This window comes from Eulemur rufifrons, chromosome 20, assembly GCF_041146395.1.
Source record: "Eulemur rufifrons isolate Redbay chromosome 20, OSU_ERuf_1, whole genome shotgun sequence".
Classification (NCBI taxonomy): Eukaryota; Metazoa; Chordata; class Mammalia; order Primates; family Lemuridae; genus Eulemur; species Eulemur rufifrons.
The window spans coordinates 25,708,066-25,849,199 of record NC_091002.1 but is presented as its reverse complement, the minus strand read 5'-3'; the positions used below and the strand labels follow the sequence as shown (position 1 = coordinate 25,849,199).

The following is a 141,134-nucleotide window of genomic DNA, read 5'->3' as shown; positions in this document are numbered from 1 at the left end:
CGAGATCCCGCCTCTACTAAAAATAGAAAGAAATTATCTGGCCAACTAAAAATATATATAGAAAAAATTAGTTGGGCATGGTGGCACATGTCTGTAGTCCCAGCTACTCTGGAGGCTGAGGCAGGAGGATCGCTTAAGCCCAGGAGTTTGAGGTTGCTGTGAGCTAGGCTGACGCCACGGCACTCACTCTAGCCTGGGCAACAAAGCGAGACTCTGTCTCAAAAAAAAAAAAAAACCTCCTCAAAACGAAATGTTTTTGAAAATACTTATAGTTTATAAATTAAAGAGGATCAATGTGATAATAGGTGAAGTTTTTGGATAAAATGATATGAAAATTTTAAAATACAATGGCCAAAATAATGTTTTGTATCCTTCTACTTCCAATAATAATAAAATAAAAATTTGGGATAAAATCTGGCAGAAGAAAGATGGAGACATTTTTTTAATTTGTCAGAAGGCATCAAAGGCCAACAAGATAATGGAGAGTTGAGGGGCCAAAATTCAGAAAAAGTTGGGAAAGTCACTATTTTTAATCTTAGCTGTTCTAACAGGTGTGTAGCAGTATTTCATCCTGGTCTTAATTTGCATTTCCCTAATATTAACAGCTAATGATGTTGAACATATTTTCATGTGCTTATCTATTATTTGTATAACCTCTTCACTGACATATCTTTTCATGCCTTTTGTCTTTTTCTAATTGGATTGTTTGTTTTTTACTCTTGATTTTTAAGAGTTTTCTCTATATTCTAGATACCAGTTCTTTGTCAGATACATGGCTTGCAAATATCCTTGACCAGTGGTGATTTGTCTTTTCAACCATCCTCTTCACGGGGTCTTTCACAAAGTGAAAAGTTTTAAATTTTGGAAAAATCCAATTTATCCATTTTATTTCTTTTATAGGTTGTTCTTTTCATATCTAAGAATTATTCACCAAGCCATTAGTCAGAAGGTTTTTTTCCTATGTTTTCTTCTAGAAGTTTTATAATTTTATGTTTTATACATTTAAGGCTATGATCCACTTTGAGTTAGTTTTTGTGTACGGCGTGAGGTTTAGGTGGAGGTTCTTTTTTTTCTCCCCCTGTAGATTTTCAGTTGCTTCAGCATCATTTCTTAAAAAGGATATCCTTCTTTCGTCAAATTGCTTTTGTACCTTTGTCACAAATCAGTTGGCGTACTTGTGTGGGGCTTTTTCGGGGTGCCCTATTCTGTTCCATTGAACTATGTATCTACTACTATCTCTCCACCAATACCACAGCCTTGATTACTATTGCTTTATAATGTCTTAACATCCGGTAGAATAATTCTTCCAATTTTACTCTTTTTCAGTTTAGTTTTAACTATTCTTTTCCTTTGCAGATTTCTCTTTAGACAAGGTATAGACAGAATAATCTTGCCCATATCTTTAAAAACTCTTATTGGGATTTTGATAGGAATTATAGTAAATGCATATATCAATCTGAGGAAAAATAACATCTTTGCTAGTTGAGTCTTACAAAATATTAATATAAACATGGCATGTCTCTTCATTTATTTAGATCTTATTTTCTCTTATCGGTAGTCTACACTTTTCGGCATACAATTTCTGTACATGTTCTGTTAGATATACACCTAAGTATTTTATTTTTTTTTTGAAGTGATACTGAGTGATACTGTATTTTTAATTTCAGTGTCCATATATTCATTGCTAGTATATAGAAATACAATTGATTCTTGTATGTTTATATTGTATCCTGTGACCTTTGCTGAACTTCTTCATTAGTTTTAGGTGTTTTGCTTTTATATTTCTTTTTTTTTTCTTTTGTTCTTTTTTTTTTTTTTTTTTTTGTAGATTCTTTGGAATTTTCTACAGAAACAATTATGGCATTTGCAAATAGAGACAGTTTTATTTCTTCATTTCTAAGCTGTATATATTTTATTTCCTTTTCTTACCTTAATGTGCTGGCTACAAATACTCAGAATTAACAAGAACAAACTATTGATACACACAATTTGGATGGCTCTCAAGAGCATACTGCTGAGTGAAAAAAGCCAATCTCAAAAGCTCACATATGATTCCATTTATACAACACTCTTAAAATGACAAAATTATAGAGATAGGAAAACAGGTTAGTGGTTGCCAGGGATCAGGCATCGTGACAGAGGGTGTGGACGGGAGGAGAGCTGGTATGACTTTAAAGGAGTACCAGGAAGGAGATCTTTGTGGTGATAGAACAGCTCTGTATCTTGATCATGGATTATGGTGGTGGTTACATAAATCTTCACTTGTGATAAAATAACACAGAAGTATACAAATATATTTGTGTCATACATTTTATAAAACACTCAAGTAATAAATATTATAAATAGAAAAAAATTTTAAATAAGTATACCCATCTATTGTACCAATATCAGTTTCCTGATTTTTATATTGTACTATGGTTATGTAAAATATATATAACCATTGGGGGAAACTGGATGAAGGGTACACAGGACCTCTTTCTTGCAACTTCCTGTGAATCTATAATTACTTCAAAATAAAAAGTGAAAATATAAATAAATAAAATAAAATAAGCGGCTATAGACAGATTAAAAGACCAGGATCTAAAATCAAGAAACCCTGGATTCCAATCCTGGCTCCCATTTTACTTGCTATGAAGCCTTGGGCAAGTTTCTGTACCTCTCTGTTCTACCCTTTTCCATCTGTGCAGTGTAGGCTGCGATAATCCCTAACTCCTAGAGTTGTGAGGGTTAATGGCTTAATAAATGGAAAGCAATTGGGGAAGGGCACGTAGTAAGCACTAAATAAATGTTAACTATTATAGTTGTTGTTTTTACTATCACATAAAGTTTCTTTGCTGAAGGATTCATTTCTGCCTGGACTACACCTCTGAACATAGCTTGAGAATATTCCATGAAATTAGGCAGATAGAAGTCCCTCAGTGATAGCCAGAGGTGTTTATTTTTGTTTTTGCTTTTGTGTTTTTGGAGGCTGTTCACACACAGGAACCAGAGACATGGTCTCCGGTCCATAATAAGCATTCAGGAAATGCTACCCATTTGCATTATAATTATTTCCCCTTGGGATTGAGGCCTCCAAAACAAAAATGATCCTTTGACTGAAAAAATAATGACAATTACCATTTGCTGAGTATCCACTATGAGCCACTTGCTATATGTTAATTGAACCTTTCCTATGAGCATCTGAAGTAGATGTCTTCATTTCCTTTTCTTGCACTATGGCACTGAGGCTCAGAGAGAAGCAGTGTTCTGGCAAAGGCCTCATAACTATTAGAGGCCAAGTAAGGACTCAGACAGCACTCAGTGTGACTCCAGGCCCACGCCCTTTCTCACGCGCCACGCTGCTCTCTGCATGTTAGGGCTTGGCTAGGGGAGGTCAGAGCCTCTGAACATCTATTACCCAGACCCACTGTCAGATCCATTGTCTGGATAATGACAGCTGGGGCCATGGCCCCCTGTTGTCCTCAGTGTCGACCCAAACGTCTGAACCCGACATTCAAAGGCTTCACATTCATTCCACAAATGGTTATCAGCACCCAATATTTGCCAGGCCTTGAATGTAGCACAAGGTATACAGGGTGTCCCATGTCCAAATGGGTGTAATACAACGTCTAACATGCACCCACACATACGCCATGATATCCTAAGTGGTCCATTCCATTTCACTTTGACCAGAGGACATATGCTGCCTAAGCAAGAATGAGGAGAAATAAGAAGGAAATATATTTTACCCCTTTGAAGCTTGGGCAAGAATAGAAAGTGGATTCTTCAGTGTCTTATGTAACTTAGATTACAGGTACTGGTGTGCAGAGCAGAGGCTGATCTGAGCATCAGCTGCCTCAGCAGGCCTGCTTACCAACCCCAGGGAAGGGTCAATGCAGATGCCCAGTCTCCCCCACTTTGGGGCCACAGTGCTTCTACAACTGCCACGGCAACCCCTACCCCAGACGGGCCTGCTCTCTGCTGTCAATGTCTCCACCCCTCCTCATCACCCCTTGGCCTACAAGGGAAGAAAAGACATTCAAGGGGCCGGGTGTGGTGGCTCACGCCTGAAATCCTAGCACTCTGGGAGGCCGAGGCAGGAGGACCACTGGAGATCAGGAGTTTAAGACCAGACTGAGAAAGAGCGAGACCCCCGTCTCTACTGAAAATAGAAAAAATTAACTGGGTGTTGTGGCGTGCACCTGTAGTCTCAGCTACTCAGGAGGCTGAGGCAGGAGGATCACTTGAGCCCAGGAGTCTGAGGTTGCTGTGAGCTAGGCTGACACCACAGCACTCTAACCTGGGAGACAGAGCAAGACTCTGTCTCAAAAAAAAGAGAGAGAGAGAGAGAGAGAGAGAGAGAGAAAGAGAGATTCAAGGAAGATTATGATACCAAAAACCACACCATTTCTGTCACATCCTTGGGAGATAAGGTCCTTTTCCATCTTCCTTGAGGAGGAGGGCCAAGTTGCATGCCAAAGAAGAGTGGGCAGAACTGTACATTTGGGAGGGTGGGGCAGGCAGATCAGCCTGCTTCATGCTTTCCCCTTGGAGAGAGGCCACGGCAGCCCCAGAAAGGGGGTTCAGAGGTGCCCAAACTAACTCCCAAAGCTTTTTCAGGTGCTTTGTAGCTCCTAACTTGTTGGAGCTACAACTCCCCTGCTTGTTGGCTCCATGTCACTCTGCATCACCACACAATGTAGCACCCACAGCTTCTTATTATCATCTTCCATGTCCCCTCAGCCTTCTCACCAGAAGTCAGAGAAGTCCTACTTATTAATCCTGGCATTGTCTTGAACCTAGGAGTGCTAGGATTACAGGCATGGGCCACTGCGCCCGGCCGGAAGATGAATTTCTGAGAGGTTTATAGGCGGAGTCTGCCAGTGACAAGTGGCAGAGCTGAGGTGAATAGATGAATAGGTAAATCAATGAAAGAATGTAAAAAATGAATAATGAACAAATTTATATATAAATGAGTAAATTCATGTGTTTTATCGTTTTTTTTAGTTCTTATAAACCTTCTGACCCCTGGGGCTGTGGGCTCTTGAGCATCAGAAAGCATGTCACCTGATCTCCCCAGGAACTCAAGGATTTGGGCTCTATTCAGCTCCATCCATCCCCAGCCCCTTTACTCCCAAGATGGACCAATTCTCCCAGCCCAAGGATTCTCCCCCTCTCGAGGCATCTGCTGTGCCTTTAAATCTCTCAGGCCCCGCCATGCTCTCCTCAGTCCACGCCTGACTCAATAGCCTCTCCTGGGCTGGTCAATGGGGAACCACCTCCAAGACTGTAGTCACCACCCACTGCTGCGACCCAGCCCTAGGGACTTCTCTCCACTACGCTTTAAGCCCTACCATGCCATTTCCTCGCCCTCAATCCATTTGGGGTATCATTCCTTATGATCGACAGACACAAGAAGCAAATTTGTGAGTTTAATAGGATGCGGACACTAAGGAACCTGAAACAAAGTCATTTCTATACATGATTTCTATTTTGTCTTCTTATCTGGGGTGGGCGTCTGAGCAGTGGTCCAGCCAAGGATTCCATCAACTGTTACTGGTTGGATTGTTAAATAACGACTAGGGACACAGCACCGTTTACGATTTCGGCAGCGTGAGATGCTGTCTTCATCATTTTTGCACACCAACCGGCAGTGTCCGTCCATCCAACATTCTCCTTGGGGGCATAGGAACAGCCATTAAGCGGATGCTAGTATTCCTCAAGTGGAGGGATAAGAGGAGGCAGAGGTGGAGCAGGAGGAGAGAGAAGAAGGGAAGAAAGCGGGTTGAGTAGGTAATGCTGGACCTAGTCCCAGGAAAGGAGGGAAGAGACCTTAAAAGGGGAGAGAACTGAGACAATTGTTCCAGCTGGGAACCGTGGAGTTTTCAGGAGAGCCTTTTTCAGACTTCCCACCCGTCTATCTTCCATCCCCTGACTTCCTACTCCTTACTCTGGGATCAACTGATGTTAATGAATGACCCTCCTAGCAAAGCTTGGGAATGACAGGAAAAGGACAGTGAACACCTGTCATGTAGGGAACCGAGGGGATTCACTCGCACTTCAACAGACCCAGCTCCTTTTCATAGCTCGGCCCTGTCTAACTTAAGCCCAGCGAGCCCCAGCTCCAGCCACAACCCAACTCACTCTCCAATCCTCCTTGACCCCATATTCACCCAATTCAAACTCAAAACCCAGTCCAATCTAAATTAGAACTCTTAGCCTTTGCCCCCAATCCCCAACTCCAAACCAAACCCAAATCTAATCTAGTTACCAACCTCATTTCCCACCAGCAACCCATCACCAGACTGTACTAACTCGCAGCCTAATCCCCAGCCCTAGCTCCATTCAACTCAAAATCCCATTCCCTCGCCAACTCTACCTTAAGCCTTCAGGGAAGCCCGGGTCCTCACCTCCACATCATCGTAATATTCCCCCTATCCCTCCAACCCAAGGCTTTTCTCTCCCTTCGTAACTGGACCCCAGCCTTCAGCCTAATCTCCCAAAGTCCTCAACAAGTCTCCAACCCACACCCAATCCTCCACCCCTAAGCCCTCTCCCAAGCTCCCACCAGAATGTCACTGCAGCCTCTAAGTGCCAGATGCTCCAAACATCTATCATCCCACTACCTCGGCAAAAAAGAATTGGGGAGAAATGTTAACATGAGACGGTCCTGGGAAAACCTCCCAAAGCTGCATGAAAGGAAGAAAGGCTTCAGCTGCTACCCACAGGGAGAGGGGAGGGAAAGAGGAGAAGCCCACAACCAGGATCCCAGACCCTTGAGAGAGGCCCAAGTTACCTGATGCCACTGGCTCTATGGCCAGGAGGAGGGCAAGCAACAGGAAAAGAAGCTTCATGGCTGGCAGGACCCGAGAGAAGAAGGCGGCTGAGCTGCAGGGGATGGAAACAGAGTTCTCTGTAGCAGGGATGAGCCTCCCTTTTATCAGCAGGGCCGTGGGCAGCGAATTAGAACAGGAGGGGATTTCAATGAGGTCAGCCAGGCCAAAGGACAGTATGTAGCAGATGTCTCAGCAAAGCACAAGAAGAGAGTGTGGGAAACTGGCCAGCATCTATGCCAGTAAGGACACGGCCAATTAAAGCCATTTGGCCTCCTGAGAGCCACAAAGAAATCTATTATCACATAAATACATATCAAGAAACGTTTAATTTAAGAATTACTTATTCTCAGCTTTCTAACAGAAGGATACACATGTGGCTGTCTTTCTGAACCTTGAACTCGCCAATCTTATTCCCACTTCAGGGCCTTAGCAGGTGTCATTTGTTCTCCATGTAAAGCCCTTTCTTCAATCTTCCCAGGGATGACTCCTGCTCATCCTTCCATCTCATCTCAGCTGTCGCCTCCTTGGAGAGGCTTTGCCTGGTCACCCTAGATAATGAAACTCCAACCACCGTCACTCTAGATGGTAATAAATTTGTTTTATGATGTTCATAGATCCGTCTGTTCTTTTTAAATTTATTTTACGTGTTTGTCTTTCCATTTAGAATGTCAGAAACTTGGCTTATAACCCCAGTTCTCATAACGTCACCTGGTGTATTCCGATATTAATTCGACTTGTTTTGATAGCTATCCTCCCACCAACAATAATGATTCCAAAAGACCAACATCAATTCCTTTTTTATGTATAATCTGGGTAAGCAGTTAAGTATACCAGCTTCACGATTCAGTGGGCAGCTTGGTTCCTTGTGGCTTGATGCTCTGTCACCCTCAATGGCAGCTTCACGTGATGATTCAAGAGCTTCTCCAGTTCCCACCATCAAGTCCCTGTCCAGCCACTGGGGACGGGGGAAGAGAAGGAAAGAAGCGCAACACACTTCCCTTTAAGGACACCACTCAGATGTCACACACTTCGCTCCACTGCCATCGTTGGCCAGAGCTCATGCGCACTGCCACACCTAGCTGCAGGGGAGGCTGGAAATGTTTTCTTTATTCTGAGCGATCATGGCTAGCTCAAATTCAGAGGTTGTCTTACTAAGAGGAAGGGAAGAACAAACACTGGGGGAGAGCTAGCAATCCTTGACATACCTGGCATGAAATATTAAATAATATTAATATTTGTAGGCTTAATGAATAAATATTATTTTAATAAATAATTATGAACAATAAATAACTTATACATTGAGTAAGTCTATGAGAAGTGATCTAGTGGGGAGGAACCCGAGTCTTCCAGAGTGTAGAGGGAATATGTGGGCTGCGTCCCTCCATCCGAACCTTAAGGGCCGACCTCAGACAGATGGAAACAAGAGACTGTGAAGGGAGACAAGGGAAGAAGAGACTTCCCTGAGCACCTACTGCATACCAAGCTTGAAGAATGAATTTTGGTTTCAGGTAGGCTTGGATTTGAGTGTTGTCCCTGACCCTTGCTACCTGTTGACCTTGAGTAAGGTAAATTTTCTGAGTCTTCTATGGTAAAGTACGAGTCATAACTCTATCTAAATTAATTAAATGAGACACTTTCTGTAAATTGCTTAGTAAAGTACTTGACACATATTAGGTGCTGAATAATTATTAGCTATTGTTGTCATTTTCAATTCTTATTATTGTCACCATGTTTTTATCATTATTATTATTCTTAGAACAATCCTGAGAGGTGAGAATCAGAAACTCCCAACTCACATAGGAAAAAATTGAGACTTAGTCAGGCAAAGTGCTCAAGGGCTTGCTAGGTGGGGAGAAGAGCGGAGAAGAGAAATTCAATTTCCGCAGGGGAAGGTCGGGAGGGTGGGCAGGAGACAGCTGCGGCTGTAAATGTCTGGGACAGAAGGGGAGGCAGAGAGGGAGGTGATGCTCAGGGCCTCGGAATCCACCCTGTAGGCAATGGGGGATCCGAAGAGGACCATGATGACATGGTCACATTTTTGTTTTTTGGTTTTTTTTTTTTTTTTTGCCTGGAAACATCTCCCTGACAGCCCAGGTTGAAGGTAATTGCCACAGTACAGGCAAGAGAGGGAAGGTTAGTAAGGAGGCTGTTTCAAGTTCCCAGAAGACATGACAAGGCCTGCACCATCACTGAAGGCTGGAAGCCCAGAGAAGCCTCCCTCCCCGCAGGCTGCGAAAGTAATAGCCGGACTCAGCTCATGAGCACTGACTTTGCGCTAGGTCTGGTGGCCTGGTGACAGGTGTTTGACATGCATTGTCTCATTTCATCCTCACAAAAACTGGAAAGAGTGTTTCCCCCATTGCACTGATGAGAAAACTAGAACTCAGAAGGGTGAATGAACATTTTGCCCAAGTGGTCACATGGGGTACTCCAGGATTCGAACTCAGGTCTGGCTGGCTCCCAAATATGATGCTCCTCACCACAACCCTGTCTCCTCTTGTGTCCTCAAGGTTGATTGGGGGAGAACAGGTCCCAGCTAAGCAAGGAGGACAGCTGGAAAGAAGCCTCTAGTGATTCTTGCCTGGAAGAATTTGAGGAGTCTCTGCAGCGAGAAGGTGGGGGTGACATAGGAGAAATCTTTGTGGCCTTCATTTTTTTTTAGCTTTATTGAAGTATAATTTACATACCATAAAACCTACTCATTAAGTGTACACTTCTATGATTTTTAGTAAGTATACAGTACAACTGCGACTACAGTCTAATTTTAGAACATTTCCATCACCCCAAAAATATCCTTCATGCCCATTTGTAGTCACTGCCCATTCCCACCCCAGCCTGATGTTTACAAAAATATCAACTATGTATTGAGCATCTTCTTGGATTAACACCCAAAGGAGACAGGTGTGACAAAGGAGGAAACTGCAGCTCAGCGAGGTGAAATGACTGAACAGGGCCGCAGAGGGCATCAGGATTCAAACCCAGGACTCTCTTCAAAGGGGCCCAGGCCAAGGAGAAGGTCCTGGAAACATGTTTGTAAAGATGTAGGAGACATAAGCATTTTTTTAAGCTGAGGGGAAATACACTGTGTAATTGGAGATTTTGAAAATTACAAAAGAGAGAGAGGGGTTTGTTGATGGAGAAAAGTCCAAGGGAAGAATAAGACGATAGAGTCAAAGAATTAAATGGAAACACCGGATTTCAACAGAGGGAGATCTTGTTTTGAAAGGAAGGGGATTTTCTAGAATGACTGAGTGGAGGCTGAAGTAAGTCCATCTTGGTTGCTAATCCACCATGGTGATCTCCCAGAAGGAGGAACAGTGGAGAATTTATCTGAGCAAAGGAGCCCTAGAGATGTCTAGTGTCCAAGGGCCATAGCGAATCTGGGCAAATGGGGGTAGAGTTCAGGGTCCCAAGCAACAGGGTTTGGTGGCAGCTGTGTCCCCACTGGACTGGATCTGTAGGGTGACTTTTCTCTCTGACTCTACCTACCCTACCTCCCTGGTTCCAACCCATTTTCTAGGCCTGGCCTTGGACATTCTCTGAACTGCCCAACAGTCAAAAGATTTCCTGTACTAAAAACCCTAATTGATGCAGTGACCCCAGGCAAGTGGTTTAACCAATTTGGGGATAAGATGCTGGCTCCCGGTTTGTTACGACCTTTAAGTGATACAAAGTGCCTATCCGGTGTTTGACACACTGCCTAGCCTCGTGGGTGGTAAGTGCTCAATACATTTTAGTCCCAATGTATTTGTTTTGAGGTGAGGAATAAGGGACTGGGAGCCCTGAGTGGGTTTGGCCTGTACTACCTCAGTGAAAGCCAAGCCAAGTTCCTCTGCTGGTGGGGACTGGGGCTTAGAGAAAATGGATAAGGTCTAGAGAAGCGCCCGGGGGGTTCGGAAGAGACCCACGGGATGGAGAGCTGCTAGGCTGGGACCCGTGAGCAGGGCTGGGTGGCCCCACAGGAAGACGGAGCAAGTGCTCAGGGCACCAGCAAGGCATGGGCCAAAAATGAAGTCAGAAAATCTAAAGAACCCCTTTTAATTTCAGTGTACAGGAAGGTTTTGTATTATTTCACAGGAGTAAAATTTTATTTTAGAGTTTAGTGTTGTTTTATTTTGAATTCCACTGGGCAGCAGTGTAAATGTAGTGGTGTGTAAGGTCACTAAAGGTACTCACGAGGACTTTCTTGGTATGCAATGGAGCTGACCAGGAAGAGGGAGTTTGGGCGGTTGGGGGTGCTATCCCACAGTGAGACGAACTCACTGGGCATTTGGTTTGGTCCAAGACTGTGCAACTTACCATGTCTCCTTGAGCATGTCATTCAACTTCTGCAGGACTCAGTATTGAATGAGACAACATAGAAGAATGGCTCTATATTCTGGTATTAGTCTCCTGGCTGCATTACCTTATCAAAGTTACGTAACCTCTCTGAACCTCAGTTTCCTCAGCTATAAAATGGGGGTAGTAATACTTCATAGGGTTTATGTGAGGATTAAATGAATGAATACACATAAAGCACTTAGAATAATACTTACTGATACTTAATGATGGCATTATTATTGTACTAGACCAGAAGTTCCCAACCCAGAGATTCCAGGCCCTTCCTCACTAGAGGTATTTCCAATATGTCATAAGCCCCGTTATGAACCGCTGTATGTGCAGGACTGCCCGGAGAGCACTGTGGTGATTCAAGAAAATGGCCATGACTAACATAAGAAGAAACTGAAAAAGATTATTTAATTGCTATGAAGCTTTTACCTTTGGGTATCTGGGTTTATGTTTGTGCAAATTTGTGCATAGGTGTGTGTGCTCAAATTTTGTGTGTTTTATGTATATTTCATTTGTTTGTGTTATTTATAAGTATTTTACATACGTCAGCACTTGAATGTGTATGTATACATATGTATATACTTCATGTAGGTTGCATGTAAATGTATAGTCAGTGCATCAGTGTGTGTTTGTGTTTTTAGTACCTCTGTGCATGTGTGTCTGCTCTCAGATCTTCAAATGCCGTAGCCTAGAGCTCCATCCAATTCGGTCCCTCTGTCCCCCTCAGGCCTCTACCTTCTGTGACTCTGGAACAGGACAGTCACATGGTGATTCTTCTATTAAGCCAGGCGATCTGGGCCAAGGCTAAAGGAAGTGGCCATTGGCCAAAGCCACTGGGGGACACGAGGCCAGGAGATGGGGATGAGGTGAGCCTTGGTCAGAGAGCCAACTTGGCCTGTGATTGTTGCGTGATAACTCCTGGGATCCACCAAGCTTGGAACAAACTGTAGCCTCAGCCTTTGTAACGCGCCTCCCACACGGGTACAGCCCGGTCTGGCCAGTTCTGAAGGCGGGCACCACCCACTCCCTCAAATCTGTGCAGTTGCATTTTTAAGTCTTTGAAAGGCCACCCACCCGCTGCCACCTGCACCCCATGGTCGGGAGGGATGGGAACTACCAGTTATGAAGTTCCCCAGGAAGGTCACACAGAGGCCAAGTACATTAACCTCATTTCATTTACTCCTACTTCTGTTAGGTTAATAGTACAACAAGAAGGTCAAAGAAATGAAAATCATAAAGTCCCAGCCTTTTATGGACCCCTTTTACTTCCCCACACCATCCCCTCACTTTCCCAGAAAGGCAGGAATAGTGTCCAGGTGAGGGCCTGCGGCTCAGAGAAGTTTAAAATGACAGGGTCAAAGCCAGATTGAGTTGAGTTGAAAGGGAAATAAGAAATTAAAAACAGATAAAGTGAAGGAAGACAACGTTTTGAAAAGTTTTTTTTTTTTTTTTTTTTTTAGAACTGCAAAGAAATGGGGCATTGTCCAGACAGGAATATGGGATGAGGGATGCTTTGTTTTAAGATAAGAGGTACTATATGTATCTTTGTATGATAGAAATGGTCTGGCAGAGAAAGGGAGAATGAAGAGAATAATTGGAGGTCAAGTCCTTGCGTGGGGAGAGGAGATGGAATGTGGACAAGCAAAGGGGTTGGTTTCTCAGGAGTAGACATCGTTCGATCACTGAAAGTGGTAAAAATCCCTGTTGTCTCAGTTCTGGTTCAGCCCTGGAAAAGGATGAGCCATCGGTTCAATATCCCATGGCCCCAACTAGGGAGGATAGAAAGAGGTGCCGCAAGGCTCCCCACAGGGCCTGGTACCAGCTCTCTCCACAGTGAGAAAAGCGTACAGGAGGCATCATCTGGGAGTCCCTGGAGTGCAGAACTTTCAGGTATAATTGGGGAAGCCTTTGGTGTGAAAGTGGAGAGAGGAGCAGTGGGCTAAGAATGGGTTTTTGTGTGTTCATCGCAGACTTGTGCTTGCCTCTTTGGCTCCCCTAAAATACCCAGAGACCGGAGCCTACAGCCTGCCTCAGCCTTATGTCTCTAAACTCTAAAGCTATGCTGTTCAGTACAATAAACACTAGCCACATTTAGCTATATAAATTTAAACATAAATTTAATTTAAAATTCAGTTCCTCAGTTGCACTAGCCACATTTCAAGTGCTCATTAGCCAACATGTGGCTAGCGGCTGCCATATTGGACAATACAGATATGGAACATATGTGTCGTTGCAGAAAGTTCTATTGGCAGTACTGGGCTAGAAGAAAACAAGGTCAAATGGATAGGATGAACATCCTTCATTTATATCCTCTGGGACCAGCTATGGGCCAGTAGGCTAGGAGCTTTGTGCAAGGCTGAGATTATTACTACCTAGTTGTTCTTCCACATACACACATAGACACACACACACACACACACACACCCCTTCTTTATTTACTTGTCTCCAGGTGGAACTATCAGACAGAAGCAGGGAACAGCCAGGAATGGTTTAATAGGGATCCAGTGATGTTGAGACTCAGGGTTTGAAGGGGGGTGTCAGATTGCAGAAGATGAGCCCAGGCTTCCATCTGTGTTTGGTAATTCTGGTTTGGCATGTACGTTCTTGGGCTCCACACAGCACTTAAACTCAGTTTTGCACAGTATGTAGAATACTTCACTCTGTTTACACGTCGTTCTGCACCTGCCTAACTTACTCCAACACTTCATGACTGAAAGCAAAAGGGAAGCAGGAGGCAGGATCAGTCTTGAAAGAAGGCACAGGGCTGGGGAAGGGAGAAGCTAAGGCCCAGAAGAGAAGAGGGTAGTGAGGGAAATGAGGAGATCTATGGGGAAGAAGCCCTTGCAAGCTATCCCCTAGGTCTAGGGGAAATTCTAGACCACTATCCATTCCTTCTCCACCTGTGTCCACTGTGACAACCCCCAAAGTCCTCCCCACTCAGTGGCATGGGGCCCTCTGGGCACCTTCCACTCATTGGCCAGCTCCTAGGAAGAGGCAAGTGTTGCCCCCTTTCTCCTGGGTGTTTTCTCTCCCATATTATAAGGTACCCAGGTGCCCAGTATCAGTTAGCCAGCTTTTCCCTTTGCCTTTTGGTATCCTCTCTGGCCATATCAATGAAAGGTGACAGGAATCTCAAATAAACCCATTTGAACATCCACGAGTCTTCAAGGCATCTGTAAACTCTCAAAAACATCACACCGCCTTCTTCTTCACAACATCCTGGGACTTCCCACTGGCCTTAACCACCCAAGGGAATTACGAACAGCTGCTCTGGGAAACCTACAACCTGACATATCCCAGACAATTTGGGGTTGCATGAAAAAGTGGAATCAAAATCCACAATCAGAAATTTGGAAACCATTTTCATAGAGGCGACAATAGATTAAAATTCAAATCCTCCCAAGCAATGTTTTTGGAAAAGTCCCCACTTCCTCTAGACTCCATACCCAAGTCTCTCTCTTTGCCTCAAGTCATCATGTCCAACTTTTCCACAGTCAGCCAGAGAGAAGTTCAGAGAGGTCAAGTAATGGGCATAGGACAGATCAGTTGGTACCAGAGAACTCAAACTTCCCCTAGACTAGAGAGACCATTCAAAGGACCCCATGGAGCCTGCCAGGCCATCTTCCCAGCCCAAGCTGTCAGAGCCCTCAGGTTCCCTGACTCACATCCCCTTGGGAGAGATCCTGGTTACCTGGGGTGACCTGGGCCAGGAGCAGGGTAACAGTCAAAACCAGGAGAAGGAGCTTCATGAGTGACGGGAGCTCAGGGAGGGATGGGAGGCTTCTGGACTGGTAAGACGGGGAGAGGACTCCATTCTGGGCATCCAGACTGGTATTTATTGCCTCAAGGAGCTTGGTAGAGCCATGATCAGTGAACCAGAAAGGGAACAGTCATTTGAGATCCAACAGGTGGGCAAGTAATCAACCACACTGATTGAAGAGTCTGGGAGAGAGAGAAGGGAAGCTAATAAAGAGAAGATATAACCTTGCCTTTGAAGAGTTTTATAGCACAACCGGGGAGCCAAGGAGGGGAAAATGTTGTTATTATTAATTCATTTCTGATTAACAAGAAAAAAGAGAGAGACCAAGTAAGACAGAAAAGGAGTGATACTTCTGTGTGCCTTGGGTTCTTTCCGACAATAAGGACATCTTAGGATGTCCCATATGTTTGTTGGTGGTTCATTGTAAAGATACCAAAGGAAGGACAGAATAGAGGAAAATATTTTGATAGCTCCATGGCCGTCACCACTGGAAACTAGAGTGTCAGCATTCATGGAGCAGATGAGCAGGGAAGCCACAGCCCTTCCTTTCAACAGTGCATGTTTAATAGGAACAGTAGCATCCTCCTAAGGTAGCAAAGGAAAATCCATTTATTACTATTGTAGTCCTTCTTATAAGGTATGGTAGATTGCATTATTGACCCCAATGTATTAACCCTACTTGAATCCGTACATTTGCCAAGCTTTCATCCTAAGAGGAATGTATTTTGCTATCCCTTCACTTTGGTCTTGGCATGTAATTTGTTTTGGCCAACAATATAGGGACAGATGTGACAGTGTGCCAATTCTGAGCCTAAGCTTTAAGAAGTGAGGAATGTTTTCACTTGCTTTTTTGTTCCTCCGCCATAACCATGAGAATAAGATACCCCAGTGGTCCAAGGAGGATGAGAGATACGTGGAGTGGAGCCACTCCAGATGCCCCAAAAATCTACAGTGAGCAACGGAGCTGTCCCAGCCACTCCAGCCTCAGGCAGAGCAATCCAGCCAAAGCCCAGCTACCTGCTGACACATAAGTCATAATAAAGGAATGCTGTTTTAAGCCACTGAGGTTTGGAAATGTTGACCTCTTTCCTCTTTAATTTATTTGATTAAATAAATCAAATCTTGATTCAGTATCTATTATGTACAGGTTACTCTCCTGAGCACCAGGAATACAGAGCAGTATAAGATACTGTCCTCCGATACCTAACTATATTAGGATCAACTAGGTTATGCTGCAGTAACCAAAAAAAAAGGAAAGAAAGAAAGATAGAAGGCATCTCAGTGGCTTGAAAGAACAAAGGTTTCTTTGCCACTCATGCCGCATACCCATTGCAGGTTGGCTGGGCCACTGCTGCCACCTTCTCACTGTGGAACCCAGACTGATGGAATGGCCACTCGATTGTTGCTGGTCACCACGGCAGAGGAAAAGAGAGCTCTGGAGTGTCTTGAACCAGCCATTATCTGCCCTACACTTGGAAGTAAAGTGTAATCACCTCAACTCACTGGCTACCACAGTGATGTGGCCCTCCAACCACAAGAGGGCCAAAAGTATGATCCTACAATGGGTTGAGAATGCAGAAAGCCAGAATTATCAAAACAAGAAAAGACAAGTGCTGGTGAAGATGTGGAGAAATCGGAACCCTTGCACACTTTGGATGGGAATGTACAATGATGTAGCCACTATGAAAAATGGTATGGAGTTTCCTCAAAAAAATTAAAAATACAATTACCATATGTTCCAACAATGCCACTACTGGGTTTATAACCAAAGGAAATAAAATCACCATGTCAAAGAGATATCTGCACTCCTACGTCCTTTGCAGTGTTATTCACAATAGCCAAGATATGGAAATGACCTAATTGTCTGTTTATGGATGGATGGATAAAGAGAACATGGTATATCATGCAATGAAATATTATTCAGCCATAAAAAACAAGGAAATCCTGTCATTTGTGACAACATGGATGAACCTGGAGGACATTATCTGAAATCAAATAAGCCAGTCACAGAAAGACAAATACTGCATGATCTCACTTATATGTGGAATCTCAAAAAGTCAAACTCACAGAAGCAGAGAGTAAAATAGTAGGTTGTCAGGGGATAGGGGATGGGAGAAGTGGGGAGATGTTGGTCAAAAGGTACAAATGTTCAGTTATAAGATGAATAAGTTCTGGAGATCTAATGTACAGCATGGTGACTGTCTTAGTTCATTTGTACTGCTATAACAAAATGTCTGAGGCTGAGTAATTTATAAAGAACAGAGATGTATTTCTCATAGTTCCAGAGGCTGGGAAGTCCAATACCAAGGGTGGTGAGGGCCCAGTCTCTCTGCTTCCAAGATGGCTCCTGATTGTTGCATCCTCCAGAGGGGAGGAACATTGTGTCCTTGCAGGGTACTGGGATGAAAGGGACTAAAAGGAGTGAATTCCTTCTGTCACACCCTTTCATAAGGGCACCCAATCCCATTCATGAGGTTGGAGGGCTCACGACTCAATCACTTCCTAAAGGCCACACCTCTTAATACTGTTGCATTGGGCATGAAGTTTCAACCTGAGTTTTGGAGGGAACGAAAAGCATTGAAACCATAGCAGTGACTACAGTTAACAATACTGTTGTACACTCCAAATTTACTAAGAGAGTAGACCTTAAGTGTTCTCACCACAATGGTAAAAAAAAAAAACTGGTAACTATGTGAGATGATGGATGTGTTAATTAACTCAATTGTGGTAATCATCTCACAATGAATATGTATATCAAATCATCACATTGTACACCTTAAATATATACAATTTGTGTGAGTTATACTTCAATAAAGATGTAAAAAAAATTTGTTAAATGAATAGATGAGATTTCCTTTTTTAAAAAAGGAAAAGGATATAGCACATGTAATACATGGTAGGTCCAGTTTCCTCTCCTGAATATAGCAATCCTTCCTTACCCGCACCTCTTCTGTTTGAGCTTGATTGGGTATAATAAGAGACAAGCACAGAAGTCAGCCAAAGGTATTTTAACAAAGTTCAGGAAACTACTAAGGTCAGACTCAGGGCAAGTTTATTTTCGTTTTTGTGGCCCCGGACTTCAAAGCACTAATTCTTTTTAGTGATTGTGTGTGGCTGATCCTTGGGCTTCACACAGCACAGTTTACCACTCATGCAGAAAACATAGACCATTTCATTACCGATGCATTTTTCACGGCAGGAGCCACGAAGATTCCAACATGATTCGGTGCTGCCTAATACAAAGAGAACAAAGGAGAGAGTCGATGTCAGTCATGAGGGGAAACAGGTCCCGGATTAAGAAGAAATTATCTGGGCAATTAAAATATATAGAAAAAATTAGCCGGGCATGGTGGCCCATGCCTGTAGTGCCAGCTACTCGGGAGGCTGAGGCAGGAGGATCACTTGAGCCCAGGAGTTTGAGGTTGCTGTGAGCTAGGCTGACACCATGGCACTTCTAGCCCAGGTGACACAGTGAGACTCTGTCTCAAAAAAATAAAATAAAATAAGTAATGAGACGTCCATTGTCCCCTAAATCCAGCTGCCAACACAGAAAGGAGAAGGGAGTGGGATCAAAGTAGAAACATTGAAAGACCAAACATTCACCCAAAGCAAAATGAATTCATCTGAGAGGCTGTTTTAAATCAAAAAAGATGAATATAATTGTCTTCTGAGTTTATATACATCCCCTGTGCTCTTTCCAACTCTTTCCTACCAGCAGGATGGACGTTCCTGGGAACATTCAAATGAATTACAACGCATAAAGAAGCTACATTTGTTCCACATCAAAATTTCAGTGTGTTCAATGCTGACCCCTCAATGTTGAACCCTCCCCTAATTTAATATTTCAAATTGAGAAATGAGTACATTGAAATTCATAGGAACTAAGTGGTTTGCTGGGGGATCACAGAGCTCACAAATGGTGAGGCAGGTTCTAACCCAGGATCTGTGGGCTCTTCCCTCTTCCCTCCAGTTGAGTGGCATTTCACATTGCTACCTGTCAGCCCAGCTTCCCAGGGCACCCTGGAATGCTCTGACCAAGACCCACTCTCCACCTCTGTCCTCTCCTCTGAAAAGGTCTATGTTACCTGGAATGACCTGGGACAAGAGCAACAGCACAGCCAAAGTGAGCAAAAAAGGCTTCATGACTTCAAGTGGCCCACAGAGCCGTCTCAGGTCTGACAAAGTGACAGGAAATAGGCGAGAGCTCTGGACTCTCTGCTCTGTGTCATCAACTGGGAAGTGTGTTGCTTACACGTGCCCCCCACTGCCCACGGGTACAGTCTGCCCTGGGACAGCCTGCCTTCCTCATGCTCCGTCACCATCCCAGCACCCCCGCACCCAGTGTGGACCCCACAGACCTGAGCTAACACGCCTCCCTTTGCCACCTTCACCTTTTAGGGACCAGCAAGAATAAATTATACAACAGCCAAAGGGATATTGTTAAAATATCTGTCAGCCCTTGTTAGAACCCAGCCAAAAATCCTCCATGTCTCCATATCACACCTAGAAAAAAATCCACAATCTTTACTATACCCTACAATGTCCTATATTATCTGGTCTAGACATCCACCATAATCATGGTTCTAATGCAAATTAAGAAAACTCCTTTTTGCAAATGCAGTTTTCCAATTTGGAAGCTGAAGAGCAAAGAAGATCTTAGGGAGAATGTGTCTGTTAGATTATTTCCTGTCTAGGAGGCCCCATTGCTTCCCCAAATGCTCAGTTTCAGGAAGGACTTTGGCACTGAGAACGAGAGCGGGCAGAATTGGAAATATTTAGCTCTTTATCCTGGCTGCTCCGCTTAGTGGCTGTGTGGCCTTGAGAGAGTCAGTTCCCCTCTCTGAGCTTCACTCTCACCAAAAAGGAGATTGGAGCAGATGAGCTGTAGAGATCAACAGAATACTCATTTATTGTGGTTCTCTGGGTGCTGAAAAGGCACAGAAAATGGAACACTGCGTAACTCTAGTTTTTCATCCCCAACACAGGCCAACATGGGTCGTGCTAATTAGGTTTACACCTAAGGATTCTTGGGGCTGCCCTCATCAGACTCCGATTCTCTTTACATACTCCTCCCTTGATGCCTACACCCAATATACTATATGGTCCTTGAAAAGCACAGTCATTTTTTGGGCTTGCTCCTTGTATAGCCAAAGCACAAAAATTTGCTCTGGTTATAAAGGCTTAATATTCTCCCCAGAACCCTTGAATGGGTCTCATCACATCAGGGTGTTTTGGACATGGAGTCCATTAGATACTGATGAGAGAGCAGAGAAGATGCTGTTCTACCCGTGTACGTCTGGACATATCCCAGACACCACAACCTGTCCATCCCATTAGGAATCAAAGGGCCAAATCTAACCAGGAATTAAAAAAAAAAATAAAGTGACATCAAACTACCATTCTTCACCTATCAAATTGGCAAGAAGCTCTGTTTTATAGAGACAATCCCAGAATTTCATAGGATAAAAAAAATGGCATTTCGATACTCTGCTTATAGAAGTGTAAGTTGGTGCAAACTTTTTGAAAGAAAGTCAGTAACATCAAAAGCCTTAACATTTGCACACTCTGCAATCCAGGAATTCTGTTTCTAGAAACTGTAGTGGCCACCTGCTTTCTTTGCTCACCCAGCATTTATTCCACCCTGTTCTAGGATCAGTCCCTTCATTTTCCTTTGGGGAACTATCCTTCTCTCATTTCCAACTCATGGAGTTCAGGTGAGGCTGGCCTCATCTCCCTGGCTTCAAACATGGACACATGACCCAGTGGATACATGAACAGGTGCAGCTAATTAGGATCTCAGTGATGAGTTCAAATATGGGAATTTGTCAGATATTGAACCTTTTGCTGGAACTTTTGAGAAAAAGACATTTTCTTAGTTCAAGCTGCTGTGACAAAATACCACAGGAAGGGTAACTTAAACAATAAACATTTATTTCTCACACCTCTGGAGGCTGGGAAATCCAAGATCAAGGTGCTAGCAGATTTGGTGTCTGGTGAGGGCCCTCTTCCTGGTTTGCAGATGGTCGCCTTCTTGTTATCCTCACATAACAGGGAGAGGATGCTCTGATGTCTCTTCCTCTTCTCATAAGGGCACTAATCCCATTGTGGAGGCTCCACCCTCATGACCTCATTTCAATCTAATTACTTCCCAAAGCCCCCACCTCCCAATACCATCACATTAGGGATTAGGGCTTTAACATGAATTTGGAGGGTGGGGGAATACAAACATTCAGCCCATAGCAGCCATTGTCTATCCACTGGAATTTCACTGTTGGATTCCCAGCCAATAAGCACCATCTGATTTGCAGTAGGAAGCTTGATGCTGAGGTTTAGATAGTTGTGCCTATTCTTCTGATTCTGCATGTATTTGATCAGCTAAAAGTAAGACTTTTTTTGTACCTTCTGTAATGTATTGCAAAAGTGTCCACTATATTTTGCAGCTCCTCCGCATCAAGAGATGGAGTCTATTTTCCCACCCTTTAAATTTGTGCTGGCCTTGTGACTTGCTTAGGCCAATGGGACTTTAGCAAGAGGATGCAAGTAGAGACTCCAAAAGGACTAGGTCACTGAATAGTTTCAACTCAGCCTCTCCACCCTCAATACAAAAATCCTCTATATATCCAGGTATTTTAGGCAGTGAGGGGGAAATCTCTTCTTTTAGAGAGAAAAGAATCCAACAGATACTGTCTTCCTAGGAGAGAATATATATCCTACCCACCCCCCACCCATCCCCTAGCACCCAGTTTAGAAAATTGCATTTTGTGGTGTTTTGTAGTATAGCCTGGCAGGTATTCAAACAACCCAAACTAGGATAATATTATGTTTCGCACCTCCCTTCCCTGTATGGAACTGAGTTAGAGTTTGCCACAAACTTTTTTTTACTTTCATGAGGTTTGGGAGGTAGAAGTGAAGCAGCAGCCTTTGTGTTCTGAAAGGTGTCATCGGTGAGAGGGGATGGGGACGGGATGCAGTGGTGTCTGAAGGTTTGGGGCTGTCCTCTCCATTCCCTGTTCCACATCAGCTCTTCTTCTCAACCGCCAGCCCTGCTGCCCAAAGGGACCCCCCGGGCCCAGCTTCACCACTCCACATTTCTCTGTGAACTCAGCAAACAGGCAGCAGCCTGGAAGAGCCGATAATCTTCCATTGATTTCGGCACCACTCCCTTAGCTGTCCCACTCCAGCCTGGACAAGCGTGGCTTCCTGGGCGCCTTCACCCATACCGGGGCTGGCCGGTGACTTTTCTCTGATCTTCTACAGGTCTTCGCTGTCCCAAAATTGGATAGTACCTAATTCTTACATTAAATTCTTTCTTCCATAAGACTGATAGTGGTCCTGCTTCCTTGACTGAGTCTTAACTAATACCTGTTTGGGAAAAAATGAGCCTCCTTAACAGGATTGAACAACACGTCAATGGCGGATTTCTAGGTTTCCGCCCCGAGTCCCTTCCTAGGTGCTGTTTCTTCCTTCCTTCATTGTAAAGGTTTCAGAAAGAATTATTTCAACTTGCTGACTTCACTGGTTCACTTACCTTTCAGTTTCCAGCTCCATTCCATAGGTTTTCTGCCCCTACAGAGATGGTTTTCACTGTTATTTTTACCAGTCAGGAAACAGACGCCTCATCAGTATTGGAAACAGAGGGTATTTAATAGAGGGAGTTGGTACACAGTCTTGGAAGGCTGAAAGAACAAAGAAAGGTCCCTGAGGAAACAGATGTTAGTAACTACAGGATGCAGCCCCCACCCTCGAGGGTTGAGGGAAATAACGAAAAGAGAATGAGTTTTCAAACCCTGAGTTCAGAGGAGGGGCGCTGAATGGTTGGTTCGTGGGTCTCTGAGGAGGGGGCACAGCCTGGTGTCCCTAAGGGTGACCCTGTGGGTACAGTACCCTGCGCGGTCAGGACAGGTAGAGGGCGCGGACAGCCTAGTGCTGGGAGCGGCATCACTTACTGACATTTTCCTCCCAGGTTTTGCTCCAGTTACATCCTCTTTTTTATTTCAACACCAACGTGAAGCTTTGTCGCGACAGTCCTCTGCCCGCAACCCCATGTCTGCCCACCTGCCTGTATTTATGCTTCAAAACACCGCAGTGGCACCTTCACCACGGTTTCCACGCCATTCTGGAGCCGGGGTCTGCGGCAGCCCCTCGCGGTGCCTTGGTTCAGGTGGTCCAGGGCGGGCTGGAAGGACAGACCAGGGCCTTGACCTTGTTGGCTGACCTCTCCCCGCTGACCCGCAGGACAGAAGGAGGCGTGTCAGCCCAGGGGTGTGGGCTCCACGCTGTGGACCGGGGCGTGGGGGCTGCAGTGGGCGGCTGAGCGCGGCGTGTGCGCCGGGGTTGATCGCAGGGAGTGCGAGCCGGGGCCAGGCACTCCCCCGTCTCCCGTTAGCTCTGCCGTCCTTGCATCGGACTTGCGGCTTCGCCTTGAGCGGTCTCCAGCCATGAAGCTCCTTTTGCTGACTTTGGCTGCGCTGCTGCTCTTGTCCCAGCTCACTCCAGGTAACCTGGACCTCCCCAGGGAAGGGGCAGGGTTTGGAGACAAAGGTCTGGTCAGGGAAGCTCAAGGGCAGCAGGGCGGGCTGCGGGTCACCCTTCGGAGCCACGTTTAGGAGGCGCCCTCACCAGCAGCAGGTGCCAGATGTTAGGCGCCAACTACAACATGCAGAGCTTCTCGCTCGGACACTCCGTCCCTCCTCCCTTTGCTCAGTTCCGGGGAGACGTGCAGGTGGCCTGGAGCGTGAGGAAGAGTGAAGAGGTGGGCAAGAGAAGAAGGAAAGAGGAGAGGCAATAGTGGCGCTTTTGTGGAACAGTCCCCGGAATGCTGTAGGCTTTGTAAAGATCGCAGCCACCTCAGTGGGAGAGAAAAGCTCAAGTTTACTGTTGCTGCCTGTGTGCCAGACTCTGTGTTGGGAGCTGGGACCACAGAGATAAACGACATGGCCCTGGGGGACGTCTCTGGGAGAGACAGTTAAACAGTACTTACAACCCAGGGTGACATGGCTGTGACAGAGGGAAGCTAGGGCACTGGGTGCACATTGGAGGGACCAGCCCAGCCTGAGGGGTCTGGAGAGTCCTCCTGGAGGGAGACCCTGAGTCCGGAGAAGTGAGTAGAAAGTAGAAAGGCAAGGAGAGGAGGTGGAAAGAGGAAGGGTGTCCCAGGCACAGAGATCAGCTTATGCAAAGGTCCAGACATGGGAGAGAGCATGGCACCTTCGGGGAATGGGCACGAAACGGAGGCGTGGGCTAGGGGCGCAGCAAGGGGTAAAGCCTAGAGAGCATACGAAGCCCGGATCCAGACCTTGAATGTCAGGAAAGGCAGCCGTGGGAAGGCTTAAGCAGAGAAGGGCCCTGGCCGGATCTGCCCATCCCACCAACTCCAGCTTGAGCTACCTGCCCCTCCTGATCATCTGGCAGAAGCTTCTGCCTGCCCCAAGGCTGTTTACTAACCTTTCCACAGAGTCAGAATGTGTGAATTTCCCAAACTAGCCGACCTTGGTCCTCGTGTCTGCCTGTGGCCCTGAAACACCACTCACTTGGGGCACAAAGAAAAGCCCAGAACCCAGTTAGAACCTGCTCCCCATTTCCTAAACTCTGTGACCCCAACAAGCAGCTCAGCTCCCCAGAGTGTCAGTTTCTTTATTTCTCCACTGCTATGACAACATCAAATGTGTAGTAAGATCGGGGTAAGGGAACAACACCGGACACACTGAAATTTTGGTGTGCAAACAAAAAAATGTAGTTTCTATATTTTCTATAACTCATCTGAACTGTCCCAGGAGCTTCCATCCTGATGGTGGGAGAGTTGGTGGAGGGAGGGGAGGAGAAGCCACACAAGGGCTGTGCCAAAACTCAGCAGTTAAGTATTTGTCTTTTCTGCTTTAAAACAATCTCCAAGTTAATTCAGTCTCTTTTGAATAAATGTTCAGTCTTTCAGCATGTCTCCTTGCTTCCATCCCCCTTCTCCTTCCTGGGAGAGCATCTGGGTTTAGGGGAAAGTGAGTTGATATGTCATCGATGAGTTAATTGGTTCATTCAGTCGATACGGTGGAATAGATTCCAGACACTGTGTTAGGTGCTGGAGGCAGGGCAGTGAAAACAGAACAAAACAAGATGAGCAAAATCTCTGTCCTCTGGAGCTTACATTCTCCTGGAGGATCCAGAGAATTTTAAAAATAAGTGAAACATCTGGTACATGATGCTGACGAACACAATGAGAAGAACAGGTGGGAAGGAGGATAGTGAATGCCAGGGGGAGATGATTTGCCATTTTTAAGGGGGTGCTCATGACATGGTTCCCTGTGACCTAATGGAGCATAAGGTGTGAGCCATGTGGATGTGTAGGGAAGAACATCCAAGCTGGAACAGCAAGGGCAAAGGCCCTGGGACAGGAACAGGAGGAGGTAGGGTAGGGCCCTGCGCTGACCCTCACTGACTTCTGGGATAATATCCCTCATTGGGTGTGGCCAGAGCGTCCTCTCGCTGCTGGATCCCATGGCTGATGGAATCTCTTGGCCGTGTTTAGGGCCCCACCGACTCAGCCCTTCATCTCAATCAAATCTGCCATCTGGTTCCTGGATTAAGGCTATTCACACCCTCCTTTACTGCCTTCTGCATTTTGTCACTGGTTTTCCTATCTCAACCAGAGACAAGGGAACTTGGGGACCTTCTGGATCTATTTGATGCTATAGGAGAGCAGAGAGAGATGTTCAGCCACTTCCCTCAGCCATTTCTCATCCCCTTGCAGGTGGCACCATGATAGTCTGTATCCATGCTGAAGACAAGAATTCCTCCAAAAAGCTATCAATTTCCCTGAGCAAATGAAGAAACAAATAGGGTTACTATAGAAGTAATGGGAAGGGCAGACTGAAGTATAGTGTAAATGAAGCAGTGTTTGTTAGAATTCAAGGCAAGGCAGGGCCACAGGGCAGTGCATAAGGGGTTAACATCAGATGTAGACTGAGAAATGGATTCAAGGTCCCACTTCCATGGAAAGTACAAAATTAATAGAGACATGAAATTTTGTATCCCAAAACCCCTTATCTGACACTTTGCAGCTGGCTCTGAAGTCAAGACTGCTTTTCTGTATTAAAAGACGCGTTTCCCAGGGAAGAATATAATGTTCCCTTCTTGCTGATGTGATTTCAAATACAAAGTTTCTGACAGTCATGACTTGAAAATAGAGGGTTTCTCAGCACTTTGTTCTTTTGTTAATTAACAAAAGCAGTTTCACAGGTTCAGGCTGGCTATCTGGAGTGACAAGATAGTCTAGGCTCATCTTGTACAATTCCTAAGTCAGATCTTGAATTGGTTCCAAGGTTTACAATAGAAATCTTTACCTTATCACAGTCTACCTTCAAATAACAATATGCCAATTCACACATAGTGTAAGAACCTTAAAGCAGTATAGTGTATTTCCATTTCACCTCTCTCAGGCTTTGTGGTCATCATATATTTCACTTCCTCCCACACTATAAACCTCACATGCATTGCTGTTATTTTACTTCAAGCAATTATCCATTAAAGGAATTAGAATGAAAGTTGTTTACATTTACCACATATTTATCACTTCTGGCTCTCTTTACTCCTTAATGTAGATGTTCAGATTTCCATCTGGAATCATTTTCTTCTGCCTGAATAACTTCCCTTAACATTTCTTGTAGTGAAAGCTTTCAGTGATAAATTTTCTCAGTTTTTGAATATCTGAAAAAGTCTGTATTTCTCCATTTTGGGGGATTTTTGTTGTGTAGAGGATCTTGGGATGTTTTTCCTTTCATTATTTTAAAGATTTCTCTCCACTGTCTTCTAGTGTGTAGTTTCTGACAAGAAGTCTTCTATTATTCTTATCTTTTTTCCTACATACTTAATATGTCTTTTCTTCTGGGTGTTTTAAGATTTTTTTGCAAACATGATTTTTAGCAATTTGAGTATGATATGCCCTTGCATGCTTCCCTTAGGTTTTATTTGGCTTGGAGTTCACTAGGGTTCTCATTTCTACGGGTTTGGAGTTTTCATCAAACAAAATTTTTCAGGCATTATTTCTTCAAATATTTTTTCTGTTCCTCCCCTCTCTTCTCCTTTTGGTACTCTAATTATATGTGTTGTTAGATGGCTTTTTATTGTCCCATGGGTCACTGATGCTCTGTTCTTTTTTTTATTTTTCAGTCTTTTTGCTATCCATGTTTCATTTTAGATAGTTTCTGTTGCTGTGTATTCACATTCATTTACCTTTTATTTTTCAGTCTAATCTACTGTTAATATCACCATGTTTTTCATTTAATATTTAGTGTTTCTTCTCAAGTATTTCTACATGAATAGTTTTACATCTTTATTTCTTCTCATCATTCTCAGGTTTCCCTCCACCTTCTTGAGTATTTAGAACATATTTACCATAGCTGTTTTGTCATCCTTGTCTGCCAGTTGTATCACCTTTGTCATTTCTGGGTCAGTTGATAGGTTTTCTCCTAGTTGTAGGCCATATTTTTCTGCCTTTTTTTTTTTCTTGCATGCCTGGAAAATATTTGGATGCCATGCATTGTAGATTTTCCACTTTTGTTTGTTGTTTTTTCCTTTAAAGATGGGGGTTCCACTTTGTCACCCAGACTGGAGTACAGTGGCACAATCATAGCTCAATGTAACCTTAAACTCCCACTTCAGCCTCCCAAGTAGTTAGGACTACAGGTGTACACCACCATGCCCTGGTAATTTTTTTTATTTTTATTTTTTGTGTAGAGATAGAGTCTCACTGTGTTGCCCAGGCTGGTCTCAAACTCCTGGGCTCAAATGATCCTCCTTCCTCCGCCTCCCAGGGTAGCCACCACACCCAGCAGATTTTACACTTTTGGTTGCTGTATTTTGTTGTATTCCTTTGAAGAGTGTTGGATTTTTTTTTTTCTGGAATACAATTAGGTTAGTTGGAATGAGATAAATATGTTCAAGACTGACTTTTAAGCTTTTTCAGAAGGAGTACAGGGTATCCTTATCTAGGGCTAATTTAGTCCCACTACTAAGGCAATAGCCTTCTGAATGCTGCAAATGTTACAAGGTCTTTCCACTCAGACAGGTGAAAACACAAGCTATTTCCAGCCCTATGCAATCACTGGGAATTAATTATTCTACCAACTTCTTTTTGGTGTTTTTTTTTTCCCCAGGCCGTTGGTATTATGGTTTCCTCTAGCACATGCACAGATAAGTACTCGAAGACTAGGTGATACTCTCTGCAGATCTCCACAGTGCTCACTCAGGCTCACTTGCTCTCACTTTCTCTCTCTCTCTCTCTCTCTCTCTCTCTTTAAACCACAAATTCTAGCTGAGTTGGCCTCCCTGAACATCAATTTCTATCTCCTCAGTTCACTCCATTCAGTAAGACCACTAGGCTCTGTTTGGGCTCCCCTTTCTTGCCCTGTAACCCTGAAACTGCTTCTGAGCAGTAAACTGGTGCAACCACAGCACTAACTCCATTGCTTCCCTTCTCTCAAGGATCACAGCCTTGTGCTGCATGTTGCCCAATGTCTGAAAATCATGGTTTCATATACATTTTGCCTTATTATCTTATTGCTTAAAGCAAGAGGGTAAATATGGTCCCTGTCACTCCATCTCAGCCTGAAGAAGTCCCGTGTCTTATAATTTTTACATTTTTTCCTCTTTTTCATCTTCGATTTCTCTTAAAACATTGTCCACTGAAATTATTTCTTTCAGATTAGATTTTTTTCTGAAAAGAATTTTTTTCTTTATTCCTAATTGTTTCTGTCACCTTATTTCTGAATTTTTCTAATGCTGGTAGATTTTATGTTATTTTATATAGTATCCACAACAACTCTCTGAAATAGGTGCTTTTGTGCCTTTTTTTTGTTTTCATAAGAGAAAAATGAAGCTTTGTGAAAGGAAGTAACTTGCTGAAGATCTCCCAGTTTACATGTGGTAGAGCCAGGTTTCACACCTAGGCTTCCAGAGCTTCAGTAGTTCATGTGCCCCTGATCCCCTGAGAGGGACATCCATGGAGGGCAAGGATTGGGATTCGGTGTCCAGAGAGAATATGAATCTGTATCATACCTACAAAGCCTTCCCTCTCTGTGCCCCACCCCTTTTCCCTGTTTTGCCCCTCTATCTCAGACCTGTCAGAAGGAACCTGAGTGAGTGACTCAAACAGAGGTTAAAGGCTTTATTCGGCTGATACACACCAAGGCAACTCTCAGTCAAAGCAGGACTGGAGTTCTTATAGAGAAAAGAGGGGTACATGTCCTTTGGCTTGCCTCAAGTAGCAGGTTTTATCTTAACTCTTGCCAAATTGTGGCTGGAATGATTGGACATTGCTTCCATTTGTCATGTCTCTTGCTCAGGATGGTTGGTACAATCCCATCCCGGTGATTGTCAGAACAGTTCTTTCAAGGGCAGCTTTTGCAAGTGTCCAGGTTTGTGGCTTTGTCTAGATTCATGGGCAGGGTGGGAAGCAAAAAACTGGGGTAAAGGGAAAATAGTGAGAGGTAGAAAGAAGGGGAAGGGAAACTGGGGACCCTCTATGGCATCTGTTTTAATTCTTTTACAACCCTTCCAAACCCAGAGCCCACCTCTTAAGATTGACACTGTCTCCCTTCTTTCTGCTTCGTGTCAGGTGACACCCAAAAATGCTGGAATCTTCGTGGCAGATGCCGCCACAGATGCTCCAGGAAGGAAAAGGTCTATGTTTACTGCACAAATAGTAAAATGTGCTGTGTGAAGCCCAAGTACCACCCAAAAGGCAGGCCTTGGCCATTTTAGGTGCTTTGAAGCCTGAAGCCATGAAAATGCAGATGAAGCTGCCCTGAGTCTGACCCCACTGGATGCCTGAGCTCTCCCAATAAACACCTCTGGATGACCCCTGTGCCTGCCTGTCAGTCCGCCCAGCTGTTCTCAGAAAGTTCCCTTTCAGGGGGTTTGAGATGTCAAGACTATTTGCATAATAAAGCATTATTTGCCCTTTTTTAATCTCATTCCTTCAGAAGTCTATAGTGGAATATTCTGGAATCCACATAAGATGACATCATATTTCTGGCAGCTAACAAAATATGTACTTATGTATTCCTGTGTTTCTAGCATTCTTGAAGTCCAAAGGCATAAGATAAAAGTATGTTCATTTTCAGAGGTTAACTTAGTTTGTTCTCAGTAATTCTGCTGTTCTTTTACAAACTGTTTTCGGTTATATTATTAAGCTCTGTAACCTCATTATCGCCTAATAAATAATTACTTTGAAATCTCAAAACTTTCCTTGCACCATGAGAAATAAGAGAACTTTGTTGTCTTGGTTTGCAAAGGTATATTAACAAAGAGTCCCAACTGCCTAACAGAGGAAGGAGTGTTCTCTCCCTGAGGAAAAAATAATATTTATTCTAGACTTTACAGTTATTTTAAATACAATTTCTGACCTATAATTAAAAAATTACAAAACATGCACAGAAGCAGGAAAATATGACCCATAATGAAGAATAAAAATAACCGTATAGAAGCAGACTCAGAGATGGCACAGCTGTTGGAATTAAAAGATAACTTTAAAATAACTATTATAAGTATGTTAAAGAAATTAGAAGAAAAGATTGATAAGGTGGATGAAAGGATGGAGAATTTAAATAAACATACCAAAAAATAGTGTATCCACTTTCTATTGCTGTATTACAAAACCACTCCAAAACTTAATGGATTAAAATAACAACTATGTATTATTTCTCCCAGTTCTGTGCATTGATTGAGTGGTTCTTCTGATATTCTCACATAAGGTCACTCATGTGACTGCTTCTCTCTGCACATGGCACGTCCACCTCAAGGAAGTAAACCTTGGCTTCTTGTACAATGGTCCAAGAGGGTAAGCCCCAACGTGCAGCGTTTCTCAAACTTCTGTCTGTAGGACGTTTGCTGAAGTCTCATTGGCCAAAGCAAGTCACGTGATCCAGAGTCAGTGTGGAAGAGGACTACACCAGGGCACGAACACTAGGTTTGATTCATTGGTGGATCATCAATGTACGAGTCTACCACAAATGGAATCTCTAAGAATAAATTGGGCCTGCAGTCCCCAACCCCCCCCCCCGGGCAGCAGACCTGTTAGGAACCAGGCCGCACAGCAGGAGGTGAGCAGCGGGCAGGTGAGTGAGTGAAGCTTCCTCTGTGTTTACGGCCGCTCCCCATCGCTGGCATCACCACCTGAGCTCCGCCTCCTGTCAGATCAGCGGTGGCATTAGATTCTCGTGGGAGCGTGAACCCTACTATAAATTGTACAAGCCCGGGATCTAGGTTGCGAGCTCCTTACCAGAATCTAATGCCCCGTGGTCCGAGGTGAAGCTGAGGGGGTGATGCTAGCACTGGGGAGGGGGTGGGGAGAGAATTTCTGGTCTGTTTGACTTCATACAACCACATATGTCTTCACTTCAGCCAAGGCCATGAGCAGGGCTGGAAGGGTATGAATGTATGGAACATGCACAATGTCCTGTGTATTCACAGTTTCATGTATCATTGCAATAAACTTCTATAGGGAGGAGGACGTCTGCTCCTCTCTCCATGTTACGCAAAGCCCCTAGGCTTAGAGGGAAATGAACGTCACCAAAATGCAAGATGTGGGCCCTTTTAGTGAAATTCTGGAGAAGGGGACAGCCCCTCCGTCTCTTCATGAGGTCCCGCTAATCTGCTAGTGAGAGCTCGACATGCACTGGACCCTATTAGACTCGATGCCTCTTTCTTATAATAAATATTTTGCAATACCCCCTTTCTGCCCTAAAATAAAATGCATAAATATTGTAATCTACCTCACATAATTTCAAGAAAAATCAAATTAAGCCCTAACTATATTATTTTAAAAGGAGTAAAAAACATTTTATAATATATATCTTGATGCATAAATACACAAAAGACCTAATAAAATAAATCTTGTACCTATAAATAACATGAGTGCAACAGCTATCAATGCAAACTCAAATAAGTGTGCTATGTGGGCAACTCGAATACTACCCATAGTGTTGTTATTCATGTCCTAGTTTTCCAAAATTGTGAACAGCTTGGGCAAAGTTCCAGCTGACACAAAGTATAATCATCCCTTCATTTACACAGTAGTGTCATTTCAGGAAAATTCAGTTGGTAAAAAATACTTGCAAAACAGCCTTAATTCTGGGCTCAGAAAATTATAAATGGGTTTCTCACCTACATAAATGGCAGGTAGGATATTTGAATTTTGTTTGAGAAATAAGTCAATACTTCATTTTCAAGGACAGTCACACACATTTGCATGCCACCTAACTTCCCTGGGCCCCAAATCACTAAATTCCAATAGGGGGCCCATGAATTTTGACAATCAAAAATGGTTCCGTAAATTCCCAAAATAACCGCTAGAGGGCAGTATCTTCCCTTGAGAATCATTGATCTAGCCTCCTGAAAAAGTAATTCTTTTCTCTCTCGGGGCTTTATTGTCTACTCTTTGTGAGACAAACGGAGCTGCATGATAAGCACAAATAACTTACCCTAATTCAACTACATGTACTTGGGGGAAAAAGAGAAATATCAAGAAAATAAGGTTTCTGGTGGGGTTTTTTTTCTTTTAAATTCACCTTAGTTTTGCTTCTTTATAAATGGAATTATTCAGTATGTACTCCTTGTGTCTGGCTTCTTTCACGTAACATGATGTTTTTGAGATTAATTTATGGCATTGTCACTGTTTGAGTGGTATTGTATTGTACGGCTATAACGCAGTTTATCCATTCACCTGTTGGACATTTGGGTTGTTTGCACTTATGGGGTACTATGAATAAAGCTGCTATAACATTGCTAGAGAAGTCTTTGTATAGACGTATGTTTAGACATATGTAGACATCTATTTAATTTTATAAGTCACTCTGCACCAGTGTTTCCAGTTGCAGAGTGGCTGTCCATGTTACATTCCCACCAGCAATGTGTCAGCATTCCAGTTGCTCCATATCCTCATAATCTTGCTATGATCAGTCTTTTTTAATTATTCTGGTAGGTGTGTATGATATCTCATTATGGTTTTAATTTGATTAATAATTACATTGAATATCTTTTCATGGACTTATTGGCCACTTATATAGCTTCATTTGTAAAATGTCTGTTCAAATATTTGCCCACTCTATTATTGGATTGTCTTTTTCTTATTGATTTGTAGGAATTCTTTATATATTGTGGATATGGAGTCTTATGTCCAATATATGTTTTGCAAATAAAGCGATAACAGTCCAAACAAGCTGGAGGAATCCCATCTTAAGCCAGTGCCTGAGTGAGCAGAAGGTGGGAATTGTATTATCTCCTATGCAGGGAAAGCATCTGGCATCGCTCTGCATTGTATCATTCCACTGTGGAAAGAATTTCACAACATTGGTCCCTAAACATAACCAACCACTTCCTTGAGTGCATCGATGCATTCCATCGATGGAGGAAAACTTGCTGTGCATGTCAGTCTCCAAAAAGGCACCTTCCTGAGCATTTTTCAAGGGTAGTTTGAGCCATATGTGATTGCTGCCTGGCTCTCACACTCAAAACTAGCCCAAACATCATAAGCAATTCCACTGAACACTCTACCACTGAAAAACCAAGCAGAAAAGGGAGTGGGGGCAGAAGTCAGGGCACCCAATGCCTGCCTGAATCCCCTGCAATATCCGTTTTTATAACCTCCTTATTCTTTCCTTTCCCTGCAAGCACAAAGTTATCTACCTGATCGGCAGAATGAGAAACTACTCCCTTAGAAGAATCTCTGATGCATGTGAAAATGCTTTAAATATATATGTAAGGATATGTACCAAAATGCTAACAGAGATTATGAAAGAGTGGTGAATATTTTGAGGTTTATCTATACTTTCTTATTTTCCCACAATGTGTTTTAAACATACTACTCAAGTTATAAAAATTGGAAGCTTTTCGAGAAATTTCAGGAGGAATTTTAGTTCTAAAAATCTTGTTTTGGAAGAATATCTAAGCACATATGGAAATATTTATGATGTATTGACAAGTTAAAAAAATAAGATGCAAACTATCTACAGTTTGATTCCATTTTATTTTTGTCACATTTTACATATTTATTATTCCTGGGTATTTCTGTGCAGTGAAAATACTGGTCATTTTAGTTTTCTTTTATGTGGGTCTCTGGTTTTTTAAAGTTTTTTCCAATGAACATATATTCCTTTTATAATTAGCAAAAAAAAATGTTATTTCAAAAGTAAGAGTGACCTTGGGAGACAAAATTGAATAGAGGATTAGGATAGACATCTAGCTCCACCACTGACCAGTATAAGACCTGGGCAACTTACCTAACTGAGAACCTCGGTTGCCTTGTACAAAAGGCAAGGATAGGCCAGGAGCGGTGCTCACGCCTGAAATCCTAGCATTTTGGGAGACCGAGGCGGGTGGATAATTTGCGTTCAGGAGTTCGCAACCAGCCTGAGCAAGAGGGAGACCCTGTCTCTACTAAAAATAGAAATAAATTATGTGGACAGCTAAAAATATATATATATAGAAAAATTAGCCGGGCATGGTGGTGCATGCCTGTAGTCCCAGCTACTCGGGAGGCTGAGGCAGAAGGATTGCTTAAGCCCAGGAGTTTGAGGTTGCTGTGAGCTAGGCTGACGCCATGGCACTCTAGCTCAGGCAACAGTGAGACTCTGTCTCAAAAAAAAAAAAAAGAAAGAAAGAAAGAAAGAGAGAGACAAAAGGCAGGGATAATAATATACGACTGTGAGAATTAAGTGAGATGATATTTGTAAAGCGATTGATACTTACCAAAGGGTAGCTGATATTACCACTATCTCAGCCATTCCTCCTTGAGTAGTGTCTGTGCTCTGAAACACTGCTTCTGAGCACCTACCCAAAGCAAAAATTCCTTCTCTTGCACTCCCCAACCCCCTGGCTCACTTTGCACCCCCTCCAGTGTCAAGGGGCTCCCTTTCTCCCAAAACTTGCCCATCACAGTGGCCTGCCCTACCAATCTGTGGCTATCTTTCCATTTTGGAAACAGCCTTAATTTGACATCCAAAGATTTAAGTCCAAGCCCTGGCTCTGTCCCTTGGGAGCTGTGTGACCTTGGACAAGTCACTTTGCCTCTCCAGGCTTGCAAGTGTCACCCATGAGATATTTTGAGTAATCCTCCACCCTGGAATTGCCTTGTCTCTTTGGCTTTTGGGGCGCATCTTTATGACTTAGGACGTTGGATATATGCTTAGGTGAGGGTCTGTTTGAACACCAGGTGGAAACAGCTGCGCATGTGTGAGGTTCAAGTTTCAGAGAACCGTCGTGTGTGTTGGTCTTGGCTTCAGCCCCTAGGAGGCCAATGGCTGCCTCTGACATGATACACTGAGACAGACACAGTGTCACTTCTGTCACAGTCCTGCCAAAAACGCATACGCTGAATCCAAGCATAACAAAACATCAGACAATCTCAAACTGTGCGACCTTCCACAAAATAACTGGCCCGGACTCTTCAAAAGTGTCAATGTCATAAAAAACCGAGGAACTGCTCTAAATTAAAGGAGATCAAACAACTGAATAATGCATGATCCAGGGATTTTTCTTTTGCTATAAAGGACTTCATTGGAATAGTTGGTGAAATCTGAGTAAGTTCTGAAGATTAGACAATAGAATTTTTTCAACGTTAATGTCCTGATTTTATAATCATATTGCATATGGCTATATAAGAAAATGCCTGTTTTTAGGAAAAACCCACTGACGTATTTATGATAGGTACAAAGGAGCATCATGTCTGCAATTTACTTTTGAACAATTCAAAAAGATGTATATTATATTTTTTAATATATTTGGAGAGAGAGAGAGAGAAGGATAAAGGTGGGAAAATGTTAATATTTGGTAAAAACTGGGTGACAGGTCTGTGGGGATTCTTTGTACTATTCTTGCAGCTTTTCTGCAAGAAAGTGGAATAGTGTGGAGGAGGAGAAGGCCAGTGGTGTGTATTTTGCTCAGTGGAAGTGGCAGCAATCGGAGCTGCTTTCATTTCCGGAACATTAACAAAGTGCCAGATAAATGCATCTGATCCCACAGCTACCTCGTTAGCAGCTATCAATAGGCCATTTTGCAGAGGAGGAATGTGACAATCAGACTTGGGAAGTGACTTGCCCCAGGTCACACGGTCTATGGCCTGCGCATGGCAGAGCTGGGGGATGAACTTGAGTCTGCCCTGCCCCCACCCCGCCCCCACTCCCAGAAGTCATCACCATCCTCACGGCAACATCACAAAGCCACTGACGCTACACCTGAGGCTGTGCAAAGACAACGTAGCTGCTTTATTCTTTCTAAAACAACTGAGGGGGAGGGGTCAGAGTGCAGCACTAAATTTAGCTCAGTTCCGTTTAAAACTTGGTCTAATCCAACAATTTAAACATTCTCTTGTGGTTTCTTCAATTCAGAGAGGCTTAGTCTCTTTGCTATGATTGCTCGGTCTTTCAGGTTTTCCTCCTCCCCCTGCTCCCTCCAAATATGAAGGCTGGGGTAAGGGTGAGGAGATGTGATGGCCCGTGCCGGCTGGCATCTGCTGGGGTCTGGGTGGCTTGGGCCTGTCACCGGGAATGTGCACTGGCTTTCCAGCTACAACCTGCTGCTGGTGAACTGGTCTGGTCTCTGTCATTGAGGCGTAGTGGGGACACCACGCCAATGGCACCTCATGTCAGCTCTCGTGGCTCTGTTGACCTCTCTGGGGTTCTTATCTGTCCTCTTTTGAGGCTCTAGATCTCTATTCCCACCTCATCCCCACCACGTTGGCCCCTGAAACAGTCCATTACCTCTCAGTTCTCCAACCAGACCACACAGGAACAGAGGGAGGTAGGGAAGCAGGACTGACAGCCAGCTGGTACACCTTGAGATTAAAATAATTTAAGGCTTCCGCCCAGGTTGGTAAACAGCTGCTGCCCAAGCCCCTTCCATCCCCCCTTCCTCCACCCTAACTGCCTCTGGTGTATCCCCAGGTCCCTCTCATACCAGAAGCTAAAGGGTTAATGGCTGCGGCAGCAGGTAGTCTCCAAGACCCTGCCACCTAGGATTTTGAATGTCACTGCCTCTTTCTTAGCCTGACCACACAGGGTCCACTCTCTGGCTTGGGCTGGGCCATGGCTACCCAGAACAGCTGTCCTCTCTGAAGAGCTCAAAGGACAGTGGACAAAAGTCCCTCTGTCCCTCAACTTACCCAACACTCCTGCGCCTTTCTGGGTTCATTCTCAGCAGACACTGGGGGTCTTCCCAACTCCCGTTCTCCCGTGCTCCAGTCTGCTAGAGAACTAGAGACGCTTAATCCTTTCTTCCCTGACCTCCCTCCCATCCAGAGTGGCCGCATGATACAGCTCAGGCCCATGAGATGTCAGCAGGAGACTGCTGGGGGATTCCAGGGACTGTTTGGGCTTTCTTGATAAAAAGGAGAAACTCGGCCCATACCATGTTGTGACCCAAGAGGATCCCAGACATGCTTGCCTGCCATGGGTTTTGCTACCTCCACACTTCTTTTTACATGAGAAAAATAATGGCCTGCAAGTTGAGTTTCCTGTTTTTTCAGCCACGTGGGCATACACACACACACACACAAACACACACACACACACACACACACACACACACGATCCTAACTGCCCCAGGGTGATTAACCCGCATTTCTACCGACCTCCCTTACTCTGCTCACTTTGCTCCCTGCCCTCCTGTCCCCACAGGTCCTTGGGGCTGGAAGAGATAGACATTCCCTCCATCACCTCTCCCCACTTAGATGAAAACTGTTTTCGTAAAATTCTTACAGTTCTGTCCACCTAGGCAGACTCTTGAAATGCTAAAATAGCAGGAAAAGGAATCTAGAAGAATCCTTTCACCCTCAGCAGGGCCTTTCAAGTCGTGCCATCTCACCCTGACATCAGAAGCTTATTATTGACTCTACTATTATGAACTCTTATTATTACCAGCTATTGTAATAATATTAACTCTTTATAGTATTAATTTGTTATTAACTCTACCTTTCTTTTTGCATTCCTTCTATAAAATGCTCATCTCCTGATATTATAATTACCCCCATTTTATGGATGAGGAGGCTGAGGAGGCTCACAGAGGTGAGTCATGTTTCCGGAGTTGAACAGAGAGGGAGTGACGTGGCCAGGACCAGAACCATTTACAATGGTCACTAATGCCCACTCTCCGCAGGCACCTCCCCTCCCTCCCAGACCATCTCTCCCACACCCTGGACCTTGCCCCCTACCCAGGCAGAGAGGAGCACAGAGGGGTAGGCAGAAAGAAGAGACAGCTAGCAGCATGTGTTTTATTGGACAGCAAGGGTGCCAGCCCCAGAACCGCTAGTCATACTCAGGCTTGATGGCCGGGGAAGGCTTGAATGCGTAGGAGAGACAGCACAGAGACCCATCTGGGCACAGGTGCATGTAGGATTCCTTCCTTGTGCAGTAGGTTCGGCAGGCCCCTTGACCCTTCCAGCACCGCTTGAATTCACTTCTCCCTATGCAGAGGAAGACCACAGGTCACAGGTGATTAGACCACACTGGTCACAAATTAGTTCTCTGGTCATTTGTTAGACCACTAGTCATAGATGAGGGTACTAGTTACAATTTAGACTACAGATCTTAGTCCAGGTTAGTCCACAGGTCATAGGTTAGACCACTGGTTACAAGTTAGAGACTAATTTCTTGTCCAGGTAAAACCACACACCAGGTATACTCTAAGCACTTTTCTTAACAACACTGTATGAGTATAGGTAGTCTTACTGCAATTCCTGCTATACAGGTAAGGAAACTGAGGCTCAGAGAGGTTAATAAAGTTACCCAAGGTCACACAGCCATTAAGGAACAGAACTAGGATTCAAACCCAGGAAATCTGACTCCAGAGTCCACACCCATAACCATCACACAAACTGTCCCAACACATAGGGATCTGTTTAATGTTAGGCTTTAGTGAGGGAGTTTCCAATGATGGGTCATGAAAAAGGTAAGAGGTTGGGGGAACAGGTCCTTTACTCCCTCCAAGGGTCTTTGGTCACAAGATAGGATGAAGCCTCTCTTTCGTTTATTCATTCAACAAACATGGAGAATTGGAATTACCACAATGAATGATATGGCCATGGTTCATGCCCTCAAGGAGCTTCCAGCTGGCAGGGAAAGCAGTTGAAAAGCAACGAAATAAATACAACAAATAGATTTTGTGGTAAGTACCACAGTGGAGATGATCAGGGTACTGTGATGGCCAATTAGAGTGATGGGAGAAGGAGAGGAAAGACCAGGACTTAGACAGCCTTGTCTGTTACAGTGACATTTCTAGATATATGGCCCCAGACCAGCAGAAAGCAAGTAGCTCAGAACAATTAGAAAGTCTTCCCCACATCTGCCTGGATTAAAAGAGATCCCGCATAATCTTCAAATGATGGATTTGGGCTGCCTTGGGCCTATCCACGGGTTTTTTTTTTTTTTTTTGGAGACAGAGTCTCATTCTGTTGCCCGGGCTAGAGTGCTGTGACATCAGCCCAGCTCACAGCAACCTCAAACTCCTGGGCTCAAGCAATCCTCCTGCCTCAGCCTCCCGAGTAGCTGGGACTACAGGCATGCACCACCATGACCAGCTAATTTTTTCTATATATATTTTTAGTTGGCCAGATAATTTCTTTCTATTTTTAGTAGAGATGGGGTCCTGCTGTTGCTTAGGCTGGTCTCGAATTCCTGAGCTCAAACGATCCGCCCGCCTCGGCCTCCCAGAGTGCTAAGATTACAGGTGTGAGCCACTGCACCCGGCCATCTCATGGAGCTTTTGAGGCCTCAAAAAAAAAAAGGAAAAAAAAAAAAGCTCCATGAGGCAAAGAATCCACACCCTGAAGAGGGTGTGCGGTATAATGGCTAACCATGCGGTGTGAAGCCAGCTCAGATCTCCTGGGTCCAGATTCCAGCTCAGTCATTTCCTAGTTGAGTGAACTTGGCCTCAGATTCCTCATCTGAACAGCTGTCTTTTAGAGGACAGCCATAGGATCATTTTAGCACCTGGCACATAGTAAATGCTCAATAAGTAGGAGGTGAGATTACCAGAATGATGGTCTAGATAGCTGGAACAACCAGGGCTTATTCTAGGTAAATACCCTCACTTTCCAGATAAAGAAAGGAAGGGCCTTGCCCAAGCTCCCTTAGCCTCTAAATGGTGGGTCTGGAACCCGAACCTCAGACCCTGACTCCCAGGCAAAGACAATTCCTAGAATGAATACTCTTAACACAGCGTCACACTTGAACTTCCCAATCACCCCAAGATCCAGAAGTGGCTCTTTTCTCCTACATGATCTGCTCTTCCCTCCTCATCTCTTAAACTCCGTCTCCCACCAATTTCCCCCGTATTCCCCGCTCCAGCCACACCAGCCTCCACTGCTGCTTAGATGCCGCTATCACCTCCTGCTGCAGGGCCTTGGCCACTGCTGCTCTCTCCATCTGGAACAATCTTCCCTGTCTGCTCACTTTATTCAGAACTCTGCTCAAGCCCACCTTATGTAAAATGATAAGATTCCTGGGATTTGCTTCAAAACAATTCACTGGGGTGGGGGGAGGAAAAAAACAAAACAGGATTGGTTCAAGTTGGTAATTATTGAGATCGAGTGTTGGGTACACAGGGTCCTTTATACTATTTTTTAATTTCTGTTTGAAATTTTCTAAAAGAAAAAAAGGTGTTTTTAAAAAACTCATGTCATTACATTATTCTCTATTTTTGCATAAGTTTAAATTTTTCCACAGCAAAAAAATTGAAAACTCACCCTGTTTATTATTCTCTCTACTTTTGTGTATATTTGTGATTTTCCAAAAGAAAAAGACCTAATCAGAGGCCTTCCCTGACCAGCCTATCAGCTTTCCCACCACCCCACACGCGCGCACACCACTCTAATCCCTTACCTTGCCTTTCTCTTAGCACTTACCACCACCAGACATGTTATGTGTTTATCTATTTATTTTCTATCTCCATGAACTAAAATGTCAGCTCCATGAAAAAAAGGACCTTGTTTTCTTTCACTGCTAGATCCCCAGCAATCATGACAGTGCTTGACCCACAGTAAATATTTTTCAAATGAATCTTTAGAGAGGGAAGCCCATTGTACAGATTAGGAAACTGAGGTGCAGTCCAATTTAGCAACTTGTTCTAAGCTGCCCAGCAAGTCAGTGGTGGGGCCAGAACTTAAATGCTGATCTAGGTCCCTCTCATCCTCCAGGACCCAAGAGCCTAGTCCTCATTTTTACACACACACACACACACACACGCACACACACACAGGTGATGTTACCTGGTGGCACATGACCCAGGACCAGGAGAGCCACAATGAGCAGAAGTAACTGTGTCATGGCCATGGGGCTCCTGGGGAGGCTGCTGGGGAGAATGCAGGGGAGGAACGAGTGTGCCGAGCCTCACTGCCTTTGGCCCAGCCTTTACTGGGCTGCAAATAAAGGCAGGGCTGTGGGCAGCAGACCTAAGTGGGAGGATGAGGCCATGTGGTCCCCAGGCTGCTCAGGCTCTCAGCCAGCTATGTGGGAACTGGTCAGCCACACCCTCTGGAGGCTGTTGAGCTCTGAAGCTGGGGGCAGAATTTTCTTTTTCTTTCTTTTTTCTTTTATTTTCTTTTTTCTTTCTTTTTTTTTTTTTTTTGAGACAGAGTCTCTCTGTTGCCCAGGCTAGAGTGCAGTAGCCTGATTTTTGTTCACTGTATCCTCAAATTCCCAGGCTCAAGCGATCTTCCCACTTCAGCCTCCTAAAGTATCTGGGACTACAAGCGTGGGCTACCAAAATCAGCTAATTTTTTTATTTTTTTCAGAGACGGTGGCGGGGCAGGGGTGGGGAGGTCTTGCTATGTTGCCTAGGCTGGTCTTGAACTCCTGGCCTTAAGTGATCCTCCCATCTCAGCTTCTCCAAGTGCTGGGATTACAGGTATGAGCCACTGCACCCAGCCTAGGGGATGGAATTTTCAGAGGCAATGCCTGGGGTCAGAAACTGGAAATCTTCCCCACTTAGAGAGCGAGAAAAGCCTTGATTTGAGAGAGACCTTGTTCAATCTCAGCATTTCCCCCTAATAGCTGTGAAACCTTGGACAAGTCACTTAACCTCTACGAGCCACAGGCTGTTGTCTATGAAATGATGACAAGCCTCCCTTGCAACGTTAACAAATGAGGATTTCCCTTCCTACTGCCAAGGAGATGGGACCAGAAATTACTGGCCTATTTAAATAACTATGTATTTAGACCTACTCTAAAAATGGAAAGAGTAATAGTACCCACCTCACAGACAGTAATGGGTACCTATCTTGTTTAGAGGATTAAATTAAATAATACAGTGGCTCTCCAAGTGTGGTTCCCAAAACAAGCAGCAGCAGCAACACCTGGGACTTTTTAGAAGTGCAAATTCTCTAGCCCTACCCAAACCTACTGAATTAAAAGTACTAGGACTGGGTCCCAGCAAGCTGTCACTTAACAAGCCCTCCTGGTGATTTTCACATGCTGCACTGCTAAAGTTTGAGAACCGCTGAGATAACAAATGCACAAAGTTTAGAACAGTGTCCAGTACACAGGAAGCTAAGTTGCATCATGAAAGATGAGTCGGGGGAAGGGCATCCCAGGCAGAAGGAACAGAATGTACCTGAAATAGTGGGGCATGGGCAGAGCAAAGCTGACTACGGGGAGAGGTTGAAAAGCCCCTGCAGAGGACGCATGGGCCTTGAATGCCAAGTTCAGGCTTTTGTATTGTAGACAACCAAAAATTTTTTAGCACAAGTGTAACCTGTTCAGATTATGGCTTTAAATAAAGAAAGTGAAACCCAAAGAGGGGAGTTGACTTGCCTAAGTTCACACAGCAGATGAGTTGCAGAACTGGGACTGGAAACCAAGTCACCTCACTCCCAGACAATGGAGGGTGCTGCACCCCTCACAGCCCATTTGGCAGGTAAGAAAGGGAAGCTCAGAGGGCCAAGCCACGGAAGGAAGCCAGGCGTGCGAGGGTTCAGCGTCTGCCCAGTACCTGCGGAGGCTGAGCCAGTCTGCCATGGGAGTTCTTCCAGGCCGGATACCTGGACCCCCTCAGCCATGACCATGAGTCCCACCCACAGGTACAGCCTGGTCTCCAGGGCCCGTACATACACACACCCCAATCTTCAAACCTAAAGGAAGGCACCCTACTCAAAGAGCCTGGACCCTAGCCTATTGGATAGCCAACTTCTCTTCTCTTACAAGATCAGTCTCTTTCCTCCTCCTATATGCCTGGGAAGACAAAAGATAAATAAATAAATAAAAGCCCCGTGTGAGTGATAGAAAGGGACAGTAGGCTGAAAGCAGAAACCCGAGTCCCAGGCCCAGCTAAGCCTCAGTTGGCAAATGAATGGATGAATGAATGATGCCAAAGTAACATATTCAATGCAGACTTCCTGAACTCTCTCTCTTCCTCCAAGCCACCTCCCAGAATTAATTCTCCATCCAGAGCCGAGTTTCTCAAAGTGGGGTCCGCCAGCTATCTGCATCAGGATCATTTGGGGGCACTTGTTTAAAAGGCAGACTCCCGACCCCGCTCCAGGACGCTGAATCTGCCTCTCTTGGAAGGTGGGACCTGGGAATCTAAACATTTAACAAGTTCCCCGAGTGCTTTTTCTGAGGATTAATGCTGGTGATGGAGTGGACAGATGTGGACGCAGATGGCGATCCAGACCCCGGAATGCAGAGCTCCCGTCCTTCCGCACTCTGGTCCTGCACCCCCACTCACCCGGGGGCGGGCATAGGACTGGAGCGGGCATAGGCTCAGGCCCCAGGTCAGCGGAGCTCTGCACTCTTAGAAAAGTCATCGAGCGGCCAAGGCCTTGGGGCGGGGACCCCGGGGCTGCCCTAATGGGGCGGGGCTGGATGGGGCGGGGTCGCGGCTCCTCCCCTGGCCCAGGCGGCGGGGCGGGACCAGCCGGAGGGGCTGTGCGCGGAGGCGGGTGGTACACCCCGGAGCACCCAGCAGCGGAGGCGGCGGGGGACCCGGGACCCCTCCTCACGGCCAGGTAAAGCTCCGTGCAACTCGCCGCCAACTCGCTGAAGTTGGAGCGGAGTTCGCCTGGCGCCTGCATGGGGGCTCTGCAGCGCAGGCAGAAGCAGGGGGGCCTCGCAACAGCGTCCCGAGGGTGAGGGTCTTCAGACCTGGGCCCGGAGGGTGGGGTGGCCCCGGACAAGGAACCCCCTCACCAGGGTCAAGGACTCATACCAGGGATCCCGGGCTGGAAAAGCTGGGACCCAGACTCCAGGAATGCGTTCCCGGGCCCTATGGTCTCCCCTCCCTGTCCCCTGCCAGGACCCTGTCCTGTCACCAAACCAAGAGCCTGGCCGGCTGGCAGCTCCTGTCCCCAAAAGCAGCTGGAGGCCGTAGCGCCAGCCGCTCCTGAATTTTTCACGTAGGGGGCGGGCCGGACACGCCGTTCCCATGGCACCAGGGCACTCGAGTTACAGCCGGAGGGAACCCCCAGAGCCCCCTCGCCCTTCTGGGGTGCCAACCCACCCCGTCCTGCCTCTTCCTCTGACCCCATGGGATTGGGCAGAGGAAGTAAATTCCCAGGGGCCCTCAATTCTCCTCTGCACCCCCAACCCAGAGCCGTGTGAAAGAGACATGGGGAAGAGGAAGAGGGGGCAATGCGGATCCTTTCATAGTGAGGGGCTCAGGTTCTGAATGGGAGGGGCAGATCTGTGTACATGGGGAGGGTGTGCCTGTGTGGACACGCCACCTCGCTGCTGCCCCTCTGCCCCTCTGTGTGTCATCCGGCGTAGGTCATCCTTGGGCATGGGAAATGGCCTCTGGGTGTGCATGCCCGCGTTGTGTTCACTGCCTGCGCTCATCCCTTCCAGCCGGACCCAGGCTTACCCTGAACCTGAAGCCCCCACCCCACGGAGCTGAAGTGTCACCTCCCATTTGAACAAGAGGGGGCTCTGGAGGAAGCCATTTCAGCAGCTCATCAGGACCCTGTAGAAGAAGGGCTCAAAGCAATCAGCTCACCACGCATTCCCCCTTCTCTGGGAAGGAAGGAAAGAAGGAAGGAAGGCAGGAGCAAAGCCTCTTCTACCAACCATGACACTAAACACCCAGCAGGAAGCAAAGACCCCCCTGCGCCGGCGAGCCAGCACTCCACTGTCCCTGTCCCCCAGGGGCCGCCAGCCTGGCCTCCTGAGCACAGCACCCTCCGTTCAAGTTCAATCGCAGCATCCCCGACTGGGCCAATCAGCCTCCCTCAACCCTCCCAACCAGAAACGTTCACCTGCCCCTGACGATTGGTCCTCCGAATCCAGCGACTCTGAAGGCTCCTGGGAGGCCCTGTACCGTGTGGTGCTGCTTGGCGATCCTGGCGTAGGGAAGACCAGCCTGGCCAGCCTCTTTGCAGGGAAGCAAGAACGGGACCTCCATGAACAGCTGGGAGGTAGGGGCCCTGTGGGCTGGGATGGGATGTGGTGAAAGGAGTGAAAGCTCTACCAACAGGGGCACAGGGCTGCCAAGAACAGTTGTACAAGTCACATACTGTTCAACTCTAAGGGGCATCATTTGCATAGACTATGAAGTGAATGAAGCCCCCTCTAGAGTTGTTCAGGGCACAGCCACCACAATGGTCACTAAGAGGGAAATTCTTTGAATTGGATGAGAATTTTGCCAATTTTTCATGGATGAGAGGTATGTGATTCATTCCCATGTCATAACGGGAGCAATTCTGAATTCCATGAGTGCCAAGAAATGGTGGACTTCCACCCAGCTCAGAAAACCCCAGCCCCAACTCCCCCTGACTCTTCAGATGCAGTCCCATAGACACCCACCCATGGCCACCATCACCTACAGCAGAACTAAGATCCTCCCCAGAATGGAGACTCCCAGGCCCAGGGATGCTTTATTTCCAAGAAATGCAGTGAGCTGAGAGGGTCAGGTGCCCCAGGATGAGGCACCTGAGAGGGACAGTACCCGGATGATGGGTTACAGGGACAGAAAAAATAAGACAGGCCCCTGAAGGACTGGCTGGGAGGACATGGGGTAAGTGGGAAGGGGTGTTGGTTAAAAGTAGAGAAAGGTAGGAACACTCTGGCACTCTGGCCAGGCCCTTCTCCAGCCTTGACCCCTCCTCCAAGAGTGAGAACCCATACGTGTTACAGATAGGGAGATTGAGGCCCAGCGAGGATAACATGACCTGCCTGAAGCATACACTAAGCCAGAGACAGAGCGGGACTGGGAGAATTCCCAGCCCACCTTTAACCCCACTACCCCACAGTCATTCAATCAGCCAAACCAACTTTCTAGCACCTACTATGTGCCAGGTCCTATGCTGGCAGCTGGGGAGACATGGGCTCCTCATGGAGCTTCTTGACCTACCAGGAGAGACAGACATCGACCAAGTGTGGTGAGCACTTCCAAGGAGAAGTGGAGGGGGCAATGTGACCAGAAAGGGGGGCTAGGGAACCCCACACTCTCCCTGGGCTTTCCCCTCCTCCCTGAGATCCAGCTCTTCCCTCGGTTGCAGAAGATGTGTATGAGAGGACCCTCACGGTGGATGGAGAGGACACCACACTGGTGGTCGTGGACACCTGGGAGGCCGAGAGACTGGTATGGCACTGCAAGCAGGATTTGAGGGGAGGGGTGCTGAGCCTAATAGCAGTCTCCTTCCTGTCCCCTCCTGGAACCCTACAGAGCAGAAGCAGGATCGGGGCCATCCTCAGCAGCTCCCCAAAACCCACAGCTCCTAAGCAGCCTTTCCAACCAAAATCAGAAGACTCTCGTGACCATGACCCCTTTTCTCACTCCACTGATCCCTTCCCAACAACCAGGGCACAGCATGCTGCTCCCCTTTCAGACCTCCCCGTAATTAGCACCCTAACCCACCCCACCCACCCACATTGTGCAGAAGAAGGAACACTGAATTTGGCACCAAAATGCCTAAAGCTGAACCCCCTATCTTTTTCTGACTAGTTGTGTAGCTCTGTGCAATTGACCTACCCACTCTGAGCTTCAGTTTTCTCATCTGACAAATGGGTCAATCATTCCTGCCTCTCTTATCAGCTGGTTTTTAAAAGTTCTCATACAGTTTCCGAGGTGAGTCCAGTTTGGAGCATGAAAAAATGCTGAACAGGAGTAAATAATTGTAAATGATAATTCTTATTAATTATAACTTGGTAGCTAGTGAAAAAGTAAATCAAAGGGTGTCCTTCCCTAACCCTTGCCAGAGCAGGAAGAGAACAACAGTCAGGAAACTGTCCCTATTGTGATTTTCTTATCTTGTTTGGGTTTTCTTTTCTTTTGCTACACAGGTAATACATGCTCATGGTAGAACTTTGAGGAAATACACCTAAGCAAAGAGAAGGATCTAAAAATCACCTGGGATCCCATTTCTCTAAGGGGTAGGCCCTTCCCCTAACACTCAGGGAGGCCCTTTCCATGGGGTGGGGCTTAGAAGGACAGAGTTGGGTGATTGACAAGAGTGGTTGACAGCTCCCCTGATAGGCCCAAAGAATAGGGATGAAGGAGCTATGTGGTCAATTTCTTTTAACAAGCAAAAAAGGAAACACAGGCCAGGTGCGGTGGCTCATGCCTCTAATCCTAGCACTCTGGGAGGCCGGGGTGGGAGGATCACTTGAGATCAGGAGTTCGAGACCAGCCTGAGCAAGAGTGAAACCTCATCTCTACTAAAAATAGGAAAATTATCTGGGCATAGTGGTGCACACCTGTAGTCTCAGCTACTCAGGAACCTGAAGCTGGAGAATCGCTTGAGCCCAGGAGTTTGAGGTTGCTGTGAGCTAGGCTGACGCCACAGCTCTCTAGCCCAGGTGACAGAGCAAGACTCAGTCTCAAAAAAAAAAAAAAAAAAGGAAACACAAGTCCAAATGAGCATGATGATGATGATTGTCATAACAGCAGCCAACATTTATGGAGCATCCTCCTCCTAAGTGTCAGTCCCCCGGGCTAAGCACTGCATGTATATTATGAATTCAGTCAAAACAAAAACTATCGGCGAGCCTTCTGATTCCCATTCTACTGATAAGGAAACTGAAGCTCAGAGAGGTTAAATACATAATATGTCTGGAGCTCTCGGATAGCAAATGGGGTTCAAACCCAGATCTATGAAACCCCAGAGACTGTACTCTTTCACACTAGGACTGCCCCCCTGCCAGGAGCATCACCTCCTGAACCTTCAGCTGAGGTTTCACTCCTTCACCAATTCATTCATTCATTCAGAAATACTTGCTGGGTCTATCATGGGCCAGGATGCTGGAGACACAGCAGTGAATAAGGCAGACATGTTCCCTGGCCTCATGGAGCTCACATGCTGGTAAGGGAGGGCCTACTTTTTGGTGCAGTTGAGAACCCTATGGGGTGGTGTCCAGTGAGTTAAGGAGAGTGATCAGATTGGGAGTCCCACTGGGGAGACAGGGGAGGAAGGGTACTGGACTAGAAGGCAGGAAACAGAACTCTATGCCCAGCTTGCTGTGTTCTTGAGCGAGTTTTCTCCTCTTTCCAGGACTTTGGTTTTCCAACCAGTAAAATGAGGAAACTAGACCAGTTTTCCTGGTCAGTGACTCGAAAGGAGGTCCCAAAGAGGGTCCAGGCAGTAACAGCATTATTGGATTAAGCATCCTTCCTTTTCATCTGTGGGCTAGATGGTACTCTGATGTCAGAGCAGCTGAATCTGACAGAATTGGGTGGACCTTTGGCTCACCCACTAATGCCCTAGGTTGGCTGACCATCAGGGTCACCTGGAGAGTACTAAATATCAAATTCTCAGTCCTCACCCCAGACCTAAGGAATACGAAGCTCTAAAAGTGAGGCTCTAGAATCTATATTTTTAATCACACTCCCAGTGAGTTCTTACCCACCAATCCATGCACCAACCAGCTTTTATGATCCTGATGCACAGCAAAACCTCTATAAATATTTGTGCAATGAATGACCTCCTCCTGAAGTCAGCCTCCTGTCCTCACTTCTTTCTTTGCCTTTTTTCTCTTAATTCTGGATTGCAGAAGGCCTAAAGAACTTTCTGGCAAGGCCAAACCCTCCTCAGACACCAGACAAAGGAGCTGAACAAGCCAAGCCAGAACCCCCCTTAGCAGGAAAGAGAACCAAGTAAATGTTTTGTCTCCAATGCTCTGCCTGCACAAGTCTCAATGAATGAGACAATATAGTGAGATAGTGTCGTTGGCCCAAGTTTTCAAGCAGAGAAACCCAGGCTCAGAGAGAATCAATGATTTTCCCAAGGTGACACAGGGAATTATGGCAGAATTTGTCCTCCAAACCTGTCCAAAGTATAAACCTCAGCCATCCCACCCATTAGACCATCCCAGCTCCACCTTTCTCAGCCAGGGTGTACCCACCCTCTGATGATGGGCCTTGGGTCCCTCCCCCACAGGATAAAAACTGGAGCCAGGAGTCGTGCCTGGAGGTGGGCAGTGCCTATGTCATCGTGTACTCTATCGCGGACCGAGGCAGCTTTGAGAGCGCCTCTGAGCTCCGCATTCAGCTGCGGCGCACACATCAGGCGGACCACGTGCCCATCATCCTCGTGGGCAACAAGGCAGACCTGGCCCGCTGCCGGGAAGTCTCCGTGGAAGGTGAGCCCTCCCCTCCACCTCCTCCTCTTCCTCTGGCCCCTCTGTCACCGGGGCCCTCCAGTGCTCTTCATCTCAGTGACTGCCCCTGCCAATCAGCCCCCACCCTGAAGCCACTTGCTTAAGCCTGAAAGCCAAGAACCATTCTTGCCTCCCCTCTCATGCCCGCCTCCCACAAACCAGTCCCCAAGTCCCATCAGGCCCACCTCCATTAATCCCACATCCCCTTCCCTCCATGCCCACAGCCTCTGCGCTATCCTGGCACTTCCACTTTAGCTAGTCCCAGTACTTCTCAATCGGCCCCCCCTTGCCAGCTGCCAGAGTTTTCCAGAAGCACAGCTGACCTTGTCATTTCCCTGCATTCCCCTATGGCTCCCCCATGCCCTTAATCACACTCTATCCACCAGATATGATAGGCCCAGTGCCTGTAGGCTTTTCAAGGCCTTACACCAGAGAACTGAAAGACCATTATTGGGCCCAAAATACAGTGAAAATTTAGAAATTCAAATTTCACAAAGCTTTGTCTACAAAACATAATATTGTGTCTGCCAGCAACTACAAACCAAAACTTCTAATGTTATATGTAGATTATTTTTACAATGGGGTTGGTAATATTTTATTAATAATAAGTTTAACATCAGATGGAGCCCATAGCAATCTTAAAATGGTGCTACTCACATAGTAAAATCTTTAAAATATGGAAACTGAGACTCAGAAAGAGAAAGCTAGTTCCGGAGAGTCACCAGCCACTGAGGACTAGGATACAGGCCCAGTGGCATCCCGGAGGTGGAAAACCGTATGCTTTGTGGACAGACAACCCAAAAAACTGCAACATAATCCCCAGGAGATTTTTGTTAAAACACAGATTTCCAGACCTCACCCCAAACCTACCGAATTAGAATCCCTCAGGGTGGGCAGGGGAATTTCTATTTTAACAAGCTCCTCCAGGTAATTCTGATGCACCTTTTAGCTGCATCTAATTTCCGATTACACCTGTTGGCTGACATTCAACCTGGCCCCTACCTAGTCCCAGCCTCATTCTGCTACTAGTATCGGTCACTGGCCTGTAAACTAATTCCTCAAAGCCCAGTGTGATCTCTCCCTGAGTCCTCCGACATCGGCACCAGGTATGCGTACAGGAAAAGGTGCTTTTCCACTGACACTGCACACACCTGTTCCCACTTTTATCTCCGCGTTCCGGTTATGGCTGCACCCGGGCTCGCCTGACCCCGCCCCCGCAGAGGGCCGCGCCTGCGCCGTGGTGTTCGACTGTAAATTCATCGAGACGTCGGCCGCCCTGCAGCACAACGTGGCCGAGCTCTTCGAGGGCGTGGTGCGCCAACTGCGCCTGCGCCGCCGGGACAGCACGGCCCGGGAGCCGCCGGCGCCGCGACGGCGGGTCAGCCTCGGCCAGCGCGCTCGCCGCCTCCTCGAGCGCCTGACGGCCCGCAGCGCCCGCCGCCGGGCACTGAAGGCCCGCTCCAAGTCTTGCCACAACCTGGCCGTGCTCTGAGGACATCTGCTTTTCTAGGGGTGGCAGGTCACTGGGAGTGCATTCTGGGCCCCACCAACGCCATTGAGGGGCAGAAGCGCAGTTACTTAGGGCCGGCATCGTGGGCCTTGCTTGCCCACCGCGCTCCTGAGCAGATCATCGCCCACGGCCAGACCTTAGGGACTTCCCTGCTCCAGAGAAGCGATGGACAGACACAGGGCTGAAGCCCCAAGCTGGGCACAAAGTAGGGTTTTTTACGTGGTGGATGTCTTTTTGTAAAAAATCTTCCTTGTCCCTGGGGTCTGGCCAACCCCCAGAAACCCCACAGTGAAGCAGACCAGAAGGATGTCCCTTCTGAATGCCCAGACCTCTCTGGGAGTCTTCCAGGATGTCCACCTCCTTCCCCCCCCCCCCCCCCCCCCACTGGCTGCAGACTGGTTTAGCCTGCTGGCCTGGGTGTCAGGGCCAATCAATAAAGTAATTGGACCATTTGTGTTCTCAGGCTCTTCTCCCAATCACTGGTTACAGTTCCTGCCTCAGTTCTTTGAGAGAGACAGTGGATCACAAACAACCACAGTTCAGTGTGATGACCTGCTATTTTCTTAATAACCCATTTTTTTAGATTGTAAATTCACAAAATATCTGGAAGGAATCTCAGCACTCATAATGGCAATATAACTGCTGGTGTTAGGAGCTGACCGCGTACCAAGCTGTCACTGTCACAACTATTAGTTAATCTTCACAACATCTGGGAGGAGGGTGTTACCATTAACCCCATCTTACTAATTAGGAAACCGAGGCACAGGACAGTGAAGGCTCATGCCCAAGATGTTAAAAAATGCTATAGAATCTTGGGGAGATGGACTTAAAAACGGAATGTGGCACACAATTTAAAGGAGAAGGCAGCTGGGTGCGGTGGCTCATGCCTGTAATCCTAGCACTCTGGGAGGCCGAGACGGGCAGATCATTTGAGCTCAGGAGTTCAAGACCAGCCTGAGCAAGAGCAAGACCCCGTGTCTACTAAAAAATAGAAAGAAATTAGCTGGACGACTAACAATATACGGCACAAGCCTGTAGTCCCAGCTACTTGGGAGGCTGAGGCAGAAGGATTGCTCGAGCCCAGGAGTTTGAGGTTGCTGTGAGCTAGGCTGAGGCCATGGCACTCTAGCCAGGGTGACAGAGTGGGACTCTGCCTCAAAAAAAAAAAGGAGAGGGCATAACTCCATGAAAGCCAATCTATTAATCCCCAGGATAAAGCACAATTTAGTCCAACTCACTCATTTTTCAAATGTGGAAACTGAAGCCTGGAGAAGGGAAGTGGGCACCCTGGGGTCACTCAGCCTCCCCTGGGGCCCCATTTGACTGTGCAGGAGGAAGGGAGTGAGCCGTCCAGCCTGGCTGGGGACAGGGCTGGGTGTTGGGGATCAGGTCAGGAGTTTCCATCGGGAAGGGAAGGGGTGTGGCTACTTTGAGAGGAGAACAAGATGCTGACCGTTTGGACCATCATGTCCCTGATGCCTGACACCCCTGCCCCCAACCAGCTACCCACCCACTCCTGCCCAGACACCTCCACTGCAGTGCTGAGAAAGGCTGCTCAGGAGCGAGCCGTATCCTCCAGTTGCCACTCCCCCCACCCCAGTCTTGCCAGTGGAGCAGTGATGGCACTTCTTGCTCCATCCCAACCCCAGACCAGGGAAGGGAAGAGGAGGAAGGTCTTTCCCCCACCCCAAGTCGTCTCTGGCCTGCGGTCGAGGGGAGGGGCTGTATCTGTGGAAAGTTGGCAGAGGCAGCCGGCAGCCGGGAGAGTGGAAAAAATGATATCAAACCCGGAAAAATGCAGGCCGGATGGAGGGCTGGAGTCGGCCCTGGGAGGTGAGAGGGAGGGAGAAAAGGGGGGAGGAGGAGACACAGGCAAAGAAAGGAAGAAGGGCCAGGGAGAGAGTGCAGGAGCTGGTTTTATAAAAATGAGGACAATCGCCTTCGTTCCCTCCTTTCTTGTCTACAAATATTTGTCCAGGGCCTGCTAAGTGCAGGGCGCAGTGCCAGGCTCTGGGGTGATGCGGTGAACAGAAGGATACTGGCCGCTCCCAGGATCGCACAGCCCGGCGGGGGAAGCAGACTAGAAAACAAATAAGTGAATAAAATATTGCAGACTGAGACGGGGCTGAAAATTAGGGTGGTCAGAGAAGGCCTTGAAGGTAATTCAGTCCAATCCCCCTCTATTCACAGATGGGGAAACTGAGGCCAGAGAGAGAGAGCTTACCCCAACTACTAGGAAGGTGGAAGAAACAGTTGAGACTAGGATTGGGAGGAAGGGAGGAGGGAAGAAAGCAAGAGCTCGGGCAGACCTGGGTGCTGGGGAAAGTACGCAGCAAGCCGGGCAGCACAGCAGAGTGGGTGAGGGCCTGGGCCCTGAACCAGAAGGTCTGTGGGTTCAAACCCTGCTCCCCTCCATCTCTCTGTGCCTTAGTTTCCCCATCTATAAAATAGGATTCATGACAGTTCCCTCCCTCGGGGTTGATGTGAGGATTAAATTATTTAAGATGTATAAATTGCTTAGGACAATTCCTGTGTCTAGGAAGTTTCAATAAATGTTGGCTTCCACTATCATACCTTAAGGCCTTGGGGGAACCAGGGTTTGTTATGGGTAAAATGCTCTGAGACTATGAAGACCTGCTTGGGAGTCTTTGCCTGGCTATGACACTGACGGACTTTAGGAAAATCTCCTTCCCTCTTGCACCTCAGTTTCCCCATATGGGAAACAAAGGGATTGACTCTGAACTTGTATCATATATTTATGTGTTCACATCTTTATTTTCTGTCTCCGCAAAGAATGGGAAGCTCCATGAGGGCAGGGCCCTCGCTGCTGCTCCGTCCCCACCACCTACAACAGCACCTGGCTCATAGTAGGTGCTCAGTAAATACTTGTTGTGTGGCTTAATGAACCGATCTGTAAAGTGGCCCTTCCCGCCCTGACCTCTCTGATTCTAGCTGTCTTTGAAGTTTTAACTCTTTCTATGTTTAGTGTTGGGCCTCATGCTACTTGTTTGGTGCACATTTTCTCATTTCATCATCACCACAACTCTCTACTTTATAGGTATTTAATAGATGAGCACATTGATACTAGGAGAACCCAAGAAATTTGTCCAAGTCCACAGAGCAAGAAAGGGCCACATTCAGATCAGTGGTGGAGATTCAGGCAAGAACTGCCATCTTAGTTGTATAATTGGGGAAACTGAGGCCCGGAGAGAGATGAATTGCCCAAGCACAAGGTCATGTAATAGTAACAGCAAATAGTTACATCACTCTTACTATGCACCAGATGTCATTCTAAGTGTTTTTCCTACATTAATTCATTAAATCCTCCAAACTGGTAATATTCTCATCACCATACCAGTTTTCAGATGGAGACACTGTAGCACAGAGAGGTTCAGTAGCCTGCCAAGTTTGCACAGTTGGCAAATAGCAGAGCCAGACAGAATTCAAACCAGGGAAATCTAGCCCCACGGTACTAAGGGCCCCTCTGTATTGTGCCATTTGTTGGTACAGCAAGTCCAGAGCAGGCTGGTGTAAAAGGGAAGGTGTCTTTGTCCTGCCCTGCTGCCTGGGCTGGGGGCAGGGCAGAGAACAAAAGCACATTGAGAGTGTCCTCAGCTGCCAGCTGGGACTTTCCACCTTGAAGGGAGGATACTGTTATGGAAAAAATGATAAAGCTCTAGAAAGATGAATATCTCCCCAGAGGCCCCCAAGTCTCCTTAGAGTCCCTCCTCCTGCTGTGGAGGAAAGCTGCAAACCCTGCTGGCCTGGTCCAGAGGAGAGGAAGGCCACCTGCATCCAAGACACCCCAGCCGGGCTTCTCAAATACTGACCCCCACTGGCCTTGGTGGAAAGTTCCAATATTCTCAGCCAGAGCACGAAGTTTCCACTCAGGGACCCCCAAGTAACATGGTGCAGGCTAGAGCTCGCTGTCCTTAGATGATGAAAAATACACGTCTCACGGGGCCCAGCTCCCTCCTGCCTTCATTCAGCAAATGTTGACAAGGGTGTGGGCTCTGCAGGAGGGTAGGGAGTCCAGAGAGGGTCACAGCTGGCGGATACAGAAAACTTCGAAGTTCCTGCCCTGGCCCAAGAAGGGAAAGGAAAGGTAAATGAGGGGTAGGGGTTGTGGAAAATTCATCTACTACTGCTTTCTACTGATTAAGAATCCCTCAAGTCTGCCATGACCCTGTGTGACATTAGGCAAATCAAAATATACAGAGTGAGGGGATTAGGGCAGATTCTCCATGTGATTGTCTCTGTCTCAAGAATATTTAACTGTTCTAGTTCAACAGCTTGAAAAAATATACAAGTTCAGTTTCAACTTGAGTACTGTTCCCTTCAGTTCAGGGTTCAGTTAAAAATAATACTGATGATGGGATGCAGCAATGTGTGCAGCTCTCCCTAGTTGCATCTGGCTTAAGTTCAAGGCCAGGGTGTGTGTGTGTGCGCGTGTGTGTGTCGTGGCTTACGTTCCCATGCTTCGTAGATGTGACAAGATATTGGTAGGTAAACACAGGATTTGCAATCAGGAGAAACCTTCATTCAATCCCACCTCGGGCACTTGATCTCTGTGCAACTCGGCACCCTCTGTCCTTCATCTTGAAATCGGAGATCATAATTCCTAACCCATACGATTAAATGAGGTTTTTAGTACTTAAGAAAGCACCACTATATGCCACGGGATAATTTACTTCACCTCTCTAGGCCTCAATTTTCTCATCTGGAAAATGGGCATATTAATAGTATTTCTCTCTAAGGGTTGGTGTGAGAATTCAATCGGATTAGCATTTGTTAGCATGATGCTTTGCACACAGTAAGGGCTCAATAAATTGCAGCTATGAGGCCAAGCAAGGTGGCTCATGCCTGAAATACTAGCACTTTGGGAGGCTGAGGTTGGGGGATCGCTTGAGGCCAGGAGTTAGAAACCAGCCTGAGCAAGAGTGAGACCCCATCTCTACAAAAAATAGTCTTGTTGTGATGAATACCTAGAGACGGCCCTAAATTAAAGGGGCTCTGCACCCAGTACGGTGCCAGGGGCACAGGGACACTGTCCCCAGCATCTGCCCTTGCCTCCTTCCCTCAAGTCCATGCGTCTCCCAAGGAGCACCACTTCTTCAGACCTCCACTGAGCAAATCTCTATGCACCTTTTAGGAAACCCTACTCCCTACCCACAAATACAGGTCTTGCCGCAGAGTCTCCCCCTTCCCTAGCAGTGGCTCTCGGAAGCCTGAGTTATTGGGGCTGACTTACCACCCAGGTGCCCCAGGAGGGCAGTCAAGGGTGCTTTAGCTCTTTCCATCTTAAAGAACAGTCCAGAGTGAGTGTAACCACTCCAAGTCCAGTCATCTTCAAGGAATGCCCCACTCTATAAATGAGGATAGATGCTTTTGCACATAATCGTCTAGGAATCAATTGTTAAATCTTACGCACACACTCACACATTAATTCTAAAACCAAAACCAGGGATCACTAACTCAAACACTCACAGAGTCAGACAAGTAATATAAATCAGCGAAGTTGACTGGGTGAAGGACATTAGGAACCATCAAGGTCTGTACCAAACTGGTAGCCCCTGCCCTGCGTCAAGGGCGGACAGAACTAAGCTGCCTATTAAGCTGTTAAGATATGAACCCAGCATTGCCAGATACCATATTTCAGTTTTTCTGAGAAAGCCAGAAAGCCAGATATTTACATGAACTATCCCACTTCTTAAATAATTATTGCTAGTTCTAATTTTTAAAAACCCTGGGTAGGACATGCAAAATATGTCCACCAGCCAAATCCTAACCAGAAGCTAACAGTTTATAACCTCTGGTCTAAACCCAAATAGTGATAGAGAAATGTATTCTCAGCCATCCCCCAGTCTGCAAGGTCACCCCTTTTGCTACGCAGTTAGTACGTAATTACAAAGAACAGCTTGTTCCTTTTGTTCAACTCCTCCCTATTCCCCTTTCCAAAAATTCCTCTTCAGGCCTTTTGGGATACCAAGGGTGCCCAAAGCCAGGTGGTATATTTTGTAATTGAACTTTGAATTACAGTATTAATACATTTTCGTTATAAGAATAAATCAAAATAGCAGAGACTATATTGTTAAAATTTTTTTAATGTATTTATCTGTGAAGCTGCCTGCAGCTAAACATGATAGAAATCCTTATAAGGACATTTTCTAACAAGATGCCCAGAAGTAGATGGTTTTAGGGTTGATTCATCAGCCCTAAAATGTCGGGACACTGGGTCTGCATCTGCATAATTCTCTAGGTATTTCCCTCATGGTTGCAATGTGGCTGCCACAATTCCAAGCATCACATCCTCACACCAGTGTCCCAAGCAAGAATAGAAAGGAAAAGATCAGAAAGAGGTTTTCTTTTTATCAAGGAGGAAATTGTTCTCTTAAAATTTTCCCTTCATACCTCATTGGCCAAACTGAGTGGTTTATTTTATTTATTTATTTATTTTTTTTTTTTAGACAGAGTCTTGCTCTGTTGCCCGGGATAGAGTGCTGTGGCATCAGCCTAACTCACAGCAACCTCAGATTCCTGGGCTCTAGTGATCCTCCTGCCTCAGCCTCCTGAGTAACTGGAACTACAGGTGGGCACCAACACACCCGGCTAATTTTTTCTATTTTTAGTAAAGACAGGGTCTCACTCTTTGTCTCGAACTCCTGACCTCAAGCAATCCTCCCACCTCAGCCTTCCAGAGTGCTAGGATTATAGGCATGAGCCATGGTGCCTGGCCCAGACTGAGTCTTATGGCTACCTCTAGCTGCAAGGGATGCTGAGAAAGCAACTATGTGGCAGAAAGGAATGCCACACCTGCCTCGGGTCAATCGTGATTCATCCTCTTGCTGTCCCAAACTTAGTGGCTTCTGTGAGCAAGGGAGAAGTGGGTAAAGGTCATCAGATAGACAACTTTAGTGTTTTCCACAGGACTCCTTCCATCCTCCTCCCAGTCCCACTCCTCTCCCTTGAGGTACTCACCATTAGCAGTCTGGGGTGTGTCCTTTCAGACTTCTTCATCTCACTTACATAGACATTGCAGCAGACATTCGGCCTTTTTTCTTTTCTTCCACACCATAAGAACTGCAATTTTGCTCTGTTGTTCACGTTTGCTCTGGGGAATCAAGAATCAATCCTGGGCCGGGCGCGGTGGCTCACGCCTGTAATCCTAGCACTCTGGGAGGCCGAGGTGGGCGGATCGTTTGAGCTCAGGAGTTCGAGACCAGCCTGAGCAAGAGCGAGACCCCATCTCTACTAAAAATAGAAAGAAATTATATGGACAGCTAAAAATATATATAGAAAAAATTAGTAACCTGCAATTCTGTATCCCCCATAACAAGATAAAATAAAAAAAAAAGAAAGAAAAAATGATAAAAACCATCTCAATACATCTAAGTACATTATTAGGAAAAAAAAAAAAGAGAAAGAAAGAAAAAATTAGCCGGGCATGGTGGTGCATGCCTGTAGTCCCAGCTACTCGGGAGGCTGAGACAGGAGGATCGCTTGAGCTCAGGAGTTTGAGGTTGCTGTGAGCTAGGCTGACGCCACGGCACTCACTCTAGCCTGGGCAACAGAGTGAGACTCTGTCTCAAAAAAAAAAAAAAAAGAATCAATCCTGATTGCTTTAAGCCAGAGATTAAGTTAAAAGGGGACCTACAACCCAGCTATGACCCATGAACTGTGAGGGAAGGTAGGCTGGAGGGTTCTAGAAAAAGCTTCTTTGCTCTTAGAACAGAGCTGGAAAAGAAAAACACGAAAAGAGCTGCAGCAGGAAGGGGCAGTCTTTTTTCTCCAACTGGTCCCTGGAATGTGTGAACGTGATGCCCGTAAGTGCGGCCACCATCTTGCAATTACGGTGGGATTTAGTCAGAGGATGACAAAGTGGAAAGACGGTGTCTTAGTCGGTTTAGCATTGCTATAAAGGAATACATGAGACTGGGTTATTTATAAAGAAAAAAGGTTTATTTGGCTCACAGTTCTGCTGGCTGGAAGACTGGGCATCTAGTGAAAGCCTCGGGCTGCATCCATTCATGGTGGAAGGTGAGGGGGAGCCGGCGTGTGCAGAGATCACATGCGAGAGAGGAAGGGGCAGGAGGGGGGAGAGGACAGGTGCCAGGCTCTTTATAACAGCCAGCTCCCCTCGAATCTAATACAGCAAGAACTCAGGCAGCACCTCCCCTAGGGAGGGGATTAATCCATTCATGAGGGATCTGCCCCATGACCCAAGCACCTCCCATTAGGCCCCACCTCCAACACTCGGGCTCAACTTCAACATGAGAGTGGGAGGGGACAGACATCCAAACTCTAGCAGATGGGAAGTATGTAATACCTGAGCCCTGGATGATGAAGTCAAGCCTCTGAACTAACCAACCCTGATGCTTCCCCACCTCTGGACTTACTGTTATGTAAGAGAATATGTCTTCAATGCTGAAACAAATTATCTTGGGGGTTTCTATACCAAAGTCAAAATCATCCATCTGATAGGTTTGTTTGCTTTTTTCACATAAGTGGGATCATAGCCATATGTGTTAAGACTGAGTTCAGCGGCAAACCCCAAGACAGCAGTAATAGAAACAGGCTAGAGGGCTGAGCACTATGGCTCATGACTGTAATCCCAGCACTTTGGGAGGCTGAGGAGGGAGGATTGTTTGAGGCCAGGAGTTCAAGACCAGCCTGGGCAACATGTGAGACCCTATCTCTACAGAAAATTGTTTTAAAAATTAGCCAGGCACAGTGGCACACACCTGTAGTCCCAACTACTTGGGAGTCTGAGCCAGGAGGATTGCTTGAGCCCAGGAGTTGGAGACTGCAGCCAGCTATGATCATGCCACTGCACCCCAGCATGGATGACAGAGTGAAATTTCAAGAAAGAAAAGGAAGGAAGGAAGGGAGGGAGGGAGGGAGGGAAGGAAGGAGTGTAAAAGAAGTCCTGAAGCAGTCGGTCCAAGGCTGGCTTCCACAGTGCGGGAACCATGGCTCCTTCCACCCTGTGGTTCCATCATGTTCGATACAAGATGTTGCTCAAGCTGCAGCTGTCATACCCACATTCTAGCCAAATGTAATGAACCAAGAAAGCACAGCCTCTGAGCAGACATACGTGTTACCTCTGCTGACGTCACCTTGGCCAGGGCATAGTCACATCGCCACACTTAATTGCACAGGAGTCTATGCATCCATGTGCCAGCTCAGAATCAAGGATTCTATGTCTAAGGAAGAAGAGAATAGATAGTGAGGAACAATGAGCAATCTCTGCCACAATACTGTACATATTAGTTATCATTTGCTTTTTTCACATAATTTATTCTGGCTTTCCATCCACACCAGTACATATAAATTTACCTTCTTATTTTGGGGCTTGTTTTGGTCTTCATTTTCTAGCTTCTTAAGGTAGAAATGTAAGATGATGTATTTGAGATCTTTCTTGTTTGGTAATAGAGGTATTAAAAGCTGTAAGTTTCCCTCTAAGCACTGCTCTAGATACATCCCATAATTTTTTATATGTTGTGGTTTTTATAATCATTCAGTTCAAAATATTTTTTAATTTCCCCTGTGATTTCTTCTTCTTCCCATAAGTTATTCAGAAGTATGTTGTTTTATTTCCAAATATTTGAGAGTTTTCTCTATGTCTTTTTTGTTATTGATTTCTAATTTAATTTCTTTGCAAATTTGAGACTTGTTTTATAATTCAACGTATTGTCTATCTTGATGCATGTTCTATAGGCACTTGAAAATAATATGTATTCTGCTGCTGTTGTGTCTAAAAATGTCAATTAGGTCAAAGTGGTTGATAATGCTATTCAAATCTTCTTTATACTTAGTGATTTTATGCCTACTTGCTTTGTCAGTTGCTGAGTAAGGAGTGTTGAAATCTCCAACTACAGTTATGGATGTATCTATTTCTCCTTCCAGTCTGCCAGTTTTTCCTTTACGTTTTTCTTTTTCATGGCTGTGATTCCACAGTACAGATATACTGTAACATATTTCACACATTGAAGGACGTGTAGGTGAGTACAAATGTTTTGCCCTTAATAAAAGTGTGGCAATGAATATTTTTACACATATAGTAAAGTTTACCAAATCCAAATTTGCTAGTCAAAGGGCAGGTGTACAGATACTGCCAAATTGTCCTCCAAAAGGGCTGCATTTATTATATATTCAGATGAATAGTGCCCAATTCCTTACACTGTGTCCCGCATTAGATATCACCAGTCTCTTCTCATTTGACCTTCTGTTGGGGACAGGACAAGAGAAGATAGGAAGGAAGGTGTCTCATTGCTTACTTTGCATTTCCCTAATTACAACAAAGTTGAGCAATATTCCTCTCAATAACTGCCCCTTAGCTACCCAAAACCCCAGTCAAGCTTTGAAATTACAGCTAAGGGCTGGATTCAGTTCTTAGCTTAGCCTATTCTACTCATGATTCTCTGCCTGGGGTAGCGAAGGGTTCTTTCTTCTAGTTACCAGAGCCTTGGTTAGAACAGGAAGTCTGGAATCAGCCAGATCTGAGCTTGACTCCCTCTGGCTCAGCTGTTTACTAGCCATGTGACCTCAGGCAAGTTATTCGGTCTCACTATACCTTTGGACCCTCAGTTCTACAAAGGGGGTGACACGCATTTTGTACCCGTGTTACATGGATTAGAAATTGGGTGTGTAAAGCACCTCAAACAGCACCTAGCACCTAGTAGACACTAAAAACGATTGATTTTTTACATGATTGTTTATTAAGCACTTGACATGTGCAGAGCACTGAGTTAAGCCCTTGTCCCAGGTTATTTCATGAGTCCTCACAACAAAAGAGATAACACCATTTTACAGATGAGGATAACTGAGACTCGAAGATGTTAAGTACTTTGTCCAAAGTCACACAGTTAGTGAGGAGCACACCTAAGGATTAAGTCTGGAATGTCTGACTCCTAGCTGAGCCTGCTCCCAGATTGGTGAGCTCATTTCACAGATTAGAAAACTGAGGCCCAGGGAGATGAAATGGCATGTAAAATGAAATGGTTAAGTAAGCAGCCAGTTGACCAAATATCCGCCCCCCGCTTTCTGGGTCTGGGTGACCAGCTGGAGAAGAGACTGGAGAGAGTAGAGGCAGAGACAGCCACCCAGCAGAGGAGTCAGGAGCATGGAAAATGTCTGTTTCAGCCAATTTTCCTGAGGAACCCTGGCTGAGGCTCAGGGCTGGGAATGGAAAGTGTGCAGGGAGGAGGCACAGCCTGCGCCCATCCGGAGAAACTTTGCAAAGTCCTGCTGGGAGAGGCAAGGGGGAGGGAACTGCTTGGACAACAAGGAGGGCGGGTAGGGAGATCCGGGAGGATGAGGCTCTGGCATATGTCCAAGGGGGGGTCTCCTGGGAGAGGAGGAGCAGGCGTCCCCTGAGCTCCATACTTCCTCCTTTGGCTGTCCCACTCAGCCGCCAGCTCCTGCTGTGCCCTACCCGTTTGTCTGGGCACCAGCCACTCCTGGAATGGAGACGCTGGCAAACCCGTCTCTCTGGGGATGTGCACAGCTGACGCTGGGAGGGTGCGGTGGCCAGGAAGAAGGATTGATTCTACCCTCAGAGATCTTGACCAGGGCTGGGCTTGAGAGCCCTTGGCCACACCAGATGCATCCTGATCTCCATGGCATCAGTGTGGCCCCTCTGCCCAGAAAATCTCCCCTTGCTGCTCACAATGCCTGTAAGCCCGCCATGATAGATGCAGCTGAGGCTGGTGTTGAATCTGCAAAGGTTCAGCCATACTAGTTGTTAAAACATTTAGATACATTCCTACAAGTTGTTAATAACCCCTGTCCTGAGTGTGCCCCAAGCATAATGGACACTCTGGGCTTTCTTCTGGGACCCTCTAGGCCTCCCCACTTAACAGCCACTAAAGGGGTAACACCCCTGCCATAGCAGGGCCACCCAGGACTGTGTGGATCATCAGTGAGTGGCAGTCATAACAGTTGTTAGTACTTTTCATAACATTCCTGGAAACAACCTTTGACTTACAACTTTGACTTCTGTTTAAAGGTGAATGGTAGGAATTCAGAGGTGAATAGGACTGTGCAGTCTCTTCTTTTTCCAGATGAAGAAACCAAGGACCAGAGAAAAGCAGAGACTTTCCCAAGGTCACACAGCCTGTCAGTATAAGATAAGGCATTAGAACACAGGTCCATAGGCTGGGCACGGTGGCTCACACCTGTAATCCTAGCACTCTGGGAGGCTGAGATGGGAGGATCGCCTGAGCTCAGGAGTTCGAGACCAGCCTTGAGCAAGAATGAGACCTCATCTCTACTAGAACTAGAAAAAATTAACCAGGCAACTAAAAACAGAAACAAAAAATTAGCCAGGTGTGGTGGCATGCACCTGTAGTCCCAGCTACTCGGTAGGCTGAGGCAAGAGGATCTCTTGAGCCCAGGAGTTTGAGGTTGCTGTGAGCTATCATGATGCCACAGCACACTGAACTTGAGCAGGTGATGGAAGGAGGTGATGGGGAGGAACCTGCTTCAAGGCAGAACTGAGAGCCAATCACTTGGCTCTGGTGCCTGGTCACTGTAGTCATGGCAACAGTCTCCTTGGTCACTATCTCCACAGAGATAGTTTCCATGGCAACCACCACACAGGGCACCAACTTGCTGACACCCAAGAGCCTCAAGATAAACCGGAGGTAAGTCTGTTCCATAGCAATGACCCAGATCAGAGCTCTGAGTAGGGAAGAGACTCGTCCAACATCACACAGCAAGCTGATGGTGAGGCCAAGCTTCCTGAGTTCCCCGCCCAAGGCTCTCAGAGCTGCCCCTCCCTTTCTGCGGCTGACACCCCTCCCCTCCCCGTTCCCATTTTTCTGACTGCCTTGGTGCTTCCCACATTCCTCCAGCCCTCAGTCAGGATGTCCTTCCCACGGCATCTCACCCTTGGCTGCCTGTCAGCCAGTTCATCCTCCTGGGAACAGGCTGACAAGAGCTTAGTGTAGGACTCACGGCAGGGGTTTGCAACGTTAGCTGAGACGCCCTGATGACTAAAAAGGCTTCAACACCCTTTGCCCCCCAAAGGAAATAATCTCCAATGGTGGAATTTCAGGTACTATGCTCAGATTTGAGTAGCTCTTTTTGGGGGGTCAGGCCCCGACCACCCTGTAGTGCCAAACAGCTGCTGCCCTATTGTGGCAAGAGCTCTGGGCTGGATTCTAGCCCCACTCTGAGTCTGAGGCCCTGTTTTGCTTTTATCAAGTCCCTTCTCCTCTCTGGGACTTGGTATCCTCACGGAAGAGACAGGGATGAGGATACTGTTCTACAATCACCTCCTCCACCACCACCATCCTAGGACTGCTAGACACCAACACACCACCTAGTATGTTAGTATTGCTAAACAAGGGATGGCCACGACCAGCCTTCGGGTATCTCCTTTTAGAAAAATGGAATCTCAGGATTGGAAAGATGTTCCAGGCACAGGGAAGATCTTGAGCAAAAGCAGGGAGGCTGAAGAGCAGCTAGGAACTCACGAGTAGTGAGTTTGTTGAGGTGTAGGGAGGAAGAGAAAGTAGGCTCACAGGGGAAGCCAGAATGACTGAAAATGATCAGTCACCAGTCCCAGGGGTGAAGACCTTGCCCTGTGGGCCTCAAGGACTTCCTGAGAAGGCAGTTGCCTGGTGTCTGACCTGTGCAATTCTGATACTCTGGGAGGTAGCTGTGTAGGGCGAGGGACAGGCCTAGGGACAAAAGAGAACGAGGTTTTGCACTCCAGGAAAATGTTCACTCATGCATTCATTCAACAAATATTTCTTAAACACAACCCAAGCTGTATGTGACCTTGGCCAAATTATTTAGCCTCTCTATACCTCGGATTCCTCAAGTGTAAAATGAGGAAAATGAAGATGCCTGCTTCATAAGGTGGTGTGAGGATCAAGTGAGTTAGTTCATACATGTAATTTTTTTTTGAGACAGAGTCTCACTCTGTTGCCCGGGCTACTAGAGTGCAGTGGCATCATCTTAGCTCACTGCAATCTCAAACTCCTGGGCTCAAGTGATTCTTCTGCCTCAAGTAGGATCCTCCCCCCTCCTAAGTAGCTGGGACTACAGGCACTCACCACCGCACACAGCTAATTTTTCTATTTTTTGTGGAGACAGGGTCTCGCTCTTATTCAGGCTGGTCTTGAACTCTTGAGCTCAAGCAATCCTCCCCCCTCAGCCTCCCAAAGTGCCAGGATTACAGGCGTGAGCCACCGCGCCCCGCTAAAATGTAAATGTTAAGTGTGGTACATGGGAAGCAAGTCAATACTCCAAGAATGTGTGTTATAATTATTGTCATGGTTATTGAGCATCTATTATATGCCTGGCACTCTCTATGCGGGAGATGTACCATATGAACACAACTTGCATAATTCCTGCCCTCAAGGAGTTCACAGTCAAATAGGGGAGACAAAACCAAAAAGAAAATGCCATAAAAACAGAAATGATAAAAATAATTACAGATTGTTACATCAGGTGTAATTTACAAATTTATGTCTGTTGTATCAGATGTAAATCTCTACCCCAAACTCAGGAGTGCAAGAAATATTCATTTTTTTTAATTGTCTCAGAAACCAAATTAAATTCTACTCCAACTGCCCCGCCCCCATCCTTCTGGGCTGGAGGGAAATTCAATCCCATCCTTATTGGAGGTTACTCCTTGCCAGGGCACAAGGAGAGAAGCCAGGGGCTCTCCCTGGCCCTGGACCAGGGGTGGCCTCTGACCACAGTGACCAAGCCATAAATGGCCCTTCAAGTCCAGCAGCCCCTGCTTCCAAGCCAAATGAGGGGCCTGGGTGCCTTGCTGGAGTCTGGCACAGCTTCTGTCCATCCCCACCATCTGGCCACCTCGTGGGGTAGAAGAGCTCCCTGATCTGTGACTCCACTAAACTTTCTTCCCTTCCCAGCCTCCGAGAGCTCCTTTCTGTCCTCCTGTTTCTGCCCTCAACAGCAGTGAGCACCCTCTCTATGCCAAGGGTTTGCAAACTCTAAGTCTCCAGGAGCCAAGCAGGTAACAACAAAAAAAAGTGTGAGGCTTAGAGCACAAGCCCCAACCTAAAAAGTGCAGCACAGCTCAGCTCATCAAACTGCTATCAGGTAGTACAGCCTAGTGGTTAGGAGGCTGCATTCTAGAACTATGCTGCCCAGGTTCAAAGTCTGATGCTTTTGTTTGCTATCTGAGAGTCCTTGGGCAAGTCACTTAACCTCTCTCTACCTGTTTCCTTAGCTGTGAAAAAGAATAATACTAATACTTGTACTGTTAGGTACAACAGCTTCACATGAGGACATACTTAGGACAGTGCCTGACATTAGATACTCCATCAATATTATATCAGTGCCCATCACAGGAAAATGCAGGACTGAGATTGCCAGATCTACTTAAAGATCAAGAGAAGCCAAACATCTAAATTTTTATTCTGAAATTGCTCTATCTTTTTAACTTTGACAACTGAGTAAAAACAGTTTTTAAACCTTGGCAAAGGTCGTGCAAAACACATCTGTGAGCAGGACTGGGCTTACAAAACTGACTGTTTGCAGCATCTGCTCGCGGGTGTTCAAGCTTCTAGAAAACGGAAGCCAGACAGGAAAGAGCCTTACAGGCAGCAGCTTCTTTGAGCCCTGTGACCAAATCTCCCCTAGGCAGGAGATCCCAGAAAGGTGAGGAAAAAACAGAGAAAGAAAAACACAAATCAATTCATCAAATTATCCTGGTACAGAAATGCCATGTGTTAGGAGAATTTTTTTTTTTTAAGTAGCTGAGATAATAGGAAAAGTGGTCAGGGAAGGTTACATTTAAACTAAGACCCTGAGAAGAAGCTAGTTTAACAAGAAAGCAAAGAGAGAGAAAATCAGACAGTGGATACCTATGCAAAGGGCCTGGGGCAGAAAAGAGATCGAAGCAAAAGAGAAAATGTATAATGCATGAGCTGAACCACAGGCAGGCCAGGGTGAGGAGCATGGAATTATCTGGAGGGCAGCAAGGAGTCATTGAATGGTTTCAAGCAAAGAGATGTGTGGTGGAGGGGACTCCAGGAGAAAAATCAGGAAGCTGCTGAATAGTCTGGGCGAAATGACATGGCTTGGATTGGCCAGCAGCCTGGCACAAGGACAGCCCCAGATTTCTGAGTCTGAAATCGGCCTGAAAGTCAAAGGCTGGATTTGAGCTTCGGAGAAGGCTTGCTGCTTCTCCAGCAGCCAAGCAGTGGCCTGCCCATGGCCAGTGTCCTGGCCCATCTCGGCCATGGCCACACCTCCGGGGCTGAGTCCAACTGGCCTAGGCTGCCCTCTGCTGGCAGGAGGGGGCACTCACGCAAGGGGAGCAGCGGCCTCCCAAAGAACAGAACTCCAGATGGAAAGAGAAAGACTGAGAAGGGAGGCTCGTCCCTGCCCATCTTCCCCATCTCAATTAACGGCATCTCCACCATCAGTGGGTCAGCTCAGAAACCCAGGACCCAGTCTTCACACTTCCTCCTCCCTCCGCCCCATCAGGGGGTCCTTTTCGTTCTATTTCCTAAATACAATCCTGCATCGGAAATTTCCTAAGTACATCGTAATCATGGCCACCTCTCTCTGTCTCCACCTGCCCCACCCTAGCCAAGCCCACCACCATCACCTCTTTAGTCTCTTGTCCTGGCCAATCCATGTCCCTTTCAGCATGGTGCTCCTGGTATCCTCTGATTCCAGCTGCTCATACCCGTTCAGTGTTGACCCAGACAGGGAAGTCCCTGATGGACACACGGCCCCACCCAGGACACTCTGTACACATGGAAAACACCTGAAGATGCAAGACAGCAGAGGTGCTCATGTCAGAGCCTCACAAAGCTCGTGGCCACCCCACCACTGGGAATTCTTCCCCTCTCTCCACCTGGTGCCCCAGCCTGACACCACCTCACTGGCTCCAATCTCTCCACACTGAAAAAAGATTTGCCATTTCAGCCCTGCCAGCCAGGGAGCCTAGGGTCTTCCATTCCCCTCAAGCAGATTGCCAAGGTATCTTCCCACACTATACATGAATACAGTTCCCTCCCCAGGACAAACACCAATATCAGGACAGTAACATTTTCTCAAGGACACATAGTGAGGCTGACATTCTATGACTCTGGCATTCCATCCTCACAACATCTGATAGCTTGGCCTGGGATCATGGAAATCCTCACTGACCTCAGACTCAGACGCTGTAATGGAAGCTTCACCCACCCCAGAGGCCTTTGATGCTAGAGCCAGACACCCCAGAGACTTCCCTGACCAACCTGAGCCAAGGAGGCTCAGGAACCTGGGAACTTCCGGTCCCTGCAGCAAATTATAACATGTTAACTCAGTTTATGGGGGCTGCCATTTGTAGCACACAGGTTTGCTGTGAACGAGAATAAAAACAGAAAGCAGATAAAAGCACAGAGGCCCTGGGTTCATTTGTTTTTTGTTTTGTTTTGTTTTGTTTTGTTTTTTAATGTAGAGACGAGGTCTCACTCTCTGTGTTGCCCAGGTTGGACTCAAACTCATGGCCTCAAGCGATCCTCCCACCTCAGCCTCCCAAAGTGCTGGGATTACAGACATGAGCCACTGTACCCAGCCATTCTGGGTGTTGTTGAGACCCAGCTCGACCTCTGCCAGTCCTGTCCAGGGCTTTGGTTATTCACCTCTTTCTTGGAGTTCAAAAGCCAATACATTCCCACCTTTGCCTAAAGCGCTTCAAGCCAAGCTTCCGGCTCCTACAAATTAAAGAATCCTGACTCTCTGTCAGAGGTTCTCTCTGACACTTGCCATTCCCTTTGCAAATCCAGCCTCTGTTCCCAACCCAACAAAAAACAAAGGGAATTCTGAAATGACAACCTTGTCTTAAAGCCTGCAAATATTTTTTATTTTCTATTTTGAATGTCAGGAGCAGAGGGATGCTGATTATACATATTCCTTCATGGTATATACTGTCACCATCACTGTTTTCCACAAGGTCCCTGTCTACTGTACTTCCATACATTTTTTTGTTTTGTTTTAATCCCCGTTCCCACTCTCATTCCCATCCCACTACAGGCAACCATTCTAATGTGCTTGACATGTATTTGTTAATATGTAAATATCCTTCTTAGATTTGCCACGTGGCTGTGTGATATATACTTTTAACTTACATTGATCGTGTGGTACATTTTTCATTTCTTAATGCTCAGCTCTGTGTTTTAAAGGGCCACCCATGCTAACGAGGTAAAGATTAGGGGGTTGTAAGGGATGCTATCTATCCCGCCCAGACCCCCTTTACAAGGCAGAGTGCACCCTCCCCCAGATGTCGTCAGTGTTGGCTGGAAGCCACTCACAGCTGCCACCTTCTCTGGAGGATTTTCCCTGGGTAAACAGGAGCCAAGTGGCCACCCCTGACCCCAAGACTGTGGCCAATGACAGATATGGGGGTACAAAAGGCTGGACCCCCAGCCTCAGAGGGAAACAACTCTGGGGTGCATTTGCGCTCCAGAGCTCCACGTCCTCACTTAGCCTTTTATCTCTTGCCTTCCCCCAATTCCTTTCCTCCTAAGAACACTCCCCCCAAAATCACTTCAACAACTATCCCCACCTCAGGCTCTGCTTCTAGGGCACCTGACCTAAGACGGTGACGATGCATTATCATCCAAACTGATACAATTTTGAGAGTGAAAGGGGCTCTATTAAGAATTAGGCCAGGACAGGCTGGGTGCGGTAGCTCACGCCTATAATCCTAGCACTCTGGGAGGCCAAGGTAGGAGGATCGCTTGAGGTTAGGAGTTCAAGACCAGCCTGAGCAAGAGTGAAACCCCGTCTCTACTAAAAATAGAAAAAAAAAAATAGCTGGGCAACTTAAAATAGGAAAAATTAGCCGGTGGTGTGCACCTGTAGTCCCAGCTACTTGGGAGGTTGAGGCAGGAGGATCACTTGAGCCCAGGAGTTGGAGGTTGCTGTGAGCTAGGCTGATGCCAGGCACTCTAGGCCAGGCAACAGGGCGAGACTCTGTCTCAAAAAAAAAAAAAAAAAAAAAAAGAATAATAATTAGGCCAGGACAAAGGGCATAAATCATGACTGTCCCACCCAAACCAAGATGCAGTGTCCCTAACTGAGCATGCATGTGGGTGTGCTTCCTGTTGCTGCCTGGTGTCCCACAGTGAACATCCAGCACGTTTTGTCTATCCCTTCTCCTGGGACGCACAGCTAGCTTTGCTCTTACTTTCCCCTAACACACACACTGACAAAAAAAGAAAAAAAAAAATACTGCAGAAAAATCCTGGACATGTCCCCTGACAGTCCTGTGTGAGAATTTCTGTAGGATTATGCAGCTGAAAACAATTTATTATAATCTCTGGCATATCTCCACATGAACAGGTTTGGTCTCCAAAAAGATTTTCCCTAATGAAATTCCAGTCCTGACGCAAAGAGTTATGGGGACGTAGAAAGTGTTCCTCGGAGTTCCTTACCTTAGTGACACCACTCTGGCATTCACTGCCAGCTCCACCCTGCTGGGAATGTAGGCGCCTGAGGTTCCCGCAGTCTCACGCACACCCTGTGGAAATGAATTTCCACTGCAGCTCTGAGGGATGAGTAGGATTGACCAGAGCGTGAGGTGAGACAAGGAGGTTAGGTGAAGGGAACAACATATTCATCCTTCCTACACAAATGTTTATTGAGCACATGTGTTTAAAGTCCCTGTGGCCAGTAGGTAACAGGAACAGCAAATATTTATGCAGAGTTTTATTGCTTTCCCGACCTTTCTCTAGGACGGATCGACACAAAATGATTTCTTTTCCTTTGAGTAGATACCCAGAAGTCATTTTATCAAAAAAGACACCTGCACTGGAATGTTTATGGCAGCACAATTCACAGTCGCAAAGATGTGGAATCAACCCAAGTGCCCATCAATTCAGGAGTGGAGTAACAAAATGTGGACTATATGTACCATGGAATACTACTGGGCCATAAAAAAGGATGAATTAAGGTCCTTTGCAGCAATTTGGGAGGAACTGGAGACCATTATTCCATTCTCAAGAATGGAGAAACAAACTGTTTACAGCAGTCCCCAACCTTTTTGGCACCAGGGACCAGTTTCATGGAAGACAATTCTTCCATGGACCCAGGAGGGGGATGGTTTCGGGATGATTCAAGCACATTACATTTATTGTGCAGTCAAACCTCTCTGTTAATGATAATCTGTATTTGCAGCTGCTCCCCAGCGCTAGCATCACCATCTCAGCTCTTCTGCCGATCATCAGGGCATTAGATTCTCATAAGGAGCGCACAACCTAGATCCCTCGCATGCGCACTTTACAGTAGAGTTCTGGCTCCTATGAGAATCTAATGCCACTGCTGATCTGACAGGAGCAGAGCTTATGCAGTGATGCCAGCGATGGGGAGTGGCTGTAAGTACAGATGAAGCTTCCCTGGCTTGCCCACTGCTTGCTTACCTCCTGCTGTGCAGCCCAGTTCCTAACAGATCACAGACTGGTACCAGTCTGCAGGTCAGGGGTTGGGGATCACAGCTCTAATAAATTGGAACTAACCTGGGCACACAAGTGCACAGAGGAAAGTAAAAGTCATAGGAAATCAAGCAGGAGGAGGGGAGGGGCAAAACCCACCTAATGGGTACAATGAACACTATTCAGGTGATTGGCGCATTTATAGCCCACGTCAAGCCATGCATCAAAAACATTTGTACCCCCTAGTATTTTTCAATTAAAAAACAAAACAAAGAACGGTCAAGAACATGGGTCACCTGGGCTCCTAATGGCTGATCTATTAGTCACGCCACCTGCAGGCCTGATTTCTGAGACAATCAAGTGAAAAATCCCTGAGGTAGGAATATACCTCCTAAAAACAAGGATGTTCTCCTGTATGTGCATTTCTCAAACTGAATGTGCATGTGACTCTGCTGGAAATCCAGCAGGTCTTGGCTGGAGCCTGAGATCCTGTATTTCTTACAGGCTCTCAAAGTCCTACAGAACCTGATACATTGTCACACCCAAGAGGTTCTATATTGAAGCAATAATGTTATTATTTAGCAAACAATCTGTAGTCACATTTACCCCCTTGTCTGAATATTTTCTTTATAGCCTTTTTTTAAAAATAATGTTTTGATCCAGGATTTAATCAAGCCTAAAGTGTGCTTGATTCTGCAGTAAACCTTTTACAACTGCCTTGATACATAGAAACCTTTTCAAAAAGAGACAACACCTGGGCGGAGGGGGGGCAAGGGCAATATACATAACCTAAACATTTGTACCCCCATAATGTGCTGAAATAAAAAAATTAAGATTTTAAAAAAAATAGACACCCCCTGAAGTCTTCTTATTTTTTTTTGCATATTCATACACTATTACTTAGATGTTCCAATATCTAATGGCCATAGTAATCTTGATAACTAAAGTCATTTTTTCCATCTTTAGAAACCTACAGAGGAATAACCAGATCAAACAGATCTGAAACTACCATGTGTGTGAATGAACTTACTTTTTTTTTTTTTTTCCGCTTGATAGCTGAATGCCATCCATCTATTTTGGATTGTGTACTATGTCTGCGTACTTATGATATTATTCACAGTAACTTCTCATGTTATGGAATTGATTTGCATTGAACACAACCTGTAAATAAAAAGAAATAAATGGCTAAAAAAAAAGCCATGCAGCATCATTTGACCACATTCTGTCAGTTACAAGCAAGTCCCTAAAATCAGTCTAGATTCAAATGGAGGGGAATTCAATTCCACCTCTTCAAAAGAGTAACCACCAAAAAAAAAAAAAAAAAATGCAGCCATCTTTAAAACTACCAAAAACATCTCCCCAAGCCATCACCCCACAGGGATGTCTTTTTTGTTTGTCCTTTACTCCTGCCAGTCTACACACTTAGCATATTTGGTCTTGTTTTACATTCATTTGTTTGTCTTATACCCTTCCTGCCCTGCCCTCTTAAAGCCTACAGATTTCTAGACAACAGAAACTGGATTTTCTCTACAGGGGTTTCCTTCACAGGGATGAGCTCAATACTTCCCTATACAGAATCATCACTGAATAAATCTAAAGTCAATTCTTCTGCTTGCTGAAAAATTATCTAAAGCTGCTAACAGAAGACAGTTAAATACAACATGATTTTTTTTTCAAAATAGACGTGAAAGTTGCAAACAAAAAGTAAAGGAACTGGTGCCTGTCCTGTGGAAATTATTCCACAACATTGAGAAGTAAGGAATCCTCCCTAACATGTTTTATGAAGCCAACATCACCCTGATACCAAAACCAGGAAAGGACACAACAAAAAAAGAAAACTACAGACCAATAACTCTCACAAATATGGATGCAAAAATTCTCAACAAAATCCTAGCAAACAGAATTCAGGTGCTTATCAAAATAATCCTGACCAAAATAATCCTATCCAAAATAATCATGACCAAGTGGGCTTCATCCCAGAGATGCAGGAATGGTTCAACATACACAAATCTATAAATGTGATTCACCACATAGATAGAAGCAAAAACAAAGACCATATGATCCTCTCAATAGACACAGAAAAAGCAGTTGACAAAATTCAACACCCTTTTATGATAAGAACACTTAACAAAATAGGCATAGACGGGACTTACCTAAAATTGATACAAGCCATATATGACAAACCCACAGCCAACATCATACTGAATGGGGAAAAATTGAAAGCATTCCCACTTAGAACTGGAACCAGACAAGATTGGCCTCTATCACTGCTTCTATTCAACATAGTGCTGGAAGTTCTAGCCAGGGCAATCAGACAAAAGAAGCAAATCAAGGGTATCCAAATGGGAGCAGAAGAGGTCAAACTATCTCTCTTTGCCGATGATATGATTTTATATCTGGAAAACCCCAAAGATTCTGCCATGAGACTACTGGAATTGATAAACGAATTCAGCAAAGTCTTAGGTTACAAAATCAAAGTACAGAAATCAGTAGCATTCCTATACACCAACAACAGTCAAACTGAGAACCAAATCAAAGACTCAATACCCTTCACAATAGCAACAAAGAAAATAAAGTACCTAGAAATTTATTTAACTAAGGAGGTAAAAGACCTCTACAGGGAGAACTACAAAACACTGAGGAAGGAAATAGAGGATGTAAATAGGTGGAAAATCATACCATGTTCATGGGTCAGCAGAATCAACATTGCTAAAATGTCTATGCTACCCAAAGCAATCTACAGATTCAATGCAATCCCTATTAAAATACCAACATCATCTTTCACAGATCTAGAAAAAATAATTCTACGCTTCATATGGAACCAGAGAAAACGCTGTATAGCAAAAGCAATCTTAAGCAAAAAGAACGAATCAATTTACCAGACTTCAAGCTATACTATGGGGCTATAGTAACTAAAATAGCATGGTACTGGCACAAGAAAAGACACATAGACCAATGGAAGAGAACTGAGAACCCAGATGTAAAACCATCCTCATATAGCCATCTAATCTTTGACAAAGCAGACAAAAACATACACTGGGAAAAAGAATCCTTATTCAATAAATGGTGCTGGGAAAACTGGATAGCCACATGTAGAAGACTGAAACAGGATCCACACCTTTCACCTCACACAAAAATCAGCTCATAGTGAATAACAGACTTAACCTAAGGCATGAAACTATAAGAATTCTAGAAGAAAATGTTGGAAAAACTCTAATAGGCATTGGCCTATGCAAAGTATTTATGAAGAAGACCCAAAGGCAATCACAGCAACAACAAAAATAAATAAGTGGGACCTGATCAAATTAAAAAACTTCTGCACAGTCAAGGAAATTATCATGAGACCAAACAGACAACCTGCAGAATGGGAGAAAATATTTGCATGTTACACATCCAATAAAGGGCTGATAATAGAATCTATATAGAACTCAGGAAAAATCAGCAAGAAAAAATCAAACAACCCTATCAAAAAGTGGGCAAAGGACATGAACATAAACTTTTCAAAAGAAGATAGACTAATGGCTAACAAACATATGAAAAAATGCTCAGCATCTCTAATCATCAGGGAAATGCAAATCAAAATCACAATGAGATATCACTTATCTCCAGTGAGAATGGCCAAGTCCCCAAACAACAAATGTTGGCATGGATGCAGAGAGATAGGGACACTCATATGCTGCTGGTGGGACTGCAAACTAGTACAACCTCTATGGAAAGTAACATGGAGATACCTCAAAGAATTAAAAGTAGAACTACCATTTGATCTAGCAATCTCACTACTGGGCATCTACCCAAAAGAACAAAAGAAATTCTATAAAAAAGACATCTGCACTAAAATGTTTATAGCAGCACAATTCACAATTGCAAAGATGTGGAAACAACCCAAGTGCCCATCAATACATGAGTGGATTAATAAAATGTGGTATATGTATACCATGGAGTTCTATTCAGCCACAAAAAACAATGGTGATTTAGCACCTCTTATATTATCCTGGATACAGCTGGAACCCATTCTACTAAGTGAAGTATCACAAGAATGGAAAAACAAGCACCACACGTACTCACCATCAAATTGGTTTTAACTGATCAACACTTAAGTGCACATATAGTAATAACATTCATCAGGTGTCAGGCAGGTGGGAGGCAGGGGAGGGGATGGGTACATACACACAAATGAGTGCAGTGCGCACCATCTGGGGGATGGACACGCTTGAAGCTCTGACTCGGGTACATTATGGAGTACGTATCATTGCTAAAGGTGGGATACAAATTTCAAACGGAGCTTCCCAACAGCCATTGTAAAGAAGGAAACAAAGAAGCAAAATGTATGTCTAGCATTTACTATGACTTCCAAGCTAACGTCCTCAAAATAATCCTGTTTTCTTTTTCTTTTTCACTGCAGACAACTAATGTGCTGACATTGTAACAAGGTTTGAGGTGGGCACATCTCTCATTGGTGAGTGAAAACTCAATTATCACACTTACGAACTACAAAAGGATCACAATCTTGTTGTTTCAACAGTTGTCATTTACCAGAGGAAGAAACTGAAGCATAGCGAATGAAGTGACTTGCTTAAGGGCATACAGGTGGGAAGTGAAAATGAGGGGACCTAAGTCTCACTTCATTCATAAATAAGTTGCATTTATTCATCTAACATTTGTTGAGCACCTTCTATGTGTCAGGTACGGTTCCTTCCCATGCTGTTCCAAAAACATCTGGCCTAACTCAGTGAATGAGATTAAAGTTCGAATTGCCAAATCTAGCTGCTCCCAGACTGAAGCTGTAGTTCCCATAAGGAAATTTCTTTCTTTACTTCATGCACGAGTGTCTCATACCTGTTCCCACTCTACTAATGATATGGGGTAAGAATGGAGAGAGGCAGGGGAAACTTGAGGGAAAGCTGGAACAGAAAGGTTATCCGTGGGCATGATGTAGGTATTCAATGACGGGCAAGGCGAATAGATTCAGAAATAATGAGAAGATGTTTTAGTGCTGGGGAAATACCCTTATCTAAAGGCAGATGTGAGATGTGAGTGCAGGAAATATCCTCTGACTTGGAATCAAAAGGCCCCTTAAGTCCTGACTCTGCTATTGGCATGCTGTATGAGCTGTAGGAGCTGTATGAGCCTTGGTTTCCTCATCTACAAAATGACAATAGGAATTTCCTATCTGTGTCAGAGTTCTTTGGAAATAAAATGGGGTATTCATCCATCCATCCATTCATTCAATAAATATTCACTGAGTGCCCACCATGTGCCAGGCACTATTCTAGGGACTTGAAATTCAACAGTGAATATTAAAGACATAGTTTCTGCCTTCATGGACCATACAATCCAGCAGAGATGACAAATATTAATCAAACAATTACCAAAAAATTAAGGATTTATCAATATCCTACTCCCCTGCATAACGACCTTGACTGTTTTCACATTTCTCTTGGAATAAAATTCATCCACAGTTCACCAAGCCCAATGTGAGATAACTCTCACCAACCAATATGACCTCGTTTTGCACCACCAGCTCCCTTTTCACTCCCCTCAAGACACACTGATCATCTTCCAGTTCCTCTATCAAGCCCTTCCTCACCTCAGGACCTTTGTACATATCTCTACCTGGAATTCTTACCCTTTGGCTGGCTCCTCCCTTACCCTTTAGGTGTCAGGCCTCTCTTGAGCACCCTACCCAAGGTGATTCCTTGGTCCATTCACTGCCCAGCTCCATGTTTGTTTCATTTATAGCATTTAGATTTCCAGGAGCTAGCATAGCACCTCTTATGTACTAGGTACACAATAATGATTTGTTGAATGAAATAATTAGTAAATGGATATGTATATGCTTATAAATGCATGAGGAAATTCTAAAAGGATACACAAGAAAATATTAAGAGTGATTGCCTTCAGGAAGGTAGGTCAGGAACTTAAAAGGGAGGGAGTCTTGCTGTTCATTGTGTACCCTTTTGTACTGCTGAGTTTTCACTATGTGCATATTTTAACCTTTCTGTTTGAAAACCAATATTAAAAATAAGAATCACATAAATATAAATAAGTAGTTTCTTCCAATTGTGATGATACCTGCAAGCTTTATAAACTGTATGGTGTCGTGAACTGGGAAGCAATTATTATTACCTGGCACATAGTAGGCACTCAATACATTTCCAAACCTCACACACCCCTGCTCTCTTTTTGATTCATTTCTCTCTAAATTATTTAAGTGCATTAACATGCTATATAACACATAACTATACACTACCATCTTACAGGCTTTACATTTTATTTTTTTCATTTTATTTATTGTCTTCCCAACCTCCTACACACAGCACACTAAAATACAAGACTCATGAAGGTGGGGATGAAGTTTTGCCTGTATTGTTCACCTCAGTGTCCCCACAGCCTAGGACGCTGGCATATAGTGGAACACTATAAATATTTAAGGAGTGAATAAACAATCGGATATTGGATGGATGCATGCATGAATAAACAAATTCTTAGTTATTAGGAATATGAGGATTTATGGACACTGGGACAGCCTGGGATTGAGGAGACAGACTGGAACTGGGGACTGGGGTCCTCAGGTCTCTGTCGGGAGGGATGCCCACCGCAGTGGTCCAGTGTTCCTTTGTGAAACCTTGCAAGTTGCTTAGCAACCCGTTGCCCGGCCCTCTGCCACCGCTAGAGGGCGAGCGGGCGGGGAGACGTGCACGCGCGCGCGTGCGCGGCGAGGGCTGGCGAGGGAGGTGCGTCACTTCCTGTTGCTTTAGGGGAACGTGGCTTTCTCCGCAGCGCCTGTGTTTCCATCTGCGTCGCTACTGCAGCGGCCTGAGGTGAAGTCGGATCCCGAGCGCAGCTTCGCCATGGACTCGGCCCTCAGAGACCCGCACAACGGCAGCGCCGGGGCACGCAGCCCGGCCAACGGCACGAGGCCGCCTTCCACGCCCGAGGGCATCGCGCTGGCCTACGGCAGCCTCCTGCTCATGGCGCTGCTGCCCATCTTCTTCGGCGCCCTGCGCTCGGTGCGCTGCGCCCGCGGCAAGGTAGGGTCAACTGTTTCCACCCCCATCCCGACACGGCTGACACGGCCCCTTCCTAGGCGGGACAAACACCTCCTCTCCCTGGACACTGACCCTCTCCAGCATTGGTCACCACCGTTCCCTCCACCTCGGGCCCACTGCGCGCCAACCAATCTGACCTCAGGATCTGGGTACCGACACCTTCCTAAAATAGGGACTTGTTTCTGCCCCGCCCCCTGCCAGCCCGGACCCTGTCACATCCCTCTCTGTGCATCATGCCACGGCTAGGAACACTGTCAGCCGACCCTCACACTGCAGTTGGGGCACTGGTTGTTTTGAGCCTATCGGGCCCAGCCAGACCAGCCCCATCCTGGGCTTTGGGTCAACCCCAGTCTGTACCTGATGGGATACTGGTCCTGAGGACTCCTGAATGGTACAACCTCTTGTCACCCCTCGGTTAGGAATCCTGCCTCACCCCACCCCAAGGCCATTTCTACCATCCAGACCCATCCCTAGGCTCTGCCTTCTGTCTCACTGGAATCTATGGTACCTCATGTGCTCACCTAGCACCCCCAGATCAGGCCCTTGCCCCTGCCTCAAAAACAATCCTCAGCCCCCAATTTTTCACTTCACCTTCTGGAACCAATTCTAGTCAGCCGGCGCTTCATAACCTGGCACCTTGATGCCTCTACTTTGTAACCAGGCATGGACATCTTATTTTGCTGGTTTCCTCTCCCTAACTATCATCTAACCTTGAACCTGTCCTAGCCAAAACCCAGACCCTGTTCCTGACTCCTAACCCTTTTCCCACCCCCAGGCCCTGACTCTGTCTCAAAGTAGCGTTTCTCCTCATAACCCCAGGCAGTCATTGCACCATTTGATCCTACCTGCTGAGTGAGCCACTGTTGGCCTCTCTTGTAAGGCTGACCCGCACCCGATCCCTGGCCTTCCTTGACATCTGTCCCATTGGATACCTAAGAAGACTCCAGCAGCTCCCACCTTCTGTCTCCCTCCCTCCTTCCTCACCCCCACTTCTCCACTATATTAAGCACTCTCTAGCCCATTTCACCTTCTCACTTCCTGGCACCCTCTCCCTTCCTCCATAGCTTCTTAATCTGCAGCTCCCCACAGCTCCTCCTCCACCCAGACCTGAAGATGGACCTAAGCGGAAGCTGTCTTACCCAAAGAGGGCAGGCCCTCAAAGCAGCTGCCACTTGTGAAATTGCTTAAGCTCGGGTTCTCAGAACACGACCCAACTTGAGCCGTAGTTGAGGCCTGCCACCTTCCTTCCCCAAGAGCAGAGAACTCAATACTGGCTCTTTCTGGTCAGATGCAAAGGAAAGTAGGCAGGGCTTAGGCTGAGAGACTCAGGTGTGACCCCCATTTTCCTTATTCTGTCTCTTCTAAGCGAAGTTCAGATGGCCTTAAGTGTCCCTACCATGCCTGTCAGGCAGACAGTGCAAAGAGAAGTTCTGAAATAGACCAGGACAAAGAAGGTGAAGAGTGGCTTGATCCAAGCAGCTCCCCAAACCATCTGAGTAATTAATTCTCCTTGGCACCTTCTGCACATGGATCACTAATCTCTTAGAAAAGCACCTTCCAGATGACAGCATTTCCTGAACTTCCACTATTGTCTAGGGTGGGGGTTTGCTGCAAAGATGAGTAGGTCAGAACCTTGTCACCAAGGAGTTCAGGGTCTGGATGAAGGAAGAATAATTAGATCTGTGATTATAATACAAGCAGTGCTGCAGGGTTTAGGGAAAGAAATTGAGCACATCTGGGGCAGGGCAGGGAGGTTTTGCTAGAAGTAGGCTTGGGCCTTGATATAGAGATTGAATTTCAGCCAGGAGATGGTATTCTAAGCAGAAGAAACCAAGTATGAGGCAATTCAGGAGATAGTGGAGATTCGGATGTGGGTGGGGCAGAGGGTAGTGTTAAGGCCCAGCACGGTGGAAGTTAAAAAAGCAAATATATAAAGGAGCCAAAACTGTAAGTCAAGCATTTGAGAAGTGGCTGGGTGTGGTACCATATGCCTATAATCCTGGCCCTATGGGAGGCTTAGGCTGGTGGATCGCTTGAGGTCAGGAGTTCGAGACCAGCTCTGAGCAAGAGTGAGACCCCCATCTTTCCAAAAAATAGAAAAATTAGCCAAGCATGATGGTGTGTGCCTGTAGTCCCTGCTACTTGGGAGGCTGAGGCAGGAAGATCACTTGAGCCCAGGAGTTTGAGGTTGCAGTGAGCTACAGTGATGCCACTGCACTCTAGCCAGGGCAAAGCTGTCTCCAAAAAACTAAAAGAGAGAGAGTGTTAAGCCTCTAAGTATGTCCCCCAGGCATCTCCTGCAGGGCAGTGCGATTGGAGGATGTATGAAATTACAAACAGGACCTGATCATTAGTAGCCTGCCACCACCGATAACCAGGGTGCTCTGAAGTTTATAAAACCTTTATCCCTTTTGATGCTCACAGCAACTGAGTGTAGCAGGTTGAGCCAGTTTTATTAGCCCCATTGTACTGAAAAAGAAACTGAGAGTCAAAGAAATAACTTCTGAAGATCACAGTGCCATTTAGGGGCAGAACCAGGTGTGCCTAGTCCTAATCCAGGGCTCATTCCTTCATACCGATGCCTCTAAAAGCTCATTCAAGTGGCATTTTGACCTAGAGAAAGGACAGGCCAAATGCCTCCCTTTTCTACCCTGAGCCATTTCCCTGGTCATTTGGCAAAGAGAGAGAAGAGTTAGTGTGGGGACCCAGGAGCTTTGATTTCCCACCAATGTTAGACCCAAAAGCCAGTGAGAGGACAGAATTCTCCCAGGGGCCAAAGGGGCCATAACAGGCAGGGCAAATTGTGAAGTCATGGGAAGAAGGTGGAGCGTCCAGGCATGTGTTGGGAAAAAGTAGCCTAGGGAGGATCCGTCCCTGTCAGAGACCTATGTCCCCAGGCAGGGGCGAATCCAGCGCAGGCAGTAGCTGCACATCAGATTGGTTCCAAGGCCCTTGGCCTGTGACACAGAGGAGCCTCTCAGCCAACAGGACTGGGTGCCCGCTCTGTGCCAGGCTCTGGGCTGGGTACCAGGAGTGCCAAGACAAAGAAGGCCAAGCCCTGCCCTCACAGAGCTCAGTCACCAAGGAGAAGCAGACATGTGACCAGCCAGCTAGACTGAATTCTGTATGCCTCCTGGAGGGGGCAGCAGTTGTCTTTGCATGGATGTATGACAGTGCAGCAGGCAGACGGGAGGAGGGGGAGGCAGGGAACCACAGGTGTGTTCGGGGAGGCGGTGAGGGTGTGACGTGAGCCCGGGCTTGGATGCAGTGACAAGAAGATGCTCAGGGAGCCTGTGGCCTTTCTGAAGAAGAATCCTGAAAGCAATGCAGTGCTTAATCTTTATAGCTACAAAAATACTACACACTTGTAAAAAATTCAAAATGCAGAAGTATAAGGAAAACCCTCAGTACTACTCCTTGGAAGTGGTTACACACTACTTCGAATTAGCCGTTTGGTGTGTGCCTTCCAGTATTTTTTCTGTGTATATACAATCATGTAATTTATGCACCTGTGTATATATACATATGTAAATTTATTTTTATAAAAATGGGATTGTGCAGTATGTCTCACTGGGCACCTTGATTTTTTTAAACACTATTTCTTGGTTATTTTTCTATGTCAACACATGTAGCTCTACCTCATCCTTTTTTATGGTGGGAAGGGGAGGTTATCATGCCCATGGTGCAGAATTTGAAAGATACAAAGGGATGCGCAGTGAAAGTCTCCCTCCCACCCCAAGCTGCCCAGTTTCCCTCCGCAGAGGCAGCCCCTGTCACCTGTTTTCTTAGATATCCATCCAGGGAGATTCTGTGCCTTTGCAAATAAATAATCATATGCTTTTCTCCCTATTTTTATTATATAACTGCTATATATTGTTTTGTTTTGTTTTGTTTTAATTGAGACAGAGTCTCACTCTGTTGCCCGGGCTAGAGTGAGTGCCGTGGCGTCAGCCTAGCTCACAGCAACCTCAAACTCCTGGGCTTAAGCGATCCTACTGCCTCAGCCTCCCGAGTAGCTGGGACTACAGGCATGTGCCACCATGCCCGGCTAATTTTTTGTATATATATATTTTAGTTGTCCATATAATTTCTTTCTATTTTTAGTAGAGACGGGGGTCTCACTCTTGCTCAGGCTGGTCTCGAACTCCTGACCTCAAGCGATCCACCCGCCTCGGCCTCCCAGAGTGCTAGGATTACAGGCGTGAGCCACCGCGCCCAGCCTATTGTTTTATATACATATACACACACAAACGTTTTTGCACCTTGCTTTTTTCACCAAGTGTATGTTGGAGATCGAATTATATTTTTTTTTTTTTTTTTTTTTTTGAGACAGAGTGTCGCTTTGTTGCCCAGGCTAGAGTGAGTGCCGTGGCGTCAGCCTAGCTCACAGCAACCTCAAACGCCTGGGCTTAAGCAATCCTACTGCCTCAGCCTCCCGAGTAGCTGGGACTACAGGCATGCGCCACCATGCCCGGCTAATTTTTTTTTTCTATATATATTTTAGTTGGCCAGATAATTTCTTTCTATTTTTAGTAGAGACGAGGTCTCGCTCATTGCTCAGGCTGGTCTTGAACTCCTGACCTCGAGCGATCCACCCGCCTCGGCCTCCCAGAGTGCTAGGATTACAGGCGTGAGCCACCACGCCCGGCCGAGATCGAATTATATTGGTACGTATGGTGGGCCTGTTCTTTAACAGCTGTGTGGTGTCCCACCTGTACCCACAGTTTGTTTAAAGCACTTCTAAAGTGCTTCTCAAAGTGTGGTCCCGGGACCATCAGCATCACCTGAGAACTGGTTAAAAATGCAAATCCTGAATCAGAAACTCAAGGTGGGCCCAGTGGTGTGTGTTTTAGCAAGCCCTCGAAATTGATTTGCTGGGTGGAAAGCTATGTGCATTTTTTGTTTAGATAGATTTTACCAAATGATCCACTGTAGAAATCATATGCGTTTACTCTCCCACCTGCAGTGACCTCGATTCTTGTTTAATGGCCGCCTATTAGTCCATGCTCCGGAGGTTTTTAAGCAGGTATGTGATACAGTCAGGTGTAGGGCTTTGAAAGAGCTCATGGCAGGGGAGGTTACCGGCAGAGGGAGAAGGAGGGGTAAGGAGGCTGGCGCAGGGGTTGTGGTGAAGATGGCAGTGGGGGCCCACGGATTGGGGTGGGAGGTTAATTCAGGAAATGCATTTGTGGGGAGGTGAGTAACTGAGTGTGCTGATAAGGAGAGGAGACCCTGGGGTCTCCAGCTGGGGCAACAGTAACAGAATGGTCCACGAAGTCTGCATCATTTCCAGGGCATAGCCTCGAAGCAGTGCTCCCAGAGCTCGAGCCATGCCAATGTCTGGAAGCCAGGCATCTGTCGTCCCTTATTGCTTTTGCTTCCGCCCTGATAACCGAACATCCAGAATGTCACTGGAAGCTAAATTTATTTCTGCTATTGTGTCAGCTTTTCTTCCCCACTTAATTGTGTTTCAGGAGCTACGGTATTTGCATACATGTGTCTGGTTTAAAAATCCCAATCCAACTAGTAAAGAATCCTAAAAACTTTTAGTATTTTTGTCACCACAAAGATTAACTGTTCAATTACTGTCAGAATCTGTTCCTCAGAAAGCTTGAGGGCTCCTTGAGCATCTTGTCACAACTTTCAAACAGAGAGTTCCAGGTGGGAAAGGTGAGGTCCTCTGGGACATAGTTGCCAGGAAGTCTGGGGTCTGGAACTACCTCAGTTTGAATTCCTGGCTCTGCCACTCACCAGCTGTGTGACCTAAGCAAGTTACTTCACATCTCTGAGCCTTAGTTTCTTCATCTGTAAAAGGGAGCTATTAAAAGTACTGCTTAGTGGGGTTTTTGCGGGGATGAAATCATGTAAAGCACCCAGAACAGTGCTTGGCACGTAGAAAGTTCTCAGTAAATATCATCCTTATAATTATTATCGTCATTCAGATTTCAAGTCTCCCATTCTGACTCAACATTGCTGCGTGAGATATTTATAACAGTCACCCACAAAGGAGACCAGATTCCTCTGTGTGGTGCCGCATCTCTCCAACCTTGATTTGTCAGTGAGTACTATTAAGCCTCTTCCCACCCGGGGTACCGGGCTGAATTGAAAGGAATAGGTGGAAATGAGCCGTAACACTGGCTTGTAGGTGAAGCCACAAAGTCCCAGGTGTACTTTCATAGCCCCGAGCCTCTGCACTCACAGGTCCGTCTGCCTGATAAACCCTTCCTTTCCTTGTACACAAAGCAAACTCCTCAACTCCAGCGTTTATCTGGCTCCTACTGCATGCCAGACCCTGTGCTTGACTTTCAAGGCCTTGCTTAAGTGGCATCTGCTCTAGCCACCTCTGACACTCCCCTACTGCTCTGCAGAAACGGGGTCTTGTCTGCTCTCTCATGATTCCCTTGTACATAACAGCAGATAGAGCTTGAATGATGACTCAAGACACAAGACACAGAAATCAGAATCCTCACAACTCACCTTGCAGCTGAGGAAATCAAGGCTCCCAGGAAATGAGAAAAAAGAATCACTTTCCCAAAGTCCCACAGCTGGAAAGAAGTAGAGCTGGAGTCAAACTGGGCTTTCTGACCTTAGAGCCCTCTTTTAACCACTTGGCATTCGTACTGTGTTTCATACTGGTATACGTGTCTATTTTGTCATGTGTCAGACTGCATTGTAATATTCTGTTTATTTGTCAAGGCCTTAGCCTACCTGCCTGTGAACTCTGAGGTCAGGGGCTGTCTAATTTTTTTTTTTTTTTTTTTTGAGTAAAGGTCTCTGTCACCCAGGCTAGAGTGCAGTGGTGTCATCGTAGCTCACTGCAACCTCAAACTCCGGAGCTCAAGCGATTCTCCTGCCTTGGCCTCCCAAGTAGCTGGGACTGCAGGTGTATGCCACAACGCCCAGCTGATCTTTCTAATTTTTGTAGAGACAGGGTCTCACTCTTGCTCCAGCTGGTCTCAAACTCCTGGCCTCAAGCAGTCCTCCCACCTCGGCCTCCCAAAGTGCTATGATTATAGCCGTGAGCCACCACGCCTGGCCAGGGCTGATTTATTTTTGCACAGAACCACTACACAGGAAATGTACTGAATGTGTGGAAGTGCACAGAGGGGGTGAGGAACTTGCCCAAGTCCCACAGCACACTGCTGCCAAACATCAGAAAACAAGGACTGGGAGAGAAGAGAGAAGGAAGTAAACAGGCCTCTCTGTCAGTATTGCTCACCCACCCCTCCCCCAGCTCCTGGCAGAGCTGCCAGAGTGAGTCACACAGAGCTGCCCCCAGTGGCTCCAGAGGGGAGGGTCTACCTTCCGGCCCAGGGTGTGGGCCGCGCAGCCATGCACGCTTAGGGGTTTGGTTAAGGGCCTCCTCACTCGCCTTTCCCTGGTAATCATAGCCCTCATGTGGGCTCAGTACAGGTGACCAGGCTCTTTTGCATCCCATATCTCATTCGGTTTAAGGCTTTTGGCTCTTTTTTGAGGTAAGTAAAGCTAAAGATTGCCATCTGATTTGACAGATTTACTCATCTGAGGCTCAGAGAACAAATGACTAGCCTCAGTCTCCCAGCAAGCCATTAACAACAGTGAATACCGTGAATACACTTAATATGCATCATTTTACTTACGTGTGAATTATCTGTAGGAAAAATTCCAAGAAGTGGAACCGCTTGGTCCGAGGGTATGTGCACTTGTGATTTTGACGTAGACACATTTTGCCAGCTTGCTCTCTGCAGGAAGCCTGCCTCCTTCCCCACTGCCTCTCCAGCTCAGTGTGTTACCAAACCTGTGGCTTCTTGCCATTCTGACAGATGAAAAATGGAATCTTTAATTTGAGTTCCTCTTATTAAGAGTGAGAATGGACATTCTTTTCTTATGATTAAGAGCCATTTGTAGTTCCTGTTCTATGAATCTTCTCTTTGTATCCTTGGGCATGTGCAAATTATGATTTGCTGCATCCTGCCAAATAGCCCTTTCCAAAAGGCCGGACAGGTGTGTACTCTGGCCAGCGCTGTGTGTGCGTCCCCGCTCCCCACAACCCCCCTCCCAGCGATCATTTCACGGGCTTGCTGCCCTCTGCCCCTCCTTCCCACTTTGCAACCTTCCACCCTGGCGCCCTAGATCCCCCCACAGCCACAGTCTGCCTTCCCCAGACAGCTTCCCTCTTAGCAGGTTTTTTCCTGTTGGTTCTTAAGGGCCAGCTATGAGCCAAAATATCGGTGAGACTCCGCAACTGAATGGATCCCTGCTCCCAGGAATGCTGGTGCTTTATTCACAGGATGGATGTGTGATGGTAGAATCTCGGCACTGTGATGAGCTTGGGGCTACTATGGAGGGAATGTCACTTTAGCCATAAGCGGAAATCTCATCTGGCATTGCTAGGACTTCAGTAGCTGTGATATAAAATAGCTGGGGAGTAGGCTTGTGGCCAGAACATTTGCTGGGCCCTTGAGAACTGTGAGGATTTTGCCTAGCAGGGAGAGGGCATGTAGACAGCATTGTGATCCTGGAAGCTTTCGAATCTGTTCTGAATACAAATTGATACCAGGACTGTACTATCATTGATGAATTTTCACTAGGAAGCCCTTTGGCTTGAATCCTAGGAAGCTGATTTAATTTCTGTGTTGCTCTGTTACTCCATTTTCAATTCTTTTCCATTTTTATAATACCAAAATTATTTTGATTGCATTCAGTTCTTTTTCATGTAAATATTTATCCTTCATAAGCTCTTTACGCACATCACATTCTTGCCAACCATAGCATCTGCCATTATAAATTTAATTGTGGCTTTTATTTTTACTGTATTCAAGTCTCCCAATCAGATTTCTTAAGTTTTGTCACGATTTGCTTCTCCTTGCGGTTCGTGTCTCCCCGTGTGCAGTTTTAGCTGTCATCAGTTTGGTTTGTTGTTAGTTTATTTCAACTCAGAATATTCATTACCTACTAGATGAAAGACTAATCATATTCCCCTCTTAGCTAATCCATGAGAAAAATCCTCATGAAGTGTGAGACTGCTCTGTCGTTACCAGTGTCCAGGTTTTCTTCTCTCAGTTACTTCTTACTGGAACTGCCATATGCCGTCACCCCAGATGTGCCACATGTGCCTAGATTCTTCTCCCTGGACTATCTCTATCAGGGTCCAGATCTCCTGATAGAGGGTGGGATCAGAGCATCTTGCCCCAGCGGGAGACAGGCAGCACCCTGGCAGAAGGAACAGCATTAGCAAAGCCTTGCAGGAAAACGTGGGTGAGGGCATCAGATTCCCACCAGGGTCCATCCTGGAAGCCAAAACCATGCTCCCGGGCCAGGTGCGGTAACTCACACCTGTAATCCTAGCATTTTGGGAGGCTGAGGCAGGAGGATCGCTTGAGGCCAGGAGTTCAAGACCAGCCTGGGCAAGAGCAAGATGTCGTCTCTTTAAGGAAAAAAAACAAAAATCATGGTCCCACTGAGCAAGTGCTGTTCTCTCTCCTCTAGAATGCTTCGGACATGCCCGAAACAATCACCAGCCGTGACGCCGCCCGCTTCCCCATCATCGCCAGCTGCACGCTCTTGGGGCTGTACCTCTTTTTCAAAGTAAGTTCTTTGCCACCTGTTTTGTTATTTAGTTTAGATGACTTTATTTTATTTTTCCCATCACAGAAGCCATGCATGTTCATTTACAAAAAATAAAGAGTAGGGAAAAATTGCTAATTCACCCATGGACCCACCCAGAGGCAACCACTGTTGGTTTTTGGGACCCTTTCCCATCAGTCCCTGTTTCTTTTCTCCATGTAGGTTTTTGTTTTGTTTTTGTGATACCAGTTTGGTTTCATTGTACTATTTATGTTGGGATGGGGTATAGGCTGTGTCTCAGACATACCTCTACCATACTAATCGCCTTTTTTTTTTTTTTAATTTGTCGAGGTTTATTTTCCCAATAAAAGTTACACAGGCTCAGTGTTGCAAACCTGGAAAACACAGAACAGTAAAAAGGGAAAAACAGCAATCATCCAAAACCCCACTACCAGAGACAATCACAGTTTCCCTTTGGAGGTGTGTCCTTCCACTGTTTTTCCCTGTGCATGGTTTCTCCATAGCTGTGACCACATGGTGTATTCAGTTTGTAGCTGCTTTTCTCACTTCACATTAATAACATCATAAGCATTTTCTCATGTTACTGCTGCCAACTCTCCTCAATATAACTGTACTGTCTTCTGGATTTTCTGAATTATAAAAGTAATATACAGACAACTTAAAGGTATATCAAGAGAGGGATAAATAAATCCCACAACACAGAGGTAGTCACTGTTAACATTTTGGCATAGGCTTTTTATAAGCATATGTTTAACATTAGAATCCTGTTATAACTATATGTCGTATCTTCTTGTTTTTTTTAATAGTACGTCACAAGTGCTTTTTTTCCTGATCATTGAAAATTCCACAAGAATGACTTTAATTTACATTTTAAAAATACATGTACATGTTTAAAAATGTTTTTTCAACCTAAAGAAAGGTACAAATGAGCAATAATCCTCTCCCCAATATAGTTTCTTGTGAATCTCTTATACATAGACCTATATTTTTGTTAAAATATTTAAATATGTAAAACATATAATTCTTTCCACAGAGGTATTTTTGTATCAGCACAGTCAAATCTACCCCATTCTTTTTAACAACTACTCATGGTTCTGTTGTCTAATGTACCCCTGAGGGTATTTAAGTGTGTCCATTTTTAAGGTGATATAGTAGTATGGCCATGAATATTTTCTTTTTTTTAAATAAGATTCTTAAGGCATGCTGCGTTGCCATGAATATTTTCATGCACATATTTCGTGCACGTATTTTCTTCAGGCATATCTACAGTAGAACTACCAGGTCAAACATCATCTCCTTTTTTTTTTCCCCCCCCAAGAGATGGGGTCTTGCTCATGTCACGCAGGCTGGAGTGCCGTGGCATGATCATAGCTTACTGCAGCCTCCAACTCCTGGGCTCAAGTGATCCTCTCACCTCAGCCTCCTGAGTAGCTGGAGCTATAGATGCTCACCACCATGCAAGGCTGATTTTTTTTTTTTTTTTTAGAGAGATGGGGTCTTGCTATGTTGCCCAACCTGGTCTTGAACTCTTGGGCCCAATCAATCCTCCTGCCTCAGCCTCCCAAAGTAGTGGGATTGCAGGTGTGAACCACTGTACCTGGCCTACATCCTCATTTTTAATTAGACAGATAGTGCCAAATCGCTCTACAAAAAGATTATACCATTTTACAATGTTACTAACAGAAGTGTACTGGCTTACCCAGACTCACACCTGCAATGGGTAGCACCAATTTTTGGTTTTTACCAGTCTATGAGTGAATCAAAAACATAATTTTTAACACCTACTTCCTATTCCATAGCTCCCTCATTATTGGATCAGAAGTATCTTTTTAATGGTTTCGGAATATCGCCACAAGCAGAAGCATAATTGACTTAGAGCATTCCCCTCACTTTAAACAGAAAATGTCATTCTGATTTTTACTCTTTTTTTTTTTTGTTTTTTTTTTTTGTTTGTTTTTTTTTTTTTTTGAGACAGAGTCTCACTCTGTTGCCCAGGCTAGAGTGAGTGCCGTGGCTTCAGCCTAGCTCACAGCAACCTCAAACTCCTGAGCTCAAGCGATCCTCCTGTCTCAGCCTCCCGAGTAGCTGGGACTACAGGCATGTGCCACCATGCCCGGCTCATTTTTTCTATATATATTTTTAGCTGTCCATATAATTTCTTTCTATTTTTAGTAGAGATGGGGTCTCGCTCTTGCTCAGGCTGGTCTCGAACTCCTGAGCTCAAACGATCCGCCCACCTCGGCCTCCCAGAGTGCTAGGATTACAGGCGTGAGCCACCGCGCCCGGCCTGATTTTTACTCTTATAAATAAGAGTGTATTAAATAATAATGAGTTATCACTGATTTTTTTTGTTTTGTTTGGTTTTTTTCCTGGACCTGGGGTGAAGAGCTGAATTTATCCAATTGCCTTGGTTCATAGCATACCATCCTCAGTCCATGCCAGGACCCCCATGTTTTTTCCCTCTTCACCCCAATACCCACCTCCATTTCCCACCTTCATTTCCCTCTCTGCCAGAGATGCCTGCTTTAACGTGTTTGATTTATGTCCTTAGATATGTATGTTTCTTATAGAATATATAGTGTTGGTATATCTGTGTGTATGACTGAGCGTTGAGTTTCTGTAAATAAAACTGCAATGCATCTCCATTTCCTCTTCCTGTCCCCTCTACTTTTGAGCTCTCTCTGTGGCCCTGTGTACATGTAGCCCATTGCTTCTGACTTTGCATTTGGCAGATATCTCTCAAGTCTCTGCTTTGCTAAGCACCAGGAATATACACCCAGTCCCTTGCCTCAAGACCTTCTGACATTTTTAGTATTTAGGATTCTTTGCTCAGGCCAGATGTCCCAAAAAGGAATTTCTGGCAGCAGTGGGTGTGACCTTTTTTATTTAAGGAACTGGCTTCCTGTTGCTCAGCCTTTCCTCCCGGGCAGGTAAGCCTCGGCCTGCCTTGTGCAGGAGCACAGTGCCTACCTCCTCCCTATGCCTCTAGAGTGTCCATGCTGAGATTTCTAATAGGCAGCTTCCTCCTGGGCAGTGCAGCCACTGGGCTCCTCCTGAACTCCACCCTAATGGCTGGTTAGGGTTGGTTCGCTTAACAGAAAAACAGCTACCACAGTAGCTCTTCCTTGGCCCCTTTTCTCCCCTCCTTCCAAGTGGGGCACTGGAGTTTGTAACTATATAGTAAATTTTTTAACACTTCATATTTTCCTGATGCCTCAACATCCCCACAGACAGGCTGTGAGCATCCCACAAGGTAACCGAGTACAGCACTGTGATAACACTGGTCTCTGCCACAAGTTCCTCTTCTTGCCTCCCTGCCTCACTGACTGTGGCCTAGTGCCATTCAGACATACACGAAAGTCCCCTCATGCCTTTTGCTTGTGTGCTGCACCCTGACTCCCAAGAAAAGCGCTTGTCCATGGGTCTCCCTCCCTCTCTAGGACCTGGGAGTATGGTAAGTCCTTTCATTGCGTAGGCCTCTCTGAGGGACTTTGCACCTGAGTTTAGAAAGATCGCATCCTCATCACCAGTTGTGTTGCAGGTAGGGGAGTAAGTCCCCTTTGTGGGGTCTCTAAGTATCACTCCAATAGACCCACAGAACTTATGCTCAGAGAGGCATATGAAATGAAAGGATCTCCACTCACAGGCCCCAGAGAGGGAGGCATGGCATGCCACACAGGGGCCACATGGGAGGAGCTCCCAGGGAGCGGCTCAATCAAGCAGGTGGAGAAAGAGGGGAAGAGGACCCCTGGGTGAGCACCTTTATGGCAAGGGCCATAGGTGTGGCTCTGACTTTTTAGCAGCCAAAGTACAAAGGAAAGTGAGACTTGATGTCCCATGCACGTGTTCCATGCAGTCAAACCAACCAGAAGCTCAGGGGTGTGGCTCGAGAGAGATTTTTCCTGAGGGCCCACACTGAAGGAACACAGTGCGAGAGGTACACACCTTCGTAAATAAACACAATCCATATGCCTGCAAAATATGTTCATAGGTCTGTTTCTTGAGGCATTCACATAGGCCCCCGACTTACTCATCCATTCAGTCATTCTACATTTATCGAGTGCCTGCTATTTCAGGCACGTGTGCTGGGGATACCAAAGTGAGGAAAACAGCCAACCATCCCTGCGCTCAAGAAGCGTCTGTTAAGTGGTGGAGACAGACACCAGTCACATAGATAGATGTGAAGTTACAGCTCTGAGAAATGCTGTGAAAGCAAGGTCCTTAGTGCCAGGAAAGCACAGAAGAACCAGCCTAGGGTAAAGCCCAAGCTCCCATCCAGGATAACAGCACCTCCGTCTGCCTAGCTGCTCAGTCAAAACCGCAGGAACCATCCTTGTTCCTGCCCCCTCTGCCCTCACATCCAGCCCCTCCACACGTCCTGCAGCTCCGATCTAAGAACAGATCTAGAATCGTTCCGCAGCTCATCATTTCCCCTCCATGCCCCAGTCCAGGACACCTTCCCCTTCTGCTGGGTTGTGCGGTGCCCTCCTCACTGGCTCCCTGCTTCCACTCCTGCCCTGTGGGATCTTCCATTCACCAGCAGATGGGTCCTTTCATGCTGTCTGATCATGCCCCAGCCCTGCCCTTAGCACTTCAGTACCTGTCTCACCCAGGTGAATCTAAAGTCTTTGAATTGGGAGCATTGTGACAAAGAATATTTCTCAGTTTCACCTAACAGTAATAAGACCAAGAAGCAACTGTCAGGGCTACTGTCATAACTTCCAGCCGTCACTGCAGGAGGAGTCATCAGGAAAGCAGGGCGTGGAGAATGGAGCAGGCACGCAGATGTCTTGTAGCCAGCAGGCCTGGGGCCTGGGTGGCCACTGCGTAGGGGCTCCCTAGGGTTCTGAGCAGAGAGAAGGAAACATGGAAGAGCGAGTTCTGAGGTCCCAACAGTTCTCTTGGGGCTCTGTACTTCAGACGCCCCTGTGCCCCCAGAACCCTCGTGCAGAACACAAACTCAATAATTGCCTGTCTCCGGATATGGAGCCACCAAGCATAAACCTACAGACTCCTTTGGGAGATACATCTGGGAGCTTGAGGTTCCCCCCTTTTTTCCCACAGCTACAAACACTACAAGGCCTCTAGTACTGTCCAAGACTCTTCCTGACCGTCCCCCAACTCCAGAAGGGTGAGACCAACCTCCAGAAGAGAAATGGGGACTCTAGTTTCCTCATCGCCACCAACAACCCTGACTTCCTGTTTCTCTTTGTATTTTTGCTTCAGATATTCTCCCAGGAGTACATCAACCTCTTGCTGTCCGTGTATTTCTTCGTGCTGGGAATCCTGGCCCTGTCCCACACCATCAGGTCAGAAGGCACCTCTCTGCAACATTTGAAGCAGCTTTCTCAGGAGCCAGTACAGGGTCTCGGATGAGAACATGACCTTTGCCGTCACTCAGAGCCAGGTTTAAATCCTGGCTGTAAAACTCCAGGGACTCTTTCCCCTGTGTCACACTGTAGATGACCAGGACAAGAACTATAACCTCTCTGGGCTACAGTTTCCTTACAGGGAATGATAAGAATCTCTGGCGGGTGTCTCCCACCACCACAATTGTTGGGAAAGTTATATGTGGATGATAACTCCCGGTACTGAGGTGAGTGATGCCAGTGCCACCCGCCAGGTGTTGTGGCCTGCTGTGTACCACGCAGTATGCTCGGCTCCTCACACCTGATCTTATAAGGAGAGCGAGGCAGTGTGGTGAGAAGTTAGGAGTGTGGGCTCTGGAATTTGACTACCTGACTTTGAATCCAGACCCTGCCACTCTGTGACCTTGGACAAGTTAGTTGATCTTTCTGGCCTCAATTTCCTCACAAATGTGGACAAAAATAATAGTACCATCCTTGTGGGGTCATGTGGAAAGCTTTTAGCACGGTATCTGGCACTTAATGTGTTCAGTAAGTTTAGCTGCTGCTGTTACCTGTGTCAACCTGCCAGACAACATTATATGATTAGCTTTTGCTTTTAATCCTGTGTCACAGTTGGAAACTGAAGCTCAGAGAGGTTAAGAAATTTTCTGGGATCGGACAGCTGATAAGCAGCAAAGCCAGGATTCAAACCCAGGTGTGGCCCCAGAGCCCATCCTCTTCCCCACTGCCACCCTGCTCAGAGTGCCACACGTTCAGGTCATTTCAGTGGGGATGAGTGATAAAGGCCAGTGTTCCTCAGGGACCTACGATTGGTGTTTTGGCCAATTCTCCACTGTGCAGGACTATCCTGTGCATTACAAACATTTGGCATCCTTGCCCTGCTCACAAATGGGAGTTGTGCCACCACCCTTGCCTCAGCTTCTGACTACAAAGATGTCCCAACATGTTTCTGTCCGCCCCTCTTGAAGTGGTACAGCCTCAGGCTGAAAACCACTAATAAATCAAGAGGTGGCCAGCAGACCGGAGAAAGTTCCCAGAAGGAAGAAACTTGACTTGAACTCAGCTGTGAAGGGCAGGAAACCTGGAAGAGGTAGGTGCAAAGGAGAGAGAGGTCAGGCCAGGGGCCGGATGGTTTGTGCACATTGAGGGCACAGTCGGAGTAGACAGAAAAAGCTAGAGAGAAAGAGCAGGATGTGCTGGCCAAGGCTTTGAAAGCCGAGGTGAGTGTGGCCTCGTTACTCTGGGCACCCTGGCAGGACAATGTGGTAGTCAGGAGTGTGAGCTCGAAGCAGGCAACCTGGGACCAAGGCCTGGCTCGGCCAGCTCTATCATTTGTATAAGTTACTCAAGCTCTCTGAGCATTAGTCTCTCCACCTATAAAATGGAGAGACTGCAAGTACCTCCTCAGAGAGGTGTGGCAAGGATCAGATGAGCCTCTGTAATGTCCCTAGAGCACACAGTGAGTTGAGTGGCTGGCCCAAGGTTACACAGCTGGAACTTTAGCTCTGGTCCTCTGACTAAGGTCAGTGTTGTCTTCACCTACACTGACCCTTCACCCCCAAAATCTTACTCTAGCTAGCTCGGGAGAATTCTAGTCCAGCCCCACATCCTGAAAAATGAAGGCCCAGAGGGACTTGAACCAGCAAGACAGTGGCAGGCCCAGTCACCTTTGCTCAAAGGACAGACCTGTCTTTTCATGGTGGACCTGAGCTGGGGTAGAGGCAGTCACTTCCAGGCACTGGATCCCTCCTTTCCTGCACTAACTGGCATCCTCCCTTCCTCCCTCCAACTCTAGCCTTTGTACCCCAGCATCTGTGAAAGGCTTGAGACCCCTGGTTCTCCCCACTGCCCAATCTGTACCTCAGAGTGAGAGAACCCAGTGTGTTTTGAAAGCCACTCTTGGGCCATGTGCTAAGGAATTGATTATTTATCTCAGCAACTTTACAGATGAAATCTTCTCTCCACCAACCTGCTCAAGCAGGGTATTTTTAACCTCTATCATTTTGACAGCAGAGACTTTTTTATGCCTTGTAGAGCAATAACTAAGGGACATTGTCCCAAATTTCTCATAGATTAGCCAAGACACAGTTGTCTTTTAACCAATTCAAAATTTTGAGAAATAGATGTTATCAACAGAAAATAAAACCAACAGCAGCTAAAACCGTACATGGTAAAATTTGTTAGTGACTAGAAATAACAGAAGAATCATTTTCTTAATGAAATTCAGAGCAACAAAATTTGACCTGGGAAAATCATACCTTGTAAAACTATTAATGGCTTTTGGGCAGAAGGGGTGCTCACCATACAGGAAGGGCCAAAGGTGTCCACTGAAAAATCTGATACTGACCAGAAACTGTTGGATGATTGAGATCGTTACTATAAAATTTACATGGGAAAGAATGGAACCTGATGGAAATAATTTTAGTAAAGGGAGGGGATCATTTAAGCATGCTTTTTAGAAAGTCAATCCAAGAATTAAATTGACTTTTCTTCAATTAAATTGAGTTTTCTTACATATTTTCTCAAAGAACGTCTACAGTGTTGTTAGAATTTATATGAACTTCTGGTATGTACAGACTTGGAGTCGGACCTTCTTCAGGATCCAAACAAGATGCAAAGGTTCAAGACGTGGAAATTGAGGCTTGGAGGGGTTATGGGGTTATATGGACTCCCAGAATTCACAGCTGGTAAGGGCGGAGCGAGGTTTTGACCCTGGGTCTGTCTGATTCCAAAGCCAGTATTCATTACAGTTCTGGCAAAAGTGAAGGGGAAGGGAGAGTTTAAAGAGGGTGGGCTGGCCACTCTCTCCCGTCGGACCTGCAATCTCCCGGGGTTGGCAGAAGAGAGGCCCGCTGAAAGGCTGTGAAGAGCTGCACCCGAGCTGAGATTCTCTTAGGATCCCCTCCGCCTCTACCACCATCCCCTAGCCCACCTCAAGCCTCTTTGGGAGCAAACCACAGCTTGAAGTATTGGAGGGAGGCAGGGGCCACAGCCTGCCTTCACCTCATACAGTCACCAAGACTCAAGCCCAAGCCAAATCCCAGACATCCTCCCTGGCAAGGGAACCTCGGTTCATTTTCATCCCGTCTGACTGAGCTCATGCCCCACACAGCTAACCTTTAGAGGGAGAAAAGGCCCAGAGGGCCCAAATCTGCCACCCCAGGAGGAAGAGGCCACATCACCAGTTTCACTGACCCTTGCCTTCCACCCCCAGGGGAGAAAGGCACCAGGATGTAGTTTCTCAGCAGGAAGAAGTGACCTTTAGGTTTCATGTGAGCCATCAAGGACCAGAAAGAATCTCTGCCTGCTACAAAAAGTCTACATTCAGAGTTGTTTGGCAAGCATTTATCAGATGCCTCCCTGGCACCAGGCAGCTTCACGCCGGGGTGGGGTGAAGATGATGAGATAGGGCCCCTGCCCTAAAGTCCACAGACTCACACTTGACTCTTCCCCTCTGTCATCCAGCAGAGTAACAAAGACATTAGTCTAGAAACTTTCTACCTGAAGTTAAAGCTGCAGTTAAGCTTCCAGGGTGCGAAGTACTCATTTAATTCTTTTAGTAGCCCTACAAAGAAAGGTATTGTAGTGTTCCAGATGAGGAGATTGTTGCACAGAGCGGTTAAGTAACTTTCCCAATGTTACACTGCTAATAAGTGGCAGGGCTGGGATTTGAACCCAGAGACCACATTCTTAGCCATCACACTCTGCTTATTGAGAAACTAAGCACCAAACTCCTACGGAAGAGGCCAACTAAGCTGAGTGAAGGGCTTAGCTCCTCAGGCTGCCTCTCTGCCTCTGCCCATACCTGTACACACACCCTGACTTCAGACTCCCTCGAAAGTAATTCAGCAAACCAGGCTGAAAGTAGCTTCCAGCCTCCTCCACCAGCTTCTGCCTCCCATCTCAGAGCCCCGCTGCGGAAGTCCATGCCTGACTCCACCCTCGTGTCGTGTCTGCCACATCTCCGTTCACAAAGCCCTCTCGTTCATACCACGAGCCCCACAGGTTGGGAGGGGTCCGCTGTTTCAAAAGTGGGGAAATGGAGGCCTGTTAGTTGGGAGGACCATTCCTGGATTTGCCTACCTCATTAGTCATCATGATGTGATGTCAAATGCTTTCGAGCTCTGGCTCTGGAGGAGCGCGCCACAGAAGCTTACAGTTCCTGCATCCCTGCTGCAGGCCCAGTGCTGGGCTAAGCTTCTCACCTGCCTTCTCTCATATGTTCACAGTAACCCTTTTAGAAGGTGGTATTACTATCCCTACATACAAGAAAATTCTGAGACTGAGGCCCAGGAGACTGAGCCACTTAAGTGGCTCTCCCAGGGCCACATGGCTGGTGCATGGCAAAGCAGGCTTCAAGGCTGGGCCACCTAAGCTCGTAGCCATTCCACAGCACTGCTGGGAGCAGCTGGATCAAGAGGCCCTGGTTTGCTAATCTTGCTGTGAAGATGATCTAGAAAAGAACATCTCCATCTGCTCCTGGCCGGGAAGAAGGGCATGCTGGGTAATCAGAATATTTCTAGAGGTGAAGCCAAGCTGATCTTGAGCAATAGAAACCTTTGTGGAAGGAGTGAATGTGAGGGTGATCATGCCCTGGGGGGCTGAGATTCTGTGACTGATCACTTCCAGCTGAGTTTATAAAAATCTCAGGCCTGTTGCTGGACAGCAGAATGACAAGTCATGGAGTCAGGTAGAGGTGACCGTCAGGTCTAGGTCTGGAAGGGAATCCTGGAATATGCTTGACAAGAGACTCACACAGGTGGTGCATGGGCCAGACTTTGGGATCCATTGCTCTCCCAAAAACTATATTTTACATGAACGTCTGTCTGCCTCTGCTTTGCATTTCTTCACTGGTAACAAAAAAGCAGTTTGGGAATCACTAGGAGTTCAGTGACGTAGGTTGGAGTCTGAGCTTAGACACTGGCTCCTTGTGTGACACTGGGCAAGTCACTTATTCTCTGAGGGCCTATTTCCACATCTGTAGAATGGAAACAATAGCACCTACCTATCAGGGCGGCTATGAGAGTGCCAGGAGATAACAGCTGTAAGTGGCTGTTGGGGGGAGTAGTGTTAGGGCCGTGATTGCCTGTGGGGGCTCTGTTTGCCGACCTGCTTTGTCTTTCCTTCCAGCCCCCTCATGAATAAGTTTTTTCCAGCCAACTTTCCAAATCGACAGTACCAGCTGCTCTTCACCCAGGGCTCTGGGGAGAGCAAGGAAGGTCAGTGCTGCCCACTTTCCCCTGTGGTGTGCCCTGGGTTTTGTCCACCATTCCCTTTGTCTCTCCAATATTGGGGTTCTCCAGTAGAGCAAGTGATGAAAGAGGGATCTCATGGCCTGGATTCCCATCCCAGCTCTGCTGCTACCCAGACATGGGACCCTGGGTGAATGCCTTACCTCTCTGAGCATTAGGTGTTTTTGGTTTTGTTTTTGTTTTTCATCTATAAATTGAAAATGATAATCTACTACCTCCTTCATGGGCATGTTGTTAGGACTGCAAGTAAATGATGAGTGGAAAGCATTCAGCACACTGCCTGACACAGAGCACTTAGTAAAAGTTGACCTTTGCAACTATTTTTATCGTGTTTACTTTTAGTGTGATTACATTCCACCTAAGATTTGAAAAAGGGGTTCTACGGTTCTTTTTCAAAATGAAAACTATGGAGAATTGGAGGGAGCCTAGGATTTACAGGTTAGTTAGGGTACAGATTCGAATGCTGTAATAAGATTATCAATGGCTTGACCAAGTGGAAGGTATCTAGCACGCACTCTCTCACACCGGATGTGTGGCATATTCCTCCTTGTCCCTAGAAAGCGGTGATTTTACGTGATTCCTTTTTGCATCTCAAGTGCATCTGTGTCAAATGATTGTAGAGTTTCATTAAGAAAGCTAAGCTTAAGGCCACAGACCCTTCCGGGTTCCAGCCATGTCTTACGCTCCGCCATGCTGAGGGGTGGTCCTTGGATCCAGGATGGTGACGATCACGCCACTGTCCAGCCAGAAGGAAAGAGAGACATCCATATCCGGGGCCAAGGAAGCTGCAGAGGGGAAGCTGGGAAATGGCCATGGTCGGCCTCATGTCCGGTTGGAAATCATCACGGAGTGCCCCGGAATTGTATCACTTCTTGCTTCCCAAGTCCCGCCCCTTTCATCGATGCCCACTGAAGAGGACTCGGTAGTCTGAGGAAGAGCGGACAGAGCGCCGCCGTGACGTAGAGTTGAGAGGACCGGAAGTAGTCATATTTCATGGAGCCGTAAAGCACGGCTGTCTGCCTCGGTTTCCGGTTGGCGACAACGGTTCAGACCATCGGCGCAGGCTTTGGTGAAAGGGCCGCCGCCCGATCTCTGCCGGTTCCGTTTCTGTTCCTGTCCGGGCCCTTGCCTGTGTCGACCCTTTCACCTTGGATCATGTTCAAGAAATTCGATGAAAAGGAAAATGTGTCCAACTGCATCCAGTTGAAGACTTCAATTATTAAGGGTATTAAGAACCAACTGATAGAGCAATTTCCAGGTATTGAACCATGGCTTAATCAAATCATGCCTAAGAAAGATCCTGTCAAAATAGTCCGATGCCACGAGCATACGGAAATACTTACAGTAAATGGAGAATTACTATTTTTTAGACAAAGAAAAGGGCCTTTTTATCCAACTCTAAGGTTACTTCATAAGTATCCTTTTATCCTGCCACACCAGCAGGTTGATAAAGGAGCCATCAAATTTGTACTCAGTGGAGCAAATATCATGTGTCCAGGTTTAACTTCTCCTGGAGCTAAGCTTTACCCTGCTGAGGTCGATACGATTGTTGCAGTCATGGCAGAAGGAAAACAGCATGCTCTGTGTGTTGGGGTCATGAAGATGTCCGCAGAAGATATTGAGAAAGTCAACAAAGGAATTGGCATTGAAAATATCCATTACTTAAATGATGGGCTGTGGCACATGAAGACCTACAAATAAGCCTCAAAAGGAATGCACTTGTGGGGGGCTAAATGTGGATATTGTATTTTATATGTGTTTGTGTGTGTTTGTGACACCGTGAAGACAATACCTATGTGGTTGTGCTAAGTAAATTTAACATATACTTGAAGGGAAAAAATCAGGGTACTGTTACCACAGTGAAGAAAACAGAAACTGGGGGACAAGCACCAAGCAGCCTGCTCCACTCTGGAATCTGAAAGGAGCAGCTGCACTCTGTGACTCTGGGCAAGCTTCGTCTCCTCTCTGGGCTCCCTTATTTGAAAGTGATCAAGAATGGCTCTGAGGATGTCTGCCAGAGGGCCTTCCTACAAGAGCAGCCTTGGAGACTCCTTCCCGCCTTTTCTCCAGGCCTCCATTTCTCACCTTCTTCTTCCTCGTCTGCTGGTGAACTAGGGCTGCCAGCAAACTTCTTGATTCCTTTGGCGGCAAAGTAGAAAGGTTCCAGAATGAACTAGGACCTTGTTAAAAACCTGGGCTCAATGGCAGCTGGCATTGACTGAGCGCCTGCTGTGTGCCGGGCACTGTGCTGAGTGCATTGTAAGGACTGTCTTACTTACTCCCCACAGCAGCCCCATGAGGGAGGTGCCATTATCACCTTTTCACGGATGAGGAAACAAGCTCAGAGAGGGACTGCCTCCCCAAAGGTTACCCAGCCCCAACTACAGGTGGCAAATCCTGTACTTTGAACACTAAGGACCACCTCCCACTGACCCTGCACCAAGCTTGTATTCTCTCTGGGCCTCCGTTCCCTTCTCTAGGATATTGGAGGAGTTGGTGGCTCCCGTGAGCTCTCTCCCCTCCTGAAACTCTTACCGATCTGAGGCAAGCGAGGCTTAGCCTCCTAGCCTGTGGGACTCTGACGGTGCCCACAGCCATGCCCTCCTCCGTCCAGGGGCTGACAGGTGGGGGGGGCAGCCCCACCCTGGGGAGTGGACTTACTCGGCCTCTCTGTTCAGAGATCATCAATTACGAGTTTGACACCAAGGACCTGGTGTGCCTGGGCCTGAGCACCATCGTTGGTGTCTGGTACCTGCTGAGGAAGGTAAGTAGCCAGGTCCTGGGCAGAAGGGGAGGCTGGGGTGACAGGGCAGGGTCGGGGCACAGCATCCTGGTCTCACTCCTGTCTTTCCGCAGCACTGGATTGCCAACAACCTTTTTGGCCTGGCCTTCTCACTTAATGGGGTAGAGCTCCTGCACCTGAACAATGTCAGCACTGGCTGCATCCTGCTGGGTGGACTCTTCATCTACGATGTGTTCTGGGTGAGTCAGGCAGGGAGCCCCAGCATGTCCAGCTTTGGGGCCCCCTCACCTTCCTACTCCCCTGCCTTTGTGGCCTAAGTGACATTAGTATGATGGAGAGCAACTGCCTTGGAGTGGAAGTCAGGCTCCCAGAGCAGGTCCCCTCTGGTCACATCTGTGAAATGGAGCCAGAGAGAACAGATTCCACCTCTTTCTAAGAGCACACTCTGTGTGCAGTGCCTTCTGACCACCCTCATGTCTTCCTCATCATGGCCCTAGCAGGGGTATTACTTAGTCACATGTCTCTTCAGCAAACAAGTTGAGACTTGGAGTTGAGACTCAGAGAAGTCCAGGCAGAGGTAGTAGAATGCTAATGAACGGGCCTAGCAAGGGCACTGACCGAGGAGGAAGAGGCTGGCTGTGCTCTGGCTGCACACCAGCCCTCGGCTGAGGGACCTGTCATGCTTGCTCTTGGAGGCATTGCAGGAGGATCGAGGTCAGCCTGGCTCGGGCCCCTGTTCCCTGATCCCAGGCAGCCTCTTCTCCCCTTGAGTGGGTGGTGCTGGAGGACTTTATCACTTGGGAGGAACAGAACCCTGAACAAACAAAAGCTGCCTGGCTTAGGCCATTGGAGGTCCTTTCTATACTCTGAATTTCCCATTTATTGCCCAGAACCAATATCAGTGCTCACCTCACCTCAACTTTAGATCTGCACTGGAGCCCCTCGCAGCTCCCTACCCTTCTCCCCACAGATCTCAGGCAGCTGCACATCTAGAAGCCTGGGAACACCCATTCTTTCCCGACCAGCCCCTCACTTCCCTCCAAACTCTTCTCTTCTCCTTCTAGGTGTTTGGCACCAACGTGATGGTGACAGTGGCCAAGTCCTTTGAGGCACCAATAAAATGTAAGTGACCACCCCCACCATGGGGAACCCCTCTGCCCACCCCAGCTGGCCCATGCCCTCATGGTCCCTCTTTTGGTCAGCGCCTCTCCCTTATCTCTTCCCCACATACCTCTTCCTTCTCCAAGCTTTCCTGTGTCCCTCCAGCCTGGTGTCCTTCTCAGTGATTCATCTGGCTGTGTTCACAAGCAGCCACCCCCTGCCTAGGCCCTGGCCTCTGGACCCTTGGTCACGGTGCAGCGTGGTTGAGATGAGCTAGAATGGGAGCAAGCATGGAGGGGAAGTGTTTAACTCAGCCCGGGGTGGGGCACGCAGGGACCTCTGCACTGAGACCTGAAGCTTCCCTACCTGTGATCCCCTCAGCACGTGGGTATCGGGTGCTGTCTATCTCACACCTCTCACACTGCCTTGGTTTCGTTCTTCTGTGCATCTGTTGCTTATTGTTCAGAAATTCCAACTACAGGTTGAGCATCTCTAATCCAAAAATCTGAAATCCAAAATGCTCCAAAATCCAAAACTTTTTGAGCATCAACATGACACAAGTGGAAAATTCCACACATACATACTTAACACAAACTTTGTTTCATGCACAAAATTATTTAAAATATTGTGTAGAGCCAGGCTTGGTGGTCAACACCTGTAGCAACAGCTGCTTGGAAGGCTGAGGCAGGAGGATCACTTGAGCCAGGCGTAGAAGGCTGCAGTAAGCTACGATCACACCACTGCACTCCAGCCTGAGCAAAGGAGCGAGACCCTGTCTCTTAAAACATAAATAAATAAAAAATAATGTATAAAATTACTTACAGGCTATGTGTATAAGGTATATATAAAACATAAATGAATTTCCTGTTTAGATTTGGGTCTCATCCCCAAGATATCTCAATATCTGTATGCAAATATTTCAAAATCTAAAAAAATCTGAAACATTTCTGGCCCCAAGCATTTCAGATAAGAGATACTCAACCTGTATAAGCACATCAAACAGGGAAATTTTGTTATCTTACACTACAGCAAGCCCAGGGGTAGAAGACTAAGGGTTGGGTTAATGACCCTCAGTGACTCTATTCAAGAGCCCAGGTCACCCGAGTGTGATGGCTCACGCCTATAATCCTAGCTCTCTGGGAGCCTGAGGCGGGAGGATTGCTCCAGGTCAGGAGTTCCAGACCAACCTGAGTAAGAGCGAGACCTGTCTCTACTAAAAATAGAAAAAAATTAGCTGGACAACTAAAAATACACAGAAAAAATTAGCCAGGCATGGTGGTGCATGCCTGTAGTCCCAGCTACTCAGGAGGCTGAGGCAGGAGGATTTCTTGAGCCCAGGAGTTGAGGTTGCTGTGAGCTAGGCTGACCCCACGGCACTCTAGCCCAGGGAAAAAAGCCAAGGTCACTTCAGTCTTCCCACCCCACCATTCTCAGCATGTCCACCTGTCCCTTAGCTCATCCCTTCATGGTCCCAAGATGGCTGCCATAGTCCGTAGCATTGACTTCTCGCACAACCACGTCCAGAGACAGAAGGGGGAAACTATCTCTTTTTCATCAGGGAGCGATGTTTTTCCCCAAATCCCCTGTGCAGTTTTCCTCATATTTTATTGGCCAAATTGGGTCACAGCCCAAGTCCAAACCATTTATTAGTAAGGGGGATGGGAAGAGCATGATTAGCTTAAAGTCCAAGCCTTAGACTAGTCAAGAATCGCTACCTGGGATCACAAGGCTCAAAGAGGGGGACAAAATCATTCAGGCATGACAGCAAGGAGGAAGAAGAAGATGCTGTCAGGCAGGCATTCAGCAGTGCATGAGTGCCGTGGAAGCACTGGCTTGATGCAGGGGACAGTCAGGGGGACGTCCTCTCAGGGAATGAAGAAGGACCTGTCTTTCTCATGGCCTCACTCTCCACCACTGCAGACAGGTTTTCTCCATGTACTGGGGAGGGTTTCCTGGCCACAAACTGTTCCTGAATTCTGTGGCCCCAGCTCAGTGACCCCAGAGGAAAACAAGTTTCTTTCAGCTTTGCACTGAATAACCTACAGGGCCCAGCTTGGCTCATCAGCCAGACACTCCCACGGGGGAGATGGAGGATCGTGAGGAACAGACTGGGGTCATGGCCCTCTCCAGTGCCTGGGGGCAGAGCGTTTGAATTGGCAGGCCCGAGAGCCAAGTGTAGCAGGGGAGGGCAGTTCTCCAGAGCAAGGGAACAGATGCTGGGCAAGCCAGAACAACAGTTACTCCCCATGTGCTTTGATGGATGAGCCCCAGGGGGTGCGGGAGCACGAGAACCCAGCCAAGGTGTCAGGAAAAGCTTTTCTGGGTCAGGAAGGATGAGTATGCATTTACCAAGCATGCAGGGGCAGTATGGGTGTTTGAAAGAGAATGTACAGCTTCAGCAGAGGGCTGGAGGCAGGAAAGTACATGGAGAGCCCTAGGAGCAGAGAATCAGGGAGGGAATGTGGCCAAGTTCAGGGGAACGGCAGCTAAGTTCTAGGGGAATGGGCTGAAAAGAGGTGGGCAGAGGCCAGAATTGGGGAAGCCGAAGATGCCATGCCAGGGAGCTTGGACGCTGCCCAGGAGGCAGTGGATGAGCAGGGAAATGACACCATCATACTGGGTTTCTGATGCTTGGGGTCTGGTGTTCTGGGTTGAAAAGAAGACCCATTGCCTTCCACTGCTCGGACTAGAGTTCAGAGGCAGAAAAACAGAATAGTTAAGTGCACGTAGGCTGAAGTCAGGCTGCCTGGGCTTGAATCTCAGCTCTGCCACTTGCTAACTATGTTACCATGGGGAGGAGCCCTGGTTTCCACATCTGTAAAATGGAGACAGTAGTCTCTGCCACTCAGAATTGAATGGTACCAGGGTTGAGAGGATCGAATGAAGAAATCTGTAAATCATTGTGTACTGCCCACTCAAGGCAGGAAGCAGGCAGGGCGAGGGCATCTATATATTTATTAGAGAAGCAGAAGTTTACCCAGAACCCCTATCGTATCTCTGTGTACATACTGTTAGCCAGAGTCATGTGACCACCCCTGGCTGCAAGGGAAGTCAGGAATTCAGGGGACAGGATTGTCCTGATTGACTTAGTCTGACACCATACTTGATGTATCACCTGGGAAGTCTACCCCACACAAAGTCAGGACTGGGTTAGTAAAGAAGGCATGGGGGAGTAGTTAATTTGTGCAGATCATCTAATCCTCACCAGCACCCTGTGGTATCGGTCCAGCAGGATTTCTGAGCGGGAAGCTTTAAGCAAGAAATTTGCAGGTATGTGGCCTTTTCTCCTTCAGATACAGAAGGAGCCTGCAGGCCAGGCACACCCTGCTTCAGAGTAAGAGCCACCATCTGTCCATACCCCTGTTGCAGTGAAATGGAACACCTTTTAGATGTCAGCACTGTGTGACTCTTTTCTTTCATATACTGGGCTTTAGCGTCAATCCCATTTAACCAAAGGGTTCCCTGCCTAGAAAACGGCATTGGAATTATACAGTATGTGAGTTACAGCTCAGTAAAGGCATTAAACCTTCAGCCTGAATGACCCCAGATTCCTCCCCACTTTAAGCAGCTGTGATTCCAGATGGAGACTTTGCCTTTCAGCCCGTCAACATCCTCTCGCCTCCCCATGCCCATCCCCATCCCCCACCCAGAAATGCAAATGTGTGAGTTTCATACAACAGGGGTGTGGGCCTAGGCCTCAGAGTAAGCTGGGCTCCAGCCGGCTCCTCACGTCCCTGCCTCCCCCTGCAGTGGTGTTTCCCCAGGATCTGCTGGAGAAGGGCCTTGAAGCAGACAACTTTGCCATGCTGGGACTCGGGGATATCGTCATTCCAGGTGAGCTTGCTGGGGTGGGGGCCATTGTGTGAGGGTGGAGAGGGTATTCCCTGGAACGTGGGGGATTAGTGCAAAACAGACAGCCTCACTAGCTAGGAAAGGAAAAGGGAAAGAGAAAGGGTCAGGCCAGGATTTGGTGAAGGATTCTACATCAACACGCAGTTATGCAGTGCCAGTCCCTCCCAGCTCTGCTGGTCCTTGGTCAGACAGCAGTGAGCAAGACTGTCCTCATGGAGCTTCCCATCTAGGTAAGCAGACGTTATTGAAGGAACCACAAGGTAAAATTAGACAATGACAGACTGAAGTACGCTCTATGAAAAAGCACATTCCAAGACTTTCTTAAAGGAGTCCACCCCTCTCCCATATACCCACACGCATACCCCTTCCCAGTGTTTGCAAATATTGCAGATGTACTGGAATGGCCATAGCCCCCTTGCTGCTCCTTCCTGGGCTGAGAAAACACAGTATGTGAGCACACGGCTCCTGTGTCTGCAGTCCCTGCAGAGGGACATGTGCGTGCACACCTGCTTGTCTGCACAAGTTGGCCTTTGAGGCCCTGGGTCTACATGTGAGTACTAGCTGGTGTGCCTGTGGGCATGGGCACAGGGGCCCCATCCACCGTCCCAAGCTCAGGCATACGTCCCACGAACCCACTGCCTTGCCTCGCCTTGGGGCACCAGCTGCTCAAACTACCACTCCAGACCCAGGGCAAAGCTCACCTGCCACTCTGAGGGCAGCCGAAGTGACTGAGACTTGGCCACCGTGTGTCTGCAAAGCTGGGCCCAGTGATGGGACAGTCAGCACCCAGAGGGCAGGCTTGTTTTGCTAGTCTCAGAGTCAGAGGATTAGCAGCTTGCTTAAAAGAAAATTTGGAGCAAATTAAAAGCCAACTTATTTTCGGACGTAATAGTGATTCTAATAACCTAGGGTGATTCTTCTGTCTTGGGACACACGTGGAGGTGATGCAGAGGCTTTCCCTGTTTAACCGGTGAGGAAACAGGCTCAGAAGTGAAGGAACTGTAGAAATTCACACACTAGTAAGCAACAGGGCGAGGACAAAGACCACGTTTGTCTGACTACGCAAAAGGTTACACTGGCGGAACTGCCCTTGTAACAGTAATGACAATAATAAGATAACCATGGTCATGTACCTGTTGTGTGCCAAGCATTGTGCTGGGTGTTTTTATAGGTTATCTTTACCACTCCTGGCAGCCCAAAGAGATAGAGGAGTATTTCCATTTTACATACGAGGAAACTGAGGTTCAAAGAGATGGTTCAGCTTGCCTAAGGCCACGGGGGGGACTGGGAGATGGGCTCGAACCCAAGAGTTTTCATAATTAGCAGCGCTGTGAGGCAGGGAGACTCCCTTCCCTAGAAGGCCGCTCCAGTCAGAAAAAATTGAGTCCCGTAAAGTAAAGCATCTGGCTCAGTCTCCAGGGGATGGTCCCGCACAGGCACCCACACGCTCTTCCCCAGTGTGCTTGTTGCTCCTAACTTCTGGGCTCAGGCATGCGCCGCACATCTGCGCATATCTGTCCCTCCCTTGTCCTGTCTCTATATGTATCCTCAGACCTTTCAGCAGTCATAGTAAACGTAGGTTGAGCTCGTCCTCCCAGACTCTTGGTGGGAGCATTGGTTGAACATTGCTCCTGGCAGGGCTCAGACCCCTGCATGAGTTGGAGAACAGTTGTGGAATTCAGCCACCAGGGGGCACTGAGTCCCCAGCTTTGTTTCCAGAAAGGCCATGTTTTGTCTGCTTTCTCCATCCCTTATTCACAGTCTTCACTGAGGACTAACTCATTTCCCTCTTTAAAATGAATCCTATGTTGCCTGGCCGTGCTGCTTATCAGCACAGAATGTTTCAGTTCTTGAGAGCCTGCCCTCAACCAGGTGAGACCCAGCCTCTGCCTGTGCGAGCCCAGAGACCAGTGAGGGAGACGGACACGTAAACACACGCAGGCTGGACTGGCTGGCTGTGTCCCGGGGATGCTTAGGCCTCTGGGCGTCCCTGGTTTGAGAGTGCAGTGGGTGAGCAGAGGTGACCGTCCTCTCCTGGGCTCCTGCAGAGCTCCTGATGGTCTGCTCCTTGCTCCTGCTCCTTCCCCTCCAGCCAGCAGCTGCCACAGAGTCTTTTTCAAAACCTATTTAGGTTGCTCTCCCACTTGCAACTCTTCCAGTGTGTGCCCTTACTTGGGATAAAGACCCACCTCCTCCCATGGCCACTGGGGCCCTGCATGGCTGGTCCATCCCTCATCTACTCTGGGTTGCCATCCTACTGGCACCTCAGTCCCTGCCGCACCCCCGAGCCTTCTTTCCTCAGGACCTTTGCACACCTTTTCCTGGCAGGTGTCACTTCAAAGAAGCCCTAATCCCCTCCGCCACCAGCCCCAGCCTAGGTCTCATCCCTGACGTGCCTTTTTGCGACACAGGAAGCCCCCTTTCACAGTTAATAATCTTAACTGTGGTTTGTGTTACTATTTGAGGTATGTCACCACATGGCTGCCCCCGCCCCCTTGGCTGAGCACTGAGCAGTGAGTTTGCTCACACCGGAGTATTGCCTGCAGTACCTGGTACTCAGCAGGCACTCAATAGACACAGTGTGGTCCTGTGGGGTGCTGGGTCACGGTAATCCCAGGCCAGAGCAAAATCCTGGGACCTTCTCATCGTTTCAGTTAGAGAAATGGGATTTCTGCTGGCGCTTGGCAGTGCTGGCCCCCATGATTGTTCCCTGACTGGGAACCCCTGGTTGGGGACCAGGACCCAGTCTCTTGGTCTACTGTCCTGCTCCTTCCCTGCCACTCTCTGACCCTGGCTTTCTTCCTGCAGGGATCTTCATTGCCTTGCTGCTGCGTTTTGACATCAGGTAAGTGAGTGAGGGCCCACCCGGGGCTGGGGGTCTGCAGGGATTCTCCAGTGGCTTTTAGGAGCCCAGAGGAGGTACCTCAGGGGACCAGACCCTCCACCCAACAGCAACCAGAGCCATTCTGATTTTATCTGCATTTAGCATTTTGAAGTTCTAAGTGTCCGAAGAGCCTGTGGTCAAGATGTTTTAACAGTTAAGAATCACAAGCCAGAGATTTAAACTCGGAAGTTCCTGGTGATGCTCACTTTGTGACCCTGGCAGGTGGCCTGGCCCTTCTGGGCCACAGGATTTCTCATCCTTAAGTTTGTGGTAAACAGGAGTTCCTGCCTCAGGATTATCATGAAAGTCTGGAGGGAGAGTGCCGAGCACAGGGTGACCTCAGGAGCTCTTCTGGGCAAATCCGGCTGCAGTCATCATTATCATCGTCACCATTTTTTATCAGCCTCAGGCCAGGTCACCATGTCCCAGCTGCTCCAGCTGTTCCCTGCCCTCTCCTTACTCAGACTTTTTTCAGTCTGTTGTAGAAAACGAGCACAGAGGAGAGAAGGGGGGGCCAACTTGGGTCCCCACTTAAAACAAGAAAGATCGTACCTGAGTTAATGCACCTGGGCATCTGGGCCTGCCGCCAGCAGGTGGCGCCAGCAGCTGCTCTGTCATTTTATGCTCAGTCATCCCAGCAAGGACTCCTTGTGTATGTGCTTAATTTCGAGGTGGTTTGTGAACTTTTCTTAATCCCCTATGCCCCATAATTGCAAAAACACTAATAACGGTAACAGTGGTAATGAGAAACTCGGTACCAAAATCACTGAAATCCAATTTTCATGTGAAACTTAATTTCCCCGCTTGCGTACATCTGAGTTATCTGTGTAGTGCCACTTCGGACCTCTTGAACACATAGGCTTACAGACACCTTTGGAGGGGACCTGGCCAGTTTGTGAGCGCATGTCTGTGCCAGCTGTCTCTACTGCTGGCTGTTCAGAGGTAATACAAAGTGAAACCCACAAGAGTACCCCAGGCTGTGGACACAGATTCAGCTGCCGGCACCCTCGGGGGCAGAATCGAATTCCTGGCCTTATTCCAGGATAAGCAAGCTCCTCAGAGCTGATTCCAGAACTGGTGCAACGTTCCCAAAGGGAGTCACTGGTACCCCGGTTCTCACAACAGGACAGCTGTCAATGTACTTGCAGCTCACGTGCACCCAGGTTAAGGGGAGAAGGGGCTCAGAAGTACTCATTCCTTCCACAAATGTTAATTGAATTCATAGTACTGGCTGGGCACCGTTCCAGGTGCTGGGGACACACAGAGGTTATGGAACTGGCATTGTAAAGGGAAGTCACATAATGGCAATGCCAGGAGGCATGCAGTTCATCTATTCTGAAGCTAATCTTGGATGAATCACTTCCAGGAAGCCACTAGCATTTTATTCCTGCAGCCAGTGTCTATTTAGTGCCCACAAATAGGTTACTGAACTATTACATCCACTACACTTAAAAGTAATAACTTATCTGTGCAATTTCTGTATTCGTGTTTCTCAAAGCATGATCCACCTATATCAGATTTACTTTAGTTATTTTTTTCAAAATGCAGATTCTTGGGCCTTGCCCCAGACCCGTTAGATCGGACTTCCTGGGGAACCCTGCCTTTTTTTTTTTTTTTTTTTTTTTGCAAGGTTCCCAGATGATTCTTATGCTGGCTAAAGTCTTACAGCCACTGTTCTAGGTTACGGCATTTGATATTCACAATCACCAGGGAAATGGGCCTCCTCATCTTCCCATTTTGCAGATGAATAAGCCAAGACTGAGAGAAAAAGAGTGACTTAACCAAAGACATAGCTGGGGGCTGTACCAGAGTGCATGCCTGTCTCTAGACCCCCAGCCCAGAGCTCTGTCGCCCCCACAACCTCCAGGGTCTCCCCCAGATCCCTCCTCAGAAGGGATATTACCGCTCCAGTCCCTATATCTAACCCTCCTCCTCTTTCTTCTCACACCTCCCCTGAAGCTTGAAGAAGAACACCCACACCTACTTCTACACCAGCTTTGCAGCCTACATCTTCGGCCTGGGCCTTACCATCTTCATCATGCACATCTTCAAGCACGCCCAGGTGAGCAGGATTGTATTCAGAGTGTCAGGAGTGCCTCACTGCAAATAAGGGGGACTTGCAGAGGATTTGTCTGTCACCTGTACAAGCAGTCCAGAGACAGGTGCTCCCCAGTGGTGTTAGAGCAGTCCTGTCTGTGATTCTCTTGGCCTTTGACTTGCCGTTGCAATCTGGCCGCCACTGCTCCAGGCAGCATGTGCACGTTGGTGGCAAGAAGGAGAAGGGAGAATATAGCAGTCATGCCTGCTGCCCTCATCAGGTAGCAGAAACTGTTCCAGAACCTTCTCTGCACCTCACAGGCCAGATTAGTGGCCCAGGTCCACACCAGCCACTGTACAGTCTAGGAAAAAGGGGATTTGGCTTCTTAACCTCAGTAGTGGGGGGCAGACAGAGAAGAACAGGATTGGGGTGGCTGTTGGGTGTTTCAGCCCAGCGCCCACCCACCAGAGGAGTGATTGGGTGTTGGGGCCTCACCGCCCCCTACTCCCAAGGAGGCCAGGCTCTGCCTCCTTCTCCCACAACGATGGGTGCTGGGTACTGAGCCGCCACAGAGCGAGCCAGCGTAGCGTGCAGGCTGAGAGCAGTCATCGTGGCCTGGGAGAGCCGGAGGCTGGGAGGTGAAAGTGAGCAGACAGGATTGCCCTGTACTGGAAATAGCGAGAGCTCCTGTTAAGCACTTCCCCTGTGCCACCTCTGCAGTCATGATGGTCCTTGTGAACAGATGAGGAAACTGGAGTTGAGGTGCCACATAGCAAGTATGTGGTGGAGCCAGGATTCGCACCTGGGTCGGTGTGAAAAGCAGGCGCGGGCTCTGAAGCCCCAGCCGTGGAAAAGGCAGTGGAGAATGGAGGCTGGGGAAGCCCCGCTGTGAGGCCACGCTCCATCCACTAACGGTGCGGCTCTAGGTGGGTTGCTGAAGTTAGGCTTAGTTTTTCCTCATTGGTTAATAAAATCAGAAAATGGAGATAAATAACGGCCCCCTTGGGGTTAATTTGAGAATGAAGCGAGTTAATGTAAGTGCAGCGCTCCGCACCACGCCAGGCCTGATGGGTGTGAGTTGTGGCTCTTTTTCTCCCCCTTCCCTGGGGCCCAGGCACTGTGCTGACTCCCTTGCGCATCAACCCATTTAGTCCTTACAGCGCTGCTCCTCTGAGGGAGGTAGTACAGTATTGCTCTTATTTTACAGTAGTATTCTCATTGTACAGAAGAGCCATAAATGGAGAAACAAAGAGCCAATGGGGAGCTGCCTCTCACTTGCTTCTGCTCCACATGGCCTCAGGGGCTGTGCAAGCTGAGAGAGACATGAACTTGGCAAGGGGGTGACATAGAGCGATCGGACTGGGATCTGAGCTCTAGCTTAGAGGTCTTTTGGAGATCTCTGCTCCGGCGCTCAGCCCCATGTTAAAGTCCAAGCCCAGAGCCAATGCCCCCAGTGGCCACCAGGTGGCAGGCTTGCCTTCTCCTGGCCAGACTCAGAAGAGGCTCCCATTCAGAGCTCTCCAATGCGGGGAGAAGGGCCAGACAGGTGGTCCTCTCCTGTGTGGGGAAACTGCAGCCCTGAGAGAACAGGAGAATCCCTGGTCACACAGCAGGTCAGGCTGGGCCCCAGGCCCGTGCTATAACCCAGTAGCAGCCTAGGCCTTCTCCCCAGTCATCCAAGTGGGCATCTCTTTGAAAATTCTTGGGAAGGGGATCCAGGACACGAGGGGAACTTATTCCATGGGGTCTCCCACGATCTCCAAGACACAGGCAGTCCCAGTGCCAGCATTGCCCTAGATAAGGGGCCTCTGCCCATGTGGCCTTTGACTCATTTAACCTCTGTCAGAAACCTACTCCAAGCCAGAGAGCTAGCAGCCTGCTTATTAAATTAAGGCCCTTAGAGATTATCAGGTGTGATGTCCCCATTTTACAGAAGGAGCAGGCAAGCCCAGAGAGAGAAGTAATTTACCCATGGTCACACAGCAAGGCCAAGTCTGGGTGGAAAGCCAGGAATCCTGACCCTAGCTCACTGCTCCGAGCTACCTCCCAGATTCTCCTTAGTTTAGCACTGACTTTCTTTGGAGAGATTTCCTGGTGCCTTAAGAAGAAAGAAAAGAATATAGGCTGATATTCCTCTGATGATAGCCAACTTGCTGCCTTCCAAAGGAGCCCCTCAATCCAGCTCTCAAGTGAGGGAGGCCTTAAAGGAGGAACTGAGTTTCTACCCACCCTCCCCTGGAAGCCCTGCAATTTTCCCAGTCTGGCTTTGGTGAAGAGAATGGGCTCAGAAGCAGGGAACTGGGTCCAAATCCTGACCATGTGATTTTGGACAGGGCCTTCTCCCTCCTCTGGTACTCTGTCTCCTTATCTATAAAATGAGTATGAGGACATCTTCTTTTCAGAAATTAAATTTTAATAAGTTTGTGTTTCTTTTCATTTTCTATTTCATTAATTGCTGCTTTGCTTTTATTATTTTCTTTCTACTTTTGGGGCATTTATTTTGTTCTTTTTCTAGCTTTTTTTCATTGTTTTTTACTTTTAAATATAGATGCATTGTAGTTGTATGTATTTATAGGATATACGTGATGTTTTGATAGAGGCATGCAAAGTATGTTAATCAAATCAGGGTAATTGGGGTGTCCATCACCTCAGGCATTTATCATTTCCTTTAGTTATTTTAAAGTATATCCTAACATATTGTTGATTATAGTCACTTTGTTATACTGTCTTTTTCTAGTTTCTTGATTTGGAAACTTAGATTATTTATTTCAAGTCTTTACTATTCTCTGATAGAGTTATTTTAGGGTTATAAATTTTCCTCTGAGTACCACTTTGGCTGCCTCTCATAAGTTTTGATGTGGACCTTAGTTGTGATTTTTTTTTTTTTACTCTTGGCCCAAAGCCTAGTTCATAGCAAAGACCTGATGCAGTGGGAGAAACACAGCTGCTCAGGTTCAAATCCTAGCTCAGCTACTTACATTACTTACATACCTTGTGTGACAAGGGGGGCAAATCATTTCCCCTGCCGTTTTTTTTTTTTTTAAAGAGACTTGCTTTTTTTAAGGGTCTCACTCTGTTGCCCAGGCTAGAGTGCAGTGGCATGGTCAAAGCTCACTGCAGCCTCAAACTCTTGTGCTTAAGTGATCCTCCCACTTCAGCCTCCTGAGTAGCTGGGACTACAGGCGCTCACCACCATGCCCAGCTAACATTTCCCCTCTCTGAACCTCAGTAATATCATCTATAAAATCCAGAACCTAATACTTGGGATATTATTAGAGTCACAGCTAATATTTATAAAGTAGTATGGGTCAAAGCCCGCCCATGGCAGGTGCCAGGAAATGATATGAAGGTCAGGCTCAGGGGACATAGAGGGATGATTCCTTTGTTCTGTGGCCAAGAGCTAGCTTTCCATTAAGAATGAAGTCTCCTTACCCTCAGCCCATTCATCTCCATGATACCCTTTTAACTTTGTGAGTACCCGTGCAGGAGCCATTCGCTTAGTATTTACCGGCCCTCTTCTGAGTGCTGGGCATACAGTAGCGAGCAAGACATCCGTGGCCCCTGCCCTCCCGTCTACAGTGGCACACAGATGTCCCTTCACAGATTGCTGGGGGATGCTGTGAGGGAGGACCAGAGGGGGCTCTGAGAGCGTGCAGCAAGGGCCCCTGACTGCATGCCAGGGAAGGCTTCCCCACAGAAGTACATCTGAGCTGGGGTCGGAAGGAACAAGGAGCATCCCAGGCAGCAGAAGCTACACATGCAAAGGTCCTGTGGCTGGAGGTGCAGGCTATTGGGGCAGGTCGGGTGAGGCTGGAGAAGGAAGACGAGGTTCGTGTCTCTCATAGGCCCTTCAATGTTTGGGAGCGCTGGGGGCTTTGGAGGGTTGAACAGTGGAGTGACGTACAACTTTCAAATGCTGCAAGCAAAAGAATGGCTTTGGGTACTAGCACGCCTGCGGTTTAATCCTCAGTTTAACATTTAGACCTCTGAGGCCTGGGCTGTCCCCTCTCCTCCTGAAGCATTAGTCTTCCTCCCCTACAACAGGGGGACAGTCACAGGGGATGTGGAGATGGGCTGCAGTGCTCTGGGGAGGGCTGAACTCTGTGCCTGCACAGGAGGTGCTCTGTGAACAGAGGCTCTTAGGATAATCGTCCTTTTCTCCAAACTCACCTTTACCAGGAGTCTGAGCAGACTCTGTGGGTTGGATCCCCTGGGTGTGGGTTCTTGTGGAGCCAGTGACCCTGTTATAGCAAGTGCTCCCTACATAGCAGCAGCTGTGTCGTTATCATCATTGTAATATTAACGGCATCTCCTGGAGCATTCACTAAAATGCAGACTTTGGCCCCAGACCTTGGGAAGGGTCTCTGGGAACAGGACCAACCCAAGAGTCTGCACTTTTTTGTTTGTTTGTTTCTTTCTTTTTTAGACAGGGTCTTGCTCTGTCCCCCAGCCTGGAGTATGACTAGGATTACAGGTGTGCACCACTGTGCCTGGCTAATTTTTTTTATTTTTTGTAGAGATGGAATCTTAGTATATTGCCCAGGCTGGTCTCAAACTCCTGGGCTCAAGTTCAAGTGATCCTCCCACCTTCCCTTCCCAAAGTGCTGGGATTACAGACATGGGCCACCGCTGGCCAGGAGGTTGCATTTTGAACCTGGTGTCCCAGGTGGTTCAGATGCTACCTGCCAGACTCCTGGGAAGCCTTAAGGCCCCACACACTCAAGTTCCTTTGTGTTTCTTACATTCTGTCCCGGAGCAGCCCAGCCCTGGGTTCAGGCGCAGCCACTGACTTGCCCTGTGAACCTGGGCCAGTCACTGTCCCTCAGTCCAGCCCAGGAGAGGGTTGGGGGTGCTGGGCATGGCCCTGCACAGGTTCCCTGGCCAACACTGCCTTACCAGCCTGTGTCCTCTCGCAGCCTGCCCTCCTGTACCTGGTCCCCGCCTGCGTCGGTTTTCCCGTCTTGGTGGCGCTGGCCAAGGGAGAAGTGACGGAGATGTTCAGGTAAGGCAGGGTGGGGGACAGATGTTCACATGGGTGCAGGTGGCGCCTGTGGGCAGCCAGTGGCGCCAGGGGTGTTTGTACACGTCTCCAGGGGAACGTTGTTCCTGCCGCCAGCTCCATCCCTCACCCTTCCCGCCAGCGCGTGGGCGTCTCACCTGTGGACAGCAGTGGGAACCTTTCCCTGGGCCAGGAGTGGGGAGAGCAAGGCCTAGGGGCCCTCTAAGAAGCCCCCACATCCAGATGCCAGCTGGATCCTGACAACAGAGTGGCGGGTGTGGATTTCTCTCTGGGCGGCCCGCTGTCAGGAGCCTTGGATTTCCAACCTGGCTCTGCCACCAGGTGACTTCAGGCATGTCTTTCCCCTCCCCTGGCTTCAGTTTTCACATGTAAGTAAGAGAAAGGTGGAAAGTACCCTGAGCGGGACTCGTGTGTCAGTTCCTGTTCAGCTGCCTGTGTGGCTGTGACCCACGGCTTTCTCTCCATCTCAGTTTGTGTCTCACTCACACAGATGCCCCTTTCCCAGGGCCATATCCACACCTGCCACGCCCTACGCACAGCCCCGCCCAAACCCCAAGGCCTGCGTGACTCCAGCAGGTGTCTGCCCCCCAGCACCACCGACCCTGCCTGCCAGGGACCTAGAAATAGCTGCCAGCTGTGATTAAAGCTGCCCACTCGGGGGCCTTCCACCCAGCTCCACCTGCCTGGCCTCCAAGTTGTCCCTCAAGCGCCTGCCAAGGCCTCCTGTGCACCTGGCTGCCCGCAGGGGAGCCTGTGACTCACCCCCTCCCCCGTACCTACCTCTGCCCTCCCTGTCCTGCCTGGAATCCCCAGCTCCCAGCCTGCCTGCCCGTACCTCCTGGCCTTGCAAAGCCCTGTGGTTTCTGAGGCAAGCAGGGGCAGGGGGGTGAACTTGGGGACAAATCTGGGGGAGCTCTTGAAGCAGGCATGGCATCTATCCCTGAGCTCAGCACCTACCCCCACCCTCCCTCTGACCTTAATCGTCCTCAGGTCCCCCTGTCCCACCACCCCTGGGGTCGCCTGCCCAGTTTAGTCCTGTTGTGTCTTCACGGGACGAAGCTCTGAACACCCCAGCCTGGGCAGAGAGTGCCCCCCTTTTGCCTGGCTGGTGCTGGTGCTACATGTTCTGCCACACAGGCACCCTGCCCTCCTTTCTGCCCTCTGCCACGCCCCCGCCGAGGTTCTTAAAGGTAAAAAGTAAGTGGTCTCTCTCTTCTCTTTCTGTCCATCTCTCTGCCTTGATTCTCCACCTTACCTTTTGTTTTACTTTTCCCATTTATTCACACTCCTCCTTTTTTAATTCTTTTGTTTATTTTTAAATAGGCAACACATTCACATGGTTCCAAATTCCGTAGCTCTGAGAGGGAGAACATTCTCATGCCCCATCCCCCTCACGGAGGCCAGCTCTGTTACACCGACATTCAGAGACACCTGTGCACCGAGATGCAAACGTGTGTGTGCACCCACACAGACGGTGGCATTCTCAGAGCATTCTACACCCTGGGTTTTTCACAGAATGCTGTATCTTAGAGAGATTTTCACAGCAGCACGCACACCTGTAGAGCATCCTTGTTCTTTTGCACAGCTGCACGATGTGCCTTTGTATAGGTACATCTTTTCTTTTCTACTTTCCAAGTCATACCGGCTTCTTTCCACAAAGTCTGGAAGTGCAGAGATAGATAAAAATAAGACAGTTGTGCTCCTTGCTCCTGGACAGGAAGTCTCTCTCCTCCCTCATTCTTTCTCTCTCCATCTCTCTTTCTGTCTCTTCTCTGTCTCTCACGCAGCTACGAGTCCTCGGCGGAAATCCTGCCTCATACCCCGAGGCTCACCCACTTCCCCACAGTCTCGGGCTCCCCCGCCAGCCTGGCCGACTCCATGCAGCAGAAGCTAGCCGGCCCTCGCCGCCGGCGCCCGCAGAATCCCAGCGCCATGTAATGCCCAGCGGGTGCCCACCTGCCCGCTCCCCCCTTCTGCCCCGGGGCCCAAGGTAGGGCAGACACTGCAGCTTCGGTGCACAGGGCAAGGGAGCACGGCCAGGGGTAGGCGAGGGAGGCAGCTCCTGCACAGCCACCAGGCATTGGCTGTCCCCAGCCACGGGGCCGGGGAGCAGGGCGCCCCAGAGGCTCGGTGCCCTCACCAATAAGATGGGGCTCACAGGAGCACGCAGATGTAAATGGCCCTTGTCATACGGTAGTAGACACTGTTACTATTCACTGCATATATGTGTGTATATATATAACCTTGGGCAAGTCACTTTCCTCTTTCGGAGCCTGTCTTCTCTAAGTGGGCACATTCCTGCCTCACGGGGGTGATCCGGTGAGGAAATGTGTGTATTGTCCTTGGCATGAACTGCTTGCTCAGTAAGTGAAGCCCATAGTAAAAGCTAAGCCAGGGTGTCTGTCTTCAAAGCGGCACCTTGCCACTTGCTAGTAGAGCAGTCTCCTCCACACCCCTCTGGGGCTGAGCTGTTCGATGCCTGCTACGTGCCCTGGGAGGCAGCCCACCTCCCATAGCCTCGTCCTGGCCCCCTCTTTCCCCTCTCCAGCAGAAGGTTCAAGAAGCTTAAAGCTGGTCCACACAAGCCCAGGCCTCGCCTCTTCCACTGGCCGCTGCCTTGCTGCCTCTTGCACCACTGGGCACAGAGAAGGCAGAGCAGCTGTCTGAGGAGGGCATGCCTCGGGGCCCAGCCTGGTACTGGAAGAGGCTGGGCAGTGGATGCAGGGCTGACGTTCTTCATGTGCCCAGGGCATTGCCTGGGGGGCAGGTGGGGACAACAAAGATTCTGCTCTCCCCCTCCCTGAATGTATTTTTATTGTTTTATTTTTTGGTCAGTTATGAGGACTCAAATTCTAAGGATCCAGCGGCAGCAGCAGAACCCAGAGAGGGAAGAGAGGCATCAGCATCGAGGGAGCAGGAGAAGAAGGACGAATGACATGGCTGGCGTCTGGCCGGCGGGGGATGGCCCCACACGGGTGTGCATGAGCAGAGGGCACAGGAGGCCCAGGGCAGCTCCAGGACAGGGGTGGGGGCAGCAGGATCCCTCCAGCAGGGCCTCATTGGCCTCTGTTTCCCTCTCCCCCTCCTGGCCTTCCTCTGCTTCTCCCCATCCCCTGCAGGCAAAGGAATCCCCAGCTTCCCCCACGATCCAGGAGCCAGGTGGGAAAAGTGGATGTGATTTTTAGATTTTTGTATTGTGGACTGACTTTGCCTCATTAAAAATTCATCCCATGGCCCAAGCGGGCCACTGTGCTTCTGGAAGGGTTCTCTGCATAAGCTCCCCGTGTCTTGTTCTGAGTTTACTGGGTCTCACCTTCCCGTCCAGAAACTTCTCTGCAAGCCCCTTCCTGGGTGCTCACCCCAGTGCCTGACCAGCTCAGCACCCCACAAACACCCTCTAGCCAGCAGAGGGGGCCCACGAGCCCTTTCTCCCCAGCCATTGGGTTTTCTTCACCACCTTCCTCCTTGCACTTGGGGGTAGTGAGGGTGTTGGGCAGGTGCTCACTGAGCCTCCCACTCACCTTGGCGAGAGGTAGGGGGAGTACCAGAGGGCTAACCTGACCCCGCAAGGGGACCAGTAGAGCCTGCCAGCCTCCCTGGTCCCAATGTCCATGTGACTTCAGCTGGATAGGGCCTGGTTTCTAGGGTGCCCTGAAGATCAAGGCCCCATCTCTCCCATTCTTCTCATGCCTAAGGTTCTTCTTAAAATGACTACTGTGGGGCTAATCACAACACAGGACCAGGGCCCCTAGAGAGGCTGGGGCAGGGAGGAATTGGGCCCAGTGATTGTGAGAGGCCATCTGTGTCCAAGAGCTGGAAATCCTGGGGCCAGGATTTCCCTGAAATGTGCTGAAGACAGCAGCCCTGGCCTGCAGGAGACACTTCCAGTGACTCAAGCAAGGAGTAGCCACAGCCCTCATCCACCTGCCTGGTATGGGGTCGCTGGGTAGGGAAACTGAGACAGGAGTGGGTGGCCACTGGCCCGAGATCCAGGCCTCCAGCTCCCAGCCCGGGGCTCTCTCTTGCCCAAGCTTCCCATTCAAAGGCTGAAAATAACAGTGGCTTCCAGACAGTTTGGAAGTGGTCAAAGGACAAGCATGACCAGAGACTCGAGAGCGTCGCTGTATCATCTCACTAGGCATTGACATGTAGCAGGCATCTCCATGCAGGATTTCACTGGGCTCTCAGTCTTAGGTTGTAGCTGTATTATCAGCTCCATTGTGGATTGAGGCAGCTTGCCCATGGACATCTATTTGACGTCAATCCAAATCAAATTCCAAGTTCCTAAGGATTGGGCCACTCCTCTCCAGACCCCCAGGACCGAGTCACTGTGGCTGGTGTTCTGGGCACCTCTGAGTCAGCCACCCAACTTCTCTGGGCCCAGGACTCTATGGAAACGAAAGGAAAGGTAGAAAATCTCAAAAGGCCAAGGGGTCCCTTTCAGGGTCTTCTCGGATCTCAGCCGCCTCCAGGGGGAGGCCGTGTGGTCCTGGAACAAGGCCTCTCTCAGAGCGGCAGAGGGGGCAGGCAGCCCAGGCACACAACGTGGTCGGCTCTGCGGCCCAGGGCCCACAAAGGCCTCATTGAGTCACCGCCTGCCCCCGGCAGAGGCTGAGGTGGCAGTGGCGCCGGGCGCTTGCCACCTAATGACTGTCCTGGCCCGGCCAGATGTTCCACAGACCTCGGCAGCGGCCGACCAGGGCCCGCCCGGCCAGCCGACACCGCAGAGGCCACTCTAATTCCAATTAACCAGCTTCAGCTGAGCAAACAGCGGGCAGCGGTGGCCCAGCCCGGGCGGTAGGCCCGGCCCGCAGAGCCTCCGAGTCTAGACTCCAGATGTGAACCGCCACCGCCAGAGTCCCATGGAAAAATGGCACCAGGCCGGCACGGATTGGGCCTGCACGCTGGGGAGGTGGGGGTGGGTGGTTGGGCAGGGCCCCGGGTGGGCCTGGTGCCAGTCTCACCTTGGGGTGGGGGTGGATTCTTGGGAAACTGCTCTAGAACCCTGAAGTCCTGTCCCTGATTTGTTAGGTGTCTTCTGTGCCTCAGTCTCCCCCAACGGCACTATGTAGGAGAGGGCTCCTATGCTGAGAGCCCAATACACGGTCTTTCATTATATTTAACAATTTAACATGTGACTAGCAGTATGCTTGCACAGTTGATTCTTGAACAAAGCAGAGGGTGGGGGGCGCTGATGAACCACCCCCTGCACAGTCAAATCCACGTGTAACTTTTGACTCCCTCAAAACATAACTACTAATAGCCTACTTTGGGCCAGAAGTCTTACCAGTAAAAAACAACACATATTTTGTATGTTACATGTCTTATATACTGTATTCTTACCATAAAGTAAACTAGAAAAAAGAAAATGTAATTAAAATTGTAAGAGCCAGGCACTTTGGGAGGCGGAGGCCAGAGGATCACTTGAGCCCGGGAGTTCAAGATCAGCCTGGGCAATATAGTGAGACCCCCATCTCTACAAAAAAATTTAAAAATTAGCCAGGCATGGTGATGCATGCCTGTAGTCCCAGTTACTGAAGAGGCTGAGGCAGGAGGATCGCTTGAGCCCAGGGATTTGAGATTGTAGTGAGCTATGATGGCACCACTGCACTCTAGCCCAGGTGACAGAGCAAGACCCTGTCTCAAAAAAAAAATTATAAAGAAGAGAAAACATATTTACTATTCATTACGTGGAAGTGGATTGGCTGAGTATAGTAGCTTAAGCCTGTAATCCTAGCATTCCGGGAAGCCGAGGCAGGAGAACCGTTTGAGGTCACGAGTTCAAGACCAACCTGAGCAAGAGCGAGACCCCATCTCTACCAAAAAACAGAAAAAAATTAGCCAGGCAACTAAAATTAGAAAAAATTAGCTGGGTGTGGTGGCATGTGCCTGTAGTCCCAGCTACTCGGGAGGCTGAGGCAGGAGGATTGCTTGAGCCCAGGAGTTGGAGGCTGCCATGAGCTAGGCTGATGCACTCTAGCTCTGGCAACAGAGCAAGATTCTGTCTCAAAAAAAAAAGAAAAAGGAAGTGGATCATCATTCGTAAATGTCTTCATCCTCATCATTTTTGAATAGGCTGAGGAGGAGGAGAGGAGGGTCTTGCTGTCTCAGGGGTGGCAGGGTCAGGAGAGAATCTGGGTATGTGGACCTACACAGTTCAAATCTGTGTTCAAAGGTCAACTGTATTTTAGAAATATTCAATCATTACAACAACCATATGAGATACCTACCAACATTTTTATAGATAGGGAAACGAAGGCAGAAAGACCTTAAGTAAGTGCCCAAGAGGCATTTGAACCCAGGGTGCCCGGGTTCCAAAACCATGATGTTCACCGGGGTGCTGTTTGACATAAGTGAGGATACTGGACTGCTGGTTCCCTTTCTTGGGGTCAGCATTGGAGAAGTGGGGCAGATTGGCAACCTCAAAGTCTGACAGAGAAGGTGGCTTGCGCATGGTGACTGGAGCTGTTCTGCCCACTCTCTGTCCTGTTTCCTCAGCTGTGAAAGGGTTAAGAACCTAAGAACCTTCCTCCTTGGGTGGTTCCAACTTTTTGAGGTAGAAGCCTTCAGACCATGTATCAGACCTCTGTACCAGGTATGAGTTAAGCATGTATGAGTAAGCGTGAATGTCGCCGAGGACACAGCAAGAAGAGGAGAGGCCAAATGCCTGCCTGGCTCGAGCTTGAAATGGCTGAATTAAATGGATGTCAAGTCAAGAGCTATGACTTAGGGCAGGGGAAGTGCCTCCTCCGGTTCCCACAGTCGTGTCTGGGGTGTCTGAGGAGCGAAGCACAAGCCTGTGTGACCCAGGAGGTGGGAGTTCAGCTGTCCTTGCACAAATGGGGAAGCTGAGTCCCTCAAAAAAAAAGGGGGGGGCAGGCTAATTATACAGGGGTTTTTCCAAAGCAGGGTGAGGGGCGGCAAGACAACGGGGTCTCACAAAGTGGCTGTCAGAGGCGCGGCCTGCTCCTCCCTCCCCAGCCCGCTGCCCCGGCTTGGATCCCTCCACGATCCCAGGCCGGGCCGTGGGAGGCGGGGGCAGAGGAGGGCGGGAGGAGGCTGCATCCTGCCCGGTGCGTCAGGAAGGGCCGAGCGAGCGGGAAGGAAAGCGCCACCCCCACCCCCGCCGCGGCCACACCTGGGCTCTCCAGGCGGGCAGGGGGGGCCCGGGCCGGCGCCTGGCTCCAGCAAGTCTGGGCCGCCTCCCCGCGCCGCCCCGTGGGGGCCGCCAGATGGGCCGGCCGCCCGCCCAGCGACGCGGGCAGGAAACGGCCGCCTGGGCTGCCAGGAATGCGCGGGGCGGGGCCCGGCGTGGCTCCGCCCACAGGTGGGCGGGGCCGCGAGCTCGCCGGAGTTCTGGGGTCCAGGCTCTGCCACCTCCTAGCTGGGTTTTCCTGGGCAAGTCAGTTCACTCTTCTATGCCTCAGTTTCCCTACCTTTAAAATGGGGCTGCGTGGCTGGGCACAGTTGCTCACGCCTGTAATCCTAGCACTCTGGGAGACAGAGGCGGCAGGATTGCTTCAACTCAGGAGTTCGAGATCAGCCTGAGCAAGAGCGAGACCCCCGTCTCTACTAAAAACAGAAAATTAGCTGGGCGTGGTGGTGCACGCCTGTAGTCCCAGCTACTTGGGAGGCTGAGACAGGAGGATGGCTTGGGCCTAGGAGTTTGAGGTTGCTGTGAGCTACAATGATGCCACTGCACTCTGGCCTGGGCAACAGAGTGACACTGTGTCTCAGAAAATAAAGAAATACAACGGGGCTGCTTATCTCAGCTTTGTTATCACTGTGTGACCTCAGAGCAATTCCTTTCCCTTCTGTTCCTTGGTTTTCTTACCTGGAAAATGGAGCAAACGATTGTATCTCCCTCAGCCATGGACTGTCGCCACTGGGATATAAACTCAGGGAGGGCTAACCTTTTGTTTTCCTCCCCACTGTAGCCCCAGCACCTGGCCCAGGGCCTCAGACATCAAGGCACTCAGTATCTGTCCTATGAATGACTATAAAGGCCTGGGACAATCCTGAGGGCCTGAAATAATAGTAGGCACTTCATAAATGGACAAACTCAACTTATCTTGGGTCTAATGTTTACCAACGGGTGTGGCTTCGGGCAAGTGACTTTCCATCTCTGAGCTTCACTTTCCACAACCTACCCCACGGGTGGCTGAGGATTAAGTGAAATCAATAATCCATGGAAAGCACACATACTTTGTCCTTAATAGAGGATATTTATGGAAGAGTCTCCAAGAGGTGAAGAAAGAGAGAAACTATTTGCATACATCTGAAGGTAAGGAATTGGGTGGCTTGGGAGGAGAATTTTGCTATATATGTGAAACTTATGTATATTTTGTTTTGTATTTTTAAAACTTTGAGGCTGGCCGCGGTGGCTCACGCGTGTAATCCTAGCACTTTGGGAGGCCGAGGTGGGAGGATCGCTAGAGGTCAGGAGTTTGAGACCAGCCTGAGCAAAAGCGAGACCCTGTCTCTACTAAAAAATAGAAAGAAATTATCTGGACAACTAAAAACATATAGAAAAAATTAGCTGGGCATGGTGGCGCATGCCTGTAGTCCCAGTGACTTGGGAGGCTGAGGCAAAAGGATTGCTTGAGCCCAGGAGTTTGAGCCCAGGAGTGTGAGCTAGGCTGATGCCACGGCACTCTAGCCAGGGGAAAAGAGCGAGACTCTGTCTCAAAAAAATAAAATAAAATAAAATTTTGAGCCAGGTGAATGTACTTTTCAACAACAAATACAATTGAAAATAAAAGTAAATCCAGTGCTATAAAAAATAAATATTAACTGTTACATACTTCTGGCAAAGGAGGGATCTAAAATTCGGAGAGGGTCTGAAACCTGCCCTGGGTCACAAAGAGCCAGAAAATGGCAAAGATGAGATTTGAAAGTAAATTTGTTGGACTCCAAATTAAATACAGAAAGAAGTAAGGAGAAAAAGCCCACCTTCCTCTCTGGCTGTTGATCACTTCTTCCAGGAAGAGGGTCCCAGGCAGAGTGGAGGGGGAAGGAAGGCCCAGAGGGAAGGCAGGGAGGGAGGAGGGAAGAGAGAAAGGGGGAGAGGCCAGCAGAGTGAAGAAGAGTCAGTGAGGAGATGTGGAAAGGTGAGCAGATGCCACAAAGCCAGGCCAAGGAACACAGGCTTTATCCTGAAGGCAATGAGGAGCCAAGGAAGGATTCTTAGCAAGAGAGTGACATCGTCCTTTCTAAGCATCAGAAATGGAGAAAGCAGGAAGCCAGGGATGGGGCTCGGGCCAGTGACCATGGTGCTCTGAGTGATATAAGGGCAGGGGCCAAGGGGTGGATGCACAAGAGAGACTGAGGACTCAAAGCAGGCCAGAGGGTGGACCAAGGTCATCCAAATGTCCCTCAGCAGCATGGCAGGGCCACAAACCCAAGTGTCCTGATGCCACTTCCCAACTTCCTCTTCCTGGGGTGTTGTTCAGCCTGCACCACTCCCACCCTTAAAAGCGTCCTAGGCCCCCTCAAGTTCCCTGGGGCTACCCATGTCCCAGGAAGAAGCTTTGAGCTGAAAGGAATGGGGGGGGGGCATGAGAGTTGAGGAGTAGAGAATTAAAATTGAAACAAGATTTCCCCCACCTCAGGGTGTTCTCAGAGCAAAGCACCTGTGATGCTATTTGCAATACTTGTACACATATCTGATGCCTCCACAAAAGTGCAATATGCCTCGTACGATGTACACATTTTGGACATGCACGAGGAACACATATGTGCACGTGCAAACCTATACTCGTGTGACCCTGCACATGCACCAGCCGAGGGAACTCTGCATACCCATCCCTGCCAGCGGCACCCACGGGGTGTCCCATCAGTACAGCATGGACAGGAACCTTTGTGGAAGAATAGTACTAACAACAGCAGCTAGCACTCTTGAGGATTCACACCATGCCAAGCACCATTGCAAGTGTTTACAGGCCTCACATCCTTAACTCTCACACCCACCCACCCCCACCCCCGCCATGGGGTGAATCTCCATTATAGAGATGAGGAAATAAAGGCACAGAGCCGCCAAGGTCACACAGCAATCAAGAGCCTTCCCAAGCTCTCACAAGAGGGCACCATTCCCCCCTCAGCCTGGTCTGGCCACCCCCTTGTCATTTTTCATGTCATTACATATTTGTTTATGAAAACTTTTTATTATCACAGAAGGTGCATTTGTGCATTGTAGAAAATTAGATGTTAAAACATGTGAAAATAAAAGATGACACTCCTTCCACCCAGAGATTACTGCTGTTAACACCTTAACATAGATACTTTGGTACTCAGATTTTTTTTCTATGCTTGTTATGCATTTTTTAACCCAAATCAGATCTACAGTGCATATTATTTTCACATTTTGTTTCCATAGTTAACAACCTTCTCTTCCCATTTGGGTTAGATGGGCCCTACCTGCCCTCCTTACCCTGCCCTTCCCTAAGGAGTGGCCTTGGGCAGGGAGGGGACCCAGCCAAGACTGAGCCTCTGGTGCTGCTTCATGGCCTCCATGGGCCTGTCCACCTCAGGCAGGTGGCTTCCCTTGCTGCCAGGAGCTGGGCACCCACCCCTTCTCAGCTACCCCAGGATCCAGCTGGGACCCTGAAGCTGGGGAGGGGAGGTAGAAGCACAGGAGACACATGTGTCACAGCTTGGGGGTGATGGGGAGTAGAGAAAACCCAGGGGCCAAGGTTAGAAAGCCAGATGCCAAGGGGCGAGTTTGGCGGGAGGGGCTGACAAGTTCCCTATGCAACTATGAGTATGTGTACCCATGTTTGTGTAAGAGCACCTGTTCTTGTGAGAATCTGTGCTGCAGTTTGGGTTTGTACAAGTTGTGGGTAAGGACGAAGGTGTTCCAGCCTGAGCAAGGGCGAGACCCCCTCTCTACTAAAAAAAAATAGAAATTATCTGGACAACTAAAAAAATATATAGAAAAAAATTAGCCCGGCATGGTGGCGCATGCCTATAGTCCCAGCTACTGCGGCAGAAGGATTGCTTAAGCCCAGGAGTTTGAGGTTGTTGTGAGCTGGCCTGATGCCACAGCACTCTAGCTAAGACAAAAGAGCGAGACTCTGTCTCTACAAAAAAAAAAATAAATAAATTAAAAAGAAAAAAAAAAGGATGAAGGTGTTGAAATCTTATGTGGGACAGCATTTTAGACACGTTTCTCTTATAGTTGGTTGTGTTTCTGGATGCCTACTTGTAAGTTCGTGTCTATCTTAGCATGTTTAGGAATGTGTTTGTGAGAATATTTGTGAGCAAGTGCCTGCGCCAGTGTGTGTGGGTGTGGGGGTGTGTGTGTGTGAGAGAGAGAGAGAGATCATGTAGAAGTGTTTGGGTTTGCAAAAGCGTTCTTGCAAAGGCTTTGCTTGTGCGAATTTGTGGATATGCGCTGTTCAACCTTCTCTGCCCGTCTGCCTGTGAGTGCGCATGCGCATGCGCGTGTTCTCCAGGTCCCTGTTTTTTGGTCTCTGCTTTCCTCTGCCTCGGTCACCCCACCCCACTCCCACCTCTCGGTCTCAGGGTCTCTGGTCTCAGGGTCTCCGCAGCCTCCCTGTGTCTTCCTCTCTTCTGGCCTCATGGAGAAACTCCAGAAAGCACAAACTCTGGAGTTAGAGAAAGAGGGTTTGGAATTCTGACTCTGCTATTCTCTGCGTGTGTGGCTTTAGCTGATGGACTCAGAAGCCTCAATGGGGGGACACACAGTCACTGGTTATTGTCGTTATTCTGAATACTATTTTCTCCCTACTACCTGCCTCCTTCTCAAACACCAGCCAGTCCTCTCTGCTCTGGCCAAACTGATGACAACTTTATTTTTCAAGCCTAACACCTGCTTCTCCCAATTTCCTCAGCAACTATTCAGTAGTCACCCTGGACTTACCTAGGACATATTTATTTTTATTATTGTTCTTTTTCTTTGGGGCATATTTTATTAATACTTCAATAGAAGGGCCATTCAGGGAAGGGCCTGCTGGGAGGCGCCTCCATGGAGATGCTGGCTTGTGCGCAGGCTGTGAAAGGCTCCGACTTTTCTGCTCAGGCCGGAATGCGCAGCGCAATCGGTGGGAAAGTTGCAACTGAGAAAAGAAAAAAAAAAGTTTTTTCTTCCTTAAAAAAAATTTTTTTTTTTTGTTTTTTTTTTTTGTTTTCAATCTATGTCTCTTTTAAGCCCCACAGGATGGAAATGTCCTAAAATAAGAAATTAAACAAGAGAAAAAGTCCCGTTATCTGGGTTTTTTTTTTTTTAACGGGTCTCTCAGGATTCCACGGGACCCCCTTCCCAGCCGCTGTGTGGTCTGGGCCTGAGAACTCCCAGCCACCGCCCCGCGGCCCACGCCCACCCACCACCCAGCCCCCGCGGCGTTTTCCCACGATTCACATGGTAATGAAGGCATCGATCTTCCCCCAGACACACACTGGGCCCTCCGGACCCTCCCAGGCCCCCCGCACAATGGCCCTCAGCCCGCAGCCCCACCACCTGTTGGATTTTCCCAGGGAAGGAAGGGAGGGAGGGCACGGAGGAAGAGAACCCCCTCCCCCCAGCCCCCAGCCCCACGTGCGTCCTGGGAGGTAGTTAGCAAGAGCGCCCTTGGCCTCGGACTCGGACTCGCAGCCCATCCTCAGCACCCTCAGTTTCCTCATCTGCAAACTGGCCCTGATGGTACCGGAGTCACAGTGTGGCTGGGAGGATTCTGATGAAAAAGGTGGTAAGTGACAAGCTTGTGGAACTGTGGACTGCCATACAAATGGCGAGTGAGATCAATAATGATAAGTTCTCTGTATCCTCTGGACCAGGCAGAGCGGAGCCATTATGGCCACAGTGCGTCCCCATAACCCCAAGGGTGGCACTGTTAGGATCTCATTTGCCCAGGAGGGCTTTGAGGCCCAAAGAAGACAAACTGACCAAAGCACTGCAGCCCCCAAAGCAGTAGAGCCGGGATTCGGATACAGCTTTGCCTCACCCACCCCAGAGCCTGAACTCTTAACTCCTACATTAGATCATCATCATCATCATTACTGTCACGATTATCAAATTAGACACTGATCCTGGAAAAAGCCACATGAAAGTCCCTAAGGAAGCTAGGAAGGAAAGAGACCTAAAGGTTATTCATCTCTCTCTTCCCAGGACTTGGCCAGAGCAGGACACACAGTAGGTGCTTAATAACCGAGGACTGAATGAATGAAATAACCAGGAAGGGAACACACACCTTTATTCTCTGGGCTATGGGGTTAGTTCATTCATTTATTACATTCGATTAAGCATCTACTGTATGTGAGACACGTGCCCTGGATGGTTTCAAACTTCACCCACATCGCCGCCTGCTCTTTAACTGAGAGCTGTTGAAATTGTCATTCCTATTTAATTTGCGCTCTCCAGGAACCCAAATGTTCATGAACTAAACGATTCCCCAAATAAATACATTATTTCACCCTGTGATAAGTGACAGAGACTGGGGTGGGGTGGAGGCATTCAAAGCAGGCCTCTGGGAGGACGTGATATCAATTACAGCAAGGAACAGAAAATCAAAATCATTGTCTCTTCAAATGGAACCTTGGAAATCACTGGATTCCCACCACCAGTACCTGCTGCTCCCCAGAGCAAAACTGCACCTTGCCCAAATCCAGCTCCACATTCTGCACTTGAATATTCAAATAAGGGTTGTTCAAGGCACTTATAGGCATACGGATGGGTTAAGGATGATTTAAATTTTTTTTTTTTTTTTTTTTTTTTGAGACAGAGTTTCACTTTGTTGCCCGGCCTAGAGCGTCGTGGCATCAGCCTAGCTCACAGCAACCTCAAACTCCTGGGCTCAAGCAATCCTCCTGCCTCAGCCTCGCAAGTAGGTGGGATTATAAGCATACGCCGCCATGCCTGGCTAATTTTTTTTTTTCTATTTTTAGTTGCCTGGCAAATTTCATTCTATTTTTAGTAGAGATGGGGTCTTATTCTTGCTGAGGCTGGTCTTGAACTCCTGATCTCAAGCAATCCTCTCACCTCGGCCTCCCAGAGTGCTAGGATTATAGGCATGAGCCACTGTGCCCAGCCCAGTGGTTTAAATTTTGTCTACAGCTAATCTGTATTTCCAAATGCTCTATAATCAATGTGTACCCATTTTAATCAGGTTTAATACAAGGAATATATTATTATGAAAAAGCCAGTGATACAGAGCTACATACAAGAAGGGGAAGGTCCACCTTCAATCTGAGTCCCTATGTCTGCAGTCCCCTACGGTCCTTGGCCTGACCAGGGTGGCAGGGTTCCATCCCCTTCCCCGACATGCTGGTCCGTGGAAAAATTGTCTTCCATGAAACTGGTCCCTGGTGCCAAAAAGTTTGGGGACTCTTGCCCTATGTGATCCCACACCCTAATCCCAGAGATAGCCACCACCACAGCTTTCTGGGGTCTAAAAAGTATATTGTAGAGGAACCTTGAAACTCTCATGCTACATGAAAGCAGCCAGTTACAAAAGACTATATATTGTATGATTCCATTTAAATGAAATATCCCGAACAGGCAAATCTATAGAAACACTAAATAAATTAGTGGCTACCAGGGACTGGGGGACGGAGGTGGGGAAAATGGAGAGTAACTGCTAATGGTTATGGGGTTTCTTCTTGGGGTGATGAAAATGTTCTAAAATTGATTGTAGTGACAGTTGCACAACTCTGTGAGTATACTAAAAATAACTGAGTTGTACACTTTAAGTGGGTGAATTGTAAGGTATGTGAATCATCTCTCAATAATGCTGTTAAAGAAAAAGTAAATTCTAGAAATGCTCCTGTCTTTGAGCATTGAAGCCCCACCCCACCCCCACCATCCCACTTCCTGCTGGCTCTGAGGGTGCAATTCTCAGACCCAATCAGGGGTCCAGATGAGTTTCACCCACCAGGTGAGCTCCTCCCACTTGTTCACAGATGTTTCACACAAAGCGGGGGTCACGAGGGACCCCAAGGCCATAGGGCTCTCCCTTAACCTCTTCTGGGTTCAGACCTCTCCCCTTTACATTATAATTTAAAATAATTTTTTTGAATAGTAATACATAGGCATGGTACTACCTTCCCCCTTGGAGGCATGAGAGCATGCGGTATTGGTATTTGTCTTTCTGTGTCTGGCATATTTATAGCTGTGTAGTATTCTATTGTATGTGTAGAACATCCTTTATTCAACCAATTCCTGCAGTGATGGACATAGGAGTTTTTTCCAATTGGCTGCTCTTCCTGAATATACATCATTTCACACATTTGAGTATATCCCTAGGACAGATTCCAGAAAGTAGAAGTGCTGTCTCATGATTTCCCAGGGCCACATGGTATTTCATAGTTTATTTAGCCATTCTCCTTTTAGTGGACATTTAGGTTGTTTCCAATTGGTTGCTCTAATGAACACGGTTGCTGAAAGCACTTTGGCTATCCCTCCCACACCCCTTTGGCAATGTGTTAAAAGATGTGGATGCTTTTCCCAAAAAAACACATCAAATTCACCCATCTTTGATACCCACCCAGGAGCCTTAAGAAACTCTGATCTAGGCCGGGCATGGTGGCTCACGCCTATAATCCTAGCACTCTAGGAGGCCAAGGCGGGCAGATCATTCGAGCTCAGGAGTTTGAGACCAGCCTGAGCAAGAGCGAGACCGCCATCTCTACTAAAAATAGAAAGAAATTAGTTGGACAACTAAAAATATATATTAAAAAAAATTAGCGGGGCATGGTGGCACAAGCCTGTAGTCCCAGCTACTTGGGAGGCTGAGGCAGAAGGATTGCTTGAGCCCAGGAGTTTGAGGTTGCTCTGAGCTAGGCTGACGCCACGGCACTCTAGCCTGGGCAACAGAGTGAGACTCTGTCTCCAGAAAAAAAAAAAAAAAAAGGACAAAGTCCTCACTACATGGGGTTACATGATCCAGCTGTGCCCTCCCGACCCAGTATCTCCCAGACCTCATTTCTCAGTACCCTCCTTCTAGCTAAAGTCACATTGGCTTCTTCTTTCTTTCTTTTTTTTTTTTTTTTTTGAGACAGAGTCTCGCTCTGTTGCCCGGGCTAGAGTGCCGTGGCGTCAGCCTAGCTCACAGCAACCTCAAACTCCTGGGTTCAAACAATCCTTCTGCCTCAACCTCCCGAGTAGCTGGGACTACAGGCATGCGCCACCATGCCCGGCTAATTTTTTCTATATATTTTCAGTTGTCCAGCTAATTTTTTTCTATTTTTAGTAGAGACAGGGTCTCGCTCTTGCTCAGGCTGGTCTCAAACTCCTGAGCTCAAACCATCCTTCCACCTTGGCCTCCCAGAGTGCTAGGATTACAGGCGTGAGTGGCTTCTTATTTTTTGTTTTGTTTTGTTTTTGTTTTTGAGACAACTGTACTCTATTGTCCAGGCTAGAGTGCAGTTGCATGATCATAGCTCATTGCAACCTCAAACCCCTGGGTTCAAGTCATCCTCCTGCCTCAGCCTCCTATATATAGCTGGGACTATAGGCGCACCACCACACTCGGCTAATTTTTTTTTCTTTTTTGTAGAGATGGGGTCTCACTAAGTTGCTCAGGCTGGTCTCCAACTCCTGACCTTAAGCTATTCTCCCACCTCACTCTCCCAAATTGCTGGGACTACAGGCATGAGCCACCACAGCCCAGCCTCACATTGGCCTCTTAAACAAACACCAGACACACCTCTGCCTCAGGACCTTTGCACTGGCTGTGACTTCTGCCTGGAATGTTTTATTTTTTTTCCTCAATAGCTAGCTGAAGGAAGGGAGGGAACAAGTTCTTTACTGAACTATCACCTTCTCAGGGAGACATTTGCTGAGCTCCCACCCAACCCATTTAGGATTGCAACCCATCCCAGCCCCCAGCTTTCCCTATCCCCCCACTTTCCTGATTTTATCACCAGATAATATAGATTGCTCTTACTCTGTTGCACGCCACCCCCCACCCAGAATAAAAACTACACAGGGACAGAGACTTCTGTCAGTTGTTCCCTGCACTATGGCAGCGCTGGCCCAGAGCGCAGCAAGCAGTAGGTGTGCCACAGCTTTGAGAATCCTGGACTGCAACCCTAGTTCTTCCTGGTAGTACTTGCTGCGAAGTGGGACAAGTTACTTATTCAGGACCTCCCGGTTCATAGTTCCTCAGCTGGAGGGGATATTTAGAGCAACTTCTGCAAAGGGTGGCTGTAAGAATTAAATAATGGTTTAAAGCCCTGGTAAGTGCTTAAAAACGTCAGCCAGCATTGCTGCTGCGACGATGATGAGCATGGCATTGCCGACAGGGCTGTGCAGGGACCGCACTAATAACAGAGGCGGCCACATGCAGGAGGTCCAGATTCCTGAGATGTCTTTCGAGTATTTTCCAGCCAGAGGGTGGGGCGGCTGACATGGTGGGAGCCGCTAGAGGTACAAGCTTCCACCTGAGACGCCCTTAGGCCCGCACCTCGCCTCCCGCCCTTCCAGTTGCCCCAGGCGGTGGCCCCACCGGCCGCCCCTCCCTGCGGCCCGCCCTGCGCAGCGGCCCGGGAAGGGCGGTGGGAAAGCAAGCGGGTTTTTCCCAGGCTCCCCTCCCCCACCGCGCTCCCGCGAACATCTGGCCGCGAACATCTGCCCTTAGCCTTTGTCGCGCGGCCCGAGGCCGGCCTCGCACCCATCTGCCGCCGCCCCGACCCCCGCCCCATCTGTGCGCCGCTCCCCTGGGGCGGATCCCGGCGCCCCCGCCCCCGCCCGCTGGGCCCGGTTCCCACGGGCCGAGCGCGGGAAGCCCGGGCGGCCCATCTGCCGCGGGCTGCTGCCCGGCGCGGTCGGGCCCAGCCGGCAGGCGTCCCCGAGGGGCGGGACACGGTGCCCAGGAATGCCTTTCGGGGGGGGGGTGCGCGCCCCGAACAAAGCCCGGGGTGCGCGGCCTCTCCCCGCCCGGCTCGGCCACAGTCGCGGCCCGGGGCTGCTGGGACACAGGGCGGCCGCCGCGCCCCTCCCCGGCAGGCGGGTGTGCCAGCCTGCCCGCCCCCCGCGGCCCTCCTCTTCCTCCCACACCTAACGGAGTCCCAGGCTCGCCCACCCCATCTCGAGCCCCCAGACCTCCAACTGCTCCGGCCCCTCCGCCTGCAATGCCCCTGCCCTCATTGCCTGCCCAACTCTCCTTGATTTTGTGAACTGTAAAAATTACCGAGAAGTACGGCGATTTGGGTTACGAATACCACATTCCCACCACCCAAAACTGACAAATGTGTACAGTTTGCTGCATTCGCTCCCCTCCCCACTTCTTCAAACAACCACCTTCATAGATAATGCCAGCCGCAACCAGCGACCCTGTTTTTCTCCAAGACTATTTGCCAACACCCCACCACCACCACCAGGTCACCCTTCAATTAATATGATTTGGGCATGTGTTCTTCCAGGTCATGTTTCCTTATACTTTTACTGGACATAAATGTGTATTGGCATTGTTTGTGCGTGTTTAAATTTACACTTTAAAAAAAATCATCCTGCATTTTCCCTAAGCAACATGGCATCTGTGTGTGTATCTAGAACAATACACAGATACAGAGATCAAGTTCATTCCTATTAAATGCTGTATACTATCCCACTGCCATTTTATTTCCCTGTTCTGTCTTTGGACAAGTAGGCAGTTTTCAATTTGTTGCACTTGTACACCCAGCTCTCTGGTTCTGGCCCACATCTGCTGTCCTGTTGCAGGACTCTCGGGGTCAGTCTGGGGGGTGAATTGCTGGGTCACAGGGTGTTCAGGTGTTCACTTTCACTCGATATTGCCAAAGTGAGTTCCCAAGTGATCATACCAGTTTACACACCCACCAGCACTGGATTAGAGTTACTTTCCCATGTCCTCACCAACATTTTATACTATCAGCCTTTAAAGTTTTTTGCAGTGTGACATGGCAGTTGTCTCCTGCAGACATCCCAGGTGTGCAAATGCTGGGACAACAAATGCTCCCACAGCCACTTGTGCTTTCCCATGACAGCACTAAGAACTTGGGGCGGGGGGTTACTGCCTCATTACAGTCAGTCTCCCCCAGGAGACTGTGGGCGCCACAGGCAGGGACCACACTTGCAGGGCCACTGAATAGGATTCGAGGAGCACAAGGGTGCCACAAATCGTGCTCACACCTGTAATCCCAGCTATTAGGGACACTGTGGCGGGAGGGCCACTGGAAGCTAGGAGTTCAAAACCAGCCTAGGCAACATAGCAAGACCCTGTCTCTAATAGAAAAATAACAAAAAACTACAGCAGGGCATGGTGGCTCAGGCCAGTAATTCTAGCACTCTGGGAGGCTGAGGTGGGGGGATCGCTTAAGGTCGGGAGTTCGAGACAAAAAACAGGAAAAAAATAGAAAAATTAGCCCAGTATGGTGGTGCACACCTGTAATCCTGGCTACTGGGGAAGCTGAAGCTGAGGCAGGAGGATTGCTGGAACCCTGGAGTTTGAGATTACAGTGAACTACGATGATGCCACTGCACTCTAGCCTGGGTGACAGAGTGACACTCTGTCTCAAAAAATAGAAAGAAGGCCGGGCGCGGTGGCTCACGCCTGTAATCCTAGCACTCTGGGAGGCCGAGGTGGGCGGATCGTTTGAGCTCAGGAGTTCAAGACCAGCCTGAGCAAGAGTGAGACCCCATCTCTACTAAAAATAGAAAGAAATTATATGGATAGCTAAAAATATATAGAGAAAAAAAAAATTAGCCGGGCATGGTGGTGCATGCCTGTAGTCCCAGCTACTCGGGAGGCTGAGACAGGAGGATCCCTTGAGCTCAGGAGTTTGAGGTTGCTGTGAGCTAGGCTGACGCCACGGCACTCACTCTAGCCTGGGCAACAGAGTGAGACTCTGTCTCAAAAAAAAAAAAAAAAAATAGAAAGAAAATAAAAAATTAGCAGGGTGTGATGGCACATACCTGTAGTCCCAGCTACTCAGGAGGCTGAGGCAGGAGGATCACTTGAGCCCAGGAGTTTGAGGCTCCTCTGAGCTATAATCATGACACTGAACTCCAGCCTGGGCGACAGAGCAACACCTAGTTTCTAAAATATAAATGAATACATAAATAATTTTTAAAAATAGTGCTCTCATGGAAGGTTTCATCTACCCAGAGTACGGGGTTCCTCTTTCCAATTCCTACAAAGTGCCTCCTTGGGGTAGCAACAGCTCACCTGTTGACAGCATCTCTGTGTCCCCAGAATGTGGCTACGGCAGCTAGGAACCAACCATCTGGCTGGTGTTGCTTATTCCCATTTGGGTACCCTCAACTAAATGTGGCTCCCTAAAAGCATGAAGCTGGGTTATATTCCTTCCCCGCTGTGCCTAGCACAAAGCTAGCGTGCACTACTTGTTTAGAGAATAAATGCTTGGTATTTAATGATTCTAAAATTCTGTAATTCAGTGGTGAAGCGTTTACTCAATTTTTTTTTAATTTTTTTTTTTTTTTTTTAGAGTCTGGGTCTCGCTCTGTCACCCAGGCCGGAGTGCAATGGCTTGATCACAGCTCACTGCAACCTCGAATTCCCAGACTCGAGTGATCCTCCCACCTCAGTCTCCCGAGTAGCCGGGACTACAGGCACACACCACCTCACCCAGGTAATTTTTTAAAAATTTTTTTGTAGAAACAGTGTCTCACTATGTTGCCCAGGCTGGTCTCAAACTCCTGTCCTCAAGCGATCCTGCTGCCTTGGTCTCCCAAAGTGCTGGGATTACAGGCGTGAGCCACCTCTCCTGGCCAATACCCAGTTATTTAACAGGAGTTACCTCTAGGAGAGGTAGAATAGTCCCTGCAATAATATTAACTAACTAGTGTCTATTAAATGCTGACTTTGCCAGGAACTGTTCTGAGCTCTTTATGTGACTTAATCCATTCACTCCTCATAGAGATGGGAACTGCCACAAGTCCACTTTCACAGATGAGACACTGAGACATGAAGAAATGAAGTGGGCCGGGCACGGTGGCTCACGCCTGTAATCCTAGCACTCTGGGAGGCCGAGGTGGGCGGATCGTTTGAGCTCAGGAGTTCGAGACCAGCCTGAGCAAGAGCGAGACCCCATCTCTACTAAAAATAGAAAGAAATTATATGGACAGCTAAAAATATATAGAGAAAAAATTAGCCGGGCATGGTGGTGCATGCCTGTAGTCCCAGCTACTCGGGAGGCTGAGGCAGGAGGATCCCTTGAGCTCAGGAGTTTGAGGTTGCTGTGAGCTAGGCTGACGCCACGGCACTCACTCTAGCCTGGACAACAGAGTGAGACTCTGTCTCAAAAAAAAAAAAAAAGAAATGAAGTGACTTACAGTCACCCAGCTCTTACGTAGGGCAGCCGGGATGGGAACCCAGGGCTCTTTGGCTCTCTGAGAGACTTGATTCTGCTGTTTCCCCGGAAAAGGGGTCCCTTTCTTCCTTAAACGTTTCTAGACGTCTTAACTTCCTTTCAACCAGCACATAAGTGCTTTTGCATCCACAAGAAAATAATACTCTTTAAAAGAAAACTTAAGAGATTGTCATGAGTCATAGTGTTAGAGGAGTACAGCTCTGCTGTGACCTGAGGTGAGGGTGCAGCTGGAGGTGCCACCCGCTGGTGACAGGGTAGTCAGGGTTGGGCTGAACAGGGAGCGGTGGGCAGGGAGCTGGGCGGGGTCCTGAGACACCCAACCTCAGCTGGTTCCTGGGTTCCGGGCCCTGGGGCCGTGGGGCGGAGCCAGGTGTATGGGAGGCAGGTGAGTCAAAGGAGGGCCAGGCCGGGCGCCAGAGGGGAGGGATGCTGCTTCTGGGAGGGGGCCTCTGGGGCCTCCTGTCCACCACTGGAGGGGATATGGGGAAACCACCAAAGCCCCCTGCCCAGGAGCCTCTGTCTCCTCTCCCTCATCTCGCCTCTGAGGTCCCTCGTGGGCCTCGAAGCTGGAGTCAGTGGTCTCTGCTGGGCTTTGCCTAGGGTGTGGCCAGCTGGCCTCGGGGCACTCCCAACTGGTGGCATCAGCCTCTGTGGCTGCCAGGGTCAGACCAGCTCCCACACCTCCACCCTGGGCAGGGCCCAGGCCTGCATTCATGGGCGTGAGACGCCTGGGTCTGGGTAGGTGTCGTTGTGTATCTGTGGGCCTTATGCAGGATTCCGAATTGTGTGCGTTGAGAGTCAGGGGACTGTCTACATCTAAAAAGACTTTGGAGGCCGGGCGCGGTGGCTCACGCCTGTAATCCTAGCACTCTGGGAGGCCGAGGTGGGTGGATCACTCAAGGTCAGGAGTTTGAGACCAGCCTGAGCAAGAGCGAGACCCCATCTCTACTAAAAAAAAATAGAAAGAAATTATCTGGTCAACTAAAAATATATATAGAAAAAAAAAAATTAGCCGGGCATGGTGGCGCATGCCTGTAGTCCCAGCTACTCGGGAGGCTGAGGCAGGAGGATCGCTTAAGCCCAGGAGTTTGAGGTTGCTGTGAGCTAGGCTGACGCCATGGCACTCACTCTAGCCCGGGCAACAGAGCGAGACTCTATCTCAAAAAAATAAATAAATAAAAAATAAATAAAATAAAATAAAAAGACTTTGGGGTGGTGGGCGGCAGTACAGGGTCTTTGAACCGGTGAGGGTGGGTGTCGGGTGGGTAGGCACATTGCGGGGCCGGGGGCCTAGAGGACGCCTTTGCGTTAGACTGTTTTCTCTCAGGCTGTGGGCATGTGTGTAAGCATCTTGGTGTGGCTGCTCTTTTGGTGTGATCAATGTAGATGTGTGTTGTGTTTGGTGTGTTACAGTGTAGGACATGTATCTATGTGTTGTGTGCATTGAGGGATTATTGTGGTGTGTTGATTTGAGTGTGGTTCCGTTAGGTGTGACAGTTGGGTGTTGTGATGGGTTGCCTCCTTGGGCTCTTTTTTTTTTTTTTTTGGTGTGTTGGTTGTGCAGGTTGTGCAGATTTGGTGTTTCGGTTGTGTGCACTGAGGCCACTGTGTTGACTGTGTACTATGGAATATTGTGTGCTGTGCACTTTGGCAGGTGGCTCTGTTGGTTGTGTGTACTGGTATGTTGCTGTCAAATTGGATTTGTCGATTGTGTCAGTTGTACACACGTGTGCTGTGTTGCTTGTGTGGGTACGAGTATTTGCATATTGCTCTGTGGATGTGTGTCCCAGTGTGTTTGTGTGGCCCTGCAGATTTGGCCTGTACGGAGTAACCTGAGATGGGTGCTGCCTGAGCCTGGACTCTGCCCCTCCCTCTGGCCGCTGGAGACCAGGGCGGCAGTGGCCCTTTGTCCAGCCACAGGAAGGCCCCACCCCCTCCATCTGCAGGAGACCGGGGAGGGGCCCAGACTGGCAGGCTCCAGCCTCCCGTCCATTGTTCTGGGGCCTCTTTGGAAAACAGGATGGGAGGCAAAAGGTGGACCCAGGCCTAGACCTCCGCACTCCCTGAAAGGACCCAGGAGCCCAGCACAGAACCCTTAGGAGGGAAGGCTGAAAACAGTCCCCATTTTGCAGATGGGGAAACTGAGGTCCAGAAGGAGAAAGGGACTTGGCAGGGATTTCACAGCCTGTTAGGGGTGAGAGCGTAAAGTCCCCACAGTATTCATGTGCCCATCCACAGCCTCCTGCTGAGTTTGGGGGACAGAGAAATGAGACCCCTGGAAGGACACAAAACTGTCATTCTGGTCCCATTTCTGAATGCTCACCATGTGCTAAGTAGTGACGTGTCATAGTTCTGTGGGTAAGTTCAAAATCTGTCCCCATTTTGCACATGAGGACCATAAGGCAAGAACTCATTATTCAACAGATATTACTCTAAATATCACTCTACCTCAAGTGCTCCGCCGTGTGACCTTGAGCCAACTGCTTACCTTCTCTGGGCCAAACCCTGGCTCAGCTCTGACACACAGCTGTGACCAAAGGAGCCATGGTTCCTGCTCTCTTATTGCTCACAGCCTGGGGAGGGAAGAGGGAGCAGGGAATGGACAATACACAAGAAAACAAAGATTATTTCAGATGGTAGTAAATTCAAGGAATAATTAAGAGCAGGGCTATGTGAAAGAAAGTAGCCAAGGAGGGGTCTGAATGGGCCTCTGTGGAGGTGACTTTTGACCTGAGACTTTAAGAATGTGACGTTTGCAAAGACCTAGGGTTGATGAGGTTCTAGGCAGAGGGCACAGCCAGGGCAAGGGCCCTGAGGCAGGACGGAGTTAGGTTAGTAAGGGAGGCTGTTGCTGGTGAGAGAAAGGGCAGGAGATGCAGTGGGTGGTGGTGGGCAGGGGCCGGGAGCGAGGGGCGGGGTTTGGACTTTATTCTCAGTGTGGTGGGCTGGGCGCTGGGCGCACAGTTCTGGGGGGGGGGGACATAGTCTCCTGTTTCAAGGGGGGAGGCGGAGACAGCCAGAGCCAAAGGTCTCTCCCCCGCAGCTCCAGCAGTCCCAGCCCAGAGGCGCCGGCCTGGCGGCTGGAAGACAGCACTGTGGGCACATCTGGGGAGCAGCTGCCAGGCCAGGGCCAGAATGGGTCACGTGGCACAGGGCAGGACCGCCCTGCAGCCTGCAAGGCCAAGACTCCCGGGAGAGGCAGGGGGGAACATACTGGACATGAACACACGTCAACAAGGACGCACTCTGCAGTGTAGAGGCGCATGCACACAGCCTCTGCAGCCCCACACAGCCCCTGCTTCGGGAGCCAGAGTGCCTGGGTTCAATGTCACTTCCCAGCTGTGTGATCTGAAGCAAGTCCCTCCACCCCTCTAGGCCTCAGTGGCCTCAGCTGTAAAGGGAACATGATATTACTGCCTATTCCATGGGCTGTTTATTTTTCATTCAACAAATATTCCTTGAGTGCACCCGTGTGCCAGGCACTGCACTAGGCTCTGAGTTACGGCACGTGGTCCCTGCCCTCCTGAGTGCACCATCTTAGGTTAACACTTGGAACCACATCT

The 141,134-nt window shown here is 47.8% G+C and overlaps 7 protein-coding genes and 1 non-coding gene across 10 annotated transcripts; 4 read left to right on the top strand and 4 right to left on the bottom strand.

Annotated features, from left to right (window-relative positions):
- Positions 1 to 5,467: 5,467 nt before the first annotated feature.
- Positions 5,468 to 6,833, bottom strand: LOC138400706 (beta-defensin 119-like). Its single transcript, XM_069495756.1, has 2 exons — positions 6,776 to 6,833; positions 5,468 to 5,655 (listed from the first exon to the last, which is right to left on the bottom strand). The coding sequence occupies exons 1-2, from the start codon at positions 6,831 to 6,833 to the stop codon at positions 5,468 to 5,470; spliced, it is 246 nt and encodes an 81-aa protein (XP_069351857.1).
- Positions 6,834 to 13,681: 6,848 nt separating this feature from the next.
- Positions 13,682 to 14,893, bottom strand: LOC138401204 (beta-defensin 121-like). The gene is made up of 2 exons (XM_069496560.1): positions 14,836 to 14,893; positions 13,682 to 13,854 (listed from the first exon to the last, which is right to left on the bottom strand). Exons 1-2 carry the CDS (start codon positions 14,891 to 14,893, stop codon positions 13,682 to 13,684), a joined length of 231 nt encoding a protein of 76 aa, XP_069352661.1.
- Positions 14,894 to 23,342: 8,449 nt separating this feature from the next.
- DEFB123 (defensin beta 123) lies at positions 23,343 to 29,655 on the top strand. The gene is made up of 2 exons (XM_069496508.1): positions 23,343 to 23,400; positions 29,510 to 29,655. The coding sequence occupies exons 1-2, from the start codon at positions 23,343 to 23,345 to the stop codon at positions 29,653 to 29,655; spliced, it is 204 nt and encodes a 67-aa protein (XP_069352609.1).
- Positions 29,656 to 38,192: 8,537 nt separating this feature from the next.
- On the bottom strand, positions 38,193 to 41,210 carry DEFB124 (defensin beta 124). The gene is made up of 2 exons (XM_069496432.1): positions 41,153 to 41,210; positions 38,193 to 38,350 (listed from the first exon to the last, which is right to left on the bottom strand). Exons 1-2 carry the CDS (start codon positions 41,208 to 41,210, stop codon positions 38,193 to 38,195), a joined length of 216 nt encoding a protein of 71 aa, XP_069352533.1.
- Positions 41,211 to 43,864: 2,654 nt separating this feature from the next.
- On the top strand, positions 43,865 to 51,339 carry REM1 (RRAD and GEM like GTPase 1). 2 transcript variants are annotated; one of them, XM_069495989.1, is made up of 5 exons: positions 43,865 to 43,888; positions 44,724 to 45,289; positions 46,373 to 46,455; positions 49,250 to 49,451; positions 50,980 to 51,339. In XM_069495989.1, exons 2-5 carry the CDS (start codon positions 44,944 to 44,946, stop codon positions 51,162 to 51,164), a joined length of 816 nt encoding a protein of 271 aa, XP_069352090.1. In that variant the 5' UTR covers positions 43,865 to 43,888; positions 44,724 to 44,943; the 3' UTR covers positions 51,165 to 51,339. The 2 variants fall into 2 exon arrangements, with proteins under 2 accessions (XP_069352090.1, XP_069352089.1); XM_069495988.1 differs by having other exon boundaries at positions 50,690 to 51,040.
- A 24,447-nt stretch (positions 51,340 to 75,786) lies between these two features.
- LOC138401335 (small nucleolar RNA U13) lies at positions 75,787 to 75,890 on the bottom strand. Its single transcript, XR_011236490.1, has one exon. It is a non-coding gene; the product is annotated as a small nucleolar RNA U13 (small nucleolar RNA).
- Positions 75,891 to 78,131: 2,241 nt separating this feature from the next.
- HM13 (histocompatibility minor 13) lies at positions 78,132 to 119,526 on the top strand. Of its 2 annotated transcripts, XM_069496551.1 has the most exons (13): positions 78,132 to 78,421; positions 87,908 to 88,006; positions 93,233 to 93,315; positions 98,506 to 98,594; positions 101,306 to 101,391; positions 101,484 to 101,609; positions 102,435 to 102,492; positions 106,222 to 106,305; positions 109,132 to 109,168; positions 111,167 to 111,269; positions 116,162 to 116,247; positions 118,053 to 118,199; positions 119,101 to 119,526. In XM_069496551.1, the coding sequence occupies exons 1-13, from the start codon at positions 78,242 to 78,244 to the stop codon at positions 119,198 to 119,200; spliced, it is 1,278 nt and encodes a 425-aa protein (XP_069352652.1). In that variant the 5' UTR covers positions 78,132 to 78,241; the 3' UTR covers positions 119,201 to 119,526. The 2 variants fall into 2 exon arrangements, with proteins under 2 accessions (XP_069352652.1, XP_069352653.1); XM_069496552.1 differs by lacking the exon at positions 118,053 to 118,199.
- Positions 99,713 to 101,288, top strand: MCTS2 (MCTS family member 2). Its single transcript, XM_069496553.1, has one exon. The coding sequence runs from the start codon at positions 99,783 to 99,785 to the stop codon at positions 100,326 to 100,328; it is 546 nt and encodes a 181-aa protein (XP_069352654.1). The 5' UTR covers positions 99,713 to 99,782; the 3' UTR covers positions 100,329 to 101,288.
- Positions 119,527 to 141,134: the final 21,608 nt, after the last annotated feature.

Excerpts from the sequence above, each read along its gene's own strand:
- LOC138400706 (XM_069495756.1), bottom strand. The coding sequence starts at position 6,833 with ATGAAGCTTCTTTTCCTGTTGCTTGCCCTCCTCCTGGCCATAGAGCCA. Across the intron at positions 5,656-6,775 it reads CATAGAGCCAGTGGCATCAG|GAGAATGTTGGATGGACGGA; the intron begins GTAACTTGGGCC and ends TATGCCCCCAAG.
- LOC138401204 (XM_069496560.1), bottom strand. The coding sequence starts at position 14,893 with ATGAAGCTCCTTCTCCTGGTTTTGACTGTTACCCTGCTCCTGGCCCAG. Across the intron at positions 13,855-14,835 it reads CCTGGCCCAGGTCACCCCAG|TCATGAAGTGTTGGAGTAAG; the intron begins GTAACCAGGATC and ends TTTTGCTTTCAG.
- DEFB123 (XM_069496508.1), top strand. The coding sequence starts at position 23,343 with ATGAAGCTCCTTTTGCTGACTTTGGCTGCGCTGCTGCTCTTGTCCCAG. Across the intron at positions 23,401-29,509 it reads CTTGTCCCAGCTCACTCCAG|GTGACACCCAAAAATGCTGG; the intron begins GTAACCTGGACC and ends GCTTCGTGTCAG.
- DEFB124 (XM_069496432.1), bottom strand. The coding sequence starts at position 41,210 with ATGACACAGTTACTTCTGCTCATTGTGGCTCTCCTGGTCCTGGGTCAT. Across the intron at positions 38,351-41,152 it reads CCTGGGTCATGTGCCACCAG|GGAGAAGTGAATTCAAGCGG; the intron begins GTAACATCACCT and ends TCCTCTGCATAG.
- REM1 (XM_069495988.1), top strand. The coding sequence starts at position 44,944 with ATGACACTAAACACCCAGCAGGAAGCAAAGACCCCCCTGCGCCGGCGA. Across the intron at positions 45,290-46,372 it reads CCTCCATGAACAGCTGGGAG|AAGATGTGTATGAGAGGACC; the intron begins GTAGGGGCCCTG and ends CCTCGGTTGCAG. Across the intron at positions 46,456-49,249 it reads CCTGGGAGGCCGAGAGACTG|GATAAAAACTGGAGCCAGGA; the intron begins GTATGGCACTGC and ends CCTCCCCCACAG.
- HM13 (XM_069496551.1), top strand. The coding sequence starts at position 78,242 with ATGGACTCGGCCCTCAGAGACCCGCACAACGGCAGCGCCGGGGCACGC. Across the intron at positions 111,270-116,161 it reads ACATCTTCAAGCACGCCCAG|CCTGCCCTCCTGTACCTGGT; the intron begins GTGAGCAGGATT and ends GTCCTCTCGCAG. Across the intron at positions 118,200-119,100 it reads CCGCAGAATCCCAGCGCCAT|TTATGAGGACTCAAATTCTA; the intron begins GTAATGCCCAGC and ends TTTTTTGGTCAG.
- MCTS2 (XM_069496553.1), top strand. The coding sequence starts at position 99,783 with ATGTTCAAGAAATTCGATGAAAAGGAAAATGTGTCCAACTGCATCCAG.